Source organism: Pholis gunnellus (genome assembly GCF_910591455.1).
Source record: "Pholis gunnellus genome assembly, chromosome: 7".
NCBI lineage: Eukaryota > Metazoa > Chordata > Actinopteri > Perciformes > Pholidae > Pholis > Pholis gunnellus.
Window position 1 is genome coordinate 18,841,836 of NC_136533.1, and position 121,896 is coordinate 18,963,731.

At 44.6% G+C, this 121,896-nt stretch overlaps 1 protein-coding gene across 1 annotated transcript; it reads left to right on the top strand.

Moving 5' to 3' along the window:
• Positions 1 to 44,919: 44,919 nt before the first annotated feature.
• Positions 44,920 to 109,646, top strand: hipk2 (homeodomain interacting protein kinase 2; the record flags this gene model as incomplete). The annotated part of the gene is made up of 15 exons (XM_079162593.1): positions 44,920 to 45,044; positions 62,203 to 63,382; positions 93,701 to 93,824; positions 94,524 to 94,643; positions 95,881 to 95,967; positions 99,327 to 99,511; positions 99,634 to 99,796; positions 101,844 to 102,069; positions 102,751 to 102,872; positions 105,736 to 105,866; positions 106,836 to 107,018; positions 107,167 to 107,490; positions 108,336 to 108,580; positions 108,711 to 108,871; positions 109,182 to 109,646. Exons 1-15 carry the CDS (start codon positions 45,026 to 45,028, stop codon positions 109,644 to 109,646), a joined length of 3,735 nt encoding a protein of 1,244 aa, XP_079018719.1. The 5' UTR covers positions 44,920 to 45,025.
• Between the last annotated feature and the right edge of the window lie 12,250 nt (positions 109,647 to 121,896).

The window sequence follows — 121,896 nt, forward strand, 5'->3', positions numbered from 1 at the left end:
GCTAGTGGCTAAACACGTTTGTCTCTACCTGATGATGTGTTGGGATTTGCATGGTGATAATTAAACGTAACATTGAAATTATGCTGTGTATTAATTATTTTTGTTTATTGAATTCGTGAGCACATTTAATGTGATCAAATGTAATCTTTCAACTGCAAACAGAATTCCATTTACCTTCATTGTATTGAGGACAGTCATCTCAAACCCTGAACAAATAAAAACAAAAGTACATGCTTGACTAGATATCACGAGGGTTTAAGGTGACTGCAGGGCCGTCCTTCAATCAGAGGATCCGCGTTTCGATCCTCGACTCTGGCTCCGTTAGTTTCATGTCGATGTGTCCTTGAGCAAGACACTTAACCCCCCCCCCCCCAAAAAAAAAATTGCTCCCCTAGCTGTACCTACGGTGTAGAAATGTGATAGAATCTGAATTGTAAGTCGATAAAAGCATCCGCTAAATGACTGTAATGTAATGTAACTCACCCCTGCTTCATAAAATGTCATAAACCATTAGATGTTTTAGTGAAATGCACAGTATTGGCTGTAAACCATCTTTAAATAAATATTCTATAAATTTGACATTTAATGACTATTTCACTCGTCCTCTGAACATCAAATTATAGGACAACGAGAAACTGATTTTGAAAATGAGAATCTAGTCGAGAGCGCAACCAAGAAATAGAGAAATGTTCCATTTTTGACTTCCCGCTTGCACAAATTGAATTCTAAGAGGAGGAAGAGGGCACACAAGCACATACACAACTCTGTAACCCACTTCACCTCCATGGTCAGCAGGGTGATGAGAGCTGGGGAGCACAGCAGAGAGGAGGTTATTGCAGTGCAGCTGCAGTGCTAATGTACTTTATTTATGACAGGCGCTGGAACATTGCTAGCTATCTGCACTCAGAAGCTTATCAGCAGAGGTGCCTGGACTAATGACACATGCACAACAAGCACAAAACTGTCACAGGCAATTATAGAGGAAAGAGTGGGAGTATAATGAGGAACTGAGTTTTCTGTTTCAGGTGAAATTGTGAATTTCCCCACTGCGGGACTAATAAAGGATTATCTTATCTTATCTTAGGTGAATCTGGGTGTTTATCCGTGCTTACAGCTCATTTTAGTGTTGGAGCACATCGACAGAAACAAAATTAAAAAATGAATATTTGAATGGTCAAATATGTGAACTAATGGATGTGTCTTTGACCCATCTTGCCAGATAGCTTCACAACATTAAATGTGGGTGTTGCTCGTGTTTTATGGCCGAAAAATGAAGCAATCAGTTGTTTTGCCAAAGGCTAACTGGTTGAGGAAACTGATGTAGGTCCAGAGAGGTGTTTACAATTTTAAATTCCTGAATTTACTGTAAAAAGTTGATGGTTCAGTATGTGAATAATAGAAGTCAAAATTTAAATACATTTCCTGTTTGCCATAATCTCCAAGATACATTTTTTCAAATTTTCAGCGGTATATCTAGCAATGATAATGTAGCTCAGTCCGGTCTGGTATGTGACTGTACGTTACTCTGCTCGGATGCATTTCAGGATTGTATGTTGTTTTTCTTTCCTCTTCCTCTTCCATGTCTCGTGGATTCTATATTCCCTCTCGCAGTTACATAGAGCGAGGTGAAGGAAATCACAAGAGCAATAAATAATGAATGCACATGTTTTACTTCTGTAATCGCTTTGAGATCCTGCTCTTGGTTTGCAAATCACTCAGCAGATTGCTGCCTGAATACATGTCTGATTGTCCCTCCATTGCTGTTACGCTGGCCTGTGCGACCTACGGAGAGGCAGGTTTAGTGTCTTTGGTCTGCGCTTCTGGAGCAGCCTGCGAGAGGACCTGAGGGCATCAGATGTGTGAACAGAAATGTCTTTTCAGCCTACCATTTATAGTCAATCTAGTTACCTTGTGGTGCAAGATTGTCTGATTGGTGCTTTTTTAAAAAGGTTGGTTTGATTTGATTTAATTTGATATTTTGCAGTTAAGAGTCATGTTGAAAAGAAAAAGAGACACGACAGAAAATGTTTAGAGCGGTTAAGGATCAGCTCCCCTGCTCACCTCTGTCTGACAAGCACAGGATCCTACACACGCCAGAAAACTAAAGCAGCTAAATCAATTAAAATCCCATTAAAGTCAGCGCCATTATTGAGGTCATTACCAAGGGGGAGAGACGCCTGATGATGATGGTGGATCAAACAAGATCTAATTAATTCATTTATTCATTAACGCGCAGCTCTCATGCCAGCATGGCTAGTGCAATGTAATGAAAGTGGAAAGAGAGAGTCAGACATCAAGTGCAGCGTCTCTGCAGAAACATCAAAACTGACATGAGACGGAAATTATGAATATGAAACGTGAACACAACATCAAAGGCAACTTATTGCCTGTGCTTTTCAAAGGACACTTAAACACATGAACATTTTCTGGCGCCACAGAGGACAGCGGCCTTCAGCCGGGTTACACACACACACACACATACACACACACACACACACACACCTATACACACATATACACATATACACTGGTGTCAGTCTGGTTGCGGAGAAAGGCTAGCAGTGAAAAGGAGAGTGCAAGTAAGACAGAGGAAAGGAGGCAGGAAAAGAGGGGAAGCTTCACAGTCTGTTTCTCTGCTTCATCTCCCACCAGTGGAGCTGTGATTGGAGAGCAGCAGACATTAACGTTTGGTATTGATCCCTTCTCAGATGGCTCGGGGACCAGAGGCCAAGGAAATGACAGAAACATGCTGTGTTGCTTCCTCAGCCTGGAGATGTTGGGCTGGTGGAGGGGTGCGTATATATAAGTGGGGTGCTGGGGCGCAAAAAAGAGCAAAAAGATAAAGAAGGCAGAGAAGAAGACACAGAAAGAGTTTGCAGGTGTGTGGTTTTGCCTATTTGCATGTATAGGTTTTAAAATGAGAATGAAACCTGGAAGACTATCAGTCTCCCCTCACCATCTCTGGCTGCCTCTTCCTCCCCACTTTGGCACACCGCACTGCCCGGCGATCAATACATGTTGGATCAAATGAAAGATGAGATCTTCATATTGGTGGGTAAGATAGGATACCGTGTATAGTTCAGGAGTCTGCACAGGCCGCAATCGTGTCCTCCACAGGATGTCTTTCATCGCTGTGATCTGAAACAATACCGTAACATTAAGTAGGATCTGACTCATTAAGTAGGATTAGACTCGTACACAGTATCAGCCGAGATGTAGGGTTTTGAGTGCAGCTGGTTCAGGGGCTGACGCAGAAACGGGGGTTAGATTAAGAAGAACAGGCGAGCTGATTGGACATGACAGGAGCAGTGTCCTCCTCCTCTGCAGCGCCGAGTGTCCCAAATGAAAATCTATATGGCATGACGCTGGCGGCAGAGCTTTACGAGCTAGAAGAGGCCACTGGTCAGTCAACCGTCAGTGGACCGTAGTGCACACATGCACACACTCTTGCATGTGCATGCATATCAAATATATTATAGAAGGGAGGGGCTGAAGAAAGAAGGAAAAAAGAAAACACAAATGACATAAATCCCGCTTTTTACAAGTCTCGTCTTGACGCATGAACCGGCATCATGCTGATTGTCAAATATACAGAGACAAAGACACTGAACACATGCACATTAATATTGACATGGACACAAATATCTAATATGTACTGTATACAGCACTCATGAAATGTTAATAACTCAGTAGAGATTATAAGATAATACTTACAATAAAAAGAAATGATCTAGTGATGATCGGCATTTCAGAACAGGGTTTCTTTTTTCCACAGAGATAGCTGGTAGAAATTCTAGCCCAGAGCTCTTGATACAAATATTTCATTCAGCCTGCAGCAGACACTAACAAAGCCTTTGCTTAAATTCAGCCTAGTTAGCAGGTCAGAGAACCAATCTCCAAGGGTCTAGCATTATATGAAGGATATTTCCTTTCATTTTAGTCACCATAGTTACATTTCCCCAGTATCTTTTCCCTGTGAAAAGCTCATTTGATATCAAAGTCATCTCTTTTACTTGCTGAAGTGGTGTCATTATCTCTAATTTGTCAATTAAACACAATCCTATGCTAGTCAGATCCTTCGACGTATTTTGTCCAACTGAAGTTGGTCATCGTTGTTTGGGTGAGGTCCACAATCTATTGCACAATACCTTAAAAAAATACCAGTTCTATCTATCAGATTTTCCTGCTGCCCTTTAAATACACACACTCTGACTTACATTTCATCTTCCATGTTTTAACCTTGTCAGTCATTTAGTATTTGCTCATGTAGTCTCTCATTAGATCTCATAGCTCCACCATCTTCTCTACACCTGTGTCTGTGTCTGCTCCTGTTCCACTCCCAGTCCAACCAGCTGCTTCTCTCTTTTTTTGTTCTCTCTGACGTCTCGGCTCTGTCTTGTTATTTGGATCTTACTATCATGGCCTGCTGATCACTGGGGCTACTCATTGGATAAGGTCATCTTGAGTTTGATTTGAATGAGCCCGAGAAAATAGTCTAGAAAGATGTCAACACGATATATTGCATTCGTTCCGCTTTTCCGTCTTGTGTGGTCCAACTGGCATCTTGTCCACTGATGCTCACCAGTAGACAACACAGTTCATCAGATCAAAGTAGCAGGTCGGGTGCAAGCTGACTCGTCAGATGCTTTTACAGCTTTTCCCATTTATCCATATCCGTGTCCTTTGGATTCTGAATTAAGTATTCCGATTTATTTTATGGCGTTACTGCCTGTGCATGTTCAGGTGTTTACTGAAGATGCAGTGTTGGATCTTTGTGATAGAGATTCTGATTACATGATATTCACAAAGCATTATGGAATAAAATCAGTTTTTTGGGACGTTGGCTGTAATTGAAATCTGTCAGTATTATTATGCATAATGGCTTCAAGTTTAAGGAACCATACAGCAATTTAAAGTCAAGTTAAATTAATACATATTTTTATATAATGTGGGTTACACATATACTCTACATTACAGTTTTAAGTTGTTTCATAGATTCAAAATTGAAAGGCTGTTTCTGAGGCAGACTTTCCTCATGTACAAATCCAATATTTTATTTTTGCTTGGATTCATACACTGTAATCCCACTGTGACCCCGACCTTAACCCTACGGTAGAGGTTGTTGGTAGGCTTTAATCAGGGAGAAAAGCACTGTGTCCAGCAAGGCTGGCATGGAAAATCACTGTCATAGCCAACTGGCAAACAAAAAGGAGGAGTGTGAAACCTAGACCTAAAGCAAGAAACAAAAGGAAAGATGAAAATAGAAAAATATGTGGGTAAACATTGGTGTGACCTTGTTAAAGATAGGCAGCTCTAAATACAAACCAAGGACTATCTAATGAAGCCAATGTTGATACAGCTAAAACAATAAACTTCATTAAAAGAGCATGTGTGAGGAATAACCTTTGGTGAAAGAAAAATGTGCTTTGTGTGGGATTCATTCTTCTTTTCTGGTAGTTTTACACTGTGTGAATTATCTAGTATGGCTTTTTGGTGCCGTTGTCCTCAGTGTCATGCTCTAATGCATTCATTTTCTATCTCCAAAAAAAATTAATAGCATACGAAAAAGCCAGTTAATTGAACATTTTATATTTTTATATTTTACATGAAATATATTGTGGCCACCAAAAAGTCATTGACCTATTTTAGATGCAGTAAATTTTTCCGGCTGTTTGAATCTGTCCACAGATGTAGTGATATCTTGTTTTGTTCTGATCCATACGCAGCCTCTCTTTTTTTTCTGTGCTTGCTCTGTAGTTTCTGTTTGCATCCAATCTAGGTCTTTCCCCTCCAGGTCCAAGCTTCAATACCTTAAGGTCAGACCTCATGTTAGCCCTTCCTCTGCTCTTTTCACAGTCTTATCCAACTCTCATCCCATAACTAGATCTTGGTTTCCCCTGCATTTCAAACTGGTCCTTGAAAATCAGACATTCATTAAGGATTACCACCGCTGCAACGCAAGGAGTTTCTTCCATCTGGCCCTCTTCTCTTATTCCGCTGGTTTGCCCAAACATTCTCTCTCAAAATTCTTCTCAGCCAAGCGAGTTAGTAGTGGATTACATATCATGGTGTTGATTGTAAAGCTGGTCCTTAAAGGTGCTAAATAAAACATTCGGAGCTTTAATATAGCAGCAAACAACTATTTGCAATATAAAGATAGAGTGGAGTAATGTCTACCTGAGCAGAGAGTGAAGTCATTCTCCCCTCTGTGTGTTTTGTAATCCAAGCTTCTCCGTGCTTTGTTTACATAGCCGGTCCGACCACATGTACATGTTAGTGCATGTGAGTCCATGTGTGTGTGTGTGTGTGTGTGTGTGCTCCACGGGCTAGCTCACGGTTGCAGCTCTGCACTGCGCTCATATGGTGGTTACCATTTCTAACGCCGTCCCGACCAACGACGTAGAAGCCCACCCTCCGTTTCCCTCCCCAAGTAAACACTGTTAGCTCTGTCAGAGCTGTTGCCTTTGTTTGCACCGATCATGCTGTTAGCACCGTTAGCTTCTGACGTCTTTTTCACATGGTCCTGTGTAACAAACCATCTGGAGGGTCAAGTAGTCACACCGATGACAACAAAGCAATTTCAACAGTTGAGTTCAGTTTGCCATTTTTTCCCATTAGCTGTCCGAAAATCAATGTAGCCTCTGCCTTATAGTTCAACAACACAAATACGTTGACACAGAGTCGGAGCACATAACATTTAGCTGCAGACAAGTGGCAGCACTCATAAAGATAATATGTGTGTCTTAAAAACCTCAATGACCAGACTATAATGTACTCTAGAGCTGCACGCAGCCACTGGCCGTTCCTTGTAGCACCACAGAAACTGTGATGGGGAACAAGATAACATTTGTTATATGTTTGTTTGGCAGGGTTTGTAAGGTCCATTTAAGATGCTTTTATCTGAACACACCAGACCAAAATCAGTCTCCCATGTTAAAACTTGGATCAGTGTTTCGTGTGTGTGTGTGTGTGTGAGTGTGGGAGAGAGAGAAAGGTAGACGCAGAGTGTGTGTGTGTGTGCCTACTCAAGGTCATAATGTCATAGACCGAGTTATAATCGGTGGTCTCATTAATTCGCTGGTGTAAAGTGAACAAAGATAACGCAGCATTACAACTGCACACAAATGCATATAACACTCACCACCGACCGCCAACATCAGCCTCAGGAAAACATGTTTGTGCGAAGAAGAAATACAAATAGTGATTAACTGTTATTGGATTGACCACAGTCCTGGTGTTGTGCTGAGCTCCCAGCATGCCTCGTTTCCTTTATGAGCTATTTTTGCATGGCATGAATCACAGGTACAGTTCAGTTCTCAACCAAAGCCCTCCTCCCCAGGATGTAAAACACACACACACACACACACACACACACACACACACACACACACACACACACACACACACACACACACACACACACATGTAAACACACAGCTACATATTGAATGTGGAAAATAGAAGAGCCTTTTGATATGTTATGAACAGAAACCAAAGAAGTACACTCTGTCCGTGAACTCCTTGTGTATGATTAACGACTGACATGAGAGGAGGAAGCAGCAGGGCAGAAAGCAAAACACTGGGTCAGCGTGGATGAGGGAGCAACGACGGGAGGAAAAAGCAAGAAATAGATGGGAGGACGAGGTTAAGGAGCTGTGAGTGAAAGAGAAGGAGGTCTAAGAGAGAAGATGAAAGCTGCAGAGGAGGATGGAAAAAAATAAGTGATGAGGGACAGAGAGAAGACATGAGGGATGGAGGAGATGGAGGAGTAAAAGAGGGATCCTGTGTTCTGGACACCTGAGTCTCCCTATTTGTCACACACACACACACACATGTCTCAATGGTGAGGCCGAGGCCAACGGTGGCTAAGGTTGCCATGGTGACATCCCACCAGAACGGTAATTACAATTAACAACCCTTCTAAATGACCACCTCTCTCTTCTCTCCCCCTGCGTCTCTTGGGTAATTATAGACTACAGCCCAGCTCACCCAAGCTCTGTTGTTGGCCTCTTTTTTCTTATCTTACAGCTAAATAATCCTGTCAGGAAACAATAGAGGCAAAAAAAGAATTATTTTCTTCAAGGCTAAAAGGCCGTCTGCTGTTTCATTACATCAATGTTCCTGTGTCATCATCAGCATTAAAATCAATATGCGCCGCACATTTGTGCACTGAACTGGTCACGAAAACAACTTCCACGAAGACTGCCGAAAGAATATTGCTCCACGTTTAGCCGCTACATTACATCAACGTGAGCTCACGCTGCATGAACATGAACTGAGTAGATGCGGTGAATTGCACGTGCAAAATGAAAGAGCAGTCAGAAGGCTGAGTTGCAAAGGTGTGTGGTGTCACCGCCACTTATCTGTCTATTGCAGAAGGGCAGAGAAAGAGGTGAAGAGGGAAGACTATGAGGACCACGAAGGCACAAAAAGAAATAGACCCTCACTGTTGTGTTGTAGACTGAAAATAAGCCTCATCAAATGGCACTCTGTCAGTGGTGTCACAACACGTGTAGCGGTCAGGCAGACAGGGAGAGCGAGAGTGATACCCTGGCAATGAGGACAGAGGGTGAGACACAGCAGTGGCAAGAGAAATTAAGTGATTTTTGGTTCAGCTGGGCTGAAATTTAACGAGCATTAACCAAAATGATGAATGAATAAGATACAAAGTTTTATTTATGTCTCATTCCCAACCTGTACATACTGTGCAGCTCTTGTCCAGTGGTGCTCTTTTGTGGATTTACGTCAAGAATCTATTGCTCTGGTTGTTGCTCCAAGATGGAACAAGTCATGCGATTGTCTCACGCACACACACACACACACACACACACACACACACCTACACACACAGTGTGACCCGCTGGGAATATGTTTGAAAGAGTGCCCCACTTGTTGGAAGTCTTGCAGCAGCAATGCAGAGCCAGACCCAAAGTGACAGAGACTTGTGGGTCGACATCCTCCGCACGGCTAACATTTTTAAATTCAGAATCAGGACACAATACATCAAGTAGGATACAATCAAACCACGAACGGTGAAGAGAAACAGCTGCTGTAGATGTAAATTGACATGAAAGACGAGCGTACGACGAGCATGTGAACGTGGACGTGCATACGCGAATCCCATTATTAAAATAAATACTGGATGGATGAATATTTATGGAGCCGAAGCAGATGGCAGAAATGAATACCGAGGATTCGCAGAGAAAGCGGGGTAAAATAAGAGGCTTGAGTGAGAGAACAGAAGTAGATTGCAGGTTAGAAAGGTGCAGAAGAGGGTTAGAAGAAGGAGCATCGCTGGCTGAGGAAGGCAGAGTTCACCCTCATCTCTTCAGTCCTGGAGGATGGGATAAAGCTGCTTCGGGACACTCTCTCGCTCTCTCTTCTTAATTGCATCCACATTACACAAGGGACTCAGACGCCTGAGAAATGGAAAAACGGCCATACTGTCCACACCTCCTCCCACCCATCGCCCCTTTACTGCCACCTCTGTCATCCCCATCCACCATCGGCAATTCTTCGGGTCATTATTTCACTCCGCGGCCCAAGCACCCCAGACGGTCAAATCATCTCGACAATAGATGGAGGAGTCAGAGAGCCTGTCCTGTTGTGTTATTCCTGTCCAGTCAGGTGAGTCTGATCATCGCTAAATCCTCAATCCCTCCATCCCTGGGCCTCGGAGACAGAAATACAACAGGAGAGCAGAATTCTCGAGGAATACAAACTAAACTGCTGCCTGACTGCGGGTGCTTTCTGGAGAGAGTTGGCTTCAATATGGATCCATAAAAAGTCTGCAACGATGAGTGTGCTTACATGCATGCTTGTATCCCAGTTATGATCGGGTGTCCAGTTCCCTGTTAAAGTGAAGCTTGTACTCAAACCGATTGGTCTATGTGGCTTCTAACTGTGCCCACACTTTTGCTAACTGCACGTCACTCATAACCATAGGAGGTTCTGTATTAACTTCCATTAGAAAGAATACAGAAAAACCACACAGGAGAGGCTATGAACAGCACAATATCAAATAAAGCTGTCTGTCACTTACATTCTCTGGCCGTGTAACTCAACTTGACTTTGACAGCTGCAGAAGTAAAGCACACATATTATTGCTACAGTAATAATCCACTCTCTTGACTGAACTAAATCAATGTTGTTGGAGTCCGAGTGTCTTTTGCACACATCAGTTAAGTGGGGAATTCAATATTTTTTAGTAATTCGCGGTGTCCACTGCACACACGTCGAGAGAGTGGCCCAAATTTTCTGCACTGTTCAAGAAAATTCACGCCTGCAGCTAAATCTCCCGGAGCGTTTCATTTACCGGAAAGTAATGAAGCAAATTAAATCAGATGCCTCCCACAGAACCGGCTGAAAGCACAGTTCAGACCGATTTAGTTCAGGTAAAATGTCAAAACAGGTCTGCGTCATGCTTTTGTGTGTGCGCTGAAAACAAAGCCCAGGAGCCAGGCAGTGTTTCCAAAGTGCATTGATTTTTCCTCCAGTCTGCTTCATCCCCCTTTGACATTTCACAGACACTGTACAGCCTAGAGCCAATATGCAGGATGATGAAAGCCAGGGTGGCCTTATGACTTCTGAACCCTGTCTGATGAGTGTCTCAGCCTATCAGCTGTGACTGCTGCATACTGGGATACTGCTTTATACAGATTTATCCTGACCTCTCCTCTCTTCTGCCCAGATCTCCTCTATTTAGCATTTTCATATATTTGTTACTGTCCCGCTTATTTGTGATCTACTCTGCTCTGGACTGCAGTGTTGCATATAGACCATTATATATCATTCTCTGTAGTCTTTTCAGTTTTCCTCTATTGATTCAGTTCTGCTCAAACTCTCCTTTTCCCCCGTCCCGCTCTCCTCCACCCCTGCACCGGCCTGCTTTGCTCCTTCACGCTCTGTTCCCTGCCCTCTTCCCTCCATACACCGCTCCCCTGTATTAGATTTAGCTGTGGGATCTGCGGATGAGGACACCGAAGCCCCAAAGACTGTTCTGAAATCACAGAGCGTGAACATGTACAGAAAACACACATCATTCTCTCACAATACAGGTTCACACACACACACACACACACAGACACACACACACACACACACACACACACACACACACACACACACACACACACACACACACACACACACACACACACACACACACACACACACACACACACACACACAAGGCCGAACCCTCCCTGGCTTTGATAGAAAAGGTTTCATTTCATTTTTGATTGCATGATATAAATAAGGCAGGGATATTTTTACTGCTTGAGGCCTTTTTGAATAAAAATAATTTCTGAGACATTTTAGGAGCTTTTTAATCAGATGGCTTCAGTTTAGGATCCTGCTAAATGAGACATTTCTTCATGGATCATTTAAAGACCATCACTTAATATCTACCCAGAAATTGCAAGAGAGAAACTAAGAGGTTTTGTGGTGATACCATTCCATTTTAGTTTTACTCCACCGTGCCTCTGTAGACTCGTTGTCTTGTTTATTCAAGGCTAATGTTTACATCAAAAGCAATGTGCTCACATGCCGTTGTCTTTTGTGTGTGTGTGTGTGTGTGTGTGTGTGTGTGTGTGTGTGTGTGTGTGTGTGTGTGTGTGTGTGTGTGTGTGTGTGTGAGCATGTCACAGCTCAGCTCAGTTGGACTCTGGACTGAATAGTACCTGAAATATAAAAGGTGGCGAGGACATTAGAAACCCACACTGGTTTGACATGTTAATCTTTCTTTTGTGCTGAAACTGCTGAGAGCAGATATTTTGTGCTCATTTTCAGTTTCTGTAACATTTTTGTGACATTTCAAGCCTTCGCTGTTTCTGATCAGGGTGACCTATTTCTTAAACAGCATTTTAAACCTACACTGGACTTTTCAGGGGAAGACAAGAATAATCTGAAATCATCAGGAGGCGAGCCACTCTTTTAGGCAGGACATAACTGACTCAATATGTTCTTACCGGCATTCCATAGGTCAATGATGAACCAATATCCAATATAATAGAGACAAATCTCAGTCCATGGTGTATTGAGCTGATCTGTAGGAACATACAGAAACCCATGAATGCACATGTTTGTATGCTCTTCTCACACACAGAAACCTGCAACGCGAGCATGAACGAATCACAAAAAGTGGCAGACAAGAATGTCAAGGAATTGACCTTTTACAGCAAATGGCTACGGAGTCAGATGTGGCGGAAAGGGCTCTGCTGTTTGAGGGAGCTCTCAATGAATCCGAGCCGTGGCGTGGTTTGTGCTGAGAGAGCTAATAAACATTGAACATGAGTTAAATCAACGGCACAAAACAACACATAAGGAGGAGGCGGTGGGGTGGCATGAGCATCAGCCGGAACTAACACTGTGCTTCATTTCGTATAGCCGGTCTGATAATGACACACCCTCAAACACGAGGGATGCTGGAACCCCTGGGTGAGATGAGCCGAAGAAAACACTCACACACACACACACACACACACACGCACATAAATTATCCCTTGAGTCTTAAAATTCCTCTGAATATTTTTAATGTAATTTTTTTTTAATTTATTTTATTAGAACATTTTAAGTATAAAAATGGAGGTTAAAAGGTGACATAAGACTGTCTTTGCTCTCAGGAGCCTTTTAAATGAGAACCGATCTCACATGGAAAATTGAGTTGAGAACTAAAAGAACTGAATGTGTTGTAGTGATAATTGAACATAAGATCTTCTTGGAAAATTGGTAAAAAAAACAATTAATTGAGCATGATGGTGTTTCAGAAGCTGAATATTCATAGCAGAAGTGTGACGATACCCTGTTACTACTCCAGAGATTTAAAAAAATGTTTTGGCAGAGATGCTCAGAAATGGACACATCAAAGAATCCTTCGAAGCACTGTGTGTAGTCACACTTACAGAAGAGCAGTGAGGCTGTCAGTACTGATTTAGACAACTATGCTCATCTACGGGCCCCCTGCAGATGCTGCCCTCTAAATGCAAGTGGGCCACACACACACACACGCGCACACACACACACACATATTATGAATGGAAAACTCCAGTTCTCAGAGCATCATGTTCATGTTACAGTTACAGGTTATTCTTCCGGGTCCTTTGGACACAGAAAGTATGCAGACAAAGTTGCCTTGAGTCAGCAGCTTTTAAACAGCAAAGCTATAACGAGCTATTAGTTTCCATGGGGAATTGGGCCTTTATTAAATACCATATATGGTCATTAATATTGCATACCTCCATAAGCTAGCTATACAACGGCCCCATTGCACACTATTATGACGAGCCCTAGTGCACGCCAGTTACTAGTTAGGAAGCACACACACACACACACACACACATCATCGCCTCGTCACATGATCAAGTAGACTTGACGTTGGTCAATATCAACATACATATTACCCAGCAATCCTCATTGCATATATGTATATGACAAAATACCAAAGAAAAGAAAATATTATTACTTTTACAGTTTTCTTTTTAGATATTGTTCGATTGAAGTACATGAATATATTCACCGAACACAACACACAAGACCAGCACTGCACACTGATGAAAATATGTATCTCTCTCCACTTTGTAAAATCAATACATGCGTTTCCAAAAGCTGCTATTTGCACTGCAAATCAGAACAGGTCATATGCTGCATATAAATATAACAGTAAAACCATTTGTGGAGACATAAAAGAAAGCATGAATTGAATTTTGATCAATTACTGATACATGTTGAAAACAGGCCTCTATGTTGGCTTCCGTTGTTGGTCTTTTTTATAGTGCGCACATCCTGATTGATGAGTCGACAGTCAAGCAGTTAGCTGTTTGGCCAGGTGGCACCTGTATTTAGCCAATTGGCCCGCGGGTGTGGCATGTTGAAAGTCAGTGTTTTGAAATGGAAAAAAAGTGACATCATGTCAGAATCCTGTGTCTTATGTATAGAACTGTGTGCAAAAAGGTGCCATGTTGAATTGCACATTGGGTGCAAAGCAGAACACGTGTGTAGAGCTTATCAGACTTGCGCTGAGGTTTTGTGTCAGTCTCAGTAATTGTGCTTCATGTTTCCATTTCGTGTTTTAGCAATTGAAAACAACTCTAATTGAATAGGTTTGATAGTTTATTTAGTTTTTTATAGTATATGTTGAATAAGCATGTCATTTTATCGCTGCTGACTATTTTACTACAACATAAACCCCAGTGCCGCTGCACAGCCTTCACTGTTTATATTTACGACTGCAAGTAATATTCCACCTTCTTTTTTTGTTGTGTTGCAAAAGCTATCGGCAATGATATTATAAAAAGAGAGGTTGTTATGTCCCACACTGGCTAGATTTATTTATTCAGTAGTTTCCTGCTTGAGGAGTTGTAATAGTTGAGACTGCCAGCACTAACTGATAGGGTTTGAATCAAAGCAAATTTCACCTCAGCACTTATAAATTATAAATCCTTCGGAGAGAAACATAAACCTTTTTTGAAAGAGTTGTTAAACAAAATCACTGATTGCTTCATGCTTTGAGAGCTGATACCGTACACAGCAGAAGCTCAATAAAGATACCGCGAGCTTCCCTCGCTGTGAAAAGAAAAGTAAATACACACTGAAGTGATGGATTACGCTCACTGAAAGCTGTAGTAATTTCTTTTGGCATATATCCCATGAATTCTGACTTAGTTCGTCCAGTCTTGGCATCAAATCCAGCCATGGCAAACCCAATTTGCTGCGCCTATTCCTCCCAACCTCGCTGTCTTCCTTGTTTTCTTTATTCAGCCCTGGCAGAGTGTGGAAGGAGGGGAGCGAGCGAGCCTGGTCTCTTTGATGTGTTCTTAAGAGAGAAATCTGCCTTTCATAAGCACTACCGTCTCATCAACACGGACTGATCAGGCGAGGCATCGGAGAGAGTGTGGCACTTTAATACCGGTGTCCCCACTGGGAGGCTGTCATGGTGGGGTGCTACTCACGATACATCCTGCTACCTGACAAGTACTGTGAGAGCAAACAGTAGACTGTGTGTACACACAATATAGTCACATCTTATTCTGTAGGTTAGGTGAGACAATTCTCACCATTTCTTCCACTGAAAATGTTTATTAAGTGAATCTATATGCTGACACAACCGCTCATCTCACCGCATACTGTGACTGAAATGAAATCAGTGTTTGGCAGCATGTCGACAAATTGGTGTAGAGATATAGAGAGCTCATTACCTTGCGCACACACACACTCTGCCGTGTGAACAGCAATAGAGTTAAAAACTAAAAACTGTAAAAATTGTAATGTTAATGAACAATACCCGCAAGACCCTGAAAAATAAAAAGAGAAAAAGATAAACAGAAACCTGAGAATGGGATGTGTAAGTCGGAATGTTTTCAAAGGATGAAATAATTATCTGTATAGAAAAAGAGTCGGTGTTATGCACAGCTTATTCTCTTGGTGTAAAATATGAAGCATGAAACAAGGCGGCAGCTGCATTGATCAGCATTGAATGTCTTTGTGGGTCCAGGTTCTTCCCCTTGTCTCTACGAGAGCTGCATATGACAGGCAGCTGACAGCACTGAAACTCAACTATGACCCGACTCAACCTGAAACTGTGCACATTCACAGAGAGGCACAATAGACATGTATGTGGTTTCTGACAGTATGATTCATTGTAACTTTGTTTGGAAGTCTACACTACTGAAGCACAATAGTGATATATTGATAGTGATGCACATCTCTACTCATGTCTTTTGAGCTTTGTCAATGTAAAAATGTCCTTTTATTTGTCCCTAAGTGAATACAAGTGTTGTTTCATTTTCTTCAATTCTAAATGGTCATCACAACCTCAAACAACATTAGTATAAAAAAATAAAAAAAGATAAATAAATGAATTAAGAGAGGCTGATGATGATGAAAGATTATGATCTCAGGAGGAGTTTTAGGCTTTAGCTAAAACAAACTAACAGCTCAATCATTTTTCACACATTCATTTATACTAAAACAGTTTGATCTTTCACGTAACATGCCTCTAATTAATGCATTAATTAATTTGTCAAATATTTTCCTCTGACCTGTTTGATAGGAAAAGGTGCATTTAAGATGCACATTAGCTTATTGGATAATGAAGACTTAGAACATTAAAAAAGGAGTAATTAACGGGGCTTAAGTGCTTTCGATTGTAGCACCAACATCTTGATTTTATTCAGTGTAAATAAGTTAGATATCTTTTATAAAATAAGATGTAATTGAACAAAAGACTGGTTTGTCCATCTGCACATTGGACACGTTCAGCGCTCAGCAGGCCGGTAAAAGTGCGTTCCCGATAGCAGATGTATGTGAAGAGTTGAGCTGACACAGAATTGATGGCCTATTGAAATATACAGCAGAAAGCCATCTACACAGTCAGTCAGTCAACTACTAATCTCTATAAAGAGATTCTGCATTCACATGTAGAATCTGTAGACAACGGGACGGGAAGATTTTGATATCGGAAGCGTTCTGGTTTCTGTTTTCAGTCTGTGTATCATTTCCTGAGATAACGACAAGTTATTCGGTTAGAGGACATTACACTGGTCCTGCAAATTTGAAAGAGAAAAAAATGATGGATGATGGATTTCATTTAGATGTATGTGTGCATGCATTTATTCTAAAACAGTTAAAAATGAGATGTACATAGCTTACCGAGGCGTGGATGGTGACAGAAAGCAGTGTTTTGGTCTCATAGACAGGATCACCTCTCCACTGTTGGGGAGATCAACCTTGAAGTACTCTGCGTCCGGCTGAAGAACACACACAAACACATTAACAATGGCTCTTTTTGTGGTGGTGGTTTATCTATTTGTTTAGAACTCGAGAAGAACTTACTGATGCCTGGTCAATGGAGTAAATGATCTTGTCATTATCTGCATCTGTGGCCTGGACAGTAAACACCACAGTGTTCACTGGAGTCAACAGTCTGTGTAGTAGTGACTAATCACACTCAAGAAGTCTTTGGTTGAATGCAGGTAAACAGTCTGTGTGGAGAGCAAACGAGGCAGAACGCATTGGCCGAAATGCAGTCTCAGAACTCCCCGGCTATCGTCTGACGATGCTTTAGCTTTTCTATTGGTTTAAGATGAGCTTGTTAACTGCCTCGTTATAAAACAATGCGGTCGTACACGTCGTCTCTGAACTCCAACTCCGGTTTCGCATTTTGATTTGCTAATCACACTTTTAATAACAAGCAGCGCACGGGAAAAAAAATGATCCTCAGTAATATAGCCCCCTGGTCCCTAGAGGCTTATCCGTCGTCAGACTGTTAGCCGATGGATTCAGAGATTGGCCAACTACCAACAAACCAGAATCAGTCAATCTGTGAAAAAGTAGCAAAACAGGCCGCCAACCTGCCTGCCAGACCTGCCTGCAGACGTGCACGCTGTCAATAAGTCCGCCGACTGGCCAACAAACACAAACCCAGTCCGTCATCATGCTACCCGCCACCCAGCAACTCAAGGTCAGCCAGCCAACCAGCCTGAAGGAGCCAGTAGGTCCAAATTTAATAATCCCACTTGCTCTCATCACAGAGAGCTCTCTGCAGAATATATCAGGCCTGACCTCTGCACTTCTGCTCTATAAGAGGTGTGTGTGTTTTTAAGTGATTATGTGTGTATGTGTGTATAATCGGCCATCACTACACAGCACAGCGCCTTGAAATAAAAACATATATATGTGCCAGTACCAGAGGAAGAAGAGCAAATGAATCGTAACGGAAAATGCTGAGCTCTGTGCATTTTAAGGGTAGGTTTAATGATAAGGGTGCTTGGCTATTCTTAAATGACAAACTAGTACCCTTGACCATCATTTTCATCCTAATAACAAAAGGCTTAATTACTTTTAGACCAGGGATTAATTCCTTCCCAGGCCACTAGAGGTCAGTGGCTATTCGAGTTGCTGCTGTTGTTGAATCGCTGCGCTTCAGTACAGAAAGCTTTGTCTGGAGGAGACACAGGTTTGACCTTCTTAAAGATAACAGATCACCAGAGAACTGATCGTACACTGTGGCTGTACCTGGTTCCATTCAGAAATCTAATTACTCCAGATTCAATGTCAGTTTTCTGCTACAAACGGGCTTCCCAAAGAAGATCCTCTCCTGCGTTTTGACACAGAAAACAGGCAGCTCAGTCCAACCACAGCTCTCAGCGGACCAGAACCATGGCTCCATTCAAAGGTTTATGTGAGCAAAACCAGTACATGCCCATCACGCGGAGGAGAGACAAGAGAGGAGCTCCTTGGACTCCGCCGGCCCCGGCTGAATAGACTCCTCCGGGGCTCACAAAGGAGGGCTTGTCTGCTAAGGTGCTTAGAAAGCGCTCAGGTCGTTGATATGCAAGGCGACGGGGCAGCCCGCAGCTCGCCTGCTTTAGAGTTAATTAAGCTGCAGACCTAGTTGGCAGGATGCCCCCCCCCCCCCCCCCATACCCCCCACGTCCTCTCTCGCTGCACTGTTGAGCTCTAACCCCGGCATTCCTACAGGCTGAACCCCCTCAAAAACAAATCTCACCCACAATGCATAAGAGGTGTTCCCCTCCAAACACGGGTCGACGTCTCCAGCCCAACTTTATCTAAAAAACCCTCTCTCTCTATTTCCCTCTACTCTTGGCAATCTTCTCTATCTTCTCTCCTATTTGTCGGTCTCATTCTCTTCTTTTTGCTGACTCCCAAGAGGCGTGTGCACAAACTACCCAAATCCCCTCATACTAGCACTACATCAGCCACAAGGACTGTCTCCTTGTCTGTAATGTCAGTGAGCATCTTGACAATCTATCGTCTCCATCTTCACTTCTTCTCCTTTCCTTGCTCCTTTCTTTCTTTGCATGCTGTCACGCCAGAAGTAGCTCCTGCGTGCCGCAGTTGCCACAAACACACACGCACACACACACACACACACACACACACACACTCGTACACTTCCAGCTCTCTCCGTCCTGTTTAATGTTTCATCCACATACTGTAGCTGTGAAGGCAAAGAGGGCAGGCTCAATCAAACAGAGGACAGACTCCCCAGCGGCCTGCCATGGCTCTAATTGTGGATTCATCACAGACAGAGCGGATCAATATGGCACTCTTGACTCTGCGCAACGCAGAATGATCTGAAGTTTGTCCTATTGGAATTTCTTTTACCGAGGGGGATTAGACACTTCCATTCTTGTTGGAGGATGGCGAGACCTCGCTCTGAGCCACATTGAGGGGGAGAGAGAAAAAAGAGCTAGAAAAAACCTCACCCCTTTTTTGCTGTTTCCCTGCTAATGACTCTCCTCTGCCTTTGTAGTCAGAGGCACACACACACACACACACACATGCATGGAAGCTGTTGTGTCCTCCGTTTTAATGTGACCTTGGTGCTCCTGGAGAGAGCTGGCTATGAACTGGCGTGGTGGTGAGAGAAGTCCACGCCATTCGACCTGTGGGGGCTTATTGTAACTCTCCATATAGCTGCTCTCTGGAACTGGAACTGTAATAGTAGCTCTCTGGTTAATGTGCTGCTGGGTATTCAGGGACCAGAGCGGGTGGTAGTGGGTTAGAGGCTGAGTGAACCCACGCTAAAAAAAACCCTGTCTATCTTAGCAAGTCATTTAGTCCTGTAATGAGTCTGAACATCTGATTATTCTGCTAAATGGGGTGACATGCTGTAAATTCACTTGTTTTAATGCCTGAAATTACATGAAACAATATCTTGTCGTGGTTGTTGGGCGGACATCACTTGATTTGCCTTGGAAACAAGTCCAACCTTAGTCAAATGAGAGTGTTTTGTTGTCGTCTATCACCCCTAATTTGTTTGATGATCATAACGAATCACAGGAAGGCAGACGGAGATGATTTTTACATGTTTGCCCTTTGTTCGTCACACAAAACCCCCTCCTTTCTTTGAGCAGCATTTGGACAGCATTTTTCACGATTGGTCAAATTGGATCATATTCCATAAAGGCCAGATGGATTGGTTATATTTTTTCCCTCTGAGTGATAGACTTAGAAATTGCAGAGGAGCAGCAGTAACACCTTCTCAGTCTGTCACAGCCGCAGCTTTCCCTGCCATCACACAGCAAGAGGTCTCCGCTGCTGTGTTTTGCCAAACCCACTGCCAACACAACTCCTCCAGTCATCGCCTTTTCTTCTGTTTGTTCTGGACTCCAGGTCACAGCTTCTTTTTTAGATTTTCTATGTGCTTGCGGCCGTGCAGGGGCGTGTCGCAGAGACAAAAGCAAAGATGCTGATGGAACCTGAATATACATTCAGAATCACAGGATTTATTTAGGTTGTGTTTGTATGAACACTGTTTTAAAAAAAAAAAAAAACTCAAAGAAGATAAGATCAAAGGAATATTTGAAGAAGAATAAAGATGAAAGCTGAAGTACAAAAGAGAAATAATGGGGCACCCTGGTGGCCTTGAGGTTAAGGCGCTGGCCGTGAACTACGTGCCCAGTTGACTATTTTATGTTACAAAAAAGAGATGAGATTTGCATGTAAATTTACATTGAAAAGCTTGTAAATCAGAGAGAAACTATGGTCACTATATGAAATCATGACATATATACAGTATATATACTGTATATATATATATATATATATATTTTTTACATGTGGCTGCTCAGTTATTATACACTGCTGCCACAAGACTAAAACAGATAACAAATAACCTGTAACCATTTATTTTGTCTTTAACGGCATAATAAAAAGGGTTCGTATTATCCTTAGTCATAATCACTACTGTTTACTTTCTGGACATGGATCAATGGAAAGACACCGAGGCATGGAGAGACGGAGTGAAAGGCAGAGGGTGAAGGGAAAATTCATGTGTCATGATAAAGCAGGATAAAATGTCTGCAGTGGGGCTACAGGAGGACCGTGTCCACTTTGTCTGGCCCGGTGAGAATTGATCCCTGAATCACATCAGGATTTGCTCCTCAGGGACACAACCACACGCCATTAAATCCTATGGCACTTTAATATCATGATATAAAAAAAAATATATATATATATATATATATATATATCCTTCTCATCTGTCTCTGTTATTCTCTTCTTAGCTGCCTTGATAACAGCCTGAATGTTATTCATTCAGTGGAGACATATTTCCTGATAATCCCTTCAGTAAAAAAATCTGTGTCTCAGTCACCGTGAAGGAATTGAGGCGGAGATGAAATAAAACGTTATTAATTCTGCAATATGAAACACGCCCACTCCCCTTTTCCACTTTTTACATATTCATCATAAAACTAATGCAATTATCAATACTGTAATCTATTTGGCGGTCACATGGTGCAAAAAAGTCATTACAAGTGAGCCTTCTTTAATGAACAAATCTAATGAAGTGCAGTAATATGTTAGAAGCAAGATTTCTCTCACCTTAGGGGGTGATATGCCTGTGTGTGTGTGTGTGTGTGTGTGTGTGTGTGTGTGTGTGTGTGCGTGTGGGTGGGTTTGACTCAAGGACTTAAGTAGTTTTGACATGGGTGAAATGCTTTGCTAAAGACTAAAGAAAAGACAGCCAGAGGACAAAGTTGGATAGAAATGTGTAGCAGACGATAAAGATTATATCAAACCTTTCTCAGTCTAATCCTACCTGCCGAAACATGGATATGTTGCCAAGGAAAGCTGATGGCTTTGTATTTTGTATTTCACATCGAGGAAAGAGGAATACCTGGAAGAAAGAGTGCAGAGGTGTTCTGACGGGTGACGCATAAAAGCCAATAAACGGGGGGGAAATTACCACTTCTAATCTCGTGGATATACCACATGAGCGTCATCTCACATAAACACATAACATCATGACACTTGACTGATTTATTTGCATGGGGGAATGTAAAGCCCCCCTCCTGAGGACTCCTAAAACCTCCGCCATGCATTATTCATGTACCTCGGCACAGTTTTTGCTGACATGCAAGTCCGTGGACATGTGCAAAGGACTTCTGTACAGGACTTCGTTTGAGGGGCATTATGGGATGTGGCAAGACGTTATTCAGTCATGTAATAGACCTCGTCTGTCTGGTTTCTGCCGCTTTCTTAGGAATTCCACAGAGAGAAAGAAAGAGAGAAAGAAAGAGGGCAACAGCAGCAGCGGCAGTGGATGCCTTGACCGATGAAAGGCCAATTACTGGATGGGTTTCCTCGCTGTGTGCTGAGAGGAACGGCGCGCTGATGGCATTTACAAACAGCAAATAAAGCTGTTAGACTGAAGACACAAACACCAGCTTTTACACATGAGCACATGAAAAGGCACTCGCAACAAGACCAAAACTGTTATATCAGGTTATATTAATCAGCAAGTCACATGCAAGTGCACTTTCACGTGACACAACTTACTAAAAAACACAAAAAAAGAGCACAGCAGCCATGAAAAAATGACACTCTACATTAAACGACAGTACTCATCCGCAGCAGCAGCCCTCTCTGATTCTAAAATCTAAAATAGCTTTTACTGTCACCACCAACCACTCCATCCCTTAATCTGTTCAAGGAGATCCATTACCATATTAATAATGAGATGTGAACCGGTCATAGATTAAACTTGGTAATAAAGCAGCCTGCCAGGCACTCACACTGAGTCATTTTAATGACAGTGTGATAATTATAACTGCATGTGTCAGAATTGACAGACAGGGCTCCCTGCATTCATCAGATGCACACACAAACACACAGACACACACACACACACACACACACACACACACACACACACACACACACACACACACTTTGTCCTCATCTACTTCTTCTTCCACATGTCAAATATAGGCCGTGGCCTAGCATTGGCCTAGCTTGCCTGCATTATGAATAGTCTTGAATATGACAAATTGGCTTATTCACTTACTAACTGGAAGTGAAACAAGGGCCAGTGTGTCAGAACAAAGGGAGAGGGGTGTGATAGATGCTATTGGTATCAGATTACATCTGTTCAGAACCAAGTTCGGTATGTACTGAAGTAGTGTTTGCTTCTCGTCGTGGCAAAAAGATGAATCAAAATGACAAAATAAACACAATAAAACGTTGTATATCTTGCATACCCGAGTGCTTAAAATAACCCCAGACCCTGTGAGAAATAAACAAAATGCCCTGAATGATAAATAAAAAAACATCTGTAGAATGATGTGTTGATATAAACAGTATTTGGTGTGGGATAATCTCAGCAAGATTGCACATTATTAAGCTGTAAAATTCCACATATAATATTGCACACAGTTTACTGTGGCTCTGTGTCTGACACTAAACTGCTATTGTCTTCAATAGATTGTATTCTGTGGCTTTCAGCGACACAGCGGTTGATGTCAAATGTGAGTGTAAGACTGCAGACTGGTTGAGAAACGATGTTCGGTTTCCTCGTGTGTGTGTGTGTGTGTGTGTGAGAGAGAGGGATGCTTTGTTTTCTCAATTTCAACTGTACACGTGTGCCATGCTTGACTTGGATTTGAGGAAATCAACAAATGTGAGGCCACATACACAGCTGCACTTAAAAAAAACAAGCTCAAATTTGAATGACGTTCAATATATCAGTTGTAGAAACGTGCAGAGCTCAGTCACTGGAACTCATTATTTAATGCACACAGCAAGTTCAAGTCACATTAGGTCAAAACACACATGTGACAAACACACACACAGACACACAAACTTAGCTTACAGACGAGGTAATGACAAGAGCCCTGTGCAGTAATGTTTATGTGCTTGACTGCATCTCAGGCTGATCAGAGCAGATGGTAGTGTTGTAGTCAAGGCTGTCTAAGTGGAGGCCTCTGTGTGCAGCATGTGCTTCAGACCAGCACTGCACGTTTTTTAAAAACAAGATCCGAGACTGACGCACACCATTGTTGACTTACAACTCGTAAGATACGATACGATACTGTGTTCGGTGTGCAGAAAGAGGTATGAATGGTTTCGCCTTTCGTGTGCTGATGTTGGGAGTCAAAAACAATAAATGTGTTTGATTGCAAGCCCATATTCCTGTAGGGCATTTTTGGAATTTGCATCAGGAGGATCGTAAACAGCGGCAACAAAACAATTCTCTGGGCACATGATGTGGCCGACAAATTAACAATAAAATGTTGACATCAGAGAAACATTATCCATCATTGATGTAAGCAGAGAGTCTGCCTCCTCTCGTCCCACCAGAGTCCTTTGCTCGGTCGCGTGCGCCGCCTGTCAAGTGCATCTTGATCCGGAGTGCCACAGCGGAGCCGGGTCTCTGTAAAGATGTCGGCATGACAGTTAACGTCCTTCCATTGCCGGGTTAGCCTGAAGTATTATTTCATCCATCTTATTTTCCTGCAACCAGAGGTCAGCCATAAGTAGGCTGGGTAGTGGAGTGGCCTTCGGTCCCGGCTGGGTTAGGTCGGCTTCCATCTCGGCTCTCCTGCCTCTCCTCCTGGGGCAGTCGACTCTGCTCTCAGCGCCGTTTGGTCCGGCTCAATCTCGGAACCCATCGGCTATCTGTCTTGACGACGGATAAGCGGTGTAGCCAGCGGATCGCAGGGCCGAGATCTTCTTTTCTGTGTGCTGCCTATTGTTTATAGTCCAATCAGCAATTTCAGATGCAAGACTTTAGTTGAGGTTGACGTGTACAACCGCATTGTTTCACAAGTAGCCAGTTTACAAGCTAATTCTAAACCAATAAAAAGATAAATCATCGTCAGATGTTAGCCGGTGGGTTCCCAGATTGCATTTCGGCCAATGATTGCTGCCTTTTTTTCTCTGCACACAGACTGTATACCTGCGTTCAACCAAAGACTCCTCGAACGTGATTGGTCAATACAACAGGGTCTACAAACGGTAACCAGCACGCTTCAGATACCTAGATCTTGTCCTGTTGCACTGATTAGCTCCAGCTGGTCTGGCGGGTGGTCAGAGTGGGTGGCAACTGGATTGCATGAAATCCAGTGGAACAGAAAGGCCTTGGTTCAAAGATTTTACCGATATTATACCATATTTATAAACCAGACTTGTGAGGTCTGGCATACAGGACTTTATGTTGCCAATTTAATTCATGAGCTGTCTTAGATGGAGAATCGAGCAAAGGTTCAGGTTAAAGCCCAGCAAATTCCCTGATTACTGAATTAAAATTGTAGCTTTATATTTAAATGTATTGTATTTAGGTTTTCTCAACTACTGTCAAACTCATGTTGAGGTTGAGCTCTCTGAGTAGGGCTGGGAGTTATGGAGGAAATCAAATATCAAAAATGTTTTGACCAATACCTCAATATCAACATTGAAGGGTTGATCGTTTACACAAAAATATTTACACAAAGAGATTTTTGATAGATAAATGTAGTAATTTGGATATAATGACTAAATGGGTAAAGGCAAATAATAGTACAGTTAGAACGGTCTGGAAAATGACATCACTGCCATATTATATATATATATATATATAGATAACTGTGGTTTCAGAGATTGCATTTTTGCATGTCTCTGATGTAGGGCTGGGCATTATATATATATATATATATATATATATATATATATATATAATCTCTGAAACCACAGTTATCTTAAATTCGTCAGCTAAATTGAGCCGCTTCTCATTTTTGAACTTATCTCTATTGGACATTTAAAGTTAAAATCCAGTGATTCAACATGATTATTAATTAAAACTAATGCTAGACAAATGCAATCTTTTTATGTAGAATATATGCAGAATCTTGGAGTCAAAATATAACATAAAGTCAAGAAAGTAAAGCAGGGATAGAGAAAAATGTGTTTAGGGGTCTAGTGAGGCTAACAGGCCATCTCATCAACACCATTATGCCTGCAGCACTACAAAAGTCTCTTACCTGTACACTGCCTGAAATGTCACGCATAGACCAGACAGTGCTCCTGTCCCATTATAACCTGTGGAAATGACCATTAGCTGTGGTAGGTACTGCCCCTGTGTGCATTTGTGTGTATGCATCTGCATTTAAGTTGTTACAGCCTTTATTGGTGATTTTGATGCGTTGTGTGTGAGTCATTGTTCGACTCTGAGCTGTTTTCTGCTGAACAGAGGCAGGAAGGCAGGCAGGTAAACCAATCTGTGCTGTGTTCTCATTAACCGCCTGTGGATGCACAGTGAGTGAGGGGAAAAAGAAGAGGAGAGGGCTGCTGTAAGAGAGAGAGAGAGAGAGAGAGAAAACAATATGGAAGACTTTAGCTCCAAATCCTGTAAATAAGAAAAAGGAGAAGGTTTATCGTCTCTTCCATTTGAGAGGAGGAAGGGCAATGAACAACCTGTAAAGAGAGCTTTGCTGGTTAATCGGGATGTGTGTGTTTGTGTGTGCGCATCGATTCACGTGCGCAGACAGATATGTGCTTTTCTGACTGTGTGCAGTGCAGATGTTTGTAAATTGGCATGGCTACGTGCACTGGTCTACCAAAGTGCATGTGTGAGAGTCTTGTGTCAGCCTGTGCGTCCACCTATGCATCTCTGCCCATCTGTACGTCTTTATGGAAGGGAGTAATTGAGTGGTGGAGGACAGGGCTCAGCACCGCAGGGAGCCAGCTGGAGTTATTGAGGGATGAGCACTCTGCCTCTGGGAGCCAGCATCTTTCTCTCTCTCTCTCTCTCCCTCAAAACAAGGCAACAGGGGCGGGGGTGGAGAGACTGAAGAATATTGGGAGGGACGGAGGAAGGGAGAGACAGACTGAGTGAGTGAGAGAGAGACGAGAGAGGGGGAGACGAGCAACAAACCTCTCAGGGAGATGCATCTCCTGCGCTTGCACAAAGCTGAGTGGGGGTGGAAGGACGAACACCAAGCCTCTGGGAGCTACAACTACTCCTTTAGCACAATGGACTTGGAGTTTGATGGGGGGGGGGGGGGGGGGGGGTATAAGCCCATAAACTACAGTTTCTACAGTGTGATGTCCATAATTCCTGGTCATAGGTTTTCATAACCACAAAATGGGCGGGTTCAAACTTTTGTTGGAATGCGGAAAAACGAAAAAGGTGCTGAATTTTAAATTCAGAGCATAAACGGCGCCTCCACACGGCTCTCAACATGGTGATGGCTGAGAAAATAATTGTGTTTACTCAATCGATTTGACAAGTAGTGTGTTTCTACGGAGAAACACGGTTTGTAGATCTAATGTTTAATGGCCCAGACTAAATGGTTACTTACCGGTTATTTTATTTTTTTAATTGTCTTAAATTAGCTCTGCTTCCCTTTTGTTTGTATGTTTAGTGTTGAGTCTATGAAGCTTTGTTTATACTCGCGCTTGGCTCTGCAGATGACGGGAGGGCGCACAAACAAAATGAACTGTGAAGAATCAAAAATGACAACGAGTGTAACCCATAACCTGTAATCATATACTATTAGATAATTGTCCATTTACCTTTATTCTGGCAGTTGGTTCTTAATACATGGTTCAAATGCTCTGGTTTTAATCATTGAATTCTATCTTCATAGATAATGAATATACTCACTACTGCTTCGAGACGTGCACCTTAAGGTCACCGTTGTGTCAGGCGCTTGGATCCGAGTATACATGCATGCTGGTCTAATGAGAAAGACCGGACATAGTTAAATGTCCACATAAGTACCGAGTTCTATGACTAAAACTCACAGAGCATAAAGGTTTGACCTTTTAATCAGACTGCAATGTTTCTTATTTTTTAAGTACTACATCAGTGAAGGGTAAGTATAAGATAACACATGGGAGATGTGTGAAGGGACAAAGAGGTCAGGGAAGCTGTATTATGGATACACAGGCACAAGCAGAGGAAAGAGGGAGAACAAGCGTGAAGAAGGGACCAGAGGACAGTGGAGAGTATGGAGGCATGAAGAGTCCGAGGAGACAGAGGATGGGTTAGGGCAGGAGGGAAGGGAAAGAAAGATGTGTGAGGACGAGCTGTGTGACGTCATCCACAGACTTCACACCCACCACATACGCACATTTAGACACACACACTCAAACTTCAAATGAGCGGGTTATGACAACATACACAACTAAGAGGGAAAGACAAAGAGGCAGATGTGTTTGAGAAGTGACCACAGGTAGTTTAGTGGTCAGGGGTTTGGGTGATGAAGCCATGATAAGCGTCTCTTTTTATCAGACTGCAGCTGAGGTCTGATCAGATTAGAATCAGGATGCAGGGTTTATATGAAGCAGACATGCCAGCTGTTGGTTACACTGTCTAATAGAGTCTGATGGGAAGAGGGCTCTCAATGTATTTTTGCCTGAGTGGATGTAAAACTTGTCCTAGGAGAAAAAAAATGATGATGAGTAGCCACAAGCTGGACATAAGCTTTCAAAAATGTGCATTGCCGAATTATACCTTTTAAGATCATTATATTCCTAACCTTCTGCTAACGTTTGCAGGTAGTTCTTTTCCTGACCTTCTGCTAACATTCCCGGGAGCTTATTTTCCTTAACTTCCACTTACGTTCCCGGAAGGTTAGTTTCCCAACCTTCAGGGAAAGTTCCCTGGAGGTTGTTTTCCTAACATTTCGTCAAAGTTCCTGGGACGTTGTTTTCCTAACCTCCCGCTAACGTTCCTGAAAATGTATTTTCCTAACCGTCTGCTAACATTCCCGGGAGGTTATTTTACTAACCTTCCACTAACGTTACCGGCAGGTTAGTTTCCTAACCGTCTGCTAACATTGCCGGCAGGTTACTTCCCTAACCGTCCGCTAACGTTCCCGGTAGTTTACTTTCCTAACCTTCCGCTAACGTTCCTGAGATGTTATTTTCCATAAAATTAAAGCATTTCCAAATGTTAGTACTCTGATAATATTATTTTTTTAGCATAATGTAAATTTGACAGGTTTTTGGTCAGATAGCTGTAAATTGTAATCACAATAATCATCACCACAGTACATTGAATTAAATCAAGCTTGCCTATAAGATGCTAAGCATACATCGCAGTAATCATGCATTGTCTCCTTGATGAGGGAGCTCAGATTGTGTGAAGGGCTCTTAGATTACACCATGACAGACTGGTTGCTCTTGGATTTAAAGATAACATTAGCACATACACTTCAGGTTCAGCGGACCAAACGTGTCTTTGCAGTCCACTGGAGTCTTATGTTGCAAATGAACCATGCTGTTGCACAAACTGTGGGAAATGAGTTACAGTCAGAGGCGAGCAGCCCTGTTATACTCTGTGACATGAAACGTTAGTAAAGCCACAATGAAACAGACAATGCATTAAGTTCTCTGGGCTCTGAAAGGTACCTAAATAATATATTTGCATGCACGTCCAGATACATACCCCTCAACACAGAATCTGTGACACACATGCACGGTGCTGCACGACATTGAAAAATGGCACATGACATGTAAGAGAACCTGTTGAAGAAACTATCATCTCTGCAGGCCTGCATGGGTGAATCAGTACTTTGGGATGGGGCCAGATTTTCTCCCTAAAAGCCGGCCAGTAATTTAGAATCACATTTCGATCACTAATGTCAATTACCCGAGACCTGAGTAAACAGCTTCCTCATAATAATAAATCACACCTCCTCCCGGGATAGATGATTGAGCTGCTCGCAGAGTTCATGCAGTGCATTTGAACACATGAAGACAAAGACTGAAACAATATTAACAGCCAAGTTATATCTATGGGCTTCGGAACAGATACTGTGCGTTTAACCTCAAAGCCAGTGCTTGTGTAAAAGATGCTGAGTCATACAGTCTACTTTACGATACTGTGCTTGATAAGCCTGATACATTTTCCTTATATCACAGTGAATTATGTTAAACTGTCTCTCTGAAACAGTATTAATCTGCATTGATGAAATTGACATAAAACAATAGTGGCAGTGCACCTTATTTTGGTAAAACCAGCTTTTGTTGAGCATATTGTGGAATATCTCACCACACCATAGTGGCTACATAATTGCGACATGTTTGAAGAACAGTTCACAGGATAAATCTAAAAGTAAATTCCGTCTGTTTATTTTAAAATAAAACAAACTGAAAACAATATATAAGAGACAATAAATTGGAAGATTGGACGCATGCTGTGATCAAAACCGATGACCTAGCAAACATTGTGCAAAAACAAGTTTTAATCAAATGGCGTTTTGTCGCTGCCATGTGAGTTTTGCAGCTCAGTCGCCCACATAAGGCTGAGTTGAGGTGCCGTATAATTACGCTCAGTTGACAGTAATTCTCTGCACTTTCACTTCATGAATAATCCGGCATTATGATCGGCGGGTAGGCAAGCTGTGGGCAAATCCACAAACAATATTATCAAAACCCACACGCAATCATGCAATCACCGGGTTGAAGGAATATTAGTGGTGAGCGTGCACTGTATCTGCTTTGATGGACTGTGAAGAGTGATATGTGACAATTTAAGAACACCTACACACCCACCGGCAGAGTGCAATGCACTTCAGGCTCCAGGGAGAAGCAAAGTCACTCCATTCATTAATGATATCACTTCATCTCCATATCAGTTAAACCCTGAAAATGGATACGAGGTAGCGTGGGATGAGCGAGGGAAAAAAAGTTTTAAATCCTCTTTTCACTTACTGGAAATGCTGTTGGTATCAAAGAGCTTTTAAAGACTGCAGGCATGTCTGTAAATCATACAGAGAGGAGCAGAGCTGTTATAATTGCTTTGCAATGCCTGTGATGCCCCACCGCATTATCCATGTCATAGCTTATTGCTTTTTTATTGTTAAGTGCCTCGTAAAAACGGCATCAATACATGACCATTGATTTGTGCACGGCCGGGTAAGCTCCCCAGATGGTGAACATACATGATCCACACACACACACACACACACACACACACACGGACAGGAAAAAGAGTGCGCAGAGGCAGTCACAAGAGGATGCCAGCATCAGATCTGCCACATTGGCCCACTGAATAAATGGATGTGTCCAGATGGGCAAGAGAGAAGGAGGAAGGAGAGACAGGAGGGACGGCGCTGAGGGACAAGCCCCCGTGCTGCTGGTGCTCACTTTGAAACGTAGCTTCTTGTCACAAGTGAACCAATGTGTGAGTGTGTATGTGTCAGTGTTTGTACTGTGGAGCATTGTCTGTATTAGCTCAGGCCCGCTTCCCACATCCTGGCTGGTGGTAACACAGTGACACCAAATACACAGACACGCACACACACACACACACACACACACACAACACGCAGGCTTATCAGAGAGAGCAGAAAACTCCTCTGGTTATTAAGCTATGGCACTGCCGACTCACAAACCAAAACAATCCCTTACCAAATCTGGTTAGTGCCAGGTTGCAGTCCCTCCAAAAGAGGAAGAAAAACTAATCCAAATATTGGTCTTGATTCTCCGAAATTGAAGACGATTTAAGTCCTGGTAAGCTTTTGGGAAACCAGGAACAGAACAGACCAGCCTTGTTTGACCGAACCAGTCTGTAAAAGTTGTTTCCAAAATCGGCTCACCCAGAAACCCCTCCACTGCACCCAGTCCTTTGTATCATCAAAACCTACAGGGGCTCGAGTGAGAATCTTAGCTATAACTCAATCGTTAACCAAGCGTTAATATGAATTGTTTCGTCTAAGAAAGGACCAATTTCCTCCCCATAAAGGACTAGATGTTGTTCATTACCATCACAGAGCTGTCTTCATTACAGAGACATGTTCCTAACAGTATGCTAAGGTGCTTGAGTGTTTGTGTGTGTGTGTGTGTGTGTGTGTGTGTGTGTGTGTGTGTGTGTGTGTGTGTGTGTTTGAACGTGTGCACTCGGTGGAGGTTTATCTCCGACTCTAGCTCACAGTTCTACATGTCTGGCGTTCCTCTGTGTCACATCATCGGCCGTCTAGCGCAATCAATCAAGAGAGCCCATTGTGCCTCACAAAAAGCCAATGAGCTGCATCAATAACTGAGCCTGCGCTCCCCACCCATGAATATTCCCCTAATGAAACAATCTCTTACCGCAACACAGGCCTGGAAGTCAGTGAGGGGGGGGGGGGGGGGGGGGGGGGGGGGGGGGGGGAAACGAAAGAGGCTGCACAGCGACAGGAATGTCCGTACTTTCGTCTATTTCGGTCTCTCAATGAGAATGAGGAAACAGAAAATGGAACATTTGAAAGAAACAGAGAAACACATGCGCACATTGAACCATGTGCCGCTTTTTGTCCTTTTGCATGTAAGCTGATGCCGTTAACAAAAGGGGCACTAGCTGACTGTAACCCATTCACTCTAATACCCATCCCCCAAAGATGCAACAAGAGAAAGCGATGGGAGGAAATAATGGCCACATTCACTTCTTCAAAACATCACACATAGAAGAATCACAGTAATGTCCTCCCTCAAGTAGCCTTCATTTCCATTAAAACAACATATCACTCCCCGGTCCCTATTAACCCGGGGAACCGGGCCGTCCTCAGCTTGCACTAGCTGGAACACTTTGCACCGAAAACAGTGTGTTCATCACTTGGCCTCCCACTATTGCCATTAACTCTGTGCTAAGACCATTATTTAAACACTGAAAGCAGAGCGAGTAATTTGGAGCAACGCAGTGCCAGCTCTAACGTCTATTCTATAGCCACAGCTGCAGTGTGTAGTCTGGAATCTGTCGAGGGGCCAGTAAGTGACGCTCCATTGAGCCTCCACAAACAACACAAGACAGAAATGAACCACTGAGGCAGGAGAAAAGGGGGAATGTTTTTCCTCCAACAGAAAGAAGACAGATGACAAAGCATGGAAGAGAGGGAGAAGCAGAGAAAGAGACAATAGATAAGAGAATGGAGAGGAAGAATTAGAGAAAAACAGAAAGGTTATGCTTATGATTTATGAAGGCATATATTAGACGGAAGCACTAAGGAGGCACATGCGTCATCTGAAATGCCGTGCCTGCCTTTCTACCTTCCTATAGCAACACAAAAATTGCATGTGACCCTTAATCTATAGCCTTTCCACTCGATGTGCGTCACATGGATACCCCCAACCTGTGCCCTCCCCGCAGAGCACATCATCCACCTCAACAGCAACAGCGATATTTACAGCCAGGGAGGCTGGGTTTCTTGTCACGAAGCCGACCTTCTCAGCACATACAGTACTGTAGGTGACTTCAACGATCGCCGCCAATCTGAGGGAGAGGACAGCTATTCTGACCCCCGGCAGGAAGCACGACGCTGGTGTGAATCTCGCGTCTGAGGCACTTCAATCCTCGGGAAACAATAACAGAAGTCTGGCCTTTGACGTCAGACAGCGTGGTGGTAAAGGCAGAATCGAGGGTAGAGATTAACAGGAGCTCTCTGAGGGGGGCAGACCCTCTTCCTGTTGCTAGGAGGCACTGAGCATCTATCTTTTGATCGCTGGATGTCTTTAAAAGAGAGAAATGTTTAGAGGGTGAGAAAGACAGGAATATCGTGAACTGATAATGGGCTGTTCTTCACGTCGACATATTGTTCATTTTATCTTATATGGTGTGACTGTTGATGCAAGTAACTATCTATCTACACACCAGTACGGCCATCACATTTGATGTAGTTATTGCTAAAATGGATAGCAATAACTACATAGATTTAGATTATGGCCCGCAACGTATAGTATAATTATTACCTTTTTTAAACTGAACTCTGTAATAATAGAATAAGCACCTACAGTATATGTTCTTATACATAAATACCCACATTTTCCCCTCATATCTAGTTCCCTTGTACCTATATATGTATCTGTACGTACTGCACATTGAACGCTGTACGTTGCGGGCCACAATCTATAGCCCAAAATAATCTATAATCTTCTCCTGGTTGGAAACTGAACTACGACCTCTGATAGTTTCATGATCACATTTAGTCATGTCATTTGCTCATCAAGGAAATTGTGTGTGCAGTGAAATGATTGGACGCTGTGATAGATGGGAGCCATCCAGTGAGCCCCAATGAAACAGTGAACACTCACCACGTCGACCAATGGCAACACAAGTCAAACTGCATGTAGCGGGTGGAAGGTCAATGGGGCTGCCTGGTCAGCAGAGCGGCCTTATGGCCACTATCTCGGTGATCCACACGTGTGTCTTTGTGTGGGCGATAATGTGAGAAGAGTGGAAGCTGTGGGTTGCTTTATGATACAACACAGTCACCTTAGCGGAAGCTGCTGACTCCTCTGTCAGGGCTTCACCCCTTTGTGAGCAAAGAGAACTCCTGATTATACCAGAGGCTGTAAAGACTCGTAGCTCCTCCTCTTTAGCACACTTACTGAACAAACAGATGCACAGAGGAACGCCATGAAAGTGGACAGACTTGGTGCAAAGAACATGCTTTACAAGGTTATCGTGATTAATAGGATTTCAGATGTGTCTTGAAACAAGAGAACCAAATAGATGCTGTTATGCCATAAGCTTAAATTGAGTAACATGTAGGCCTTGTAGGTCTCTTCCTGTCTCCGGCTAACTGTGTCTGAAAACAATAGTTTTAAATAGAGTTAAAGTACTCAAGGTTTCCATAATCGTCTAAAACGATTCCTTGATTATCAGCCTGCTGATTGTATGAAGCATGTCTGCACTTATAAAACACACAGCAGAATATTTGTCCCTGCTGTTCTCTAGCAACCTTCTCTCCTTCAATTAACGCTCTGTATTAGTGAGTTATGTTAAATGGCAACTTTAAGTGCCAATGCAGAAACTACTGCGAGAGCTGCTTGCCTTTTTTATTATTTAACCGTGAATGTAATGTGAACCTTAAATAAGTGGCTCTATCATTTTGTTGGCATGCAGATCAACCTTACTAAAGTCAAATTTGAATCGTGTGGCGTCTTTGAACGTTTTATCTGATACATCCTGACAACATTATTAATTTCGACCGTAACGGTTTCCCCAAAACACATTTTGCTAATATGATGTTATAATTAATCCATGGGGCTAAAGTTGACTGATATTCCCGGCTCTTTCTATTGGCAGTAGACCAAAAAGTTAATTTAGAAGAGAACAATTGAAATTACACATAAGAAGATTGTCATTCAGTAAATGTCATTATGTTGTAAAAATCAAAACATTTCCAGTAGCTAACTGACCAGTCAGGTAATCCTCAAACCAAACCATAACAGCCCATTTTTATGCAATTGTAACTGTATGTTTCTTACGGTCATGTTGTTGGTCTTCCAACCCTTCTTCTTAGGCCTTTTATTGACAGTATAATATACCAAAGTTGTTAAAATGTTCTCATATTTAAAGATATTTTACATACTACATAATTGGCTACTGATAATGAGCTATCAATACCAATAGTTCCATTACTGATTCACATAATAGTTTCCCCATTGCCCGCTAAACATTTTACCAAAGCTACCTCTTTGCACATAAGATGAGTATCTGGTATGATGTGAGGATGTTGAAGAGTGGGTGACTGACTGGACCACTGGAGAGCAATTCCTATTTGAATAGCATGAATGGCAATCTGCTTTATATCTCTGTAAAGACACCTGGTTGGGCCCTCTGTACCTTAATGTCCATTCCATGTATGAAACACACACACACACACACACACACACACACAAACACACACACAAACACACATAACGAAACACACATCCCCAAAAACACTCCTGCAGACCGGCGGGCAACAAAACTGTGCAACTATTCACGTCAGCAATCAGTCGATTAAGATTTGCAGGGGAATATCTCTGCACAAACCCGCCGCTGATTTCAATAAGTAACTCAGCCGTGATTTATAGACTTAATCCCCCACAGGCAGCGTGTACAGCCAGCTCTAATGAAACACATTGGTTTGGATGTGATCTGAAGAGTCCAGATAGCTGTGCCATGTGGAAAAGAACATATGGATCATTGAGCTCCTCGCCTACATTCCTGAAACAATCTGGACAGGACATTGAGCGTTTTAGCACCACCGAGGACTCACCAGTTGCACTGCAGAGGCCTCCAGCTGCTTGTTCCCAGCGGGATAAGCATCCTATCTGTCCTCTGGAAAAACAGGAAGAGACCTCTTGCACATAGCTACCGTGAGGTCATGTGTTGTAACTTTATCAGTTGGAGAATCTTTGTCATATAGTCTGCAGAGCATCACGTGATCTAATTTGAACGTTGAGAGCTCTGGTGGTTTGTTCTACCAAAACACAACTTGGTGATTGCTTTGCATGTCACTGCAACTCTTCAATTAGACTGATGATAACTAATGTAACTCATTCCCTTAAAAAAGAAAAACATCAGCTTCAGCTTTGTCTTCTTGACCCGTGACTCACTCTGTCCATGAGCAAAAGAAGCTGTTTGGATTAGCGAAACAGTTTGAAGCTCACTTGTTATGAGATCATCTGAGCATATGTCATCAGTTCCACTCGCACCCATGGGACCCTGAATGGGCCCTGAATGGACCCTGAATGGACCCTGCTTTATGTTACACAGCATACTGCAGAGCTTAAATGATTAGCTACCATTAGAGCATTTTATAGAAGAGGAGAGGAGGATTACAGTGGTAGTAATATCATGAGGCATTGTATTTCAGACAACATTCATCATGCTATCAGCTTCCTTATTATGAGGACTCATGTGGGCACATGTGGCATGCTGGCCATACACCTGACCACCATGAGCAACCAATGCCTCTGTATCTCTCAGTAAATCAGGAGGATAATGTATTTGTATGTAAGGTATATCAGGGGCACAGTGGCTGGCTAGTGCTGCAAGTGTGTTCAACACGTGTGGTTAGGTTAGGTTTCAAAAATGATGAATCACAAAACCATTGCGCTTTAGCAAGTTTGCCCATTCCTTTTTTCGGCAGACTCCAGCAGGGGTCACTCTAACCTGTGATCTCCAATGAAGACATTGGAGCTGCAACCACCAACCAAACCTGACTGGGACTGTCTGGGACTGCAAGAGGTGGGGGTCAGTCAATCAGTCAATCAGTCACTGCTCTGCCTTCACCATGGAGTGAGTTCACTAGAGGTTCAACTCTGCCCAGCAGAGCAGCGTGAAACCCAGTCCGCCTGCCGCACCGTGGAACACTCTGCTGAACCCACGGCCTCGGGGGGAGGAAATGTTTTCTCCTCGCTGCTGAAAAAACACCCGCCCCTACCTCTTCTATTTGTATGTGTGTGTGCTAAACTGCTTTAGCTCAGCGTTTAAGCCAATCCAAGATAACGATCATTAATTCATTATTTGGTGGCTTTGGCGTGTGGACCGTGAGAGCATTCATCTCAAGGAAATAGAGGAGAGACATTCTTTCTGTTAAAACAAGCGAGGCTTTTAGATTTCCCAGGGCATGCACGACTTGTGCTTTTCAGTATGTTAGACAGGAAAGAAACAGTAGTGCCTAGGCCTACAGCACTTGAGAAACCACTGACAGGCTGTGTTTCAAGGACACAACCTTTAGTTTGTTTTGCTGAGGAGTGAAGTTGAAGTGTGGGCGTAATTCTCTATTTGTCTCTGGACTTCGACTTCCCTGAACCCTGTCATTTCTAATCTTGGGGGCACAGCTGCTTTCATGCACAGTAGCTTCATGCAACACCAGCTCATATGCACATTTCCAGTGTTCTATAGCATATAAATCTTCAATTATATAGATAGCAGGTCACATAACTTCCACAGCAGCTGCAGCTTCACAAACAGACAGGCATTTACATGTTCTGGACACAGTTTCTCTTTCCCTCTCTGTCTTTCTATGCATGCATATGTGTGCCTGAGCACGCAATGTGTGCCCATGTGTATATGCACACATAATAACAGTGCAAAGGGGAGATAAAAACACCACCTTCAGCAGTGGCATAAGTTGGATCAAAAGCACTCACTCTGCACACTGCGTCTTGCCAGCTGAAGGAAAAGCACTACATCTTAAGTGGTTAATGTTTGTCGCACAATAGACGAGCAGAAACCCGGTGGGTCTCTTTGAGGTACACCATACATGGCAGGCATTCTGCTTGCAAATGGGTTTTTTTAGCACTAAACCGTGCTCCGAGAGAAAGAAAGAGCATAGGAGGGGTTGCCTTTGCTCTTCCCTTTTCTTCAGTTCTGTGATCAATCGTGCAATGCTGGGTTACGTGTGAATTAAAGTAGAAAGAGAGAGAAAAGTAGTTCACTTTGTAAAGACTTTTTGCAGATGTAGTGGTGTTGGTTTTGGTCGGTCAATACTTAAACTTCAGACTTAAAACCCTAAATAATTCCACTTTGTCTGACATTTGAAACCCACGCTGGCATGCAGGTTCAATTTCATTTGCAGGGGTCAAAGCCAGATCGGTAATAACGGGTTAAACAAACACAGTGTGTGCACAGCGAATACATATTGTGCACTGGGACAGAAGCCCATGAGCGGCACAGATGGCATGTCCATTTGTGTTGTCTGCACTTTTTTTTGCTGGCCCGTGTTTAATTGGTTGGACAAAGGCTGCGATGGGACAGTGAGGTTATGTTTTTTGGGTCCCATCTCACAGCCATAATGAATTTCAAGTGTGCTATTTCTGACATTCAATAGCTTAATGGGGTACTCCAGCGATTTGGTTTTGCTCTTCCATAAAATTGGAGTGCTTGCGAGAGACAGATTTAAAAAAAGAAGGCAGAGGCCGAGATATCCTGACTTCAATGCTGGATCCTACAACTCCGATAATGCAACACATCCACATTCCCTACCCTATCCTTCATCTTTCAAATTCAATGCCTTCAGATTACAACGCAGGCTCTCTGGCAAAGTTCAACTTGGACTCTAACTGAAGTCGGTTATTTTATCAGACTTTAGAAAGCTCCCTCCAGAGCCACAGAAGACGTTATACAACTGTTTTCACACACTGACTGGTTCTCCCCATGATGATTGAACTGAGTACAAATCAGTGGAATGCCTCTTTAATTTTAAAAGACACCAGTTATTTACAATGCGTTTTGTCATTGAGTGGGACTTCCTGTTGTAATGAAGTCCCATTTGGTCATGAAGTAGCACTATTTTGACAAACAAACGGTAGTTAAGTTGTTGTTTTTCTGGTCTACCAGCATCAGTGATTTAAACAGCATCAGACCTGCAGTGCCCATTAAAATCCAACTCAGACCATCGAAAGAGCCTTTAGCCGGTCTTGGCTGTTTTTTTGTCAGTGAGCTCAAGGCCGGAATTATTTACTTTCCAGAAAGGTGAGACATGGAATACATTTACAAATCAATTACAGCCTCCATAATGTAGGAAACACCCCTTAGTGTCTCACAAACATCACTTTATTAAGGCAGACGACAGAAAAGGATTAGCACGTAAACTTTGTTGCATGCATGTGAATGACGTGGACTGCAGATAGATGGCATCTGGCTGCAAAAGAAGAAAATCAGCATGTAAAGCAAAGAAATCAGAAAGAAAATAGAAAGAGCTCTTTGAGTCAACATTTTGAAGGATGGCTCTGTAACAATTTGTGATGACTCAGCTAATGTATTTGAAGTGCGTTAGTCATAGTATGTACCATATCTAAGAAGCAAACCTCTCACTACTTGAAATGAAGACAGAAAGTGCTACGTCCTTCTACAGGCTTCATCTCTTTGGACTCTGCTTACAACACTGACTTGTCTCATGCAGATTAGCTGATTGGTTTCCCAGGCAACCAGCCCATCATTTGTTCCAGCGTTTATGTCTAAAGCTTGGTGGAGCTCTCACCGTTCCCCTCCACTGTGACCCAGGAGGCCTTGTCCGTCCCCTTCTCCGTAACATTGTGACAAAGACCAGCCACTCAGGAACGTCCGTCGCAGGCTGAGCCGCAGGAAGAACAAGCAGCACAGAGAGACACAAGACAGGACGTTGCAACACAAGAAGAATGTCTTGAGAAGCATATTGCTGAACACTCAAAACATTAAAAAGAGAGAAAGAGAAGCTATTCCGTATGCTCTAGATTTTATACGGCATGACAAATTGCTTGATTGTTGAAAACAGAACTGCATGCATTGGTGCGTGTGAAGCATATGGGATAATCATTTACAGCTTTGGGTTGTAATTCATGCAGCTTGTTTGTTGTAAAAGAAATACCGTAGCTCAATCAAAAAGGTACTCAATGCCAAAATCATTGTCACAGACAAATCTCAATTCTGTTTACTCTGCTGAGATGCCTGGTAAACCAACAGCCTCACAGGCCGGAAAAACAGTGCACTCGAACACAACAACAAAACCCACAAAAAGGCTTTTGCACAAAAGAAAACACAGCTTTTGCGTAGGAGAGGTGTCAGTCATTTAACAACTCAGGTAGGCATGTTTGTATCGTCACCGTTTTAGTTCCTCTTGTGTTTATCGGGTGTTTTAGATGGTTTAACGGACACTCTGGCATATGAGTGGCTACCTTTTTACTGAATTCATTATGTCGCCTAATTGTAGTTGAGTATTCAAGTCTTGTCATGCTAAAGCTGAGACAAGTTCATGACCACTGCAACACGACTGCTCAACCATCGGTTAACATGGAAGAATACAACGCTGATAACACGCAGACATCAATAGAAGTTTCTAAAAGTTCAGATTTTAGGGCTCCAGTGTTCGTGGGTGGATGTTTTATGACCTACAGTATTTACCTCTGAAAATCATCCACTTACTCATGCATGCCATTTTTTGATGTTACACATCAAAACAGATTGGTTGGGCCATGTACCGAACAGGAATTTTCTAGGTTGTTATTCAGGCGGTTTTTCTTCCCCCCTTTAAACTAGCCGGGTAAAAGTGATTTTCCCATGGAAATGTCAATTTAGAAGTCAATGATGTCGCCCATTTCAGCGGACCTAGAAACGACCCCTGATTATAACATGTATGAGGTAATAATTGGGCCTGCGGGACTAACCAGTTGAGTACAGCACTTAGGGGTCTGAATCAGCACAGGGGCTATTTCTGTGCTATACAAGAGGTCAGAGGTCAGTAACAACTGAGCATGTTTTCCACAAACGCAGGAGGGCCTGAGCGAAAACACATGATGTTTGGGTTCCTTGACTTCCCTTAAAGCGAATTTTCAAAAGGGAGTACACATGCAGTCCAAATAAACATAATGAGAGATGTAAGGAGATATTTATTTACGTAGGACCACCTACGTAACTCGCTTTTGGATATAAGATACACCTGAACAAGTACGAGGCAATACGAGATAATGAAAGAGTGGTGGCCGACAGTATATGAAGCTCAAGCACAATATAGGCAATTGCCTTGTGTAATAATAGAGCTGAAATATTTATCTTCATATTGAGTTTGAAGTCTCATGAAAGTTCAGGCAGCTTTTTGTGTATCCTAGACCCCACCACGCACTTACCAGACTTAGCTTCTGTTTAAACTTAGGCCATGTGGTAAAGTGTGTGCGTCCTCTAATCCTGAAGCAGAGCCGGCCTGTGGCATAAGCGGTAGAGGTGCCATCCATCCACGTGGGCGCCCTGAATGAGGAAATCAAATCAAATCATAATTTTTCAAATTTTTTACTAACGCAATTCCCAAACCATTATTTCGAAAATATTTTTTTTTTTAAAAAGCCCACAACAACATTACTACGTCACCTAATAAATATGGCCTATTTTCTTGGTTGCCCGCAGCGTCACTCCGGCGCATCATGGCTGCGATGCAAGGGGCACCGGCTACAATCTCGCCAAGGGCGCCAAATCGCTCAGGGCCGCCTCTGCTCTGCAGGCTGCACACCATCCTGTGTCAACACAAACAGGATCATCCAAAACTCAGCAGAAGTCACCAGTGAGTAAAGAGACGTAAGTCTCTATAATTACAGCCGTGTACGTTCCGTGTCTTTAGTACTTAATAACAGTTTATAGTTGATTAAAACCCTTGCACTGAATGTCAGAGAGTTTGTCTATGGGTGGAGAACAAGTTAGTATTAGTCACGACTGTGACTTTATTCCTACAATATATGTAATAAAAATGTAACTTTTATTAACCTTTAGTTGACAGAAAATCCTTAACTTTTCCAGTATTATTCCGGCTATCTCTGGCTATCATTTACAGTCACTCACCCACTGCTTATTAATCATTAATCTACCTGATTTATTGTTGAGTCATAGTATCCACATGCACCATATCAACATGTTTGTTGTCGTCACTCACTGGGATTTGTAGTTCTGGCCCGTGACTCTTATTTGTTCTACACGGTGACCTTGGGGGAAGGGAGATGCATTAATCCAACGTAAATGCTGCTGACCATCTGTCTGTCTGTCAGTCTGTGTGTTCAACGTGTCATCATCTGTTGGCCTGTCACACACAATGTCTTCAACAGCCCTGACTGGATCTTAATGAAACTTCAGGGCGAGACTGCTGCGTGCGGACATTTTCAAAATGACACCAGTTGTCCCAAGTGGGTTGTCATAGAATGGGTTTCATTACCTGCTGCACGCCTCGTTGACTATATCATTCTTTTCCGTGGTTGTAACATTTTAGAGTTAAAAACGTATTTTGTTCAGATAGAGGCAGTCTGTTCGAGAAAAGCAACACAAGCAGTCAGAACTGTTTTATAGAAGTCCCCAGTTTCACATAAAACACTTGTTGGGAAGTGAAAAGTTAAATCTAATTTTTAAGTTATTTCCAAAACAGTTGGGAAACTGCTTTTTGCAGAACTATCCTTGTTCAACCTCGCCCTCGAGTTTACTTTCAGTTGAGAGTTAACACAGTGCTGCTATGCAATGAATGACTGTAATGAACATTTTGAGTGGGCGGGGAAAATATTATTGATAAGAATGAATGGTTAATATAAAACTGGAACATAGATCTTTAAAACTATGGATTTCAATGCATGGATTTTTAGGAAACTTAAGAGAAGTGGGGGAGGATATGTCTCACTGCTCCATTGTGCCCTTTTTTATAATGTACTAAAAGGCCTAAGGGAGGCACAAAAGCTGCAACATTTATTTGGCCAAACCACAGATACACAATAAATCAGATGTTTCTGATCTGAATGATTTGTGTCATTTCTCTATTTCTGCTGATTGTCCCGAGGAGGGCCCCATAGTGTTTACTTGCCTTTATGCCATTCACACTTTCCTTGTTGTAAAACCAGCAATAAAGAAGCTAAAGTTAGCATTTTTCCCTATTGTCCAAATACCTGTTGGTCTGTTTATGCTTAAGACTAAAGATGTGTGACAATTTAAACCTAGAAAATGATATGAACCTATAAACGATTTAGAGGAATACTATATAAAGAAACTGTACCACACTGTTCTGGGAATAATTAAGGACATAAACATATTGTTTAATATTTTATTCTGTATATCTTGAATAAGCCGCCACGTTGTTCCAATTTTGTTCCGTCTTACATGCTCAGCAAACTCTCAGTATTGAGCAGTTCACCACAACTCTTTAGGAACATGCTCATGGCTTTTGTTGAGGAGGTAGCATGAATAAACAATGCACTGCTGATGGGAGTATTGCATGACTTGGGTGTTTTAAGGCCAAACAAATGCAGGTCTGCGCATCCTGTGGGCCTCTAAGATGTTCAGATTTTATGTCATGTCCTGCAGTTACATCATCACTCAAACCTGCAGTGGTCAGCTCTCTGTGATGTGTGTGCAGGCCGAAGGCCCTGTGACGTACTTAAACTGAATGAGTAATTGCACTAGTTGCAAAGCTGGATGGCTTAGAACATGCACATCATCTGCTGAAGATAGAGCATCCCTGATTGGTTTTTCACACTGAGACAATGTAACTTTTTGATTGAATGTATTATTTTGTCCAACAGAGGCGAGATCAAAGCACTTCTACAGAGACATATATAGCTTTCACATTTATTTTCAGCCTAGTGCACTTTGGTAATAGGGTGAAATAGCTCTGCTCTAATGCTCTCCTATATTAACAAACTCACGTGTCGAAATCGACATGTTTAATTTAGAGGTTTGGTGCGCATATTGCTCTGAGTGCATTTTGGGATAAATGACAGATTACTCACATTTGTGTGAGCCTATGTAATCCGATTCCGCTCCAGTTCATTCTGTGCAAACCTCATGTCGTCATACTGTAGCCTACTGTAGGAGCGCTTCAGCCTCGCGCAGGCATGACGAAACGCCCGCAGAATCATCCAACCCAGATGCACTTTGCACGGCTGTGGATAATGACGACAGCTGTAACAATCCCATCATGTTCAAATAACTATCTCATGTGACAATACGTAGCCTGTTTACTTGTTTTCTATTCCTTTTTTTCTTAAAGTATTATTATTATCATAATTTGTATTATTATAATTATTTTGTTTTTTATCAGTAGTAGTGGTAGTTGTAGTAATACTATAGGCTTTCACTTTACATCACGTGTGTTTTTTTTCAATTTATGAGACGCATCCAACTCAATATACAATTGAGTAATAATATTTCACATTCCACAATCAAAAAGGAGCAGGGAGAGAAAACAAATCTACCTCCTCAAAATGAAAAGAAAAATAATAAATAGCTTAACATAAAGTATAAGTAGTAATAGTAGGCTAGGTAGGTCTAGTACTATAATTAGTACTCTATAACGGCATTGCTGGTCTCTTGTCTATTTTTATTTCATCGATTTTGAATCTACTTTTATTACACTCTAATATTTAATTTTGCTTTTCCTTTTGCTTTAAATGTTCTAATGTGTATTTATTCGCCTGACCGCACGTGAATCACTTTGAACTGCCTCTGTGTTGAAAAGGTGTTAAAGAAAAAAACTTCCCTTGTCGAGTCGTAAATGGTTTATACTTTTTTATAAATTGTTATTTATTATTATTATTATTATTATTATTTGTTACGACATTCTTCTGTAACTGAGGCTGAAGATAATAATGATGAGGTGACTCTCATCGTAGTACTCGCTGTCTCCTCGTCGCCTCCATCGACTCGCTCGTCGCTCGACTCGCTCACTGTACACCAAACTCGCTGCGCTCTGACCACTGCAACTTTTGCAGAGACTCCTCACTCCACAGACATGTCGCACAATAGCTGAAGTGAACCCGTCACCGCGGCTCATCATTTTGAGCCTCCGGAAAAGCAGCCCTGCAGGTGGGATTTTGGATCGCGCAGCCTCCTCCTCTGTCGCTCCCCCTCGCATCGGAACCTAGGATTGAAAAACGCCTGGATATGAATTATGAGCATTTCCCTCACTAATGAACTGGGCCAGTAATGCAGGAGACCGCGGCGACTCTCTCATCAGTGTTTCAAGATGGCAGATTTTCATTGAGTTTTGAACATAAATCTCGCTTTATTCTTTTGCCATGAATAACAGAAACCCTTGCACCGATGGCCCCTGTATACGAAGGTAAGATGCTTTTGAAAATGGGCTGTTTTCTCTCTCTCTCTCTCTCCTTGTGCGGAGCTCTGTCACTGAGCCTCTACTGTATCAATTGCGATACGATTGAATTGCGGCTGATACGGAAAGAGATGCGTTGCACCTTCCCCTGTTTCTGTCAGGAACGTTAAACATATATAGGCTATACGCTGTTTACATTATATTACCCACACCAGAGGTAAAGGCTGTCAAATTGCCCGCAGCTCTGTGCATTAGTGCTGTCGGTCACAGTTAAAGAGTAAATACTCGGATTGAGCTGCCCGGTGTGTGTGTCCGTTAACATAGCGCCGATAAGGCAGCAAACCCCTTCCCGAATAAGGTCAAAGACAAGCGTGTGTTTCGTAAACCACCTGGTCTACGTGTTGTAAATGTTGTGTAGTGTCCTCGTGTTTGTTCCTGCTACAAATGATCGCTCTGCTTAAAGACGGGATGAAAGAAGGTCGGAGACCGATCGGCGCGAGTCTCGCCTCTATTCACTCTCATTCTGTCCAAATGATACCACAGCAATCTTAAGACCGACTGACTTCAGATCACTGATCGATTGATTCAAATGCCTTTTTATTTATTCTTCTTCCGGGAACCAAAGGCAAGCTTATAAACACGACGTATATTCGCTATCGCTGCAGTATTGTAGCTGTGACTAATCCAATTGAGAGAATGCTACCGCACGCTTCTCTAAATTGTTTGCTGTCACACAGGTTTTTTTTCTTCTTCTTTTAATCTAAGAGAGTTATCCACAGATAAACTATTTTGTTTGCTTTGCAATGTCGCTGCACGGTGGGTTATAAATGTTAAACAGTGCAAGCTGTCCACAACACGACCCGTGCATGATCGGGGGTCTGTGGATATGGTACAAGTGCAACTACACTAATAGTGGCATAATAAATGAAATACTATGATACATCAGGGCCGTTCGTGTTATTCGATTTGATGTAATGTTTTGTGAGATTTTGCTTTGATTGCTCTGTAGTAATGTACTTAGTTACTGCAGGCTGCAGAGAGGCTTTTCTGTCATACAATGAGACAGATCACCTTTAACAGCATGTCCAAAGGAAGCAGAGGTTTGCACGCTGATCACAAGCTTTTGCAAATTGATTTGCAGCACAAAGCAAATGATGACCCTTGATGTTTCCAATATTTATATTCCAGCAGCCTCATGTTTGATATCCTCTTGTCTACTCTATAGTCCCTCTGCTGGTGTTAAAGGGAACCCCTTCTCTACTGTTGAAAACTACCATTGAGAAAAATAACTATTGAAAAGTATTACTACACGTTTTAAAGTGGCATTATACAAAGATTTCATGCAAAAGTGGGCTCTAATATGGATATTTAGGTTATGTAATAAGCTGCTATAGAAGATACACTATCACGAACAACAATAACGTTGCTACACACTCCCCACTAAGTGCTGTCATGTCACTACAATATTGTAGAGATTTTTTTCCTGAGGGGTGTTGGGAGGTTCGCAGGAATAGCCCGAGACGACGGCGTTCCAACATGAAAAGCAAAGTTGAAATGAGACTCCTATGCAAAAGGTAATTAGTGTAAATTACATTCCCCGGCTTTTCCCCTTCGCCACGGAGAGGAGGAGAAAGGGAAGAGAAAGAGGCGGCAGGGGGAATTAATTACCTTACCCGTCCTCCTCCGTGTTGGAGGGGCCTGTTATGTAGAGCAGTCATGGAAATGACCGAAGTCTACGAGGGGAAAATAGGTTTTGGGGGGGGGGGGGGGCCTTCGTGTACACTGAGACCGGCAATTATGCTGATCACTCACCCTTTGGAACAGGGCAACTAATAACTTAAATCTATATGATTTCTATTTCCTTTGATAGTTTAAAGTTGAGCTTTACAGTAGACCTGCTTTCACATGCATAATCACTTATTTGGACGTATTTGTTTAAACACAGTGGAGATTTCTGGTAATGTTTATGACGCTTGTAGCGGTCATTGTTGTGTCCTTTTTCCTTCTTTTTTTTTTTTGTACGTGTTTGCCTTTGGTCCGTCTTGGCCCAGACAGTAAGCCATAAGGCGGGCCTGCTGGCAGGCAGGGCAGCGGCCTGATCACCCTGGGAGCCTGGTCTCATAACCCAAACTGACACCTTGATGGATGTCTGATGAACGGAGCAGGTCCAGCAGCCCCCAGCTGTGGAAAAGCTAATATTCACACACCGCCAAACCCTGCCTGCCCCTCTTCCCTGGCTGGATATTGGTGTTGTGGTGTGCTCATGCCTGCGTGAGCATTTGTCTCTATCTGCGTATGTCATGCACACATGTGGCTTCACCCATTTGTATGGCAGGCCTGCAAGAGGATTAGGCAGCTGCGAGGCTGGGCACCAGGCAGGGAGGCAACTTCATTTGCGGATCTGCCTCTCACAGGTCAGCCAGTACTATTCCAGAGAGGATTCTTTCATTCACGCCAGGAAAAAACGGACAGAGTATGACTCAGAGGCTGCTGCTGATGATGATGATAGTGGTGACAGGCGCTACAGCATCACAAGGCAGATTAATGTTTTATCCATCCACGCGGCTATTATGTGTTAATGCGACTTTGAACAACCTCGCAGTTTCCAGGTATGGGGAATTTACCTTGCCTTGTTTGAGGGGAAGTTACTCCTCTGACGACAGAAGGACAGACTTTCTCAGGAACTGCCCTCAACTCTCTCCCCCCCCCCCCCCCCCCCCCCCCCCTCCTCTCCCCCTCACACTTGTTTGGACCCGCTTGATTGATATCTTCCTCACAGGCTACGACCCAGGCTTAGGCTCCAAGGTTGCAGCTTTTTAAAACTTTGATTAGAATTGCAGGAAGAACCCCGGGGGCCTTTTGGGGGGGCCGCTGCCAGTGGCAGAGTCAGGGGAACCGAGGAGGGTCTCTCTTCCTGGCTGTTATGACAAGCAGGGTGGCGTGTTTAGCTCTTCGGCGTCCACGTCGGAGAAGGAGAGAGGCCTGGGGAGGGAGGTTAGCTAAACAGTTGAAAAGAGATGCGGCGGTATTTTAAATAGCTCACAGGAAAGAACAGTCATCACTCAAATCCTGTACTGAAGGTGCAAATCCTTGTAGGTGCCATTGAGAGTGTTTATCTCTTGTTTTTCGCTGTCACTCAGCGGCCGCTTTGTGTTGACCTGATGCGTCGCCCCGTGACATGTTTGGAAGGCGGTTTGCTCAGAAAAGGGTTATGAAAAAGGATAAGCTGTCTTTACAAGTATCGCTTTTGCATTATTCAAAGCTTCCGATCTGAAAAGGAAGACAAATCCAGTGTTCAGGGATCCGTTGTGCTATTGATTTGTTGAAGCATTTAGTAGAAGAAGCTGAAGCTTTGGAGGGAGATAGAATGTGAGTTTTGTGCGAGATGAGGCGTGTGCGTGTAGCTCTCAGCTGAAGACAAGGGACCATGTGAGCTCTCTGATGTGCTGAAATAGTTCACAGGTGTGATCAGAGGGTTTTGGAAACAGATGACGGGGGGGGGGGGGGGGCGGCGGGACGTCAGCCTGAACTGAAATGACAGGTTAGTATAGAGGCCAGTCTGACACAGGAGATCCCAGCCTTGAATATGAGCACAATACTTCTGGCCTATGTCAGCAGGCTCAACTTTTCATTTACTCTTTTTAGTAAATTTCTCTGGAGTGAAGCTGCCTCTAGTACTCCAGCACATTATTCTTCTGGCTCTTTTTTTTTTCCCTTCTTCTTTCCTTTAGCTTGGAGAAAATTCAATTGAGATGCAAGGGGACTTTGCAATTCTCATTTTCTCTTCAGTCAGTAAGCCTTCCTGTTTTAGTGCTTCTGCCATATGTTTCAGACCTCTCTCGGAAACAACTCTGAAAGCCGGGCTCCGCAGTCCTTGAAGCGGGAGACCACATCAATTGCTGACATGAGTTGGTTTTTTATCGAAGGGGGAGGCTGACTGGGATGGAGCCTCAACCCTGTCGACTGCTTACACAAGGCATTTCCGTGTTGGTTGTCATGCATGTGTAAAGGCCCTTTTTTTCTCCCTGCACTGTTGTTTCACACTGTGTATGGTGTCAGCTTGTGGGGAGCAGCTGCCTCTGGCTCTGACTAGCAGTGTAACGACTCCAGGCTCTGTTAAGTAAGGGAACCAGTGTGGCAGGCATCTTAAAGTTGCTTTGCTCTCTGGCCTGTAATCTAAAAGTTGATATAGATTTAAGTTGCAAGTATGCGATAGCATTTAAAGTGATAGCACTCAAATGTCGTGAACCGGTAGGGTTGTTCTTTAATCACAAGGTTGGGAGTTTGATCCCAGGCTCTGCATGTTGAACCCAAAGTTGCTCCCCGGATGCTTCACAGCAGCCCCCTGCTCCTTAATGCTTTGGATAGGTTAAATGCAGAGATACAATTTCAGGTATTTCATGATTTCAAGTTTCGGCTTTGTAGTATTATGGAAACCTTATTCTCAGTGGGTTGCCACATTACCTAAAAAAAAAAGCCCTCTTGTATTTGAGGATCAGCGGAAGAGACAGAAATAGATGAAGGTCCCTCTTAAATCTAGATAACCTCCTCTTGCTAAAAGTAATGTAATAAGCGCTCTACAGCGAGGATGAGAGTAGCATCTGCTTAAACGTGCTGAGAGTCTCTGCACCTTGTGACACATCCATTGCTTTGATCTGCTATGAGAGCCACGGTTCAAACAAAGGTTCACTTTTACTGCTTCTTAACACAGCCCGGAGTGAATGAGGCTTTTTGTTAACTTGGGCCTGCTAAGCAATAATTACGCCGGAATACCTTTAGCATAAAGGGCACTTTATATGCTGAGGGTGTCACTTTTTTTTTTAATACACAGTATATTTAAGTGAGTCATTTTTTTTTTTCAGAGCAGCTCGAGCATGGTCTGCATTTTACTCGCATGCCATATACCGCTTGCTCACTTTGCAATCATCGTTCGCCAATGACCACCCCCCACCCAGACCGCGTTTCCCTGCCCCACCCCCACATCCAGCCCTTATCTGTCCTTCCATCCCACTCTGTTTGTTGATAAGCCGAGAGGCCATTGGCCAGCACACATGGTGCCCATGTGACACTTCAGCAACAGCCTGATGGCCAGATTGGAAGCCCCATGAATGTGAGTGTGAGTGTGTGTGCGTGTGCGTGTAATTGGAGGCTGGTTTAAGAAGATGTCTAAGTACTGTAGCTTTTTTGTTCTCCCTAATCATGACTCCCCCCACCCAAAAACCCTCCAACTCCCCCACTTCTTCCTGCCTCACTCAGGCCCCCCCCCCCCCCCCCCCCGGTTGTCTTATTGCCATCACTAACCCCCCAAACCAAACCACCAGCTTGTTTGTGGCACACATTGTCCCAGGTCTTAATCCTATTGTTTGTGATAGTGTGTGTGTGTGTGTGTGTGTGTGTGTGTGTGTGTGTGTGTGTGTGTGTGTGTCCCATACGAGTCCATTTGACATCGCACCCTCTGGAAGAGAGCTGCCGCTGTTCGCTGCATTTATCAGCGGCTATTTTGGCCTTTCAACGTGCCCTCGCCAAGCTGGTAAAAAAAAAATAAAAAGTAGAACAAAGCCTTGAATGTGGTGGAAAGACAACAGCCGAATGTTGAGGGCAACTGCCACACTCACAGCCACTTCATTGAAACAAAAGATCCTAACCGTCTCTATTACACCAAGCTCAGAGGAAAAAATGGTTTGCCGTTTTTAATCAAGCCTTTCGACACACTTGTCTTCCGAGTGAAGGAGACAGGGAGGGAGGGTGAGGATGGAGAGTGTTTAGGGGCAGATATTGAAGTAAACTGTGAAGGACGGAATCATTCAGATTAGGGCACTGAGGTTGGCGTTTTTAGGCTATATGCTCTCGTATTCACGGACGTAGACGCGGCTCTGCCGTGTCCAGCCAACGCGGACTAAGTTCCGATGCCAGCCCCATCGCCACTCCTGGCTCCGGCCCCTCTCGGTCATGGAAGGGAAGTGGAGCGATGGGTGGCTGCTGGCGGCCCCTTCACAGATGGCTGCAGGTACAGCGCTACGCTTGGATGATAACCAAAGGACTTCAAAGCTCAGTCGACTAGCGCTCAGGCCCATTTCTTTCCAGAGCCAGGAGGCAAAAGGCACAGAACAGAGAAAGGGGGACCGGGTTGGTCAAAAGAGTCAACAGGCGTGGAAAGGAGCAGCTTTAGCCCTCTCCTTTTTCCTCCGCTTGCTTTCTGGGCAGTAACTGCTCTCATGTTCTTTCTCGCCTACAGTCATCTTCCACTCCTCTTCTTCTTTCTCAATCTTGCCGTTGTATTTTCATTTTCTCTCCATGCTGTGATATTCTCATTATTCTATTACTGTGAAAGCAGTTGTGATGACACATCCCCCACGCTCGCCAGAAATGGGAAATTAAAAAGTGACGGTCACTGTTACAGATAGCCGCCCCTCCCTCTCAAGTGATGTATTTTTTTTCTTCATTCGGTTTCCGGCCGGGCATTCTCTTAGGAATCCCGTATTATCTGGGAAAATATCAGCTTCACGATACGGCGAACTAGCAAGTCACACATCCAGACGAGCTGGAGTTGGAAATGTGTCGAAATGTGTTGAGAGGTTTTAAGAATCATAGTCATGAAATGTAATAGAATTGTCTCTATATCTATTTGATATTCACAGAGAAAATGATTTCTTGGTTACCACTGAAGGCTGGATACCATCCTTTTATGAGCTTTTAAAGGATAATGTAGCGGGAGAGAAAGAGGGAGGGAGAGCGAGTGAGAGAGATGTTAAAAAGTCATTGATTCAATTACACTATCTTGCGGCTCCTCTAATACCACTCCAGTGCTGGCATGAGAAAATGCTGAATGTCCTAACTGTAAGACATATTTCCTCACAGCTGCATAACCATCTCTGAAGACATTTAGTAACATTTAGTTGGAGCATAGGTGAACGATAATGGTTGTTTAATGGCAGCTTGGACCTTTTTATTAGAAAAAGCAATATTTAGAAAGATTTGAAGAAATGGTTATGCCTATTATTTTATTCGGAAATTCCAACCAAGCGCTTTTTTCAGCCATTGTATTTTAGTGCACTTAAAGTTGAAGCATGCACTGTTTGTTTAGCTTTGAAGAACTTTAGTGCACACAAAACAGCAACAATTGTGATATTTAGCCCTATTCCAGAAAATGTTCCTCATAAACTCCTCGTTTAAGCATGTTCTATTATAAAGTTTAAGCATGTTCTATTATAAAGTTTAAGCATGTTCTATTATAAAGTTTAAGCATGTTCTATTATAAAGTTTAAGCATGTTCTATTATAAAGTTTAAGCATGTTCTATTATAAAGTTTAAGCATGTATTCATGCTAAGCTCGACTAAACATTAATTATTGTTATTATAAATAGCATGTTATTATTATAAATAACAGTGCCTGTTTATGTTTCTGGGCCTAAGTGTGTTGCAGTATAAAAAGAACAGGCTGCACACCTTTTAGATCCACTTCAAAGCTTCAAAGCCCCAGGCACCATCATGGCCAACCAGCAGCTCAGCCTGGCAGCCTTTTGAACCGACCCCTCAAATCAGCCTGAGAGACAGACACCCAATCCCAATGTCCCCCCTAAAGCCTTTAGCCCTGAACCCTCAGGGGCCTAACTGACGTCACCTGGTAAATGGTTGAGTGTGAGCGGCTGCAGGGGTTTGAAATGGTATCAATACGAATGGGACAGCACTTTGCAGTAATATATCACGTTAGCTTGACAACACTAAAACATCTTGTGTTTTCACTCCGTGATTGAACGTCTTCCAGGCTCTTGCCTTTACGAGACAATAGGTATTTGTCAAATAATCTGTTTACTTGGTTTTGTCAAAACAGCTTCAACAGGCAAAGTTAAAAGAACAAGTTGATGATTGAACCAGGTGTGTAATAGTCTCTGCCTGTATTCCTCTGAATCATGTGTTAAATTCTTAATATTAATGTTATAAATTGAATATGCCAGGCCAAACACCCATATGCCGTCCTCTTTGTTTACCTCTTTTTTATCTAAGTCTCTGGGCTTCCCCTGGCAACCCCGAGTTTAACGTCACAACGCTGTGAATTGTGGGTAATTCCATCAGGCAAAGTCTGCAGAAATGTGTGCATGGAGGGCTCAAAATGTCTTCGAGAGCCCTCAAGAACTCGACAATTTGACAGTGGGACAGCCCTAAAGTCCGAGAGTCAGTGAGTGTGGACTTTGGGATTGGGCCAGAGAGTGAGAATGGCAGAGAGACGAGAGAGGGAGGGCCAGAGATTGAAAAAGTAAGGGAGGGAGGCAGTGGAGCTGGTGTGGGGAGATGAATACCCTCTTGTGGGGGCCCATGGGCCTCAGGGGCACTGCCAGAGGTCAGGGGAGCTTGGGAGGCGGGACGGTTAGGAGGTGTGGGGGGTCAGTGGTCTAAGAGGGATTTCGGTGGTGGTGTTGGGGTTATATCTCACCCCTTGTCTCCTTTAACCTGTCTCCTCCTTACATCTGCGACCAACGGCCTCCTGCGAAGCGCCCACCCCTCGGCTCCCATGACGGAGCCCAGCAGCTGCTAAGACACATAAACATGCTCCCACCCCTCCACTTTTAGAGAAGTTGGTCCAGAAAAAGGACAGAAGTTGACCTTTAGCTATGTGGACCTGTTCCTCCACTGCTTCAGAGGGGTCCAGCGGGCCTTTTTTTTTACCTCATTAGGTCTCTCTGGGACAGAGACAGCGTGTGAGGAGGAGGCCTGCATTCATAAGCATTAAACATAAAGACGTTTGGACACAACAGACTCCTACGAAGCGCGTTAAGTGGCATCCATCTCAGTAACATAAACCTCATTCAGATCCTTCCAACATTTGAATAGCCTGCAAAAACATACCCCGGACCAGGCTAACGCACCACTAGTGTTTATTCACAGTAAAGCATCTTAAAGGACGATGAATCATTATTTACTGGCTTCCCACAGGTCATCCTTTCCATCCGTTAAAATCCCTCTCAGCCACTACTCAGCTGGGAGTTTAGAAACAGCTCAGGCCACAGGAACAAACTCAAACTGGCACGTTCTTATAGTAGATGGATCTTGTTTCATGTAATTAACTAAACAAAGTCTGTCATATCATTAAGATTATAATCGTGAAAAACAACAACTCTTCCTCTCCTCCTGAAGGGGTTTACCTTTTATGCAAGCCAATTCAAATGTGTACTCCTTATACCCTCCATGTGTGGGTGTTAAACTGATGGTCAGAATAGCCATTTCCTGCCTGGTTTTGGCTGCTATTTGCGACTGCGAGGACACTGTAAATATAATCGTCTAAAGCCATGATTTTCACGCTGAATCAGACGCAGAGGGCTGAGTTGGCTCGCCATATTTATTACCTCAGCTCTGTGGCCAAAAAGACTCAACCCCCATGTTTACGACACACTGTCAGTTGGATTAAGGACACATATGCTTTGCTAAATTGGTATGGGAGCATGTGTTTGTGTGTGTGTTGCTATAATCTTTTAAAAGCTGTTTGAATATATAGCATGGTGGGCCTCCTTACTTTGTCAAAGACAGACAGAACGAGAGGAGCTGCAGAAGGAGAGAGGGTTAAAAAGAAGATGATGAAGGGAGATTAGGAGATTATAACAATTTGTCAAGCGTGTTTGTGGATGAGTCACCTGCAGTATGAAGACAGGAGTGCATGTTGGGGCATTTTAGCGGGAGAAAAAAAAGCATCTGTAGTCTAAATTAGTCTGATCTGTGGCCTTAATAAGCCCTGAGCAGCAGCTTCACACACCCCACTGAAATACCACACAGTCCTGTCGCCTGGGGAGGCATGTGCACCATCTCCAGCTTGTATTCGATAGCATTGGGAGGTGGAGTATACTGGGGGAGACAGGGGAGCAGAAGGCCAACCCCATGTGGGGGTTATAAAGAGCTCGGATGTGAAATGGATAGAAGTTGCCGGTCTCCTCCTCTGTCTGCCGACTTTGAGGCAGTCAAAAGTGAGCTTCATGCACCAGCGTCAGCACTAATCATTATCAAACACACTGACTGGCCTGTGTGCCACAACTTGTCATTCAAAAACACCCTGAGCCATCCTGGTTTCAAGCTGACAACTTGCAAGTAACTGAGAGCTGAAAGTAACAGTTAGGCATTGGTAGCGTTTTACCTGCTGTGCGTAAAACAAACAAGGAAACAGTAAGAAATCTGCAAAGCATTTTCTTTCATGAATATCTTTTCCCAGCAACTCTAGACTAAAGTACACATCCCTATGAGTTTGTTGTTTGAGTACAGCTCTGTTTTGGAAATACAGGAAGTGGTGGCACTGCCTCTGTGTGTGTGTGATTGGTCCTCAGGTGCCTGGTCAGGTTGGACTGGTTCCTCTGTTCCAGTTCATCGCAGGGTTTCGAAGGGGTGGGCATCAGTTTCATCCCTCCGGGTGTGTGTGTGTGTGTGTGTGTGTGTGTGTGTGTGTGTGTGTGTGTGTGTGTGTGTGTGTGTGTGTGTGTGCGTTTTGGGGTGGTGGTTTTATGCATGTTGTTACAACACAGCTACGGTTTTAGAGCTTTGACAAATAGTTGAGGAGGTCTAAAGAAGCACTAATAGTCATTAAGTTCAACACACACGGACACACACATGTTGCACGTCTGTGCGGGTACACGCCTGCTAACCCGTGCACACACATCTGCACCCATGCAGAGAGCTGTGTGTGCGGTGTTGGGTGCCTGCCTGGTGGAGCAGGACGGGCATTATTGCAGCTGTGTCTGTTTCTGAATATTAATGCAGAAGCAAACTATGATCCCCTATTTCAAGAACACACCCAGAAACGTATGCTGCTCCATGGAACGAGGCAGGGGGGGGGGGGGGCAGGGTGGAGCAACGATGCCGTTTCCTCGGAACACCGTCTCAGGCAGCGCTCCCTCCAACTGGCATCTTTCCCTGCAACTGTCTCAGTCTTTGCCTTCAGTTTTTCACGCGTGCTGCTGTTTGACTTTGCACTCCAAATCAATAGTTTACCAACTGCATAATACTGCTCCAAAAATGTAGTCAAGAGAGAAAAAACTCACTTAAGACTTTGAATTTGATAATCATATAAGTGGAGTTATAATAAATCTAAACCGCACAAATATTAGGCAACCCATGCATACATAACTAGGGATCACGCAAAGTGAAAATTGTGGTGGATTATTCCATTTTTTAAACAAAAAAAAAAAATTCCTTTGTTTGCCAGTTGATTGTTTTTGTCAGAGACTATAATCCTATTTTTTTTTACCAGGTAGAGGTTAGATCCTTTGGAAATATAATCTCTGAAATCTCATCAAACCTCAAAACCTCATCAAACCTCACAGGAACCTAGCTCCCCCTTTTTGTGTTTGCAGGCATGTGTGTCAAAGTGTGAACATCAGCCTCATTGTATTTCATTTTGTATTTTGTATTTTGGCTTTTGTCCTTCACTCGCTGAAGCGCCATCCTTTCAAAACCTCAGGTTGCGGTACATTGCGAGGGCAGCAAACAAGGCCGCCATTCACATTCACACTAAAAACCTCGTAATTTGTCTGTACGCTGTAGCGCAACACAGTCGGCACGCAACTAAATCCATACTGCACCGGCCCCTCTCAAATCAATTTGCCATTGTGCAGTGTTTTCTTCCCACATTGTACTCATCTGTGTGTCCTCCCCCATTGCTGTGTGTGTGTGTGTGTGTTGGGGTTACTTTCTGGCCTGCAGTTCTCATATGTTGATCTCATTATAGTACATTGTGTCCAGCTGTCATTGTTGCTCCTAATGACATAAGAGGAAGCGTGGTGTGGCGGGGTGTTTCTCACTGTTTGTACACGATAAGCATTCTGGAGAACGGCTGCTTATCAGGTGCGTGACCCTGCGTGGCCCTGCGCTGTGGTTGTAACTGTAGTCAAAGCGGCTCGGCACGATGCATACAGTGGATGTCAATGGTAGTGCAGTCGCGCCGCGAGTCAACAGGTGCGGGTGGTTTATGGTTGGACACGTTTTCAGCCACCTTGCTCTCGTTTTATGCCGACACACGCAAGAACTCTGCGCAGAACAAATCGTTTTTTCTGTTCCACGTTCTGCTGCAGCAAGGGCATTTATTACAAGGCCTCTCTCTCCCTCTCTCTCTCTCTCTCTCTCTCTCTCTCTCTCTCTCTCTCTCTCTCTCTCTGTCTGTCTTTTCTTTCTCGGTGGGGAGGAAGTTGGGTGCTGTGCTTTGTATACTTGCTACACTCGTGATTTGATTAATAAGAAATCCACTCTGCTGCCCCTTCCTCCTCCTCCTCCTCCTCCTCCTCCTCCTCCTCCTCCTCCTCCTCCTCCTCCTCCTCCTCCTCCTCCTCCTCCTCCTCCTCTCCTCCACCCAGTGCCTTGGTTCACCGCCTGGTTAGGCTGACCTGGCAGTATAAACAAGGCAAATGTTTTTCTCACTCCAGCCGTTTTATGACCACACTTACAGCGTTAATGGCAGCCTCCTTATCTACCGACAGTTTCCCAGGGGAACCAGCTTTTGCAGCTTTACTTTAGATTAGAAATGTTAATATTTCAACTCAAACTACACAAGTTGTCATCGCTTAGTTTATAAAAGAGAGTTCATAACCACCACCCCAACGGATGTGAATGTGTGTTGCCGCACGCGCCCCTTTGTATTAGTGTTCCTGTGTGCTTGTGTGCGTCTCTTCTTGCTTATGTCTCTGCGTGGACATTTGAACAAGTGGTGGCCGAACATGTTATCTCACAGCTAACACAACATGTTGTATCTTTGGCTGTTTGCTTCCAGGAAGGGGAGAGTTGAGGGAGTGTCCCGTTTACAGCAGGCATGTTGCCGTTTTACGAGCTGAGAAGTCCTGTATGTGTCTGTCAAACAACATTCACATTTTCCTCTTACGCTGTCAGTATGCTAGGCGGATATTTGCCCTCTTTTGTGTGTTAGTAAGAGAGCCGAGAGACATGCTCATTCCAACCGGTCAAATGCTGTGGTCAGGAGGAGCATACAGGCTGATGGAGCAGCAGCCTGCATGACAGTATCTCCCTGTGAGCTGGTCTGATGCATTATTCTATAAATAAGCAGAGATGAGAAGAGCTAAAAAGGCAGACAGGATGGTAAATAGTGGTGGGGGTGAGCGAAAGAGAGCGAGAGAGACTATGCTGAGTGTCAAGCTCCAGCTCCCCGACTGAGGGCAGAACTCAGGCAGGAGGCAGCAACTCAACTCTAGGCTGCTCTGTGTAGACAATATGTTCCTCTTCAGTGGCGAGCTCCCTGTTGTGTTTAACCCCAAAGACACTGTCCCAGTTTGTCCGCCGGTGGTTCTGTTGGCCATGATTTTTATCTATATATGTAGATGCATATACAGATGGGTGACAAGTAAGAAGAAAACCTGGATAAACGAGGCGAGAAACAAATGCAGATGCTTCCATACAGATTAAAGGGGCTCACTAAATAGACTTGAGTCGTATGCTGTGGCCTTTGCAGCTGTGCACCTATTGGAGAGTTTGGACTGACATGTTCATTAAACTTCCAAAAGAGGGAACATCTTTGGAAATATCATGTTGCTTCAGAGGATTTCCTTGGAGAAGCTATAACAGGGTGAATTGAAGCACCTAACCCTTTCCTAAGACACATTACGTTGGTCTTTGTTCTCCATCTGTATGTGTCAGGGTGTTCATAAAAGCGATGGAGGTGCGGCAAGTATAGTGCTCCAACACCCAAACAGCAGCGAAGGGTGAGATAATGCCTTGTCTAGACAGTCAGAAGTCATTTCATTAGCCAGCGATTTGGGCCTCCCCCTCCCTCACCTTCCAGGCCTGCAGACACTTGGATGTCCAGTAAAGAGACAGGGTCATCAGAGCGTCTCGGTCTGTGTCGGCAGCCATTAGGCCTCAGGAAGTAGTCCAAAAATATCCAGGCCAGGGATCATCGACCAGACAGACCTGACTAGGTGATGGCTGGGGTATATATTCCAATTTATAAGCCTGTTTTTTTTGTATACATTTTTTCTCTCAACCTTAAATCGTTTTAAATAATGATTTGTAAAAAGCACAGAGCTTTGAGAAAAGGCAGGTTTTTTTTGTATTAAAAGACTATTTGTAATTACAAAGGACTCTTTGGTAGGTTTGGTGATGTCTAAAGGCGTCCTCATCAATACTCTGTGTCATGTTGTCAGCAGAGTATAAATGACGGGCTTAATAAAGGAGAGCAAACAGAGGCAGGTCACAGGCTAGAATGTGAGGGCCACTCGTGGCCCCGCTCGGCTCCACGCTCTGTTGTCCTTCCCTCCGTTTTCAGTCCATCTCTCCCCCTCGGATGGCATGCAGAACGGCCCTGATCCTCCCAAAAAGAAGATTAACGACAGAGAAGTAATCTCTCTGAAAACATTGACTCCTACCATTTCAACACACTGCCTCTAAACATTGGAAAATGCCTCTCTGGTATGCTTAATTGCAGTATGCGGGACACACAGTGTGCCTTTAGGTATGCTAAATGGAAAGCCTTGGCTGCTGAAGGCATTCCAACATTGTAAATGTGCAACACTGGACCTTTACAATTTTACACTTGGCAGGTTTAGAAATTCAAATAAACTTCAAGAGGACATCTTCAAGGGAAGGTCTTTAGCGCCGTGTTGTTTCTGACAATAGTAAAGAGCGGTTTGGTTGTTTATTTTCTATAAATATGTTTGAACTCTAGTTTGGATGAAGAGTGATTCATGAGAACTGGAGCGGCTTTCCCAATGAAGTATAATTGTTCACATTGTTGCCTGTGTATGTTGTCATGAGATAAAATTCCAGCCGTTTGACCTCTTACTTTTGGTCTATTTAATTACTTATCTGGGTTCCGCACAGGGCTCTATACTGCGACGCTGTTGGTGCAGCCTTGAGTTCTGTGGCAAAAACCAGCTGTGCAGAATTTCTTTACAAGTCAAAAGCTGAATTTCAAGAATGTCCTATTCATTTCCAAATATTGTTGTCAGCTTTGTTTTAGAGGCTTCCCCAGTTTAGGGGAACATGTGTGGCCTTCAGTTCAATGCACCATGTAGGCAATGTCAAGTGAACCCTTTGACCAAAGTGCTGAAACTGACAGAGAGTCAATGAGTGACTAAGATCAGGGTTGGGGAGGAATTCATGTGATGCTAATGCAAAGAGCAGCACGCCTCGATCTGGCCTTGTACAACCCAGAGCTATCCATAATCCTGCTGGCAGATATTTAATGCTGGAATTTTCCATAAAAGGAACAAGCCAGCTCTGTGTCTGTCCAGCCATCTTTGTGTCCATCAGTCTGTGCCTGTGATTATCCTGTCAGGCTCTCCATCACACACTGTTGACGCTGCTCTGTGACGCAACCCATCATTCAAATTATTTTTAGTGTAAAGTCCAGGCACAGGAATTGGTAATCCAAGGAGTGACATCTGGCCTTCAGGGCTTATGTGATTAGCAGAGAGCCTTGCCCCTAATAGCCTAGCGGACGATCTTCATTACCTCTCTGGACTAGCCTACAGGACTGGTCATGAAGTGGCTATGCGTGGGCACTAAAAAAACCCGGAGAATTTGATTATTGTTCAGATTACATATGTGCAGATGTCATAGTTGAGGCTTAAATAAGTCTTTCAGGAAGCATGGAGGTGCTATGCTACATTAGCTACTGCACAACACCCACCGAGCTTACAGTGAGCCCTCATAATGTGCACTGCATCTTCAATCCTGCAGCATTAGGGCTAAGACCAGATGACCACGCAGATAACTAGTAAGTCCAAGCGAGGCCACAGAGCGCCGAAAGAAAAATCGAAAAAAGGAAGAGGGAGAGAGGTTAGGAGGGTTAAAATAAAACAAATGAGGCAAAGTATAGTGGAGGACTGCCAACTTCCTACTGAATTAATCATCATCACCACTCAAAGGGCTAATAATGACAAAGTGACCAGGCATGTCCCGTCCTCTCCGCTTTCTGTCCGCAGACGAGCGCCCACAATTATGGAAGTCCTCCCGTCTTGGAGGGAAATGCTTCTCTAATTATCTTTGAACTGAACATAACTTCCCAGCTTTCAAGTAGTCTATTAAACACAAAAGCAGCATGTTTTTCCTCCGCAGTAAACGGTCTGCATGCATGGATTTTTCTAGCGTTTGTGTGCGAGTTGCGACCGTGGCGTTCTTTGTTTCCTGCATCAGTTGATCAACAGCGAGACCTAATTGTGTGGGCGTTGCCACGGCCAGGTGGAAGCTCTTAGTTTGTTAGCAGTAAACTCATTTTGGGTTTACTGGAAACTGTTTAAACACAGCATTACTACAAGTCTCGTGTAATCTTCCTTGTGCTGTAATAATCATGTCAATGTTACAAACAAGTCTGTTTGCAAAGCGAGAGATAAAGAAAGGGACTATTTTTGGGCCGTTGTTTGCTTGGAGAAGCTTTTGCTTATTCTGAGGCAGCCTGTTCCCAGGAGTTCAGAGCACAGCCTCGCTGCAGTTTTGCTTTTGTTTTGTTGTCTTCGGGATCTGTAGTTGAGAGGGAGTTCAGTGCCCCTCTCCTGTTCTCATAGTTACTTGACCGAAATTTCTTACCCCACCTTCCCTAAAGTGAGTAATTGTGTACCAATAAATGCAAGCGCTGGGGAAGGAATTTGCAATCACTCAGACTTTTTTGTGCGCCCGTTTTTGTGTACGGTTTTGTGTTGCTCCGCTTTCTCTGTGGAGTGACCCATGAAAGGGTGCTCTTTTAGTATTCACTCAGCCTATTTACTTTGCTGCAGATGGGAACAGTGGGGGAAATGGCATTTCCTCCGCATGAACCAGTGGTTTGCATAACTCAATCTAAACCTGCTTATCTTTCTGCTAAACATTCTGGCTTTTATTTATGTTACGTAACAATATCAGAAACAATATATCGTGTACAAAAAACAACAATCCCTTTCCCACCGGTTTTATTGATGCAGAGATAATAGAACTTTGCATAGAAATAATTTAATGCCAAAGCAGCAAATGACATTTTGAAGGTAATTTAATGCTTGTTAGCTTACTATGATGTTAAAGAGTTCAAGAGGTTAACATGCTGACGCATCAGCATTTACGCTTGATGTTTTAACGACCTGCTCTGACCCAAGCTGTCTTTATTTAAAGCTACTGGCTACCACTCGTGTTTCAGACACTCTCAATTTCCTAACCTCTCACTTTCATCCCCCTCCTGTCCTCTCTGCTCCTCCCCTCTGCCCCCCTCTCGTCACAGGTATGGCCTCGCAAGTGCAAGTGTTCTCCCCTCACACTCTCCAATCAAGTGCCTTCTTTAGCGTGAAGAAACTGAAGGTGGAGCAGAGTTGTAACTGGGATATGACAGGGTACGGCACCTACAGCAAAGTCTATAGCCACAACAGCAGCAAGAACTTGTCGGCGACCACTGGCCCCCTCGGCATCAACAGCTCCCTGCAGGTCGCCAGCTCCACACTGCCCTACGAGCAGACGCTCATCTTCCCAGCCAGCGCGGCCCACATTGTGGTCGCCTCAGCCAGCAGCACTTCGGGGGCCCTGGGGTCTCTGCTGGGCAGCGGGGGTGGAGGCAGCAGCAGCAACAGCAGCGGTGGTGGAGGCGGCGGCGGTGGCAGTGGTGTGGGTGGCGTGGTCGGTGTTCACAACCTGACGCGCCGCAGCACGGTCAGTCTCCTCGACACCTACCAGCGATGCGGGCTTAAACGCAAAAGTGAGGAGCTTGACAACAACAGCAGCGTGCAGATCATTGAGGAGCACGGCCCACCGATGATCCAGAACGGTGCAGCCAGTGGAGCCGCGGTGGCTACGGTGGCCACCGCCACCTCCACCGCAACCTCCAAGAACAGCGGCTCCAACAGTGAGGGGGACTACCAGCTGGTGCAGCATGAGGTGCTCTGCTCCATGACCAACACCTACGAAGTGCTGGAGTTCTTGGGACGGGGAACCTTTGGACAGGTGGTCAAGTGCTGGAAGAGGGGCACCAACGAGATCGTAGCCATCAAGATCTTGAAAAACCACCCGTCGTATGCACGGCAGGGTCAGATCGAGGTTAGCATCCTGGCACGTCTCAGCACGGAGAATGCAGATGACTACAACTTTGTGAAGGCCTACGAGTGCTTCCAGCACAAGAACCACACGTGCCTGGTGTTTGAGATGCTGGAGCAGAACCTGTACGACTTCCTCAAGCAGAACAAGTTCAGCCCCCTGCCGCTCAAATACATCAGACCCGTTCTACAGCAGGTGGCCACAGCGCTAATGAAACTGAAGAGCCTGGGGCTGATCCACGCTGACCTGAAGCCGGAGAACATCATGCTCGTGGACCCGTCTCGACAGCCCTACAGGGTCAAAGTCATTGACTTTGGCTCAGCCAGCCATGTGTCAAAAGCGGTCTGCTCCACTTATCTACAGTCCAGATACTACAGGTAAGAGCTGCAGCTTTGAAATGATGGTTTTATTGTTGCGAAATGGATATCAAAGACTTCATTTAGGCATTATGTGTAACCTTGTTGATGAGAAGAGGAAATGGCACAAAGAGAAAGAGATATGTCCCTCTGTTTGTTCCTGTTCATTTTGTTTGGATGATCATTGTGCTTTCTGCATCTTGTTTGATTTATCCCAGCTTTAATAGGAATGTTTCCCTGGTTGAGCTGATTATTTGGCCAAACACCCAGATTTGCTGCCAGCCTTATGAGCTGCTGCTGATTCTGCCTTTCCTGTTAGCTTATTTACCCCCGTAGTTAACCCCCCTTCCAATGTGGGATAGAACAGTAAAACTCAAAGGCTTGCTGTGCAGCCAGCTGCTTATTGTGTTTAGTGTGATAAAACAAGCACGTTGTGGTGTTACTTTGAAGATTATCAAAGGCCTGTTTCGTTCCTCCAGAACTTGGTGAAACGCTGGTAGAGATGCGACAGACTGCAGGAAATATTTGAAGCGATGACTTGTTTTAGTGTCATGGAGAGGTTCTGGGGAAGAAAGTGCTTTCTCTTGATTTTGAAAAACACTTATTGAAGAAGGGCACCAATCGTGTGGGATGGCATCCTGCCCTGGACCCTCAGCCCCCCATCACCATAGCTGGCTCCCATTTCCCCCGGGATAGAGATGAGGGGTCAGCCTGAGTTCTCCTGTAATATGTGCCTGTAATCCACACCAGCGGGCCCTGCATTAGAACCAGATGAGTCTCTGGGAAGGCCTTTTTTTTCTTGTCCCAGTACTTCTTGAACAGACGTTTTTCTTGCCCATACCAAACAGCATGTTTAGGCTTCAGCGGAGGCAGCATGGGGGGGGGGGAACAGTGCGCGGAATCAAACAGTGTCCATGTCCGTACTGAGACAAGCTTTGTTTGGTGCTCAGGCCTGGTGCCGGGGCCGAGGGAGAACAGGTGTGTGTGTGTGTGTGTGAGCCATCGTACCACACACGTAACAAACACACATCCATAGATCTAGGTGGTGGCTCTGCAACTGTGCATAGTGTAGATTCTGTCGAGAGGAGTTCAGTGGATTCTTAGTTTGGTTTTGTCATCTTTACTTTCCATCACTGGTGTTTTAAATGTGCTACACTGAAGACCCTTGTTTCCTGTTAAAACAGGAAGCTGGCGAGATTAACAGTATAGATAACTTTGAGTGAACAGTAATGGGATTTAAACTGCTGCATTCGGGAAGAAAAGAGATCCTCAGATCCTGCTCTTTTATCACATCTGACAGGAGTATTATTTTATCTGAGCTATAGTGTTTATTGAACTGTATTTTATACACACTTCTCCCCAACTGTCTCTTAAAACTACAATATATTAAGGTCCCTGCATGGGAACAGGATTGTTTGTGCCAACAGAGCAGTGCTGTTGTATCCGTTTAAGTAGCTCCTCCTGAAGTAAACACCACTAGTAGCCTGTTGTTGCTCCTGGGCTGCAGGTCAACATGCAGGCCATAAAGTGTTCCTGTTTGTTTTCTCGGGGAGTGACGAGTGGAGCGGAGAGATCATCCCTTCATTTCCTCTTGGCAGCGGAGGAGGCGAAAGAAATGCTGACATTGACCAGAAAATTACCCACCAGCCACCAAAACCAGTTTGTGGCATTGGGCGTGTGTGTGTGTGTGTGTGTGTGTGTGTGTCATAGGGTTTTTTCTGCACCGCATAATGTTGTGCATGTACAGCATGTCAACAACAAGAGTTGTGTTTGCTTTACCAGGTCTCATTGTGAGGAATGAGGCAAGTCTTACAATTCAATTCAAAGAATGAGCTCATGGGAGAGGAGCACTCCGGGTGTCTCAGCATCGCATGCCGTTTGGGCAACAAACAAACTTGGGCTGCGGGTAGAGTTCATGCTGAGTTCAAAAGCTTAGAGGTGAACATCAAACCATCTTTGAGGATTTCAGATGAGAAGATTGCAGGATAGTTTCTGTTTCTGCAGACGGTACGTTTACAGGGTAGAGATTACATACAGGTGGGATTTGCCAGCTCCAACCTGCTGGCTCTGTGTTACTCTATATCCTCCACCATAGCAAAAACATCCCCCCTTTGTCTTCTTTGATTCTTGTTAAATAAAATGTTGGACTCTTGTCTTCGTGCGCTTAAGTTTTTCTCGCGAGCCTTGTTTTTGGTTGATGAAATCAAAATGACACGAGATATGGTAAGGAGGAATTGTCACTTATTTTCATGAGAATGAAGAAAGAGTCATTCTAGGCCTATTGCAGACGTTCTACATACAAAGCCATCATCACGCGCTTTTGGTGGGGATTTTTATATCCCTCACACATGGGGATGACGCCATGGATAGCATGTGCTGTAAGAGCCTTGCAAATGACTTATGGATTTTCCACAAGGTTGACTCATGCAAATTAAACACCAGGATTCAAGGTAAACAAGTGATGTGCTATTTGCAAGAACAGCTCTCAGGGCGCTTAGAGTTTCAACTTTGTTCGCTTCAGTGCTTAGCGAATACTGGCTCATGTAGCTGAGCTCATCTATCCTTGTCAAACAGGCCTGTCTGTAGCACTTCCACGCTTGGTGCCAATGTACCCGAATACAGCCTTCCCCACTATTATTTGAATGTAGTTCTACCTTACCCACCCGTGTGTTCTGTTACGGTGTCTCTTTATCCTGTTCTTTATCATTGTGAGGTGTTTACGTCCTCAATACATCAACTTGTGACCCAACCCTGGTCCCACTTCTTTTATCCTCCCCTCCTTTCCTGCCACCCTTCTTGTGTCTTGCCTATAGCTAATGATGTCACAGGTAAGCCGGCTAGTCAAGCCTACCCTGTGCCAGATAAAGGGATTATTGTCTTGTCCCAGTTGGGTACGATTGTCCTATTTCTCTCATCGGGTAAAGGCCATGAGATGGGTGACATGCAGCTAGACATTATTTAAGTTTATGTTGAGTTTCCTGAGGCAGTGCAGCTGGCAGGAGCCGGGCTTGTGGTGGCTGCTGGTCGAGGCAGTGATGTGAGGAGAACTTGCTCTCTCCTGGACCGTAAAAAGGCCTATTATTTATTGTAAAGGGACTTTATGTATATCCAGTAGAGGTCTGCATGGTTGTGGAACTGAAGCTGGCGATTGGTCCGTACCTGTGACTTTCAGACACGTCTACAAGCTGAGCCTAACCGGAGCCTAATCTGAACCCAAGCCAATATTATACTGAAAAGGTTGGTTCATACTAATCACAAAAAACAACTTTAGGAAACTGACAATCCATCTATCACACTTACTTCCACGGCTCCTGGCCAAGGTGTGTAACGGTGAGGAATTATGCAGAGCTCTTTTCATTCTTACTTTCTGTGTGTGCTAATAGTGCAACACTATGAACGGCTTCTTGGAGAGAAAGAGTCTGAAAGCGTGCGCCATTATCCCAATATTTAAATAGTTCATTATCGAGTCTAGCCCCTCTCTTTTCACCCCACCTTCGAGTGTGGCTGTCCAGAACAGCTGAACAAATTTCGCCGGCATTGCAATAGTTTTTTCTTATGTTTTTTAAAGATTACTTTTAAGGCTTTTCGCCATTATTGGATGGGCAGATATTAGACAGGAAAGAGGGGGGACAACATGCAGCACAAGGCCACTGATTTGAGCCCATGTCCCTTTGCTGTTTCTTTGTTTCTTTTTCTGTACACATACAGACAAGCTTTCTCACAGTGGCAGTTTTTAGAGAGTCTCGCCTATTTGCGACAAGACAGACGGAAAGAGCAATTTGCTATAGTAATTAAACATCTTGATATTAACAACCCGAAAGCCTGAAAGCTGTAATGCACATACTGCACACATGTCAGCACCTGCCAGCCGGTACTTGCACACATCACAGACTTCAAACTTACACGTGTGAGAAACCTAAGTGATGCATACACTACAGCAGTAGAGGCTGGAGAATTAGCCTATAAGACATTGTGGGTGAAAGGAAAATGAGTCAACAGTGTCTGAGAGGGAGGAAAGAGCTTTTTGATGTCCCCAGCGATCTGAAGTGGCCAATGTCTGTGTACTCTCGACGCTTATCAGTGTGCAGCGAAAGGCCTCTGGCAGAAGAGATCTTAATGCATTCAGATGGAAACTTCACAAAAAGCTCAGATTATGGAACTCTCCGCACTTTACTTTTCCAGCCTGTGTCTTTTTTATTCATGTTGGCAGTAAAAATGGGTGCAGCTGATGCTACAGCAGGATCTCTGACACCGCCGGGCTTATGTCGAAGCCTTAATAACTGATGAAATATGTATCCGTCTCCATCAGGGGTGGTGCAGTCGCTGCTCGGGAGTTGAGGCGGCTGAGTGTAAGACGAACCCCTGCCCCACCTGTCTATCTATCTCTCTATCTGTTGTTAGCGTTGCACGAGCAGATAGACAGGGCAGGCGTTCCAGCACATTTACCCTGCCTCCGTGTGAAACATCAAGGGTTTTTTTTTTTTTTTTAATGAATGAGGTTGCTATTAGTTACTGTTCTGTGAAGCGTGTGTTTCAAGTGTGTTTGCCACAGATGGAGAAAAAGGTAGGTAAACGCCAGGATCGGGTTGCCACGGAGGAAAGATGGATTAGAAAAGGACGGAAAGGCAGATGCGCTCAGCGGCAGCTGCACTGTTAGTCGTGTAGGAGTTGTTTATGTGAAGATCCTCGAGAAAAGTATCTTCCATTGGAAGGGAAACGGGGGAGAAGAGGGTTGAGGGACGGAGGTGGGGGGGGGGGGTGTAGAAGGTCGTTGTTTTGCATTCCTCACCAGCACCTGGAACAGGGCTCCCCCCCCAGGCCTTGGCAGATTATTACTAATGCAGATGAGCTTTCATTAAGTTCAGCCTGACTGGGTGGCTGCTGCGGCACGTTGTGACGTTTCTGCTGACTTTTATGGTTGGTTTCGTTTTTTTTAAATGTAGCTTTATATATTTCCATCGTGTGACCACTCAGGGCCTGGCCCATCCTGTTGTTGTTGACAGTAATTGCAGAAATCATAGGCCTATACTAAAAGAAATACCCCTGAAATGGTAATTACTGCTCCCTGCATTCACTTCTGTGCTCTTTATGACAGTCATAACACCTTAGTATGCATGACAGAATCCTAATAACCTGTTTCTCATTTATAATTTGCCTCTGGGCAGCTCTTCCATGTGTCTCAGCGGAGCAGCCGGCAAGCAGGAGACATGTAGCAGCTAAGCTAATTAACTGCTGGTTGTCAAGCATATGCATTGGAACATATACAGTAGTCAACCGCTTACAGTCATTTTGGCAAATAACAAATGAGAATTATTTAACTCTTAAGGAAAAAGGGAACTTGGCCACCTAGCTCATGGATGCACCAATCAATACACTCTGACAGGCTACCCTGGGTGTGTGTGTGTGTGTGTGTGTGTGTGTGTGTGTGTGTGTGTGTGTGTGTGTGTGTGGCGCCTGTGTGTGGTGTGTGCACCCCTGCTAGTGTGGGATTGTGTGCTCTTACGATAAGACAGAGCTTTCTGCGTTTCACCACATCATTTCATCCTGGCTACTTGTCTTTGTTCTCCTCCGCAGTTCAATTTCCATACATTTCTCAGGATATTAAGCTGACGGAAATTAAGCTGCCTTGATAAAAGACGGTGAGCCGCCCACTTAAGCTCAGGGAGGCTGCTCTATATTGATTGGCTGATTTGAAACATAGGATTTTTTCCTCACCTGAGCTTTTGGGGTGGGCGGCAAATGTATGGAGGTAACTTGCTCAACCTTAAAGGTGTTTGTCGAGTCGCTGCATAACAGCGCAGGCTAACGGAGAAAATGGAGTGGAAGGTCATTCAAATGTCCAGACTCAACTGTGGGGTTACGACCACAGAACAATGGAAAAGAAATTCTCACTTGAGTCTGAAAATCATTAACTGGACGGGTGAAATTTCCCTCAGCACTAGTCGAATATTAATTTTCCTGCTTGCCACAGATTTGTCTTTCTTTTCCGGAGTCAAGCACCAGTGGGATGGCAGGGTGATGGCTGCCATCAGCGGCTGACTGGCACAGTTGCCCCCAGGTTTAAATAAATCATGAGGCCCCCTGTTGATCCCCCCCTTCCACCATTCCTGTATGCCCGCCATCCCTCCGCAGGGAGCTCCAGAAAGGGGGTAGCCCCCACCGCTGCTCGCTGCCTGGGCTCCTTCCCGCCCTCCTTCCCTTTCTCTTCTTTCCCACCTCCCCTCACCTTCCTTTCAACCCCCCCCTCACCTCTTCCATCCACTTGCATGAATATTTAAAAGCTAGCACCAGGATGGAAAATATGCAACAAGGGGCGATGAAGACTTGCGAAAGGAATAAAAATAAATGTTCATTTTGGGACCCTGAATTCACGGGGAGGTCATGAGAGTATTGATGAAATTCAGACTTGTCCAATCACAGAGGGGGAGAGCTATAAAGACAGAGAAAAACAGCGATTGTCGGGAAAGAGAGACAGACAGAGGGCAGGAGAGACACTAAAGAGAAACTGATCCAAGCTGTAGCTGTCCAGCTGGGGAGGGGATTGGGGGGATTGGCGAGGCCCGGCAGGGACCTGCAATTGGCTCCATGCTGGCTGTGTGTGTGTGTGTGTTTGTGTGTGTGTGTTTATAGGTGTGTGTGTGTTTATGTGTGTGTGTGTGTGTGTGTGTATTCGGACTGACTGCCACTTTGACAGAGAATGCCTGGTGTGCAGAGGCCCATGCCGGCTCCCATGAAGTTTTCAACAGAACAAAACAGATGCATTTGTTTTCTCAATTGGAGGAATTTGCTAATGTGCATATACAAGGGTAAATAGTTTGGCTAATTTGCAGCAGGCAAGTGGGCAGAGCTCTCCATCGCTCAGCCAACCAGCTGGGGCTCCTGTGTAGAGGGGGAAAAAAGAGGCTCTCTCTCTTCATTTAGTATCATCTCTGGCTCCACACAATAACTTGATTTTCCACTAACTGCCATTTTAACGATTCTATCCGCTTGCCTTTATGTCCCGCCTCTCCCTCCCTTTTGAACGTGTTGATCGTGTTTGATAGGAGACACTCGACATCCCAGTTAAACATAGCTCATATTCATGGTGACAGTTGTCGCTCTATAAAAATGTTGCTATTTTTCATTGCAGAAGGCTGAATTAAATGAGGCTCTGTTCTTACCACGCAGGCTATTTTCAGCACCACTCATGAAGTCATAAAGCAACGTCGCCATGTGACTTTCAGATTCCAATTATTAACGCCTGACTTTGTTCACATTTATGGTTTTCCAGACAGGATCAGAGATGTTTTATAAAATGGATTTTGCTTTAGTGAAGGGGGAATTGTGAAAAGAAAAATGGATAAAATGAAACTACAGTCTGGCGACAACAAAATAGTATCTCAGGTTTGAAGATACATAACACAGCCCTGGAGTTTTTTAACCATTTAAGAAATGTATGGGGTCCAAAAAAAGACTGAGGGAAGTGTATGAAATGGCATTTATCAACTCAAAGGATCTGATGTCGCTATCTGTTATCATTGGGCACTCGTCTGGGGTGAATTCTTTCATAGCAATCTTGTTTAGATATCATAAGAAAAGGCTGTTTCCACATAAAACATCAGCATTGTCATTCTTTTATTGACCTTGTGTCTCAGTGAACTCCTCACACATGGACGTCTCCAGGGTTTTTGAGGATGAGCCAGAGCAGCTTTTCATAGAAATTGCTTTTTTGGAATATAAAGGCCACTCAAGATTCTGTTCAAGCAGTATGCTAGTCATAAAACAGGTCTGAAGCAAATCCTATTTCACCCAAGCTTGATAAATAATTTAAAATGACTAATAGGGCCTTGTGACAGAGAATGTATCGCTGTGGTGTATCAGATTGCGGCGGTTTTGGCCTGAGGCGTAATTTGTTTGGAAAAATAATTACTCCTGTATTGGATCCTGGTTAAATATTAAAAGGGTTAGCATTAGGAATAGGGCAGCATCCAAGGGTGTTTTAGTCGACTTCTGTGCAAACCCCTTGCTTTCGACATCACGGCTGCATACAGGCAGCCACAAATGGGGGAAAACTGCTATATTTAATTTTATATTGAAACTGCTACATTGCTAAATTTCACAAGAAAGAGAGGCACAAACTAATGAACTTCTCCTGTGTGCTTTGCCACCGAGCTTTGAAGACTAATCCCAGTGTTTTATGAGCGGGGAGCGTCGGATTGTCTGTTGAGTTCAGCCGGTTATTGAGTGCTCAAGCTGGGAGGCTCCAAAGAGCATTAAGACGCTATATATCAGCCCACAGAGGAAACCGGTAAAAAAAAAAAAAAAAAACATGTTTCTGGGAGATTTTAGATAACAAAGAGAAGAAAAAGCAGAATCACTGCAATAAAAAAAAAAAAGAACAGAAAAGGAAACAAAAGAAGAATAGGCAAATGAATCACTTTAAATGTGAACAGTAGCTTCTCATCCGTGCCGGACAATTTGGCGTGCACGCATGCATGTGACTGGCTGATAACACACAGAGGTTATGTCCTGTCCCGATACGCACAACCTGTTCACATCCTCAAACCACCGAATGGCCCCTCAGGATCGACTCATTTACATCATGTCGGGAAGGTATTTGCGCAATACACGCACACACATATATACAGTAAACACATGCTCAGGTTTTGCACCCGACCGGCTATCACTGAGCGGAGAGAACACGGCTTCGCAGTGTGTGTGTTATCAGCATGGACCGGACATAACTCACATCACCCCCTTTAAACACGGCAGTGACGTCAGGGAGGCAAGCGTCACCCGCCACACAGCCTTTCATTACAGCCAGAATCTATATATCACGAAACAGATGGCTTCTCTTTTAACAAGGACAGTGTTGTTGTCTACGCACCAACCGGTGCCTCTGCAGAACGGGACGAGTGAGGCAGGGTCTGGAAAGATGAGATCTGGCTGCACCTTATTAAAAGCTCTTACTATAACTGTGTGCTCCGGGTCTCATCTTTCCAGATCCTGCCACAGTGTTGCCCTTGTACGCAGCGAAAGGGAATTAAATGCATCCCCCCCCCCCCATCTGTGGTTCTATTTATGATGGCATTTACATATACATACAGGCTTCAAGCAGACTCTTATTTGCCATCAACATTCATAACCATCCCCGAAGCAGAATTTCATTGTTCATTCACCAACACTCCACTTCGACTAATCAACAGCAACTGGGGCTTACATGAAAGTGGATACAAAATGTTGTTTGTATGTATTACATTGAAGGCTTGAATGCCTTATGCCGAAATCAAGGTTCAGTATAGACGTCTTACACAAATCCATTAACCCCGGATGCTGCACGAGCGGCTTTCAACACGCAAGTAAAACTACAGCACAATACTCTCATTTGAGCGGGAGAGGCATCTAAAACGTCCTTGCACCTTTTTAAAAGTGTGCGCAGAGCTTTTTCTCGCCGCTTTCTGTTTGTTTCTTTCGACAAAATGAATGAAGAACATTAACACGAATCATTTCACATGACTTCCAAAAAAAGAGTCTCTCTCTCTCTCTCTCTCTCTCTCTCTCTCTCTCTCTGTGTTGCGGGCCGTCGCCATAGCAACCAACGCTCTTGTTCCAAAATTGTCCGTGTGCTTCTGAAGGTGCAACACCTGAATTAGACCGGGACTGTTTTGATCTGCCTGCCTGCCCCAACCAACAGCTGTGTACTTTAGGGACAGGGAGGGCCCTTGAGCCACACTCTCATCTCGCTGCTATTGTTTGCCCAGGTGGGCCAGGGACCCCCCCCCCCCCCCCCCCCCCATCTCTCTTCTCTGCCCAGCTCGTTCCCTCTCTCACTCTCGATCTCTTCCTCTTTCTCCCTCGCTTCTTTCTGTCTTTGTTCCGCAGGGACCTGTGGTCCAACTGAAGCTCTCGGTTACACAAAGAAACCAAATTGGCTTTCATCTGCAGCCTGTTACCAGCTGTGTGCATTGTGCGTTTGTGCTCCCTCTCAGCACAGAAAGAAAGTATAGATTTTACCCATGACAATGTTATTATTATTGGCTTTGAGTCATAGCTCTTCTCGCAGAAAGGTTTTCTTTCTTCTTGCAACTCCAGAGTAGATTTCTAATTTTTCTTATTCGAGTCTTTGGTGTGACTTTGGCTGTTAAATATGCTCCCAGAAGCCCATTCTCCATCCTGGGTCATTATGTGTGCCAGGCTCTTGACATAACACACGTAGGTGCTGGAGGAGCACAAAAAAAACCCCAAAAGGCCCAAAGTCCCACACCAGCCCTGTTGTTCAGTGTCACTATGGTGACAATCAGGCTTCAAGTCAGACACCAAGATGTGGTTTTTTAGGTGTGCTCGTTCACCGCTCCTGCTGAGTGCTGTGTGTTTGAGAGAGAAAGGAAGAGGTAGAGATGATCTTTTTAGCATAGCAAGACATTTCTGGCCTTGTACACAGCAGTGCTCAGGGCACCGAGTAGAACAGCTGAGAAAACAGCAGGGTACTTTCATTAGTGATCCCTGCCCCTAGTCCCCCTTTCCCCTCTTTGCTTCTTTTTACATCTTTCCGTCCGTCGTCATCCTCCCTTAACCTCCCACCCTCCCTCTCCCCTCCTGTTTCTGTCCATCCCTCCCTTCCTCTCTCCATTTCCTTTATCCTGACCTCTGTCCCTCACGCATATCTGCCTGGCATTTCAATCATCCCATCCGGAGGACATATAGGATCACAAAGCTTCATCCCTCTCAGCTGGGCCATGAGGGAACAGAGCTCCCATACGCCGTATATGTGCCAGGATTCCATTTCCTCATGCAGTCGTTGGGTGTTTGAGCGGGAGCTTTGCATGAGCACGTTTCTGAACATTCAACAAATCCTGGACTAGTGAGACGCTTTGAAAATATAGGATACTGAAATCTTTTCGTACGCATGCACAGAATATGTTTTGTGGCACAGAGGAGCTGTGCAAAAAGTGAGTAAACAGGTGGTTCAGGGAAAGGAGGTCAGGTACTTATTGTGCCCTCCTTTTTGAGTGTGAGTGCGAGTGTGTGTGTGTGTGTGTGTGTGTGTGTGTGTGTGTGTGTGTGTGTGTGTGCTAACAGGTGTCTTACAGTCGAGTATCTGTACCCACAAGCATCACAGACACCCTTGCTGTGACAGAGTTAAGGCTGCTGCTCTCGAATCAGTCAAAGGCAAGCGTTGCCGCAGGAGGAACGAGTTTAACAGACTCCTTGAACTCATGTGCACGTCTATGTGCTCGGGTCTCTCGCTCTCTTTGAATGCACACTGCAGCTTAAATCAATCATAACTACAGCACCTGCTCTTCAGAAATGCCGGCAACAGTTTAAAGGAAGGCCTTATTTGTTTGTTTGTCCGTGTTCTTGTTTTGTTTACCCTTTCTTCGCGGGAGCAGGGTGGGAAGGGGGGCGGGGGGTGGATGACAAAGGGCAGTGAATCATAAATGAGTCGAGGAGAGTGCTTTTGCACTGCAGAGGCTCAGTGGGACGGCACCAGCTACCTGTCACATTTATGTCTCCTCTTTGTTTTCAGCCTGAAAAAAAAGCTTCTCTTTCTCCTTTGCAAGCCCTACCAAGTCATGATTTATGTAAAGAAGCAGTTTTGTGGGTCAAATTGCATAAAGCCGACTGCTGAAGCATCTGAGGAGAAGTCACAGCAGCCCTTTTGAATCTACTGCAGGCAGCTGAAGCAGGGCGGACCCTGGACCAGAGAAAACCATTGGTCCCTAATGTTGAGCCTGCGTACAACAGACGATGACCCTCAGTTTTTTTTTTTTAAAAGGTTTATTTTACAGCACGTTCGGCTGGACCAGAACAATGGGCTTTAAGAATATATAAGGATTTATAGGTTGTATCTGCTCGAAAGAGAGCGAAGCAACTGTGTTCGTTGAAACACCCCCCAAGTAAGTACAGCAGCGTGCTGCGACAAACCTCCCGCCTCCTTTGCCGTTGTTAAGCCGGGAGTGAGGAGTGCTATTTGCATTACAAGGTTCCTGTGGAGCAGAATAAAACACAGACAGAGCTGTGAGCAAAACGAACACTCTCAGGGTGGCCCTGCGCTAATTGCAACTGGGGTGCATTTACTGATTATAGTTAAGTGGTCCAAAATGGTCCCCTGCTCTCTGTTACATTGACCCTCTCCCTCCCCTGGTGGATGCGGTCAATAGCGGGCCTGTTGAGATGCCTCTCCACCGAGGGAAGAAAACCGGGTCCAATCATGCCTGCGTCCGCGCTTCAACTCGGAGCACACGGGAATTTTGGAGGGAGGCAGCAGCGCTGATTTAAACAAAAAAAAAAAGTTTATAACAAGGTGAACAATGGAGTGAGGACAGCAGGAAGCAAAAAATTGACAAACGTGTTGAAATAAAAGTTTGAATTGGAACACAGATACTAAATTGGATCAACAGATTCAACACATTTTTGTTCTTGAACAAGGCTGCAAATCTTTTTTCTTTGTGAGCGCATGTGCAGCTCATGACTATTCATGTTGCCTGCAAAAACATGCAAGTGTGGTTAAAATGGAAATTAATGGAATGCAAAGTGGAATGTAAATGTAGCTGCAGAAAGAGGGAGGGAGGGAGGGAGGGAGGGGAGGGGAGGGGGGGGGATTAAATCCTCGCTAAAGACTCTCGAAGGTTGCATGCATTGACGGGACCAGGTCAGTGTTTCGTATTCCCTCTCCTCCCTGCTGGCTGCGCCGTAACAGGAGGCCCCGCAGTGGGAGAGCAGGCCGGGGGTGATATAACAGCCACTGGATCACACAGGCTTTTGATCTCCCCTCTGGGTTCCTGAGCGTCTATGGGATAGACTTTAGGCCTACTGATGAGGAGGTGGAGATCTCATACCCCCTCTAGTGCCGGCTCACTAGCAGGTCTCTCTTTTTTAACCACACTGAGCTTTTCTTTAGGCCTGGGTGTCAGTGTGATAGTTGTTTTTGGGTGTACTGGTGAATTTGTTTGACATTTTCTTTATTCTCATGCATAAATATATAGAGTGATGCAAAAGTTCACTGACTCTGCTTTTCTTGATGGTTTCCTTCCTGATGTACCATGGCTATCCTGAACACAAAGAGAAACATTTGGTTGAGCTAAAGACGCCATCTCTTTCTCTCCTGAGGAGTTATTTCCTTCTAAATGTTTTTCTCAGAGGGGTTTGGAGTCTTACAGCAGGTCTAGTGTTTTACATAGTGATGTAATTCCTTCCCCCCCTGAATGCTGGTGTCAGAAACACTGCGCTGTGTCCCTCCAGCCGTTCAGTCTGCCCTGTGTCATAATCTCTCTCATGCCTGGCCCGATCCCGCTCCAATTTATGTAATTAACTGATGTCACTGCTCTGGATTGCTTGCAAACACAGTATCACAGCCCCGATTTCCCTAAAAGTAACAGATCCTAGAGGACCTGTGGTCTATTAAGGCTGTTATTCACATAGCTTACAGTTATATGAGGGGGGATATTAAATGGCCGAAAATCACAAGCCCCATTACATAAACATGGACAAGTAATTGAGGTAGAAAAGAAAGTGTATTTTATTATAAGAAATAGCTAAATTACTACGAGCCAATTAGAGGGTGAGTGCTTTATGAGTTTGGCTTGCTGACGTAGAGGGATTTGTGTGCGTGCGTGCGTGTGTGTGTGCGTGTGTAAATGGGTGCATAGAGTGAGAAAGGGGTTAGCATTGTGTGACTAATAGAACAACCAGTGCTGCTTTTAGAGCACAAACACTAGCTAGAGCACATAACAGCTAGGCTCTGCTTTACAAAAACAAAAACAAAAAAAATCCTCCGATCATAGCTGGGTCGGACTCCTTTTGTTTGTGTACTTGGCCGCCTGTTTGCACTCCTGTATGCACATCTGTGCGTACAAGCACAAACAAACATCCAACTGTGCTGGATGATTAGATTTCCAGGGCATGGTCAGTGGCTCGTATGAGCTCATGCATCTTTACAGTGCGAGGGAAGGCAGACGTTCTGGCAAGCAAGCAGACCTGACCTACAAACAAGTCAGACAGACGCTTAAGCCAGATAGACCACCAGGAAGACGGAGAGACAGGCTGGCAATCTAGCAGATTGGTAAGAAGCAGACAAACGGACCTACAGACAGATAGAGGGCAGGCTCTGGCTGCAGGGAGACACAGGCCCTTTGAATGAACATTTAGGTTAGACAGACTGGGTGAATGTGTCAGGCTTTGCGACTGCCCTCCGACATAGATCAAACATAGAACCAGCCATCCAGGACACATAGCTTCGCTCAAGGCCCAATGTCGGCTCTCCTTAGTGGGGCGGGGGCTCTGCTTCCCGCCCCTGAAGGGAAGGAGAGCCAAGGACGTCTCCTGAAGTTTCCATGGTTGCATATCTCAGCTAGATCAAGCCTTGTTTGTTTCGCCTGCAACATGCTCCACTGCACCGACCCACATTAATGAAGCGCTCGCAGACTTAACCCTTGGGTGGCCAGCTAGACGGCCAAACTAGCACACATTTGCATGGCACAGACGGTGCCATTTCTTCCGTGTTCTCATTTCATCGCCGGCGTGACATTTAGGCATAACATGTGATGGGAAATCAGCTTGGTTTGTGTTTCCTGTGTCCCATGCACCATGCCTGATGATAATGAGGGGGAAAAGGCCAGAGGAGAGGGGTGGGGTCAATATGCTAATAGTGGGTGTACATTTTGATGCCTCTCCACCAGCATGGAGTGGTTTGGAGAGACAGGCTATCATTCTCCACCTCCTTTCCCCTCATTATCCCCCCGCGTCTCTCTCCATCTCTGTCCTCCCCCATCCCCTGCTTTCTGCTCTCATCTCTCTCCATGCCCTTCACTATGTACTTTCCTCCATTTCTCCCCCCTTGCTCCATCTCCCTCCTGGTGCTGCTCCCCTGCAACCTCCCACCCCCCCCTCCGCCAAACGCCTCCCTCCCAGAATATGAGATACATTTGTTTTCCTCCGCCAGGCAACGAGAGTGGGACGCGTGGCGCGCAAAGTGCTGATGTGTTGGTTTCTGGGTAATTATAACATCCCTCGGTCTCCAAGAAAACTCCAAACTAATGTTTAATTTGCCTCTGCGCTCAAAGGAAGCCCTCCTTTGTTATTGCCGTGGCAATTAGCTGGAGCTAGGGCCCAGGCATTTCCTGTGATTGTTGTGATTTGCATAGAGAGCGAATCAGAGAGAGTATCAAGACCCCATACCCCTCTTCTCTCACTGCCATTACAGCCACCCACTCCTCCTTTCCTCCCACTTTCACCCCTCCCTCTATCCCCCTTGCTATACTGAATCTCCATCAGTGGCCTAGCAACCGAAACTTCAACCCCTGTGTCTGATACCTCTGTACGTTGTGGCCGATTGACAGTGGGGGGAATTGATTAACTGGAGGGCACAAAACAATTATTTAATTTTTCTTTTTCCAAGACGAAAGTGTCAGAGGTTCCCGTGCCTCTTCCCTGCTCGATCCCTAATGGTCATCCTCGAGCTTTAACCGAGAGCTCCTCATTAACTGCCTGCTCGCAAACCAAGCTAATGGAAGTTGTTAATTGAAGGTGTAAACATACTGCGTGTGTGTAAAGACGTCACGCCGGCTCCGTGCACACTGGACACACGCATGCATGCAGTGTTTTGAATGTGGCGCAGCAGCATGGAGGCCCATGTGTAGTTAATGAGATTATCAGTCAAAAAGTAAACAGTCGATGTTGGTGAACGTGCTATTTGTGGTCCTGAGGGGAAACCATTAACTAGCATCGCTGCATCACAGTGGCTGTTGGGTTCCCTGCTCTGTCCAGATAAGAAACCCACCAACTGTTTAATCTCAGAGTGAATGCAGCTGCCATCTTTTTACGACAGCATCGGTACCGCGTGTCACCGCTCCGAATGATTCACACTTGGCATGCATTATTTTATTAGCACTCATGTCATATTTGTTATCGCTGAGTACATTTGAGTCGCTGGATTTTAGTGTGTCTAACCTAACCTTAATTAACTCCTACACAACAGTCCACCTTTGCAGCTTTGCTAAGCTTTCGTTTCATTAGAATACCTTGAATGAATTTGCATCGCCTTATCAGCGCCTGCCTCCGTGTCTGCGCTTACTATAATAGTTCCGCTGTGTGGTATGATAGCCGCATTGGCTCCGCTGCTTCTCTCTTGCGCTCTCATCACATTATTAGAACTGGTATTTTCCCATTTGTGGGTTTTGGTGCTGAGAGCTATGGCTTCAGGGAGTCTGTTTAGTGGAGAGAGAGAGAGAAAATAGGAGATGAGAGAAAGCAAATGGTAGGCAAGGAGCTAATGGTGAGATAGAGGGTAAGCTGTAGGGGCTGTTAAACCTGAGGAGTGGCTAATCCATGAGACGGCACTCTGAGCTCATCTGCTCTGGACTGGTGTGGCATGGTCGGCGAGTGGCACATCCTGGGCCCCAGCAGTCAGACACAGCCTCCCTCCTGATCTATATATTTCAAAGCCGAGGGTAGAGAGGAATTCAGTAATGAGCTCCCATCTTCCTTTTGGTAGAGGAAGACTCTCTTTGTGGAACTAATTGAAAGTGGCATGTGGAGCGCCGGGGAGCTCTTTGGGGGCTGTGCAACGTTTCAAGGGAGTGTGGGAGAGATAAGCCTGCACGGCGCTGTGGCTTTTGTGTCACAGGGTCTGAAATAAACAGGTCTCTTGGAGGAGAGTGATGCACTTTACGTCTGCGATTGAGTGTGTGTGTGTATGTGTGTGTGTGTGTGTGTGTGTGTGTGTGTGTGTGGGGGGGGGGGGGGGGGGGGGGGGGGGGGGGGAGGAGTTGTTTTTTTGTGTTGTTTTTGTGTGTGTGTGTGTTTTTGTCTACAACCTGTGTCCATTGCTGAAATTACACCCCCACACGTATTCAGCATCTCTCCTTCTCCCCCTCCCCTTTAATAAATCTAGTTTTCTGTGTCAGCTCATCAGAGATACGGTGTGTATGTGTGTGTGTGTGTGTGTGTGTGTGTGTGTTTACGCATTTGTGCAGACACGTGTGTGTTATTTGGGCTCTCTGAGCGCAGTGGAGGAGCGGCTCTGACGGGAGATGGGCTTTCTCTATTACAGATGTGGAAATGGCCCGAGACGTATGCAGTTAGACTGATAGACTGCGTGGCATTTACTGAAATGATGAAACAGAGCCCGGCCTGAACTATTTACAGACACACACATATCCATGAACATTAATACACCCACCCAAGTGCACACTCACATTCAGAGACATGCACTGCCAGTTGCGGGTACTTTCCTGGCCTTGTCAGGTGTGTGTATTCTGCCTTTTATTATCCAATTGGCCCGCTGTATATCATTATTTCTCCTTTTCGTGGAGTCAAAGTGAAACGCGTGGATGGACGGGCAGGCACATGTCGCTGAGACTTCTTCATGAAGCTTTGCACATGTGGGAAATGTGCTTGTTCGCTCTTCTTAGAGGAAATAACTTGCTAAAGTACATTCTGATGCTGATATCTAATTAGACATGACTCAACTCAACTCATTCTCACCTTTAATTGCTAGTTAAATGACATTCACCCTCGTACGTCAGGTATACCGAAAGAGGAGGAACTGATAGAGACAGGGTGTCTCATACCTTTATTTATTGCATTATGAAGTCTGTTTCATATGTCGACTGCTGTTGCTGTTCGCTGGTAACAAGATAGCCTCGCAGTCACAGATGAAGTCATTCGATTATGTAGTCCGTCTGCTGACATGTATTTTTACCCCTGTCGACATGGCACACCTTAAAAGAAACCGCCGCTACAGGAGAATAAAACCATATTCGATAGCAGCAGAATTCAAAAGACCTCATTAACATTCCGGCAGCTCTTTGTCGTCTTGATCCACCGGTGTTTTGCGGCCTCAGCCACTTCTATACAACCTCATCATGTAAACCGTGTATGAGACGATGGGAGCGAGGGCAGGACAAGTTCTCCTTTCTCCTCCATTTGAACCACTGATGCAGGGGTGAAAGGAAGATATGTTCTGTTTTTAGGGTGTGTAAGATGGCGAGCAGCAGAAGGAGGGAGGAGGGGGGTGGTGATGGTGAAAGTGGAGCCAGGGAGGCAGGGAGCAGCCCAGCTCGGTGCCCAGCTGTGAAGCTGCCCCTGGGGCTTTTGGAGGCTGTGGAATGTGGCTGATGTGAGTCTGGGTTTGGGCTGGAGATAGTGAAGGCCCGGGGCATGCAGCTGTGAGCAGTGATGTCTGGGAGAAGGGTGTGTGTGTGTGTGTGTGTGTGTGTGCACATTCATACCTACATGTTCAAAGAAGGAGAAGAGAGAGGACACAGAGAGACAATTTGTGGTGTTATGTGTCTTTGCCTCTGTGTGTACTCCAGCTTTCAGCCATGTTTGTATTTACACATGCACTGTTGTTTGTGACCCTCTATCGGCCACAGCTGAGGCCTCATCTCAGGGAAAGGAACGACATTCAGACTCATTTCCTGTTTGAGGGTTCAGGGCACGCTTTTTCGCCTCGCTCACCAGAGACGTCTGGAATGTGAGACAGAACCAGATTACAACAAGCTACCTCCCTCAAGGATTGGTCGCTTTGCCAGTCAGCTGAGAGCAGCTTTGTTCAGAGCGAGCCTGTCAGGCGGAGATGACAGCTAGCTTTTGTTCTGGAGATTTCCTGTCCTGTTCTGGGCAAAGGGTCGGTTAAAGTGCATAGAGGAGCCGGAGCACCACTCCCTTACCCCCCCCCCCCCTTGTCTCTTCCTCACGCCCTCCCTTTTTTCCCGCCACTCGAACCCCCCACTGGGTCATGTCTCCCACCCACCGACCAATAACAGTGCCCTATGAGTCGGGGAGAAGTGATCTGATTGGCTGTGTCGGGGTTGTCTGGGAGGTCAGAGCTGTGTTCGTTTCACACCGTGTCCTTTTGGACTCCCTCCAGCAGCACCCTCAGAGCGCTCACACATCCAGCGGAAGAATGAAAGTGGAGAAAGGGGAGGGAAAGGAGGAAAGAGGGAGACAAATAGACGAGAAGGAGAGAATTCCTCTGTACACAGCCTTCAGTGCGATATGATTTCTTACCTAAGAAATCGTAAATGTGTCATGTTTAGCACTGGTTTAAAATTCACATTGACTCCAGCAGGCTCCTCCGGTGCTGCTGCTCCACAGTCTGCGCTAAAACTGTCTGTTGCCTCCAACTCGACAACAAAAAGAAATATTCAGAGCCAGAATGCCTTTGTTGTGAGTGTGTGTGTGTGTGTGTGTGTGTGTGTGTGTGTGTGTGTGTGTGTGTGTGTGTGTGTGTGTGTGTGTGTGTGTGTGTGTGTGTTCAGTGGGAGGGGATGGTCTTCCCTCTGGGCAAGGTAAGCCTAGACAGGAAAACACCTGGCTGGGTTAGGAAGGCAACCATCAGTTACAGAGCTGTCACAGGACATGCATATCGGTGTGGAATGTTTTTTATCGCATGCAGACCATGATGAAAGCATGTTTGTTATCTGCTCTCTGGTATTTCTTGTCATGGAAAACATATCTCAGTATCCTTGAAAGAGCTGAACTATCATGTCTGTCATTAGAGTCCCAAGAGCAACAGTCTCCAATCTCCAGCGGTGCTATCGCTTCTTTTCAGACTTTATCGTTCGGCTCGTAAACATGACCTTTTCCCCCTGTCTGTATCTTAGTTTATAGCTTTTTAACTTGAGGGCAAAATAGAAACCAATGACTAAGAGGAGTTTGACTTGCCAAGGCTCCACAAAAACACAAGGTGCTTTCCATTCAGTGTTTCATGGTCGTTTGATCGAGAAATAATCAAGACATCACCTTGAGCTGTGGGAAATTATGATGCGCATATTTCACTACTTTATGACATTTTATAAATAACAATTAATGAGTTGATAAAAAAAACGGATTCATTGATAATGAAAATCATCTCTAATTTCAGGTCTAATAGGAGGTAATATGTATATTAACCCTCACTTGTCTTCACAATTGCACATTGACTCTTGATAAGTCCACCACAGTGATACTTCCAAGGCAAAGCCATGACAATACATTAATGTCACTCCCTTGCCTAATCAGACACATCAATGTATCAAATCCCCCCCCCCCCCCCCCCCCCCCCCCCCACACACACACACACACACACACACACACACACACACACACACACCTCTGTGCCAACACGGTGGACACAGCGATGTGATAGCTAGAATAGATCAATCCGAGTCAAATTACATTTCAGATGGCGTCAAAGCTGTCTGCTTTCTCCTTGAGTGAGGCCACAGTGGCAGAAATAACAATGCCTTTTTTTGTCCATAATAATTGAATCTTCAAGTATGGCTACATGAAAAGGATAATGCCGTATTGATTGTTGCTTTACAGTAATTGGTTTCCCTCAATACCCAACGTATGGCATATTAAACGCCAAGCATGCCTTCATTGTTTGTCATGGTAGACCGTAAAGGGGACGGGCAAATCTGATCACTCTCTATGTGACAGAGGCGAGGAAAAGCAATGCATGGGTATTGTCATAGAGAGGTGATTAACTGTGACTCCACTTACGAATGACTGCAGGGCACTGTTAATTAATTACCTGTCATTGTGACTGATTGTTTTTCAACTGAAGACATCTCTTATTATTATTGTCTTGAGTTCAAACTGCATTTCACCATGCATTGGCAGCATAAACACACATTAGCAGAGATAGAAGTAACATATTGTGCACCTGTGTCTTGATTCATATGTGGCTCAGAGAGAGAAATGCTTCATGAGAAAGATCATCTGACTCTTGCTTTATAAATCTATGCATGCACATATCCATGAATGCGTGTGAAAACATTAAATTACCAGCAGTTTCTTTTTTTTTCCCAGCACAAGCCATGTGCATTAATGTGGCTGAAACAAATGCACACATCTGTCTCCTTCTTGACATGGATTTGTCTCGTCCACGACTGATCCTGACATGAGCAACTGCTGCTCTCACTTGCAAGTCTGAAAACACACCACACACAACTCTCTCTGTCCTCGTTTGTCTTAGCAAGAAGACGGTCTTCCGACGAGGCTATGAGGGAACGGCCTAATTGTCCAAATTCCTCACGAAAGCCTTAATAGTCCTGCTGTTGTTTGTCTACGTGATGACATTTCTAATTCTTGTCAGGGAAAGAATGCAGCGTGACAAACGGCGTTAAGAGTGTCTGAAGGCCCTGCAGGCAGGCGGCATGCTGGGGCAGATAGAGGGACACGAGTCTGAGGGAAGATCGAAGGCTTCACCTTTCCCAAAGGACACATTCCGGAGGGCGTTAGTGTGTTTGGGGATCTGCTTATTTTCTTGTGTGCTTATGTGATCGCTGTCATGCGTGCAGGATGTGAATCGCGACAAAGGGACAGGGTGGGTCAGTCGTTGTGATCTGACCACATCTGGGTGACAGTCTGGATCAGCCGCCTCTGTCAGTCTGCCCTATCCGCTCTCTAATTAACCATGAGCCTGCTGCACTCCAGAGACTCACACACACGCACACCACAAAGAACAGAGAGCCGCACAGATAGACCGGCAGACACTGAGGCAAGCACATAAAGGCGGTTAAGGCTGGGGAATCTCATCCTGGAGGACTATCCCTGTGTTAAATTTTAGAGAGAGGTGGGGAGCCGCTCTATAGGACCTGTGTGAGCTTTAGTTACAGCTCTCTGAGGCCCTGTAGCTTGTTGTGAGGCAGCGCAGCCTTGGGCACCGAGAATTCATGTCACACGGAGTAGAATTTGATTATGCAGGAGATGGTATTACTGCCCGACTGGGTGGGAGGAAGGAAGACGGTAGTCAAACAAGATATGGTGATAGAGAGTGGGAGGGGTGAAACGGGGGGGGATGGGTGGAGGTAGAGAAGTGTAGCGCATGCCGTACTGTATGTCAGCGCATGCCGGGGTGGGGGTATGATGGAGGGGAATTTTGCAGTCTGCCTTGCAAATCTCTCCCCCATGTGCTCTTTCACTTGCCCCAGAAATAAGGAACTAGTCAACCAGAGCAGCGTTTATGATTGAAACTGTGCTGGCGCGTGTGTGTGTGTTTTGCGCGTGCGTTTGCGTGTCTTGAATGGCAGGGAGACGTATGTCATTACGGTAGGACGGCGCCCCCGTGGCTCCTCGCTATATGTTCTCGGGCGCCACATTTCAAATGGATTTTCTGCGTCTGTTGTTTTAACCACATACCCAGTATGTACGGCTACACCAGCCAACCACATTGATTGTGGCCCCAACCCATGCACCCCCCCCCCCCCCCTTCTCTCCCCCCACTATCAATAGATCTCTGTCTCAGTGTCCCTAAATCAACAGAATGGGACATATCAATGCAGAGCCTTTGCGATTTCTTGCTCTGGACTGTATTGGACTAAAGCAACTGCTGGAGGAAGCGAGACAATAAAGCCACAATAAAGCCCCATCAACCAGACAGCAGAACATACACACAAACCGCAAGAGAGGGAGACAGACTGACAGTCCGTCAAGCAAGCAGATGAGATTGTGATTGGTTTGGCCAGCAGTTTACATAACTGCCATGCTGGGCTCTTTGACTGAAAGGCTGTGACAGAACAACACGATAGATATATACAGTCTGTTCTGCAGTTTCAGCCCGGGCTGTGGGCTGCCCTGCTGCGGCTCGCCCTGTGCCGGACGGAGGATTTAAGTCCAGCTCACCGAATCCCTCGTACACTCTAATCTGCTGAAGTGATCAAGGCTTTGGTTTTAGCATCCCTCTGTCACGAGCGGACCCAATCTCATCTGCCCGACTGACGAAGGCGTGTGCGGAGCGTGTCCCGCTGCCCGCTATGCGGCTCTCCCTGTCTGTTTTGGTGAACGTCTCGGCCGAGGTGGCAGGCTTGCCAGCTGGTTGACTGAGTGACTGCATGTTAGAATGTGTTACATCGTCTGTCTGCATTTCTGCCATTAGTTTGGCTTCACCCACGCGTGGCCAGCTCTCTGCGTGACCCACATATTTCCTCTGGGCTTGTTGGCAGTGTGGAGTATAGAGACTAACAGAGAATGAGGGTGCGATGGCTTCACTCTGAAGGGGTCATCACCAGATTTAATATTTTCCAAGAAAACGTGTCTCTCTTGTGAAATATAATTGTTTTTGCTAGAATGTGTTATCCATACCCATTTTTAAGTAATAAGAGATTTCACTAAAGTCTGATTATCATGGAGCAAGGCTGCACATGCCTGAGGGTTGGGTCAGTGTCTGGCCAGTGGCTGGCAGACTGGCCTAATAGTGTCTGACTGTCAGTCTAATACCCTAATAGGGCTGGAGAGACTTGAGGCTCCCTCTCTGCGTCCCCTACATCTTCTCTCCAGGCTGTCTGCTGAGCGGAGAGCATCACTGTATGACAGATACCCATCATTTACCGATCGCAAATCCTTCCCGGCACTCTTCCCTTTGACAAGAGAGGCAGAGGGGACAGAATATGTGTGTGTGTGTGTGTGTGTGTGTGTGTAGGTAGGGTGGCTGGGTGTCGATGGAGAGGGCATCCATCTTCCATTGTCGTGCCCACGCCAACCTCTCCATCTTTCCCTGCCTCATCTCCTTTCTGTCGTTTCTCCCTCTCCTTCCACCTCCACTCCGTTGAAAAAAGGGTTTGTCCCTTTGACCCCTGCACCAGGCGATGGGGGTTGGGGGTGTAGAGGGCACTGCGGGGAGCGGTGGACAGCCCGCTGGCTGCAGGTGGAAAGGAGATGTATTACTTATAGGATCAGCCGCTTGCTGCAAAATAATAATAACCACAGGAAAGGGGTAATTACCAACCAGGAGCAATGAACCGCTGCATAGACATCTAAACGTACAACCGAACTGCGCTGTAGCTGCGCTTCATTGTTTGTTTTTTGTAGTTGTTAGCGTTGCTAATGGAAGCTTTTGCAAGCAGAGGGAGAAGAAAGAGAGAGGGCGAGTATAAAAGGGTACCACACTGCTTCTCCAAGGGGGGAGAAAGTCTCCATAGCAGCAAATGTATCGCCGGGCCAATAAAACATGTGTTTGATGTTCTGTGTTACCTAACAGTAAATCTGATACGTTATCTAACACTGCTATTAACACAGCCTCATTTGAAAAAAAAACAGCGTAGGGTGATGCCATGTGAGAGAATGTGCCATATCCCGTGTGCTAATATTGACTGTGCCACGCTTCGACGACAGGGCTCCATGTGCCATTGCGTGCCGCGGTGACACGCGGTGGCCCTCTGCCCGCTGAGTAGTTAAATGTGCGATGGTGAGACTGGGAGAGGGAACAGCGACAACCTTTGAGCATTAAAATGCTATCTATGTTAGCTCTCAGTTACAGTTTACTCCCTCTGTACTTCAGGTTGTGTTCAATCAGCACAAGCATACACGCAGCTGACAATCATATTTCATGAGCCTGCTATGATGCATTTGAGGTGCTGCAATCTAAGCTTCTGTTGGAGGTTGAGGTTGCTCATATGCGTCTGCAAGTGTCCCTGTTGCTTTTTGCATTAACAGTCCCATTGACCAGTTTCTGGGGTATATCGACCCCTCCCTTTGTAAGAAACACCCTCTCTCCTTCTTTCCTTCCATAGGCCTTCACGTGCCTTGTTGTAATGCATTGCTAGAGCAACAGGGATACATTAACAAGTAATACAGTGACGGCCTCGTCAGCGCTTTCGCTGTGCCTTTTTCTGAGAGCGAGAGAAGAAAAAAAAAAAAGTGAGAGCATGGCCTGTTTTCAGGACCTTGAGCACCAGGAATGTCGCCCCTTCTAAGAGAGTGAGACAACATTTCTCAAGGACTCTGTGAAAAAAAATGTACCTTGTCCAGATACAACCCTCCTCCTTTCCACCCCTAAACCACCTGGACCACACAGTCTCTAAATTGAAATGCAGTCTACAGCCCCTGCCTCGATAAATGTGCATTTACATGATTACTGCCATGCTTTGCTTGTGTGCAGTGCGGCATTTTCTGATGCGATGGGAGCAGGTGGAGCGGTTGGAGAGGTGTATAGTGTGCACTGTATGTATGTGTGTGTCTCGTTTTGAGGCGGGCTCCTGCAGAGCCACAGGTGCACGGTAGGGGATGTAGCTCTGCACATTGATTTCACAGTCAGCGACCACCGTGCAATATATCTAGAAAAGTGTTTCTCTATGGTGCGTCTTCAAAGAGGCTTTGGAGGAACTTTTGAGGGCATGAATATGTAGATGAGTTGCCCGCGGGAGGAAGGGAGTCGTTCACGGCACCAAGCCGAGCCTTTTACATTAGGCAAGGAAGTGTGGGATGGAGAGAGGGGAAGACGCAAAGAGAAGGGAGGAAAGGGACAGAGGGGACAAAAGTTAATGGCAGGCTCTTTTCTCATGAAGTACTTTTTCCTTTTAGCACTGGACGACTGTCTCTCTCTCCAACCAGCACTATGTCAAAACACTGCTCTCAAAATACCCAGCACAAGATCTTATTTACCTCCGGTATATATGCTGCTCTTTACGTATAACTCCCTGCCTGCCTGTTGAATAAAACATAGTTGCATTACGAATTCTTTGAAACAGAAAGGAAAGAGATCAAACCCATTACCTCTGACTGACTGAACCCTGTGTTTTTGTGTGTGTGTGTGTGTGTGTGTGTGTGTGTGTGTGTGTGTGTGTGTGTGTGTGTGTGTTTCTAAATGCTGCGGGGGTCCAGGGATCCATCAGTCTCCCGTCTGGAGCCAAGCTAAGGGAAGGTCAGCCTGATGGATACATCCTGACATGCACACAGCCTGTGATGTCAGCAATGTGCGCGTCTGCGCCTGTGCGTCCGCATCGTGTGTTCATGGGTGTGTGGGCCAAGCGCAGCCACAGTTCAAGGGGGGACAGGCGAGCAGGGGAGGGAGCGCTATAGCCTGGCCTCGGCGCCCTAGTTTTAGGGGTTGGAAGGGGGTTTTTGCTGGCAGAGGGGCTGTAAGGAGGGGGTGGATGGTGAGGCTGGGTGAGGTGTAGGGGTTGGCTGCGATGGCAGAGGGGGGGCGGGTGAAGGGGCTTGAGGTGTAGGGGTGGGCTGGGGTGGCAGAAGAAAGGCTCCATTCATGAGTCGTGCCATCTCTGGCTCCCAAGGGGACTGGGGCTCATCAATGACCAGGCCAGCTGGGAGGATGTCAGCATGCAGGCTCTCTCTCTCCCTCCCTCCCCCCCCTCTCTCTCTCTCTGCCTCCCTCAACCTCACCCATCTCACCCTCCCTCTTTCTTTTGTCAGAGGCCAGTGCTGTCAGAGCCACTAGCCCTAACACTGAGGCCTCTCATGCAGTTGGGTCCCCATTGAGATCCGGAGAAAGCCTCTGGCTAGCCGGTGGTCTGCACACCGTCTGTGCTCTATTTGACATCTATGGTCTGCAGCGAGAAGCTCACCACCACCCTCCGAGGAGCACTGTCTGTGGTAGCCATGCCAACTGGAGATGAGCTAGGTGGGGTGCAGCTAAAAGGGTGATAAATAGGCATTGTCAGCTGAATGTAGCACGCTCAGATGGTGTATCCAAGCACCTTGATTACAGAGATTACCAGGAGGCAAGGATGTAGTTTACAGCCATACTAGCGATGTGGCTCGGTGGATGGCAATGTGATCCCCGGGTTTTCCTCCAGCGCCACCATGAGGTTCACATTTGTGGCTCAGACTGACATGTCTCAACAACTATTTGAGGGCTTGCCATGGAATTTGGTTACATTTGTAATTGGTTATTTTCTTAACAATAACATGCCAAAATAAGCTGGTGACCATTTTACCTGCTAAACATCTGCACAGTAGCCTCTCCCGAATGTTAGCCTGCTAATAAAGTTTGCCTAAAGTACAGCATCACAGAGCCAACAGCATGGCTATGGACTCTTCATGTTCTTCTGTCTTTTACCGATTAAGTTAAGTCTTGATATACCCCAGAATTCCTTTAACCAAATAGTCAAAAAAACAAAAATGTGACAACGTAACATCTGGCTGCTTTGTGTGCTGTTTTTTAAACTTTCAATAGAGATTAACTGTGACATCCCCTCTAGCATCGAAAACTGAAATGGCCCTATCTGCATAAATTGTCATTCTCATGTGCTCTGCTACTTTACGAAGGAAAGGGGGACAGGAAAGGAGCGAGGTTTGTGAGCTGCGCAGATGTGTGTGCTGTTTATCACTGCCAGTGAAAGGCCTGCCTCAGCAGCAGCTGTGGGGCGCTTTGCATGCGATGGCAGCGGTGCATTGGTAGCGGCAGATTTGCATTTGTGGTTTCATATCATGAGCAACGATGTTACTCCTTCTCTCTTCCTTCCTCCCTTCGTTTGCTCTCTCTCTCGCTCTCTCTCTCTCTCTCTTTCTCTCTTTCTCTCTCTGACTTTCGCTGAACGGGAGGAGCCTTCTATGAGAGGCAGAGGAGCCATGAGAACAGCCTAAGTGGAGCACTGGAGCATAACCCAGGAAGGTTCAGGCTGAAACGGATCCAAGCATAACATCAACACTAGCAAATCTCACCATCACACTCAAGGGCAAGGTCCATGTGGTCATGGCACACAGCTATACACACATGAATAGAAACATTGCACTAGAGCCGAATACCTAATTCTGCTCTAATGAAAGTACATTCTGTCCGCTATGAAAGCCACCTTTCTTTGACATCTAGTGTGAATTACATAGCATGATGGTGACTGGTGTTTGAAGTGACTTATTAGTTCAGTGTCTTGGTAAAAAAAGAAAAGAAAAGAGAAAAGCCGAAGGTCCTGGGGTCCGCATGTGTCCGCTGGAGTCACAGTGATCTGGAGGACCATCTGATGAAAGGGTTTCCTGTGGCTTTCATCTCCACAATGTGTTTTGATGGGGAGAATTTTCTCGCAGCTGAGTCAAAAAACAGCATCATGTTGTGAGAACAGCCTGTGCATTCTGCAGCTCACAATGGCTCATGTACTTTTTGGTTTTCCCAAAGTCAAGAGAACTCACACTCACACAAATAAGGCGGTGTATGTTTAGTGTTTTTGTGTAGGACTGAGTCCTATTTAGATGACAAATGCAGCGCAGAACTGCTGGGCTGCTGCAGTACACTGGCTTCATTATAGGTGAATTCATCATAGATGCGCCGCTCGCATAGGTAGAAAACACAATATATGTGACGATGATGGAGTGCTGCTTGTTTCTATTATCAACGTCTGCACAGACAGCGTTACAAGCAATGAGTTGAAAGTACCAACAGTGATATTTGAATATATATAAATAGAACATAATCTTCACAAACTGTCTGTGTCAAGGAGATGTCGTCATTAAACTGTTATTAAACTGATTTGGCTTCAGTTTCTAAAGACTTGAAATTGACCAACTCCAAAGGAATTCTGGAGAACAAGATGGTTAAGTGTGTTTATTAGCGTGTGCATTCCTGACGTTTGATTGAGCACATCTCCTGCTGAAGGTATGATGGACTCTCAACCATCCTTGAAGACCACTCCTATAGTTTACTCACAGGTTTGCCTCTCTGTGTGGCGGTCTACCTGTCCACATGTGCGTACAGCTGTTTTTGTTCCCTCTCCCTTTATGGCCACTGTGAAAGTGCAGTTATTCCAGCAGGCTGTTATGAGGAGGATCATGCTGACCCCGGTCCCACGATCGGGTCTCCATCTCTTTCCTACCTTCAGCAGACCTCGCTCCTCCCCTCTGCTATCGCCTCATAGCAGGCTCCTTTATTCCTCTTTGGCAGCCCCTTGATCGACGTCTCGATTCATTGTGTGTGAAGGTGTCTTTGTATTGGTGTGTAATGGTGCCCTAAGATACTGTTGCTAGCGTGTTGTCTTGGCTTCTGTTCCACTGCTGCCCTCCAGACCCCAATAACCACCTTTTGTGACAGGAGCTCTTCACTGAGCTCCTCGCTGCTCCCCCTCACTTGCTTTATTTGTGCCTCCTCTGCCTGGCTTGAACTCTCTCCGTCTTGTTCCGGTATTATTTTTCTTATCCAGCATCTCATCGTCTATCCTGCCTGCCTTTCTATATTAGAACCGTCTCAGTATACAATGAATCCCCTGTGCCCTCTTTTCATTTAGCTTTTTTTTGTCAGCGAGCAATGAATAGAGGCACGGAGCTACAGTTGGAAATTAGCTTTTAAGTATGTGAGGTATGTTCATTAATTCTCCTCCAAATCCCCCCTGCTGCCCCCCCCCCCCCCCCCCCCCCCCCCCAAACAGGCGTATACAGTCCTTTAGCGGACCCCATGCTGTTTTCCATATTCTCCGTTTCCCTGGTACCTACAGTTCCAACGGGACTGTTTCTCTCTCCGCGACCCTGCCACAGCCCGCCTCGGCTTAGGGGGGGAGCACTAGCCTAGTTACCATGGTCACTGCAATCAGCATTGTGAACTCAGCCATGAATGAGAAACTTTCCAAGATTAGCCGTAAGATCCTGTGATCTGTGTGTCATGCTGTTAATACGTTATTAATACATAGAGAAGGATTTCCGTTTCAGCAGTTCAGTCTAGGTTGAAGTTATAGAGTGGCTAAGTTAACGTGTGAGGGCCAAAAGCGTCCCCCATAGGTTGATGACAGCCTGACAACCTCTCGAAATGGCTTTGGATCGTTCGAGAGCAGAGTCACTGTGTTCTTGGTTATTTTAAGCCCCATCAGAGACGTGAGCTCACAAGAAGCGTATTAGTCTTTCTGACAGGATATAAAACATGTTGAATGGAAATTGGCAATTGTTTCGGACTGCGGTGCTGCTCAAATAACTGAAGCAATATTTCTTCTTCTTTTATCAAATCATAGATATTTATCTCCTCTTCTACTGAAATGGTCTCTTTGTGCGTTACTGTTAAGAGTGTATGTATGACAAGGAAAAAGCCTAGTGTCTAGGAATTAAGCGCTGGCATTATTAACTCAAATGCAGCTCACTAAAAGCCTGGGTGAAGCTCATTGCATGCTCCACAGAATCTTTATGTGTTTTTGATTTTAGTTTTTTTTTTTATGGCATAATTGCTTCCACATTGCTTTGTGGCTGTGGAGCGGGGGACTCGGTAAACATACCCTTCTACCTCTACGCAGAGCTCCTGCATGTTTATCAATCAGTTATCTGCCATGTGGCACCTTGAAAAACTGCCTAAACAGGTGATATGAAAGAAATGACAACCTACGGCACAAGGCTACATTGAGTGATCAATGTTAAGATGTCATAACAGCCTTCAGACATTGAAGATTAATGCGAGTGCTCGATTGTCTGTCTTGGTGTGGAAAAGTGTGTTTGCGTGCAAAACGAAATGTGATCATCAGTGCGTTTGTCATCCAATTAGATCATATTGGCTTTTTGAAACTCTCCAAGCTCACTCCTACATCAGATTATTTCATCTTCTGACCTCTGTGTACTGCGCCGGGCTCATTTTGTCTGAATCCTTGTCAATCACAGCACAGCTCTGCTCGGTGGGGCCTTATACGTTCATGTCTGATTTCTAACAATACTGTGTGTTTTCTCCATCCACAGGGCACCGGAGATCATCCTGGGCCTGCCGTTCTGTGAGGCCATAGACATGTGGTCCCTGGGCTGTGTGATAGCCGAGCTCTTTCTGGGATGGCCCCTCTACCCCGGAGCCTCAGAGTACGATCAGGTAACCTATAATGATCGCTAGGACCTCCAAGCTGTCTCCTGACCTCTGTGCCACTCATACTTGTGTGTGTCTGGGTGCTCCGATAATCATGACTCTGACTTCACGTGCAGTTGTATTTACGTGTATGCATTTGCGGGTGTTCTCTCTCCGCGAGTGTGCTCTTGTGAGTGTGTTTGGGAGGGTGGGGTGCTTCTCCAATCCCCCTGACAGCCCCTGATGATTCTTGCGCAGCCTCCCTGTTTATCTGAACAGATGCCACAGAGCCACTTGTCCAATTAGCACAGCCCCTGTGCTCCAGAGCAAGACATTGCCGCGTTCCCCTTTCTCTATCAGTCAAGACGAGGCTCAGTGGGAAAACCTTGAGCAAGTTGTGCTCCATCACTGAACAAGCCCGTCTGATATTTCACAAGCCCGAAAACTTTGCAAAGTGTCTCATTTACAAGTCTCAAATCAATCTTAGACTCTTGAGCTGAGGTCATGTTTGGGTGCAATGCATATCGCAGCCATTTAAGTCTGCAGTAGTTCATTTCAGCATAGATCTTACATATGCCAAAAGAACATCGATCCTAAAGTTTTAGCCTTTATTTGTTTGTCGTTGGTGATATTCACAGGGCTCCCCAATTCAACACAACGTATGGCTCAATCATGCATATGATGTGAAAAGTCTCACGTGCATTTTTTTTATCTTCTGTCTTTCAGATCCGGTATATCTCACAGACACAGGGTCTGCCTGCAGAGTATCTGTTGAGTGCGGGGTCAAAAACCACCAGGTTCTTCAACAGAGACCCCGACTCCACCTATCCTCTCTGGAGACTTAAGGTACAGCTGGAATGATAGAGATGCATGCGCACAAACACACAATATGCCTTCCGGTATAGCATCGAGAACATCCTTCTCAGAGCAGGAGATATTTTTGCCAGCAATATCTGTCATTAATATTCTACGACACTCTGGCACACTGTGTGTGAGGCCTTGACGACCCTGGCTATAAAGAAAGTCAGAGAGTAATGAGAGCAAAGTGGATCTCTGTGAGAGGATTTGGCAAATGGAAGCCCGTCCTGATGAATCCGGCTCAGAGGGTGTCTGCTCCAACCCCTTCCACCGTCCCTCCATGTAGGCCACTCCTTTTTATCCTCATTAACTGAAGTTGAACTTTTGTTCTGCAGGGTAGTAATGTCTTTACAGTGTCTGATCTGGCTGAGCTTCGGATTGTCCTTTTTTATTAAGAGCCTAGTGCGTTTGCTTCTTATGAATCCCATTAACACACCATGATAATTGCCCTTTAAATGAAGTCATATAGCAACATAAAGTACATAGTAAATGCTCTCGGGTCAGCTGTCCATGGGCTTTTAGCAGTTCTAAACCGTTTCACATTTTTGCCCAAATTTTAGAATGTCTGAGTCCTCTCTGAGAAACGGTATGACATTCGTGCTTTGGAGGCCTTTTTCAAACACAGTGTTGTTGAATAAAGGGCTCTTTGAGGTCCTGAAGATAAGAGGTGACAGCAGCATTGTAGGGAAGACACCGACCCGACACCACTGCTGTAACTATTCTCTTTGCTTTGTGGAAAATCAAACGTCAAGGCATCCTGACCACTTTTTTTCCATCCCGAAGAGTGATTGCTCAGCTTTAATTTGACCTTGCCATGTGTTTCCACGTAACAGCAGCTGCATCGCTTTGCTGACTGTAATTAAAAATATCATGTGTTCAGTGAGCAGGCTTCTAAAGTCAACCTTTGAAAAAGAGTGATCGCCTGTGTTCAAGTGTTTCAGTGAAAGTGTGTCCATGTGCACCAGCATGTGTGCAGTTTACATTCTGCATGTCATCTCAGTGATATAGCGTGGGCCTCCACATGCCGTCTCCCCCGTCTCCCCCCCATCTTCCCTGGCTGTTAGATGAGTGTTTGTGTGCTACCCCAGGGTTGCTCGGAGGGCAAGCCGAGTCCTGCCGCACATCAACAACAAGAGGCTGTAATGAGCCAAATGTAAATAGTGCGTTTCCAGAGGGGAAGTGTGATGTGGATTTGAGAGGAACATCTGCTTCTTGTCTCCCGCAGACTCCAGAGGACCACGAGGGTGAAACGGGGATCAAGTCCAAGGAGGCTCGCAAGTACATCTTCAACTGCCTGGACGATATGGCTCAGGTATGCTGTTTCAGTAACACAAAGCATGACTCTCTGTCTTTTGCTTGAATGACATCGACCTGTCTTGCATTTGAAGCTTCAAATGATGAGTCTAACCAGGTCCCAGGTCAGTTTGATCCATCACATCCCGAGAATTATCCATCAAATATTTGAAATCCTTTAAAATATTTATGCTGCCAAGGTCTGTACTCCAGATGTATTGTAGCTCTGCTTCTATATGGAAGTTTACAAAGTGAAATGAAAGCAGCTGTTCACCGGAACCCCTCCTCAAATCTGCCTCTGCTCTTCATTTTGCTTAACCGCTGTCAAATAACTTACAGACAATTTCGGCTGAGCATGTGGTAAGGGTGGTTATTGTATACATATACAGTTTGCTTTCTTGTTTAAGCTGGCGTGAGTTTTGTGGCTTTGTCTTCACTTCCTATGTCTATAGTACATGTACAGTAAGTATGTAGACGACAAGGGAGCAAAATGTTTTACTCTCACACACACACCAGAGTTTCCACACCAGTCTTTCAGACCAGCTCAGTGGGACCATGTTGTGTCTTCATGACTCAGCTGGTTAGCCCCTCTCTCCCTGCAGTCCTGCATGTCGCCTATGAACAATTCTGCTTGTTAAGAAGCTCTGGCTTAACCCCAGGAAGTGACTTACATTACAACGAGACTTCTATATGGAAAAGCCAGCCGCTACTGAATGCGGCTACATCTAATGTCACTTTCCTCGATGACTCAGCGTGAATTGGTCTCTCCGCGGTGGGAAAGTTCACATGTAGCCATTACATTTTGATAGGACGTGCCTGACAGGGAGATGATATTAAGTGTTGTTTTGTTCACCCTTACTTGGCCAAATACCGGTTCTGCCGACAGATATGGCAGCGTGATGGAAAATTACAATGTTTTTCCCAGGGCCCCTTCGAATCGGTGACAGTACTCTCATGTCATCATGCACCTCGGTCCTTCCTCTGATAATGACGAGCCAAGAGATAAGAGTTAAGCAGGTGAATTATTTCTTTTTGAAAATGGTCGACTTGGTGCCCAACCAGCAGCAGCTTCTGGAGACTGTCCATGTGGATAAGTAGTGACTTAAGTGATGGAGACAATTATGGTTGTCCAGTAATGCCCAGGGCCGTTGTCAGGCCTGTCTGGAATAACATGCTGTCGGCTGGGACATGATAGTAGCACTGCCCGGGCTTGTTGAGTTTACAGCACACACACACACACACACACACACACATGCAGTTTAATGAAACCAACCTGCACTGGTATGATATCCCCTGGGTCATCTCTGTCTCCTACGCTTCAAGCTCTGTGTCCCATCTTTCTCTCACTGCAGCAGCCTGATTCAGCTTACCACAAAGGCGATACAGCAGAGCTGCACAAGCTTAATGTGGGAGAAAACTGCCTATTTTGCCCCAATCTCGCAATCCTCGGCCGTATAAACAAGTCAGCATTGTGGACATCTGTCCCCGCGTGTATAATGGATGATGTAGCTGAAGGCCCTGAAAGACAGAGAGGCTGGGTGCCAGGAAGAGATAATGAACCTCCTCTCAGTCGTGGGAAATGTGGGGAGGCTTTAGTCACAAGTATATCTAATTTGAGTAAATCAGAGACCAACTTAGAGCAAATGCAGCATCCTGCTTGAGGCCTGATGTAGATGGAAGGGAAGGCCTCCTCGAAAAGAAATGCATTCACTTTGATCTGCAATCCGTCAATATCTCGGTTGATGGCAGCATGGCCTTTACCATGTCTTTTTTTCTTTCTTTTTTACAACATACACTTGCAAATACACTTCCACTCTCTTCTGCTATGCTCTTCCCACTGAATAATAAAGTTTATGGGTAAATCTGCACACGTCGTAGTGCTGTGCAGAAGACAGGCCTGGATCCTGCACGCCGAGCTCCACACCTCCTGAGGCGTAGCCCGGTCTGTCTCACTGCTCGACATCTGCCATCCCTGCCCTTACTCCAGAGTAGCATGTCAGTGCTCCCCACGGCACAGATGTGGCTCCATAAAGAGCCGTCGACATGCAAAACACGCAGGGCTGACCGTATTTGTTGAAGCCCCTTGTCTTTATGTTTATTTAGTGGCCTTTTTTGATTTTCATTTAAGATTAGAACATGTGAAATGTTGGCTTTTGCTGTTATTGAAAGAAAATGAAGCATGACGATACATTTTCTGTCGTGTAAATTCACATATCTTAATTTAATGGAAAGTTAGGAAAATTCTTATTCCTTGTCTGGCTTCCGCTTCGAGCCTTCGAGTCTGATTATTGCGGCACCCCTCAGCCAACTCCCACCTGCTACCCATGAGCAACCAAACTGTGTACATTTCCCAAAGTCATCTCTTCCACTGGCAGAGGACGACGTGATTATGTCTCACCTCATTCTGCAGATTATTCCTTTATCACAGCCAGTGGAGGTGGCAAGCAGAGAGGGATGGTTACAGAGCCTGAATAACCTGCATAGAGAAAGAGAATTGAATCAGATTTGCAGTGTTGACTGGCAGCACATCTGATAGCCCCTGGAGCAGGCCTACAGATAAGCGCTGCGTCTTTATTAAAAACAGCCCCGCTACCTCTGCACGGCAGTCACAATAAACAAGGCTGCCTGTCTGCTGCCTCTGTCCCCGTCTCTGTCCTTGCACTGCCTGACAAGTCTGCTCGTTCGCTTAAACCCAGACCTAGCTATATCACGACCTTGTCCCACTTCCTTCGCTACCTCACCCCACATGTAAAAGCAAACCCAGTCCCCAGAGCTAGTCCCCTGCCTCACAAATCAATCCCTGCTAGTTTTGTGGGTTTTCATTAGAGCAAAGAATCTGCAGAAATCGGCTGTTTTGCCCCGTGTTGTTCATCCACAACCCAAGCTGCAACACAGATGAAGCGACACAATGTTCCAAGGCAGCTTCCCAGAATTGCTTCAAAGTCTATTTAAGTTAAGTTGTCTCATTACTCTCTAAAAGGCTCTCACAAAATGGTGTCCTTTTATGAAAGTTTTTATTTTTATTTTAAAAGGACTAGCCAATGGCAACATTTATTGGGTTCATGTTTTTGTTTGTTTTCACATCTCAGGAATAGATAAAAATCTCAGCGACGGCGCCAGGAGGTATTTCAAGTGGTGCTAGAAATACCAGTGCAAATGTTTATAATGTCACTAAGGTGCAAGGTTATCACCGGGTTCTGTGACACTCACACCGACACCCTAACGGATGAGGCCTTGTGAGTATTAATAGGCCCCTCTATGGGAATAAGTTGTGGGAGAGATTTTTTTTCCCCTGTCGTCCGCGGAAACATGAGAGCCCTTGAATACTCAATCAGGCCCTATGCTAAGATGCATGTGTGTCTGTTTTTGTGCCTCCAGGTGAACATGTCGTCGGATCTGGAGGGGAGCGAGATGCTGGCAGAGAAGGCCGACAGAAGGGAGTTCATCGACTTGTTAACCAAGATGCTGACCATTGACGCAGACAAGAGGATCACCCCTATCGAAACGCTCAACCACCCCTTTGTTACTATGACACATCTCCTCGATTTCCCGCACAGCACACAGTACGTGCCAAAAACGGGCCCTGTTGTTGTTCATAGAATTATCTTTCAAACAGTGGAATAACATCTGCCGCTGTCACAGGACGCAGCACTCATTCCGTCTCCCTCCCTCTCTGTCCGTGCAGTGTGAAGTCGTGCTTCCAAAACATGGAGATCTGCAAGCGCCGCGTCAACATGTACGACACAGTCAACCAGAGCAAGACGCCCTTTATCACCCACGTGGCCCCCAGCACCTCCACCAACCTCACCATGACCTTCAACAACCAGCTGAACACTGTGCACAGCCAGGTAAAACCTCACTCATCAGCATGTTAGGCAACCACTGACTTGTAAGAGAGAACTTGTATGCCGTCGGATGCTAGCATGTTAATTATTTTAGCTATGGTTTACGGCGTTTCCATTGAAAAAATGGCATAAGAAATGCAGTGTGGAATATTTATCAAGTAAATGTATATATATATCCCAATAGATAATTAATGCCGATCTGCCTCAGGCCACAAAACGAATGATGCGTCTTACTTACAAACCCGGTGAACTGCTGTCTTCACCAAATAATCGTATTTGAAACGCCCAACTGTCAGTAGTTTAACAGCTCAGCAGCTCAAAAGCGGCTGTTTGTCTCTTTGTTCTATTTTTCTCTGTCCGTTCTTCCTGTCTGTCTGCACGTTTCCATGCTTACTGGCCTGCCTTTCTGCCTTGCTGAATGTATATCTGTCTGCCTGCATTTCTGTCTGTGCCCCAGGTCCTGTGGGATTGTCACAAAGTGCTGATTACACACATGACAAGCCCCACTTCCTGCTTGCCTTGCATTCTGGGGCTTTCAGGCCTTAAGAATCCCTTTACCAGGCTTCCTCTCCCTTTCCCTCCTCTCACTCCTGCCCTCCGCTGTCTTCTCCTCTTTCCTCCCGTTTCCCGGGGTTGAGCCTGTGGTGCTTTACCGCTTCGTTCCCGTACGGTCTGTGAATCGAAACTGCTGACTTTTGGCTTATGCCGGAATCACCGAGCTTCGTGTTGCAAGGTTCTCCAGATTGTGCTTAGTTACAACTCCTGCTCTCTCTCCCCCACCCCTCTCTTTAGTAAACAAAGTTCTTTATCACCAACTGTATCGAGCCAGCTCACACTGTGTAGCATGCGACAAAAACCCCATCTTGCTGTGACTTAAATGGATTAACATTCCCTCAGCTTGTCTTTTCTTCTCGTGGCTCTCAGGGCATATAAACAGACTTAAGTTAGTGATTTATTCAGCTCGATTCATTTGCAAGGCTGGAATGCATCTTTGGCTTGTATTTTGCTGCTTCCGTGCTTGTTTATGATGAATGCCACAGTGCCATATTGATTATGTTCCCTCCCCTGGTGTTTATCGAACACGCTAAAGAGAGCAAATGAAAAATGAAAGCGCTGTCTCTCTATTTTCCTCCACCCCTATGTGCTCTTAATGAAAGGGCTAAAATTAGACGGTGTCTCGCGGAGCAAATACTACTTACGAGATGAGCAAACGGTGTCTCTTAAAAGCATTTGTTTGTATCTAGGATGTTCCCAGGCAATCTGAGTATTCCACATGTCTTATTAATGGTCAAGACATGCTGGAGTTACCTAAGCTTACACAATTATACAATTGACTGCCGGCTGGGAAATATTACTCCTGTCAGGCATATTGATTTGGGGGCTAGATAGTGAAGCTGTGACATGAAATGTCAAGTTTTGCTGCAGCTCATTATATTGGCTCATTATAACTCTGTTACATTTACATTTAAACCGTCTTAGTAATATGATCTCCTTATGCCTTTAACACTCATCATGTAAGCGAGATAATACGGCTGATGTTTATGCTATTGGTTGTTGCTAAATTGTGTACTGAGACGTATAATTAATTCATGTTCAGTATATTGTCAGAAGTCCAGACATTTTTACCCAGTAAATGCTGTAAATGATACACGATTATCAAAATCTCAGTCTAAATGTGCGTGGTGGCATTTTGCTCATTGAAGGTTGATTATTCTACGGAATGTTACATTGATTGCATCTCTCCTAACATTCTTTCCCTCCCTCTAATGAATCAAATCAACAGTCCGCATATTTTAAGACACTTTCAAATCAGTCGTCCAATTTCCTTATTCTTCCATCGGCTCTGATCTTATCTTTATCTAGAGGTTGTTTTGCATCTTTGTCTGTGTGTTGTTTTCTTTTAGAATACTGTTATCTTTCTGTTTTTTTTAATTTTTATTTACTGTGCCTGCTGTTCAACCCTCCCTCCCCGGAGCACTTCCACTTCCCTGTTGTTCCCATCAGTACCTCCACTCTCATGATTTTTATTTTGGTCCCATCATTCCTTTAGGCCGCCAACCTGGTTCCCTCCTCCACCAACAATGCCACCCTTTCCTTTGCAAGTCCTGATGTCTCCATACTAAACTACCAATCTGCACTCTACCAGCCCTCCGCTGCCTCTATGGCAGCCGTGGCCCAGAGGAGCATGCCCCTACAGCCGGGGGCTCCTCAGCTCTGCGCTGCCCGGCCCGACCCCTTCCAGCAGGCACTCATCGTCTGCCCACCTGGCTTCCAAGGTAAGGAGGTTTGACCAGCCAGTATGCATTAGTGTGAGTAAATAGAGTGGGATTTGTGGTCATCTGTGCAAAACCCTAAAACCCTGGCCTGCACTAGAACATGATATGAGGATAAAACACGACTAGACATTTATCTATTGCAATACATACAGCTCTGGAGTCGGTTTTAGTTCCATCCCAGACAGTCTATGCACAGACAGTCACTTTTTGTCATTTTGTTTTGCAGTATTGGTCTTGCACCATACAGGTAGAGTCAATCCGACCATACAAACTGTCATTCCCTGATAACTTGATGAGGCAATTAGTCATTTGAAAGGAAATTGAATATGTTTGTGCAAGGCTTACTCCCTGTTTGTCTCCTCTGTGTTTGCGCTGGGGGGGCAGAAAAGCTCTAAGGCATTATTCTGTTTGTGTATTTATTCTTTTTATGGAATGGGTGATAAAAAATCCATTATTAGAAGCTGTTTTTATACTATTGCCATGACTACTGTTTGTGTTTTTCTAAGTGCCGTTTCTATATTGGAACACAGAGCAGAGGGGTTTTCGACATCTGTTGAATGCACATAAATCAGTGTGCAAATAAACAGTGTGATCTCTCGCTCTTAATTCTGCAGAAATGCATGTTTTTTTTTGTTGTTGTTTTGTTGACATCCTCTGTACATGGGCTTTATTTGTGCACAGGGCTGCAGGCGTCCCCTTCCAAGCACACCAGTTACTCTGTGCGGATGGAGAATGCTGTTCCCATAGTGACGCAGGCCCCTGGTGCCCAGCCTCTTCAGATTCAACCTGGCCTGCTTACACAGGTAAAGTATCACAGAGAACGAACTAATAGAGTTTTTTGGCTTTCAGACTTGGAACTGCTCACATACGAACAAAGCTCTCTGCATCCTTTTTTTTCATAAGCCTTCACTAAGAATAGTATCTATCGATGGAGGCTGGAAATCACTCAATGTTCCTGACCCTGCCCCTGCTGGCAGCTGTTTTTTTTTTTCCTGAGCGCATTCAGGCCAAGCTCTCCTGTGCATTGCTCCCTGCCTCTCTCTCTCTCTCTCCCTCCTCTTACTCTCTCTCCCCCTCACTCGCTCTTTCTGCTGTCCCGCTCTCCTGGAGGCTGAGGCTGCCATGGTCTGATGCACACAAAGGCAGGAGCCTTTCACACAGAGAAGGCCTTCACTGGAGCCTGCACAGTGGGGCCGAAGCTTTAGCTGCTAATATACAGTTGTTGGAAGTAACAGGGAGTGACTATGCATCACTCTCTCTGCACGCACACACGCACACACACACACACACACACACTGTAGACCACTTCCATCACCACACCACCTCTTTCCCTATGGAAATTTCCATGACGGCTTTAAATATCCCTGTGAATCCAGGGAGTTTGAAGCGCTCCCTTATCTCCAGTTAATCATGCAGTAGGCAGGCAGACAGGCAGCGAAGCTCTGTGTGTGTCTGTGTGTGTGTGTGCCTGTGTTTCTATGGTGGGTTAATCTGTCAGATACCAAATGGTGATTAGCTCCAGGGCTGCTTCCAAGTCAGGCGCTCCAAATTACAGGCCTCGGAGGATCCTGGGAGGTCAGGGGAAGCTTGGATGAGGCTCTGCATGACCAGAGAATTCACAACATCACCAGATCCACTGATATGATGGCTCGGTCAGAGGCAAAACGAATTAAAGCATCCACGTGTCTTTAAGGGAAATGTAAATTACATGACCTGTTATATCAAGTGTGGCTTGCACATTGCTGCCCTGCTCTGCACGTACTTACCTCCGTCTGCACACATGTTAAACCAAGACACGCAATAGTTAACGCAAGCAGATGGTTTATATAGGCCAGCGAGCAGCACACCTAATAACTAGGTTTGTGGTGTATTTATTCCTTGACGGTGGGAGGTCCCACGGGCTCGGACATTTCTCCCGACCCGCGCCTTCACCCACCCACTGCTCACTGCTACCCATGCGCCCTTTGCCCACCTTGGACCCATGCAAGTTTAGCCCTGAGCACCCTGGGCGAGCAGAGAGGGGGTAGAAGGAAGGAGGCTCTAAGCAGGGAGGCAGGGAGACCAGCAGGACCTTTATCTGGAGCAGGAATGCAGAAAATGTGGAAACAATTGGGGAGTGAGAGCTGGGGCTTTCAAAGCCCCGAGGTGACAAAGGGTTTTCACCCGGGGAGTGTAGGTCGAGGTGGGAGGCGGTGGGCCGCTGATAGTGATGGTGTACTCTGAGAAGAAAGAAATGGCCTCTTAACTGGGTTACCATTTCAGGGCAGACAGGCTGGTTACACAACGCAGACGCCGAGTGAGAGAGGCACGTAGAGTGCCGGGAATGGAGATAGAGCGAGCAGGAGGAGCGGGAGATGGATGGATGTATTACAGTCTCTTAATGGCATGTTGATAAAAGGCCTTGGATGTGGTCTTAGATGTAAAGACCATCTCCAGCTCCACAATGTTCCATTAGAGATGTCAGTCATCAGTGCACAGACAAGGCAGCACCGCCGGCCTGCGGATGCCCCCTGCAGCACTTCAACCACAGGCTTGTTGGTTTGGACTTTGCAACCTGCCTCAGACAAAAACAATTCCACTTCCACAAGCCTGCAGCCAGAATACAGAGCAGAACAGCTACTTTGTGCCAGAATATAATGGAAACAGACAGCGCACAGCAAATATGTGAATACAAAGATAAAGGTTAAGATAAAGTTAAAAGATGAAGGTAAAAATAAAGTTACCGTAGCAAATACACAGATTATCTGCTTTGCATTTTGTATGGTGCCTCTCTCTCTCTCTCTCTCTCTCTCTCTCTCTCTCGCTCTCGCTCTGCCTGTCTGTCTGTGTGTCTTTCTCTTCCTCTATTTAAACGTGTGTGTGTGCCGCAGCACATACTGATGCTGTTGTAAATAGATGTGCAAATGGTATTAAAGGAACAATTCATTAGCCCTGACATTAAAGTGCTAATCAATAGAACTGCATTAAACTATTAGGGTTACACACGCAGTAACACACAAACACGTTCAGGCATGCATGCACGCACGCTCATCTTGGCACATCTTGGGGCACATAATGCTGGATACTCCTCCTGTTCTGCATCAGAAATACAAAGTAGCCTCTTTCACAGCAGCTTGAATAGGCCTACGAATTTAATTAGAACATAGGTTGATTTGACTCAAGTCAAACACATAATCACACGAACACACACACACACACACACACACACACACACACAGGCACTCATATGAAAGCAGACAAAGAAAGGAGCTGCTGTACATCTTTATTAATTCCTGGTCTTATCTCCTTTGTCGATGGATGTCTCCTTGAAGCTGGCGAAGTTCATTTTACATACCCAGTAGCTGGTTTAGACCAGCTGTTATGCACTTTGGAAAAGATACTGTAATTTATCACAACACTCTCAAAACTAATCAATGAGCTCAATGAGTTCCCTTTGTCCCTTCATTTATTATGCTTAAATGAAAAGACTCAATCATGGGTGACTTTGCAGTCCCTGAAAGACTGCAGAAAACAAATTAATAAAATTCATTGCTTGGTTGTTTTGTTACACGGCAGTTGACTGTTTTCCCTGTATCTCCTCTCTCTGTCCTTTCAACACTGATGGTCTTCTCTTCTCCCCCCCCTCCCTCTTTCTTTTATCCCCCACTCTCTGTTCTCCTCCCTCAGCAGGCCTGGCCCAGCGGCACCCAGCAGATCCTGCTGCCTCCAGCCTGGCAGCAGCTCACCCACACCTCAGTCCAGCATGCCACTGTCATCCCCGACTCCATGAGCAGCGCACAGCCTCTTGCCAACTGGAGGTGAACAACACTGCTTTCTGCCTTGTAACTGCTCCCAGCCGGTCTTAACCGTTGATGTCTGAATATTGTGGCCTACAGTTTTCGAATCCACCCATCTTCTCCCAAGGATTTAGCTGGATAAATAAATCTTAACTGGTTGACATGTGTCACTTTAAAGCTTCAAGAACAAAGCACTTTTATGAAATCAAGTTTATACACATAACATTCGGGGCAAGACTGTAGGTCAGGGCAGACAAATTGATTTCAAAGGCCAGCAGTGGTTTTATGGCTTTTATAGGTCAAAACGTGCTATAGGAAGATGGTGTAGCATAAGACTGATTGACCGAGGAGCCTGCATCTCCCTGACAGCTTGTCCTTTATTGTCAATGAATCACAGTCACCCACGTGAACACCGGTGCTTTTATAAGAGCAGATTTACCTCAGGGAGATGGGATATATGTACATGTAGATACATCAGGTCTAGTATAGCCTGTCACGGCGATGACTCGATAAATGGATGGATAGATGGCAGAAGCCGATCTGCGGGGAGATAAGGAGGATGCAGGTATATAATGTGTATGCGGAGGACTGCTGGGGCCATGTATGCACAAATTCATTCGGAGCTGTCCGTCTGTGACCAGACGCTCACCTCCCCGTCCCTCCCCTCCCTTACTGTCCAGTGGCAGCTCTGTTGTCCTCAGAGAGACGATTGGGAAAGTGTCGCACTTCCTCTGCAGAGCTATCGCTCCACAGCTGCTGGTGTCAGCTCCTCTGCCCTCCCTCTTCGCTCTCTCCTCTCACTTGTTCCCTCTCCTGCTTTGGTTCTCTTTTGAAAAGTTATCTGCTGCCACCCGCTGGCTTCTGTGGGAAATACTTCCCCCCCGTCTTACTTTTTCCTCACCAACGTTGGGTTTGATTATCCTGATATATCAATGTATTTTTTCAGCGCGTCTTATTGTTGTGGTCACGTGACACTGTGTTATGTTACAGGAATTCCCATCCACATGGCAGCCATTACAATCCCATCATGCAGCAGCCAGCCTTGTTGGCTGGCCACGTCACGCTCCCATCTAACCAGACGCTCAATGTGGGAGTGGCACACGTTATGAGGCAGCCCTCGACCAATAACAACTCCACTTCCAAAAAGAACAAACAGCACCAGATGTCTGCCAGGTACTGATTCTAGACTTATTGTAAATCATCCTGATGGCCGCTAACGATAATCACAAAAAGGTCACGATGTCTCACAGCTTTTGATCTACAGTGTCTGTGTATTTTTCCCCAATGTGACCCTCAACTCTCTTCTCTGTCTTTCAATCAGGAACATGTCCGCCTACGAGGTGTCGTCCTCTCAGGCGGTGCTATCCCCGCAGCGCTCCAAGCGGGTGAAGGAGAACACACCTCCGCGTTGCGCCGTGCTACAGAACGGCTCGGCCAATAACTGCCCGCCCCCGCTGGGCTGTGGGGGTGGCGGGTGGGGGGCGAGCGAAGCAGAGCAGGCTTCCAGCACCACCCGCGACCACCAGCACCAGCACCACGTCCCCAGACAGACCATCATCATCCCCGACACGCCCAGCCCTGCAGTCAGCATCATCACCATCAGCAGTGACACGGATGAGGAAGATGACCACAAACAAAAAAAGAGGTCCGTTTTAGGGATTCATGTGGTTCTGTGTCGCTGATACAAGCTCAGAAGTTTGTCTGTCATTGCTCATCCTCGTAGAGTGAACTGCCACTGAGGTAAAAGGTCTGCAGGCTTGTCATCGCTATATGAACCTTCACAACAAAGACATCGCAGAGGGTCAAGACAGAGAGACCTCTTTTGAAACATGTCATGCGTCTGCTTTGACTGAGCAGGATAGAGACATGTTTTCACCTATACCAGTGAAACTAAGAAGCCAACTTTCTACCATCTTATGTATGTGCCTGTGATCACATATTTGGGTTTTAAACATTTGAATGAAATACAAGATTTTAAATGACTTATCTCCGTGTTTTCTAGTATCAGATGACTATAAAAGTAATTTGATCTGAAGTCATAGAATGCTAATGGGGCCGTGCGAGGCCAGGGGTAATTACTGTGGCAGTGGTACTTTGTGACCATGGATCAAATCAATTTTGTAACCGTGCTCTCATCTGACAACAGAAAAGAAAAGATGTGCCAAAGACAAGTCCTGTATGATGTGCTGTACTGAAACACAAACTAAGCAATCACAGTAGTAAGAAAAAAAAAGACAATAGAACAATAGATTTATATCCTGCAAAGATAACTCAAAAGTATGTTTTGACGTACATCGTAAGGTTCAGTACTTGGCTGCAGCATATAGTCTACAATTAAAGAGAGCACGTAGAATCTGATAATGAAAAATGCAGTGAAAGCATTTAAGCATTAAACCAGCATATATCATAGCATAATATTGATTGCCTTGAGTTTTGTTTAGTCACAGAAATTGTTCTCTAAGTAACTTTCCTCCCTTTTGTTTCCTCCAGTTCCTCTTCAAAGCAGCGGAAGAATGTCATCAGTTGCGTGACGGTCCACGATTCACCCGCCTCCGACTGTTCCAGCAACAACAGCCCCTACACTGTGGAGTCCAGGCACCCCAACAACAACAGCTACGACACGAAGACCACCATCCTGGACAACTACAACAATGGGAACCCCCGCACCATCATCATTCCACCTCTCAAAACCCAGAGCAGCGAGGTCCCAAATGAGTGTGAGCGCCTGATGCCAGGTAAGAGACTGTGACAGATTCCTCCCAAAACCTAAAAAACAGCCTCGTGCATTAGCTAGTAACTATTCCGTTCTTATGTATTGGACTTACTGCTTCCCAAGTAGCCAAACTTGTATCCTCTCCTGTGCAGAAGCAATGAACCATCAGAATGCAGCTTACAAGTTCAAATCCTCCAATGGAGTGGTGTCTGGCAATAATCACCTGCACGGGGGCGTTATTGGAGGCGGGTCCTACCGACAGCAGCGCTCTGTGCTACACTCCCTCCAGCAGCAGCCTCTCAATCTCAGCCAGGTATGGCGAGCGTCTGAACAAGTGTGTATGATATGTTTAGAGGAATAGTGTATATAGTATGTACAGCCTGTCAAGCTTATTTTGGGGGATAAGCTTTTTCAGGTTCTGTTTGAAGAGAAGATCGATACCACCCTCATTGTTTCTTTGGTAAACACTGGCCAGTTGCCCGGCTATGTCCGAATAAGATCATTTCCCAAAATGTCAAACTATGATAATAATAAATTGGCAAACTTACCCAATACATTTGTGAAAGTGTTTCATATTTGAGGCTACAACTGACAGTCAGCCGTCTTATCATCTCCTCATCCAGGCCCAGCAGCATATGGTAGCTGAGCGAAATGGTCATCGGCGCCAACAGGCCTACATCACCCCCACCATCGCCACTCAGGCCCCGTACTCTTTCCATCACAATAGCCCCTCTCACACGGGCAATATCCACACGCACCTGGCTGCCACACACCTACCCAGCCAGCCCCACCTCTACGCCTACACAACCCCTGCTGCTCTGGGCTCCACCGGCACCGTGGCCCACCTGGTGGCGTCGCAGGGCTCGGCGCGCCACCACGCAGTCCAGCACGGAAGCTACCCACCAAGCATCGTCCACCAGGTCCCGGTCAGCATGGGCCACGGCGTGCTACCCTCGCCCACCTTGCACCACAGCCAGTACCAGGCCCAGTTTGCCCACCAGGCCTACATCAGCGCTTCGCCCGCCTCCGCTGTCTACACTGGATACCCTCTGAGCCCCACCAAGGTCAACCAGTACCCTTACCTCTAGAGAAGACACTGACTGACACTGGAGAGCCTGACCCAGCGCTGCTGCTTCCCCCCCCCCCCCCCCCCAGAAACCCTCTCGCCCTGAGCCCCGTCGGCATCCTAAACATCCTCTCCTCGACCTCAGACATAAACAGAGACAGAGGAACATGCAATCCTCATGAAACTGTCACGTATAACTTGAAGATATAACGACAGAGAGAAAAGAAGAAGAAACAAGAATTCACAGCCTCTCTAGAAGGGAAAGATGGGGTTGAATTTCAGAGGGGTACAGTTCAAGATGTTTTCTTTCAATTTTGTTTCTCCTGAAAGGGCCAGTTTTTTTTGCGTTTATTTGTCTATTCTTCGCTTTACTTTGTGAGGAAAGTAATGTCTCATTAGTTTTACAGGGAAGTTTGAAACAGGCCTTTTGGAACAGTGGAGGCTTTCTGGGTTTTTTTAATTTTTATTTTCCCCTCTTAAATTTGGGAAGAGACTGTTGAACAGGGGTTACTGACTGGAAGTTTGGAATCCCAAGACACTTGGGAGAAGGTGAAATACGGAAACCTGCTGCTCTTCAAAGAAAAAAAAATATTGATGGCCTTGAACTGTCTTAATATTTCCAAATCATTCATGGTGTGGGGAGAAAAGAGAGGCAACTCCCCCCCCCACTCCACCTTCTCCAGCCGAGGAGGCTTCTGGAAATATAACCAACAGAAGACAACAAACTTTTTAGTGTATTTATAGATATTCTGTTCCTTTATGTTTCACTTTTATGACGATACTTCAGTTTTAGCTAGGTGTCTTAGTTGGACCCCGTTCTTAGAATGTAGCAGTCTACACCTGTTTGTTTTAAGAAGAAAACCTTCTTTTTTTTTCTGATACCAATAGATTTATTTGTTCCTCTTTTTTCAATGTGATTGCACAAAGTGGTTATAATAACATAGGCATGTACAACGTGATTGTCTGTGTGTGCTACTGTCAGCCATGCGTGTGTAGTCCACCTCCTTAAAACTCTCTTCAGTCTTTAGGTTTTGACCATTGTTCCCTCGTAGTGCCTTACAGATATAACGACACAGTTTACTTGGCTTGGATCCTGAAAGCCACAAGAGACTATAGCGATACGTAGAGAGACATGTTTCCCTGGTTTGACATCCTAGTCGGGGCAGTTGTAGCTCTCTTCCAGGTGTAGGCTCAGCCCTTGCTGTTTCTTGTCCTTAATGACAGCGTACTACAGATGATGAAGATTAATGTCAGAGTTGATATCACGCTGAGCTATTTTATTATGTGTGCATGAGATAACTTGCCTGGGGTACTTACCAAAGTCATAGATAAATTCTTGTTACATTTTGCTCTGGATATTAATGTAAATATGAAAGTGTACAGTATAGCTGTAGCCGTAAACCTCTATCACAGTGGCACCCACATTGTGGCTTTAGTTTGGAATATATTTGTTTTTTTCTTTTCTTTTAATCACACAAGGGAATTCATGCATCGAGACAACGGAGCAGAGATATTAGCTCGGTTTTCATGTACAGGGAATGAGTTGCAGTACACTGTTTGAGACACAGTAGAGGTCGTTTTTTTAAAGGTTTAAAGCTAGTCCGAGAGAAGGGCCTGACGGAAAGTTATTGTTGCCATGAGGGTGAGGTCTGTGAGGCTCGGGATAGCCAGGCTGCAGAGGAGAGGGAGAGTATCGAGGGTTGTTCGAGAGAGATACTGTGTAGGCACGAGGGCAGGGGCTGTTTGAAGGCGTAGGGTCAGTTTAGGTAGGGACCGTGGAGGGCGGGGTGAAACTCTCTATCTTAAATGGGACTAAAAATGGTAGCAAGTTGGCACTGAGCAGGTTGATAGTGACACTGAGCCCGGGTGGTTGGTAGTAGGCCGAAGGGGGCACTACCTTACCGGAATGCACACTTATAATTCTGACATGAATCCTTTTGTTGTCGTCGATTGTCGCTGATGTTGTTTGTTTCTCCGGCAAAAGATAATTGCGATTTGTTGCGCTTGAGGTTTGGGTAGCATCTCAGAGCTGCGAGAACAGAACAGAAGGGAAAGGCCACAGCATACACCTGGAAGGGCACCTTGTGGACGATTTGTTGCCATTGTCCATTTGTCTTCGAGCCGGGTACACCACAGACATCGCCACGCCAGCCGAACGGGATACCTGAACACTTAGAGAACCAACAGGGCTGTCACTTTGTGTGTTTGCTGCTTGATTTAACAGACATCTTTTTTTTTTTCTTGTAGCCAATGATACAAATAATCTCCTCTGTTTATTTGTCCTCTTGAACGTAGGCACATCAGTACTGCTGGTGGTTTAGTGAAAAGCCTTCCCCTCTCCTTCATGGTTTGCCATAGTACTTGCATTTGAAGTGATTTGTTTTTTGTTTTTTTTAACTTAACATTATCTTGAACTTTTTGACATGGCTGTAGTACATATTGTGTTTATTTTTTAGAGATTGTTGCAATAATTCTTGTGGATGTGTCTTTTTATGATATGTCAGGCTCATTTCTACTTTGTAACCTGGAGGTTGATGTACAGTAATGTTTAGTATTCCGTGGAGGTGGGTGCACCTGTGTAAAGTGTTGCAACACTGCTGGTGATAGTAAGTGTTGAGTTGAGCTGATAACCCAATGGGGCCCCTTAAAGATAGATGCTTTGGCTTGAGGGGGCAACAGCCAGGTTCGAAAAACAACGATCTCTTAAAAAAAAAAAAGAGTCACTTGACGGGCCCCAGAGCGGTTTGTCATCCTGGTACTTTCCCCTCTTCAACTCTCCACTCCCCGTCAGCTCCAGCATGCAGGCCTGAGGTCCGGGTAGCTAAAGATGTGATTACATAGTACTGGTTACATCATTCTTCTCTGTTCTGTTGTTGTCTTTTTATTTTATTTCATTTACTTAATTTCCTCTAGGTCATTGGGGCCTAAGCGCACACATGCATAAGGGAGATATTTATCCATTGAAATCTGCTCCTCTGTTATGAGACAGACTACTGAAACATTCCACTGTTTTAGGGGAATCTGGCGTTACCCATGCTACACTGCTGTCCTGTCCCCTCTCCTGTCAGCATGGGGATAGCGTTGTCACACTTGGTCTTTTTTTTTCGCTTCTCCCACCAAAGAATTCAACGGACCCGACCATGCACAGCACAGCACAGTACAAGCAATCCTCCACAGCTTTTGCTAGAGCAGCAGACAGGAAATAACTTTTGGTCTCATCTTTAAACGCTTCATGAGTAGTTTTGAGGACATGTTGTTTTACCCCCCCCCCCAGCAAATGCATGTTCACAAGGACGATTTAACGTATTTAAAGCATACAGCACAGTCATCAATTTGTTTAGAATCTGGACGTTCAACTTTGAGAAGAGCTGCAGTCTGTTTTAAAGCTTGTTTGGTTTCACTGTCATTACTCCTCACACCTGTCTAGGTTGAATGATCAATAATTATCAAACCTCTCTCCAAATTGATAAGCCAGTTGTTGTTGTTTTTTTTTCTTTTTATGTTGTCGATGTTGTAGCTTTATTGGTGTTGTATGAAAATGAATTTGTAAACTAAAAAGTTTGTTTTACATTAGCGTGCCATGGAATAGAATGACCTGTAAAAATGAATTAATCAAAAATGTACCAACTATACCTTTAAAACCACGGTCACCCGCACAAAATGAATGTAATGTGTGACCTGCGATATCTGATATGGCTTTAGATCTTTCTCTGTGGGTGACCATTCATTTAATTTCTACACCGTAAGTGGCCATGCATGATGCAATAATTATAGATCTGATCTCCAGCAAAATCCCATGTAAGAGAAGTAATGTAAAACTACTACTATCCTCATGATTAGGGGATGTCAAATAATTGCTATTTTCTCAAATGAAAGATCCAATTAAGAGGGGCCCTGTATGCGCAACATTGTGGGAAATGACTTGATGTGTATGATACCTTTGTCTATTACTCTGTTTCACATAACCAATGTTTTGTGTTTTATAAAAAAAAAGGGGAATCAGAAATGTGAGCATTAACGTAGATTGAGTGACCTTACAATTACCAAAATGTGCTTAAGTAGAGTGTAAAAATGTTTTGTGTTGTTGAGGTGAGCATAGCCTTCCCAGCTAGCGACTTTCCTGTTAGAGCACTGCCTTCCAAATAGCCAACAAAACCTCCAAAGGTTCATGGTGACATTTAAAAACTAAATAAGGCAGTGTCTCACTCTCTGTGAAGCCTGGCGTTCTTCTATAGAATACACTCAAACTTCCAGCTTTGCTCATGGTGTTATCGTGATTCCTCCTCCTCCTGGAGCTGTGGAAACACTGGGAAACATTCCTGAGAGCGTTAGGGGCGCACAGTGCCCCACTAGTCTTCAGACAAACTCCTCCAAGGTGACTTGGAGGGCAGACAACCCGCAACATCGACCCGCACAAGCTTCAGTGTAAACCGTTAGGCAAAGTCGCAGCTGCCTCCCAAAGTACAGGAGTCAGGAAGAGGTGTTAGGTGGATTAATCATGAGCTGATGTACTCTCTGTCACCAGGTAATTCCTAATCTAGCCACACGAGCATTCTTAAAGCCCTTTCGGATGAGAGTATAGGTTTTTTTTTTTTTTTGTACTTTTCGTTGAGGAGCTCGGCTCCTTTTGCTGGCTATTCCTTGGGGGAATTCAGGGTGAGGTGGTCAAGGTTTGATGCCATCACTGATAGAAGGTGTCAGGGGATCAAAATGAATGAAATTAAGAACCAAAACTGATTGAAATACGATTGTTTTCCTGCTATCTTAATTTATTCTAATTTATGTAAAACAAGTCAAGGATATGGATCCATTTGTACCACTTTAAATCCCCCAAATTGCTGTGTTGTAAGATCTTTGGTCCTACTTTACGTAACTGAAAAATGTAGCTTTTCCCATCTTACTTTCAGAGATATTTCTAGCCAAAGATAGTTATTTTTGTGGTGTTAAGAAACGGAATCTCGAAGTGGTAGACCAAAGCTACATTCGAAGCCAGATTTTCCTGTTTACACGACAAAAATATTCATCTAAAGCTAGAGGTCATGTCAAAGTCACGATTCCTTTTGGGTACATTCTCAAAATTGTAAATTGCTCAATTTCTGCACAACAATACTCATGCAAGTGATTTATCAGTTTATTTGCATTTTCTAAAGACCTAAGAGTGCATCAAACCCTGACCCCCTTTTATCTCCATTGCTGTATGGTTTCTCAATGGTGTAAAATCTCATTCTTTGTCGATAAAGCTAATGTGTGCTGCAGTATTTCCTAGTATACTTCTCTGTTAATTGTCTTTTCTCATTTACTTTTGTTTATTGGGGTGCGATGTCTCATTATTTCAATCTTCTGATCTGTAGCGTTCTATGTATACCCTGTTCCTTAGCCTAATATTATTAAGTATGTTATGAGAATGGATATTTTACTGGCTTTATAGAATGTTTAAATAAATATAATATTGACAATAAGAAGAAGGATTAATTAAACCTCCTAAGAAGTTGAGTACTTGCTACTAAGCGCTTGTGTTACCATTATGATGTTGTGTGCTTCTCTTAATCATTTTCGTTGTAGAAAAATGGAGTGAATTTATATTAGGCTTCGAAAAAACTAATGATAGCATTGTAAATTTTACAGGAGGATTTTAACAGACAAACAGCTTCGTCAAATAGAAGAATATAGTTATTTTAATTGTCCTCTTTACTAACTGTAGGGTGAGAAGGGGCTCGCGTTGTGGTGAACTATGTTATAGCTTGTTATTCACTGTTACTTTTGATCATTTTTTCGGTCTCCGAGGTGAATCGAGTTATTAATGAGAATTTGTATGCTCACATATGCATATTGTATATGTGTAGAAATGTAATCACACTTTGTCTTGGATTTACATTAAACTGTTAAGTCACGGCACCCGTCTCCTGTTTTCTACTCTGGTGTTTGCATGTGTGTGTGTGTGTGTGTGTGTGTGTGTGTGTGTGTGTGTGTGTGTGTGTGTGACAGTGCTTGAGGTTTGTTCTGAGTGCCTGAGCAACTCTTTCAATACATCAGAAATGAAATAAAAATATACAATAATGCAGCCATACTACACATTATAACTCCAAAAGGCTATTCACACAGGTGTTTCCCCTTATTTTACTGATACATGTTGAAGTGGCCCCAAGCAAGAGATTGAATCCGATAGTGGAAGAATGATACAAATACCACTATTTAATAAATACTATTCAAAAATACTAAATTATTGAAAGTCATGCTGCATTTTTGTATCAAATACCAAAGGCGCTCATGACAGAGACACACGTGAGTGCTCTATATCATATTTTGGGATCGTTAATAGAAATGCATTAATTATGAAGTAATATATTCTAATAGTTAGTCGAGGTAGAGCTCCTTTTATTTATTTTACAGTTAGGTTGTTACAATATTTTTGCATAAACTCATCATACTGTATCTTTTTTTTATGTAAAATCTTAATCTGGAAATTCATTGTACCTGTCAAATGTATGTCGTGGGGTAAAAAGTACAATTAAATATTTGCCTCTGGAATGTAGAAGAGTTGGAATAAAGTAGCCTCACCTGGTAATAATCAAATAAAGTAGAAGTTCTTCGAAACTGAACTCAGTGGTTGAGTTAGTTACATTCCACTATAGGCTGGCAGCTCCATGTTTTGAGAAGAGACATCAACATCTTAGGATTTTATTTTGCATTGGGCACACAGTACCAGCTGCATTTTCAGATTTAAATGATCATATAAATTGAAAGCCAAAATGATTTAACATCAGAAACGTTAGTCTTACTATTCTACCACCAGGTGGTGGTGTGCACCAAACTGTTGACGTCCATTACACTGGCACTGACGTGATTGGGTTGTGCTGAACATCTCCATTTATTTTCAACCAGAAAACCTTGCTAAACACGCATTTGCACGTTTGCATCATATACTTAAACCGTGCAGGCTCTTTGGGATGTGGGGTCTTTACCTCCTGACTGAAAGCATGCAGACGAAGTGCGCATCATTGTCGTGTCTCGTCAGAAACGTTCTTAAATAGACTTATAAATGCTGATGGTATTGCAAATTAATAGGCACAGGACCCAATAACCACTCGACTGCACCAAAAATGAATCATTGCGGAATAGTGCCACTTTGATGACTCATGCTATGATTTCTTGCAGCATTGACTAGTCTATGGGTAAACTCTGTTCAGCCAATAAAAAGGCTGGCATTAATATGTCCATCCGTGGCTATACCTTGATAAGTGCATCATCGCATGAGGCAACGTTGCCGTGGAAGCCGCAGACGCCAGTCGACGAGGACCAACCTAATTTTAAAAGCCCACTTTGACATAAATGAGCCGCAGCCAATGAGAGCCGGTTCGATAAATTCTAAACTAATCAGATCAGCCAGGGGGCGGGACTAAGCCAATCCTCGGGACGGGTGAAGGTAACTGTTACCAAAAGAGTGTCAGATGGAAGCCAGCTACGAGCTCGTGCACAGTACGTTAACACTGAAATAACTTCAGACGCAGGCAGGTGGTCACATGAAGCTTTAATGACGAAGCCTCAGAGCGAATTTCATTTCATCCACGGATATTTCTCGTAACCCAGACAAAGGAATTGATAGAGTTGGAGCTCCTTTTTTTTCTTTTTTTTTTTGGTAAGTCTGAATGCGTAGCAGTGAGCGTGCTGACAGGAATGGCTGGAGGAAAGGGGGAAAAAGATCCTGTTATCTGTGCACTCAAAGCTAGCTGAAGGGAAACACGAGCAAAGTGTGTGAGCTAACCCGTATGTAGCATTATATTAGCATAATAACCTGCTTCATCTGTCGAGCCTCACCAGCCACATGACCGTGAAACTTGCAAGTAGGGAGCCGGGATGTAGGACGAGAGGCTGTGTGTGTCATGATGAGAGAGAAGGGAAGCTAGCCGTGCAGCCTGTGCTGCTTCTCTTATTCACCACGTTTACATGTGTAATAAGAGTTAGTTAGGTTGTTTAGTTTATCGAATGGGATAATAATACTTCATGTTGTGTTTATTGGACTAATATTATTAACGTTAATGACAGGCCATGTGCTTCAAATGTGTCTGGTTTCTTTCACAGTGTAAAAACAAACCCCCAAAATGTGTGATTTATTTAATCAGATTTAATTTTTTATTCCATTTTACTTCTGTGGAAATATGCATATTCTGTTATTAAGAGCATTGAGTGAGAACGCAGTAAAATAGGTTATTTTTTCAAATTAATAACAAACATATTTAATTTTAGCATCCAAATTAAACGTACCATTCAATCAATTGTTAAAGAAAGGTCCAGTGCATAGATTAGGCAACATGTAGATAATAATATAATAAAAAATATCAATGGCTATTTTCCTCTGAATCATTCATTTGACCTGAATCATTGACCTTCCTTGTGACCCATTTGTCCCAGTTATTACAGGCTTTACTGGTATTCATTAATGTGTGCATTAATGTGTGCAGAGAGTGTAACCACAAATAAAGTGTGTGATTGTGGGTTACTTCAGTGGTTGTTACCAGTTAATGTCTGATTAATAAAGTGGTGCTCAAGCAGTCAGAGAGAATGTTGTTTTGAGTGTCACACTGTTGCTCTTTTGTTTTCAGCCGTCATTCCTCACTGCTGAGCACGTGTTATGGAAGGAGGGGCCTTAAACTGAAGGAGACCAAACCAGGCAGCCCTGAAATACCCCAAAACCTCGATTGTCTCTTCGGGAATGAATCTTCTCTTCCTAATTGGATGAAATGCCTTGACCACACCCCCCGCCGCACCATGGCAGGTTTCGTCTCCTCTGTGGGTTTGGTGGTGATGCTCGAGGCGCTCATGCACGTCCGTGGCCGGCGTGCGGTGTTTCTGGGGATGACGGTGTTGGTGACAGTGATTGCAGCTGACTCACCTGTTGCAGGTAAGAGAACACCTTTTTTTCGCTGACTCGCACAACACCACCCGCTAATTTGTACCTCGCGTTGCATAACTGTCACAGCATCTTGTACAGCATTCAGTTAGCTTTGAGGCATTGACGAGTAATAGACACCGAGTTCATTACAAGTTGCGCTTGTAAGGTGGTGAGTGCTTTATTTACCCTGGGTATAGGTTGATTATTTTCAGCAATAATTGACATGTTTACACACGTCCACATCAAGGAGACGCTTGGAACAACCGCAGCCTTGTTTGTGGGCTTCTGAGCAGCTGCACTGGTGGTGTGATTATGTGCCTTGCTCAAGGCCAACATAACCAACGACCTTCCAGTCGTAAGATTGAGTCTTAAACCTTCAGGCCACTGTTACCAACTCCTCCGCCTAAAGCTTGTCATCCCCTCAATACAAAGACATCATAGATGACATATAGCCTGCAGTTTTACCTCAACATGAACTCACTCGTGTCTTGATTTTCATGTAAACAAAGTCAGCGCTTGGATAGCTGATGTTCATAATAAAGACGCTTTGATTCTGGATTTTCATAAGAGCTGAAGTGGCTCGATCCCTGCAGTACGCAGTGTGTAGCGTTAAAGCACTTTGCAGTAATTAGGGAAAGAGAAAGGGTCTAAATCCATCTGCTTGATGGGTGTTTTCCTCAGGCTTACTTTTATACATAGTGACATGATCCACCCCCACCCCCACACACACACACACACACACACACACACACACACACACACACACACACACATTGCCCTGTGAAAGGAACACGTTTTAAGAGAAACCAGAAACTCATGATATCACATGTAATAGGGTTATGTAGTAAATACCAGGAATAAAGCTTTGTGCAGGAAATCTTAAATTCTTACAATGAACAGCCACAGCTTTTTCTAAGTTGACAACCATCGATGTGGACTACCAACTGTCTGCAGTTGACCGCTGATCCATTTGTCAGGCCCCAAATAAAGCACCCCAAGTCACATTTCTGATTTTATTTGACTAGCGACTGAGTGTAGGAAAAATACAGCTACGCCATAGTTTAAACTATTGCATAAGTGGGAGGTTTTGATCATCTTCTCAAAGGTATATTGCCTCCTGTTTCTGCCATTTTGCATTTTCCTATCAGTTGTGATGTATATATTTCTATTTCCCAAGTTCCATCTTTATCTGTTGATAAAGCTAGCATGAGATGTAGGATAACGACTTCGCTTTTTCATTCTTTTCCTGGCTTATTTAGTCGGCGACTAAGACGTGTGCAGATGAGTTTTGTATTCAGAATAAGTCTCAGTCTGTGTAGTTGAATGGGAACACATTTTTTTTATTTTTGTTGGATTTATGTTTCATCTCTTATGAGAACCTGTCTTCTGCTAAAGCAGAGAGGCTGGTTTTATTGATATTTCCTTATGGTTTTGATGACCATACTAAGATTAATGCAACATTTTTATGATCATGTCATAGACAGTTTTCCTTTGGAAGACTGCAAACCACAAGAGAGTACACTTATCGGCTATGGTTACGACAACTGTGTGCCTTTTTAAGCACTTTCAATTATTGCTGCTCAGTAACAACATCAATTTAAGAAGATTAATTAAAAGAAATACACTAAAACAAACACTTTTTTTCAATAGTTGTTTGTAAAGTCTTACATATAACAGATGCTGTAATTCAGGTGTGCAACAGTAGTTTGGATTTGTTCAGCACATTGGGATGTGTGGTACAGTACAACACACAATTCTTTACTTCTATGTTGGCCCATATACTTCGCCGTACTTAAACATTACACTTCACCTCTACGTCACACATTTTTACGAGTCAAGTAAGCAGAAATCTTAGCTTAACGTCCAGTTTCACAGATTTTTTTAAAAACATCCCGAAGCATTAACAAAACGCCCCGGCTTAGCTTACTTCACTTAATGAAAGCATTATTATCAGCGGCTGTGACAGATGATTTTTGATAGACTTTTAATGAGAAATGCTTCCTTTTACTAAGAAGTGTACGTAACAGGGAGCTGAGCTGAAATTGCCATTTGTCATCATTAGCTGATCATGACCACAGCTTCAATGTAAAGATTCACAAGGCCATCTTTGGTCCTCGCTGTTGAAACTCTCATCGCTGCTCTGGTTTTAGTTTCGTCATTGTGATGTTTCAGAATCTTGGCTTTTACTTTCAGCTACACACTGTAAAGAAGCGGGACCGGTTCTTTCTGTTGAGTCGGTATAATTAAAGCAAAGGCTGACCACCGTTTCATCTTGGACATGTTGCAGAAAACTACAGTTTTATAATTATATTATATGTGCTACTTGTATGTCACAGTCAAAGATCTAATTAGTTATGGTACAATTCAGTATATTAGTTATTGTATGACAGGAGGTGCTTATAATGAATTCATGCACAGAACGATAACTGTGTTTCCGTGATGTAATTCAACAGTGAAGTCACCAGTCGAACAGCTTTCCTCTCCCAGAATCAGAAAAGCTCAAGTTATAGTTTCTAGGTCAAATAGATGACATGCGTATGATTGTTCCTCCAATTCCGAAATCATATTAATTTTCCTCTTTCATACTTCTCTTGATCATCTGCTCAGTTTCTGTGAAAATAAAAAAAACAGTTCCACATCTATACGCTGGATCTAAGATGAAAGATCTTTACAAATATATTGGATATGATTAGAAACTTTATTTGAAAAACCATACAGTGCCAGCAGTTTATCTTCAGTAGTCTCTCTCTGTCTCTCTCTATCTGTCTGTCTCTGTCTCTCTCGCTCTCTCGCTCTCTCTCTGTCTCTCTCTCTCTCTCGCTCTCTCTCTCTCTCTCTCTCTCTCTCTCTCTCTCTCTCTGCACTGCAGTGGTTGGCAAGTTCAACACAGCAAGCTGCAGGCCGGCCAAGTCCTGGCTAATTACCAGAGCAGTCCGCTGCCATGTGAAACTTGATCTGTGTGGGATGACAATATGGCCATTCATTATTCATTAGAGCTGGAAGCCATGTTGCAGATCAATAGGTAGAACAACCAATCAGAAGTCAAACAGTGGGCACTTCTGCTCTCACCGGGCCCACAGCTTCACCAGAAGGATCTTTTTGGAAAGCCACTGAGTGGCTGACCCCGCCTCTCTGTTCTCTGGCCTCTCGCGGCGTTATTTGGCAGTGTGGTGGTCAATGAAAGCAGATCGGCACATTTTACAAACAGCTTCTCAACGGTGTTCCTCCACATGTCAGTGTTTATAATTATCTTCTCTAGTAGTTATACGTTATTATTACACACTCAGCTATTCTGAGGATGGCTGTCGTCTCATTCACCTTAATCGTACTGGTAGATTGTGAACGGACCATAGTTTTGTGTGTGTGTGTGTGTGTGTGTGTG